Source organism: Triturus cristatus, chromosome 2_1 (assembly GCF_964204655.1).
Source record: "Triturus cristatus chromosome 2_1, aTriCri1.1, whole genome shotgun sequence".
Lineage (NCBI taxonomy): Eukaryota > Metazoa > Chordata > Amphibia > Caudata > Salamandridae > Triturus > Triturus cristatus.
This window is the reverse complement of record NC_140581.1, coordinates 52692286-52836464: the sequence shown is the minus strand read 5'-3', so window position 1 is coordinate 52836464 and position 144179 is coordinate 52692286.

Below are 144179 nucleotides of genomic sequence, written 5' to 3'. Positions count from 1 at the left end.
CTTCTCAGTGACTGTCAGTGTTACAGCGTGGAATCCAAAATCTTCCCGTCGTCACAGACCAGCTAACTCACTAACTCATTCATTCAATACATTCACTGGTGGGGCCCATAACACCAACATTCTCACTTCACTGGTCTGTCTTTCTAGGAGATGATCGTTCCAAACGCTGACATGAAAGGAATACCTTATAACCTAAAGGTCGATAAGTTTACATAACTATGCTTTAACATATCCTATACCTAACATTCTAAATATCCCTTCCATGTGATGCGATAGATCTAAGTTAGTTGTGGGTTTAGGTGACCTTCTAATTCCCTAATTTACCTTTGAATTTTAACATTCCTCGTAAAATAAACAACACAACTCGTTTGTAAATAATTATTATAAAACTTTATCTCAATTAATGCAAATCAGAAAGAAATGTTATTCAAACCGCAAATTATCATATTTACTTATTCTGGCTAATTGTCGTCCTCTAAGTCAGTCAGGTTGTCTTGCAGCACGCTACAGTCCCATAGATTGGATTGAGACCATTAGCACATATCAGTCAATCCATGCCCATTAATTTGTCAAATTCAGCTCATCAGGAAATTGGGCAGCAATTCAGTCCGTCAAAGAATCTGGGAAACAGCCGTCCTGCAGTGTCACCGTCCTCTCCGTCAGCGTAACATCAGGAAAAAGGAAAAACCAACATAACCTCACTCTTCTAACATCTTTTTATAATAAAATCACTGTCAAAAAGTAACAAATATCAGTTTTCGGCCATCCTGATTGGAGGATTTAGGGTCATCCGTTAAAGTTCTCACATAGTTTTGTCTATTAATTCATCACACTTGCTGGTTCCGGTTTTTAAAGAAAGTCTATTGTCTGTCGAATTGGCGCATTTCCCAGAGCGTCCTTGGTGGGTACAGCTTGCCTAGGGTCAGGAGGAGGCCACTGCTGTCCTTTCTTGCGCAGGCGCACTTCTCCCAGAACCTCTTGGAGGGTTATCGAATGCGTTGAGTGAAATGACGGCCATTTTTAGAAGGCCTGAATGGTCAACTTAAGCAAAACAAACACAAAACATAATTAATACATAGAAATGGCTTATAAAATGTTAAACCCTCACTAATTCCCCTATGTGTATGTAATTATCTAGCATGATAGCAACATTCAAAGCATTTATACTCACTATTTAATGGCACTTACAATTACATCACAAGAGCAACATATAACATGCAATATTCTAATTTTCTAATATTAGTATGCGTACATAATTTAGTTTTCGATTATTTACGCCATGCAAATGCAAATCCCACGTGTAATTCATATATTAATATGATCAATTAATAAATCACTTAGAACATTTAGTACGATTATAATTAATTAATTATTCTAATTAATATAGACATGCAAATGGGGAGGGTATAATAAATGTTGCATTACCCGCTCCAGCATCAGTAGTGCTGACTCAGTACTGTGTGTGGCTCGAAAGCCTATCTGGGTGGAGGGTGCCATTAGACTCCAAGAAGTTGAACAAAGAAAGGTTAACATGAAATAAATGATTAACATATCCACCACTCAAATTACTTCCATATTTCACTATACTAATTCACCAGTAATCCCTTCTGAATTCCGGAGTAGCATGCTACTTGCCCAAAAAACCCTTTGGCGCCTCATCAGGGGTGGCAGGCGCTATAGAGTTGCATTTATAATACAATATAATGGTTATTGATTAGGCCTGGGCCAAATTTTCGTTCCGTTAGCCGATATTGCGATAATTTAGCATTTTCGCGTTCCGCGGAAAGTGGGAAAATGTCAAAATTTCCGCATTCCGCAGCTTAGCGAGTCAAGTGAAAACAAGATGGCCGCGCCCGCGAGCAACCGCATGGGTAAGTTGGCGAGCCACGACCAAGCAGAAAATACCGCGAACGGGCGGGAAAAAAACTTCCGCATCTTCGCGATATTTTCGCGTGTTTGCAGGGATTTTTAACATTTTTGCGATAATTTGCGAAAGTGAATTTCACAAATTCTGCCCACCCCTATTATTGATGCAATTGCAATTGGTTCAGACAACCTACCTGTAAGTCCCTAGTATATGGATCGACATGTAGGTTTAGTGGCCCCGGTGGATTTGAGGCACTGCTGTAGTGGCTTCAGCAATATTTAAGCCAGTATGTGTTGCAGGTTGTTTCTATTAAAATAAAACTATGTCCAAATTCAACTGAATTAAAAGTACTTCCAAAGTAAAACAAACATTTTTATTACATATGTGACCTCTAAAATATACCCTAGGCACCCCAAACGTAGGGTGCCTATATATAAGAGCAGGAGCATTATATAATAGAAATTGTATATGCACTGATCTGTGAAGAAAATGCCAATTATGTTTTTTTTTCCCATTTTTGTAGTGCTGCTAGCTCCATAGGCTCTGTAGGCTTTAATAAACTCTACGTGTGATAGGAGTGAGCTAGAATATTAACTCAAAATATCCAAATAATAGTTATAATAAACAATTTGCCAAAGACAGACTTATTATAATTATTGAAACAAAGTACTTCTAAAACTTGTTTTCCTGAAGTTACCTAAAGCAGACCTGCAGCAGCCTCTTCTGATTGGGCAGCTTTTGACAGCTTGAGCCAAACAGCTGACTGATTATGTGTGAATAGGCCTGGGACTGATACACTAGAGACAGTTGGTGAGAGGAGATATGATGCCTGCAGATGCCAGGACATGGAAAGGGTTGGGTAGCTAAACTGGTTTTCAAAGGGAAGAGCAGAGATGGCACAGGAACCAGGCCTTCCCCACCTCCCACACCACTAGCCAGATGGGAGCACCTCTAATTCAATTAGGAGATTTGCTGGAAGGGGAGCACACAGAAAACGTATCCACATCTGTGGGTTGAGTTAGTCAGACCTGAACTCCATTGGAGATATTCTTCATTTTAATTTTTGTAGAAATGTGCATTTTGAGACACAAATATGCCACATTTCCCAGGAAGTGGTCATAAAAGAGGGTGGTAACTTGAACCACATTGTTTGGGCATGCCCCCCTCTTGCCAGGCCACAATATGAAATAAATATGGGAGATCTATATTGCAGCTTAGATCCCTTGTTGGTACCATTCAGAGTATAGGATTGTCCTGCTGAACCTTTGGACTATACAAAGAGAGGACTGTAATCAGAAGGACTGCACCTGCAGATTTACAAAAGAGGTCTTTTTCTGTCTTAAAAGATCACAGAGTGGACTTCTTGATCAACAGGTGCAACAAAAGTGCTGGAAGAAGTGACATGCATAAACTACCACAGGACAAACCCAGCTGATCAGCTCACCTGGACTTTACTTGAATTGACCAGGTGCATTGTATGAATTGTAGTCCCCAAACCCCAATGCTGGAGTTGTGGACCCTTCAGGACCCACAAAGGGCCTTTCAGAAGAAGTTCTGAAAGTTTTAAACATTTTGGACAACTTTTGGGAAAAAGTTCATCTCCTGTTGAGATGCATTTAGATTTATCGATATCTAATAACTCTGGCACAGGTCTGCAAGCTAATTTCTTTGAGAAATTAATGATTGCTCCTATTGCTCTTGAAAAAGTGAATATCCTGGCATTTATAGCCGCTTTCCAAGACCCATTTCTATCACTGTTAATTCCCAAATAGGAAAATCTATCCGTGCTTTCAATTTTTTTGTTATCAATAACAATTTCAAACATTTTACTCCTTTTTGTTCCACAACACATTGTATAGGTCTTACTAATATTTACATTTAAGCCCCTGATAACTGCATCATCCGCATACAATAAAATAGGGACAGGAATATTCTTAATAATTGGGTAGTCTTGACGACTTTCAATCAAATATTGTCCTAAACTATTGATATATAATGAAAAGAGGAAAGGGGCAAGTATGCACCCTTGTCTGACCCCTTTTTTATACCGAACTTGGTAGAACACTCCCCCTGCCTCCCATATCGAACCCTCGCCCCTGCCCCCTGTACAATTCCTTGATAAATAATAGCAGAGGTGGGTCAACATCCATGTCTTTAAGGATGCTCCACAGCTTTTCATGTTTAACACAATCGAATGCTGAACTTAAATCAACAAATGATAAAAAAGGTTTACCCTCCTTTGCTAGTGTATATTTACCTATGATTAATGATAAATTGAGTCCCTACTCGGTTGGACCGTGACCTGAGCGAAATCCATATTGGTAATTTGATAACACACCTGTTTCTTCGGCCCATGTCTGTAATTTATTTAAAATAACCCTCCCTGCAACTTTCATAAAAGCGTCTAATAGCGAAATTGGGCGGTAGCAGCTCGGTTAATTTCTGTCACCCTTTTTAAATATGGGAATCACAATTGCATCCATCCAGGTAGGAATAAGCCTATGACGATTACAGCTAACTGAAACATTAGTTAGGAACGGGGCCCATATATTAGTTTTGTAAATGTCCACTGGGACACCATCCGGCCCCAGTGCTTTCCCAGAGTCACTCTCAGTTATGGCCCTAGTGACCTCCTCAACGGAGATATCAATATCTAGGGGAAATACTCTGGCCTGTGCATTATCATCGGTCCCCGTTACCACTGAAGCTGTCTCATTATAACCAGTCATTGCGGAGACTCGTGAAAAATGATAACCACTTGTCCTCAGTGATTGCCATGTCTATGATATCCGTCTCCCTATTCATGAAAAAGGGAGCATTGACCGCTCTCCAGAATTCAATGTTATCTTTCTTTATACATGCCTGATGCAGCACCTGCCATGCTTCCCTTTTTAGTTGTGACTTCCATTTTTTTTAGCGCTAATCCACATAAGGTTCTGGCCTGTCTTACTTTTATATTTATTTATTTATTTATTTATGGTATTTATAAAGCGCTCTGCAACCCTACGGGCATCCTGGCGCTGTGAGAGTATAACTGAGACAGATGTGCATCATGAGGAGGATGGGTGATCAGTTTGTTTCTGGGGTAATTAAACTTTGGGGAATAGCCATGTCTTTACCTTTTTTCGAAATGCCAGCAGTTTGCCTGTTTTCCTAATAGCAATAGGGAGGCTATTCCAGAGATGGGCTGCTGCTATACTAAAGGCTCTGCCACCATGGGTGGCTTTCCTGATCCTAGGTATACTGATGAGATTAGTGGAGGAGGATCGAAGGGTCCGAGTGGGTTCATACCATTTACATTTATTTTGTAATGGTAAGGGGCCCATCCCATGCACTGCCTTGAAGACAGTGCATAGAGATTTGAAGAGGATCCTCTGATGCACGGGCAGCCAGTGTAGTTCAGCCAGTGCAAGAGTGGTAGAGCATCTTCGTCCTCGGGAAAATGCCATTTTAGCTGCTGCCGCCTGGATGCTCTGAAGTCTGGAAATCAAATAAGCAGGAGATTCCAGTAACAGAGCATTACAATAGTCCAGGCGGCTGTGAATAGCGCTCCTGACTATGGTGGCTCTAGTCTGTGCTGGTAGGAGGGGCAGCAGCTTTCGAAGGCCTCGCATTAAGGCAAAGCAGCTGCTCACCTGCTTGTTGACATTGATCTCTAGACTCAGGTTTTCATTAAAGCAGACCCCTAGGTTCCGCACTGATTTTACTGGAGTTAGTAGCTCCCCTGACTCCAGAGGCCAAAAGTCAGCAGGCAGGCTTCTAGCAATTCTACCTACTTTGCAGTGCATTATCTTGGTTTTACCACTATTGAACTGTAGTGAGTTACTATTTAGCCAGGATGCCATTTCAAGCATGCAGGTTTGGAAGGTCTCGAGTGAATCTGCATGAACACCATCAAGAGAAATCATCAGCTGCGTGTCATCCGCATAATTGATCACGCTAATGCCGTGAGCCTTGATCATGCCCATCAGGCCCCTGTGGGACCCCGTGTGGATTTGTAGCAAACTCAGACTGGTATGGAGGGAGTGTTACTGCCTGCCTGCAATCGAGTGCAACTCCCTCAACTCCAAAGCTTTTCATCCTTGTCAACAGGATGTCATGACTCACCGTATCGAATGCGGCGGACAGGTCCAGCAAAATTAAGATTGCTGATTCTCCCCTGTCCGCCCTCATTCGCAGGTTGTCCAGGACCATCAACAGAGCTGACTCGGTCCCATGGGCTGGTCTGAAACCGAATTGCTCCTCTTCAAGGATGTTGTTAGTTTCCAGGTAGAGGGACAAAGATCTGCTGACCAGCCGTCCATGATCTTAATTGGATAAGGCAGGAGCGATATAGGTCGATAGTTCTTATGGCAATTGGGGTCCAAGTTTAATTTTTTCAGTAGGGGGGTGACAACTGCCAATTTCCACTCTTTCGGTACGATACCTGTGTCGAGGGATTGATTGCATAGCTGACGAAGTACTGGAAAGAGATCCGCCCCAAATTCCTTTACTATTTTGTGAGGTAGGGGGTCCAGTGGGGATCCCGATGTTATATTTAGGGCTGTATGCGCAAACTCTTGTTCTGTCGGAGTCTCGAATTTATCCAAGATAGCCTTTGGCCTGGGGTGTCCTTCTTTTCCTTCGCTCTTCTTCCCGTTCTCCGTGCTGCTATTACGCTGCATTGAGGTGGGGGCATCCTTCATGCCCTCAATTATCTTGGTAATCTTTTCCTGAAAGAAGGAGGCCAAACCGTCACATAGTTCCTGTGAGGGCTTGATTTTGCTATTAGCACATTCAGGATGGGACAGATCTTTTACTATCCTAAAGATGTCACGTGACTTGTTGGAGCTTTTTAAGATTAGATCTGCAAAATAGTTTGCTTTGGCTGTGGTAATCTCTTTCTTGTACTGAGTTATTGTCTGCCTCCAGAGTCGTCTATCCTGCTCTATATAGTTTTTCCTCCAGTGCCTTTCCGCCTTTTTACAGACGTTTTTCAGCTCTTTCAGTGTTTCCGTGTACCAGGGCGCGGAAGGGTTGCCTCTTTTTCTGATTACTTTCATCGGTGCGATATGATCAAGTTTCCTGGTTACCTCATCGCATAGTAGGCGATAGTTCATGGTAATATCGTTCTCTGGATTAAACAAGGTCCCCACTTGAAAGAGGTCAGTCCCCTCTTCCTTTTTTCTTTTTAATAGTCCCTTCCAGTCACGACTGATGAAGGTCCTGATCTGCGTGTTCCCCAGTCCTATATTAACCAGAGTGTGGATATTGAATGTTAAGAGATGGTGATCTGACCATCCTACTGGTTGTATTATTCCCATGGTTATAAGATCTTCTGCAGCGAAAATTAGGTCCAGAATGTTTCCTTCCCTATGTGTGGGGGTGGTTATCCATTGTTTTAGTCCTAAATTGGCACAGGATTGTGTGATGTTGTAAAGAGCCGTGTCTAGTTGGCCGTTGGTCCACAGGTTAAAATCTCCCAATATCAATAGTCTGCTATGGGAGATTGTCAGGTTGTTGATGACAGCGATCAATTCCTGCTGTTGCATAGCGTTAATGTACCCCGGTGGCCTGTAGCAGATTAGGCCAGTAAGACAATGTCCTGAATCATGCTTGATCGATATCCCAAGAACTTCAACACATGAGATCGTATCAATGTCCAATGTCGCAATGTTCAAATCTTCCCTGAAAATGATTCCCGTTCCTCCCACTCGTCCCTCGGTCCTAGGTTTGTGAACAATCTTATACCCTGCTGGGCATGCCGGCCCCAGCTCTGATTCTAGTCCAGCCACCGTCCATGTATCAGTTAGAAACAGAATATCCAGGTTGCTGGATTCGATCAGTAGCTGTATCTCGGTGGCATGTTTTGGGAGGGATCTAACATTTAGTAACCCACTTTTTAATTCTCCCTTAGGTGTATGTCCTTGTTCTGTATACGATGTCTTGTCTAGCAGGATGTGCCTATTGCCTGAGGCCTGGTCAGATTTAGATAATAGTTTGAGTGGGCGGGCGTTGATATGTGGCAGGCAAACTAGGCAGTTAGGGCAGGGATTCTTATCCTTGGATGTTGTGTTAGGGGCTAATCGTGGGCAGGTTGCTTTGCCGGCCAGTGGATCCAGCATTATCAGAGTATCCCTACTATATCTATAAGTCTCACTATCCGGGATAAGTCGTGCAAGGGGGGTGGCCCTAGGCCCGGTCTCGGCGCGGACGAGCGCAGACGAGCTTGCCTTAAGCGCGCCTTCGGCGCGCAAACGTCGCACCCGCTGCGCTCTTCCTTGCATCTAGTTTCACTATGCAGGACATTTTTAAAATGGGCATGCGCCTTACTAAATTCTCTGTCAAACCAGCCCTGTGATCTATGCAATCCTTGTCGCTGCTCCCTCGTTAATAATTTCCGCGCCTCATCTGTTATCTTAAGGAAAGCATCAAAAATGTCTACGTCGTCCCTAGTCTGTGAGAGGCAGATTTCAATATCATCTGATGACCTTTTAACTAATTGTTTGAGGAAGGCCACAGAGTCCACTTTTGCCTAATTTAAAGTGTACCCATTCGTGCTAGCAAGATTAATATTAAAATTATAAGGTGTATCCTTATTGATAATTCTTGCTTACCCTTTTACAGGGAGATCTAACCTAATTGGGTAATAGTCACTCATTAAAATATCAAGAGTTTTACAGGTAGAAACATTACAAGAATACCTTTTAGACATTAACACAAAATCATTTATTGAATTACAACCCCTCCCATTAAAAGGAGGCTCAAAAGGTACAAGGTGTACACACAATTCGTTAGCATATCCCAAATCAAGTTGGAAAACTATTCCATTTAACAAGTCCCCCACAGTTGTATGTGAGAAATTAGTCAGTATTTCATCCTTATTCTTACCTAAACCACAAATACCCTGTTGGCTATGTTGGCACAAAAAGCAATTAAAATCACCAACCCATATAATAAACATATCCCCAGACATTTTTCCTTCTACATTTTTCAATGTTTGACAAAAATCTGCAAAGACATTCGTCATCTGCGTTTTGGGGATATTATTATAAAAATGTATTAATACTGTACCCTTTTCTCCACCCATACTCACTGTTAGAATCTGATAATAATCAGTCACACTCAGAAGTTTTACATTAGTCACCCCTGCCACTTTGGAGACATAAGTACTTAAATCCCCTTTATTTCGCCCCTGCTTGCTAATACTGGCTGGAGTGTTAAAGGTTCAAAAGCCATTTCTATGGTTTTCTCCGGTCACCCAGGTTTCTTGGAGGCAAATTATAGAATATTCTTCTATAAAAGTTACCCACTGGGGATCTCTCAATTTAGTGGATAATCCCGCAATATTCCAGGTTAATATTTTACAAGGTTTAATGATATTTACCTTGGTCTTCCCCCCTCCTATATCGTTAATGGTCATGTTTCTCCTTGGGCTATCCCCCTGCAGAATTGATTATTACTTTACTTGAACTATTTCCATTGTTGCCTTGGGTTTTACCTGCGTCTTCAGATCTGTCCCCAACCTCCATACTATAATCTGGGTGCAACATGCATTCTCTTCCTTTCTCGCACGGGATATCAAAACCATGTCCCTGTACATGCGAGGTATCACCCGGTACGAATAACAATTCCACCCTCCTTTGACCATCCTCCATCCCTTGATTTAAACTTGGTCAATCTAGATCTTTCATTGACATTAATGGTTCAAAGCGATTATGGAGTGGGACATTCCATGGTTTTGTGAGTTCAGTATGGGGATCCCTAGCATCATTTTTGGCAGGGAGCCTAAGTGAAGGTAGATAACGAGGGTAAAAGGCCCCTAGAGGCAGAACGTTAATTTCATTGTGATTAAAAAATGCGTTCCCTACCCTAGTGCGGATTGCTCACACTAGCATAGGATAACAAAACGTCAGGACTATGCAATCTTCCTGGAGGGTTTTTCGTTCCTTGCCCAACCACTTGACCCATCTTGCCATTTTAAAGTTTTTAAATAATGCATCGCTAAGACCAGATTGTCTTCCTTGCCAATGCAATGACTTATTACGGCGTTCCTCCCACGTTTCATGCTCTAGTGTCTGTATTACAGGGGCATTGGCCAGGATTACTACATAAGGCGTAGCTGCCGGAGGTAAATCAAGACGATCACACACTGGGGTCTCCGAAGTTATCCTCGATCTAATTGGAGGTGTCCCTATTCTGGTGTTGGATCTATTATTTTTAACACCAGGGCTAGCTAGTTGGACCATTTTTAGCTTGAGGTTCATTCCTGGGGGGGATCGTTCTTTGGGGTGACAATCTAGTAGCAACGTACTTTGTATCTAAGTTAGGGGTAACTATGTTTTTCATGTTAGTAGACCGATTTAGTAGTACCCCTCTCTGTGTAGTCAATAGTGTGCCGCTACCTTGCATATGCACCCCCCTGTGGTAATTCCATTTAGGTGCCCCTCCAGTTTCACCACTCTGTCTGTTAGATTCCCAGGGCTCCAACCATGTAGCCATGCACTTCATATATCTTCTTTGATATTTTTTCCAATACACGCGTTTGTCCCTCAATTTGCGTGATCAGAGAAGATTTCCCTGAGCTAGTAGTATGTTTTCGTGCACATAAATTTGGTAAAAATTGTTTGCCCGGTGTTTTTCTTTTCCTGGGTAGCAAATTTTTTGTCCGGCTCACCGGGCTCTTCCCTACGGGTTTCGCAGCTGATATACCCTCTGGCTTGTCCGGGTTCTTACTACGTTTTGAGGGTGGTTGTGCTTCATCCTCTAGATCACTCACATTTATGTGATCGGAAATCTCCTGGATACACCCCATTCGGGCACCCTGGGTAACAAAACTCTCACTTAAGGGGGTATCAGGTTTAATCAATAAGCTAGAGCCCTTCGTTGACATACCCCGCCTCCCTTTTGTTAGCGTCTCCTCTACCGTGTTAATTTGTTCCTCAATGGTCCCCATAGCACCAGTCAGATAGGTCAACAATGAGGTTTGTCCCACTGATTTTAAGTCTGAGTTTGCCATAGTGGCTATGTGACCCATCTTCCTTTTGCTCATTTTCTTTACTTTATCGTAACAACCCCAAATTGTAAACGCTTATGCATACAGTTGTCCATATATCTCCGACTCAGCTTAGAGGGTTGCCCAGCCCGGCCTCTAATGGTTAATGACGGACTAAAATGGGCCTGTCTTGGACTGGTCTTGGCCGGTGCTCCATCCGTGCGCATTCCGCATTGCGTGACCGGCTCTGGGTTAAATGGTGAGGCCCAGGGTCTGGGCGGAAAGTTCTGCGTGCTCGCCCAAGCAGGGACTGTCCAAAAAGTGCAATGTGCGGTTTTCTAAAAACTATGCAGAGTGGTCTCCAAATAAATCAGGTGATCAACTGAATTAATGCCCATAGAGGGAGAAGTGCCCAGTGAAGCAGAAGGTAAGGCCAGGGGGAGTGGGGGAGTAGCGTGTCTCTGATCAGCATCACTACAGGAGCCTTCCAACCTTTTCAACTCAGGGCAGGAGTCCTCCTCTGGGGAATGTTCAAGCGATTTCAAGAACTGCCGCTGTCCATCCTGCTCACTTACAGTATGTAATTTAAATAATGTAATCTGTGGAACAATGGTCAGAGACAAACATAATGTTGTCCCTAAAATTAATTTCCAGGAAACAGTGACGGAGCTGAAAGTGAACCATCACCAAGCAGAAATGGCACGCTTACCTAGAGATAAATTGCAAAAATAAATAGGGTAACGGGTAGCAGATGAAAGCTTAAGCCACCTGTAAAAAAGAATTACATAATTATAAAATGGTAAGCAACAATAGCTAAGGGAGCATATCAGTAAATGTATTTCCTGCGACGCTGCTGACATGCGCTGAAAGAGGCATCAACTTTCTTTGGAGACCTACCTAAAACTGTGTGAGGAGAAGCACACGATGTCGTCTGCTAAAGGTAAAGCTGGCTTTTTGTTATCACGTCATGAAAAAATATTTACAAATTGTAGGGCACAGATGGTGCAAAAGATGCATTTTAGCATTATATATAATAAAATAGAAAAAGTATTTAAAAAGTGTATGGTTCACTTTCCAATGAATGGAGATATTGAAGCTAATAACATTTTAAATAAAATGAAAGAATGAGAAAATTGGACACATTTTCTCCAAAATTAGAATATCATGTGGGAAGAATCCATTAAAACTAAATATGGTACAAAACATCACTGTGATGGAATGTGTAGTTGCAACACATGGAAATATAAGAGTAACCTTGGGCGTAGTTCGCGTAGTCGTGCTACGTAAAGCTATGCAAAGTTGCAAAAGCGCTACGTGAGCTACGCATAGCTACGCGAGCATGCGTAGTTGATTGTCCTGCCTGTTGGCGATGCGTTTTTCTTGCTTGGGAACGCGTATTGCGTGTTCGGGACGTGGTCATGGTTTTGCTGAAACCATGACCTGAGCTGCTGGTTACCAGACCGTCACGAAATATTTGATGACCCAGAGAAACTTTACATCGTTGAAACCATACCCTAGGAACGGCTACACAGGAATGAATTATACTCACCATATTTATGAGCCCTGAAGAAATCTCATTGGAGACAAAACGCGTTGGCTATGGCCATGTGAACATGAAATGTGAAATGGAAGAAATCTTCATTCAAAAGCAATAAAGAAGAAAATCTTTATATGTTGTTTGTGTCATATGCTTTATCAAACAGCTGTTGTCACTTGGAGATGATACAAAAGTATATAGTTATTTGGAGACCATATGAAAGTACATAGTGCTGAACCTCTTGTGTATTTATATGTTAATGTATGACTTTGTCCCACATTGTTGAGAGTAAAGAGGGTAGTACTCTCTGGTTTCGTGCACTATCCCCGAGCTACTACGGCAACCACTGATATTTGTTTGGTGCGGATCTAATCAGCCTCCACCCTCTTCTTTGTGCTTATACTAAACGAGCCAGCTCGAACAGCAAAATGCATAAGATTAAAACAATAAACATTGTTACAAGTCCATTGAAGACAAAAGATCTCTTTGCGAATTCTGGGGGATCCCTCACCTTAGAAGTAGAAGTACTGCATCATAATCTCTGCAAAGCGCTGGTTCGAAGAAGGGAATCTTCTGCCTGTTATGAGAAAATTGGTGCGCGTTAGATAGTATAATGCAAGCATTTCTCAGTCATGCCAATAAGTGTAGCATGTTATGGCCAAGCAATACGGACTGACCAGAACTGCATGACAAATTTGCTTGTTTTTCGACCTCTTGTACGCAACGCTCAGACAGTAGCTGTATGAGCTCATGTGGGCTCAAAGGTGACATACGCAACAAGCTGCGAGGTAACGTCATGCGCGCAAAAGACATGAAGCTAAAATGGTTACATGGCTCAGGCTGACTTTGCAAAGAGTAGAGTAGGCTAGAATGACCCTAGATACCATAATACTACTAGTGTCTACTCTACTCTAGTACCCGATTTGGATTAGTAATGTATGTTGTATATGTATGTAATGTATTAACTTTTTTTTTATCTTGTCAATGAAAAAGAATAAATAGGGGGAGGTGTATATATGGCATCTAAAAATGTGTAATGCTTTTTCTAGGCATACTACCGGTCACCATTGCTGGGGCCAGTGGCGATGGCGATGGGGCCATTTCAAAGAAAGCAAGAGATGCGGTACCTGCAGGAGCTACAGGGGGTGAGCCAGCAGCAGTGGCGGGCGGTGGTAAATTATATTCCTTATTTATTAACATTACACTAGCGGGAAAGGTGTACACTTACTGTACTGTTGAGACTTAGTAGGTATGGAGCTGTCGTGAACATTAGACAACGGTTGAAGAAGACACCCTTTACTTAGCATTAGCAATAGCATTAGCAGCGTGAGTTGAGTAACCAATGGCCTCTTTTATCTGACTCCAACTCATCTGTGAAAGTTTTATGGAGAAGACTAAAAGTCAGATCAGATGACCTTGATGGATATGTTGAACAAAAAGGAAAAGAAGGTGATATGACTGGCAGAGAAGGATATGTTGGAAGCATGCATAGGTGGCTGATAGGAATCAGATGCATAGGTTGTTGAAGGATGGGTGGAAGGTGATAGAAAAGATGCCTGCCTGGGTTGGCAACACCGTATGGGTGGATAGGATAGCAAGAATCGTCAGCGGTGTTTGGGTCAAACTCAAAGCCAAGGCAAGCAAGGAAGGACACGTTAGTGGTTGTTGGTGAAACAAACTAAGGTTTGTTGAGAGATTAAGAAGAATGATAGACATTTACTTTGAATGGATGGATGCCTGGATGTATTCATCATAGATAGCAAAGGTGGAGACTGTCACTAGATGCAGACCAGAGTCTTAGTTTGAAGAGAATGTAAAAGAAACCGCGCCAGAGTAGCAAAGCCGAGGGGAATATAAGTTGTATTTTCAGAATACTCCCTTGACTCACAGTAGTTTGCAAGCACATCATATATATTGTGTACGTATGTGTCAGCCAGCCTGCTATGGGGGGTGGCCTATCTGTTGGTAACACAATCAATCAAAACAATGTACCTCATGTCGTCCCATATATAAGCAATGATCATTGGATCAGATATATAATCTGCCATTTTGTAGTTGTCAGGGCAGGGTGAAAGTGAAATTGAGCAATTGCCCTTGATGTAACAGAGAGAGTATGGCCAGTGCCACCCGTAATAGAAAAATATGAGCTTCCCCACCTGCAGACAGTAGTAAATAAAACAAACGTGAGTCTGCGTCATGACTTGAGTATGTTTGTCTTGGGTGCAAGCTGACTGAGCTGGCATGCCGGCTCCAACAAGGTTATGTAATTTCGCTCAATTAGAGAGAAGAAGAAGACTGGTGTACTGTGTACCGGAGTCCATAGTGCTATTATAATGCCTTAAACTCCCACAAATGTTAGAGGCTGAGGAAGTGGGAGGATAGATACATACCACAAATGTTATGAACTATGCTTGCTAGTACTACTGCTACTATGCCACTATGTGCAGGGCTCGAAAAATCCACTCGACCGATCGCATATGTGAGCTAAATGACGAGGGCAAGCTGTTTTTAGGTCCTCCTCGCCCTTTCTGGCGAGTAGGAAGACAAACTACCTTTTGTCCTCTGTCTGTGAAAATGGAGCAAATGTGACAAGATTTAAAGGCATTTTTATTGCCCACAAAGTTAATGAGCAATAAAGATGCCTTTAAATCTTGTTATCATGTCACATTTGCTCCGCTTTCAGAGACGGAGGTCAAGTATCTTGCAGTTAGGTCGAGGAGATTTTTCAAGGTGCTAGTCCTGCTGGACTACTACCATTTTTGGTATTTTTTCGAGCCCTGTATGTGTTGATTTAATTTTGTGTTACTGTTTTGCTAAGAGTATTTGTAATAGTCTTTTTTCTTTCTTGATATAACTCTTCCAAAACCAACCAGGAAGGAGTTGGTAGCCATGGCCCGGCACCGGAAGCTGGAAGCCACCTGTAAAGAGTATGGGCAGTTGGTGGTTCTGGCGGCGGAGGAGGAGGAGGAGGCTGCAGCAGCTGCTGCCTCCTCCACTGCCCCGGGCCCCAACGAGGCCCCTCCAGTGGCACGGCGCCGCGGTCAGGCCGCAGCCCGCCGCCACACACCAACAACATCCATCATTGCTGCCCCCCCTGTGGATGCAACTGCAGGGCATATGCACGCCGCATGCTCCTCCGAAATGCGCAACTGGAGGAGGAGGTAGAGGAGCTCAAGAAGAGGGTCAAGGTCCTGGAGATCGACACATGAAGAGCTCGCCACTAAAGACCCTGTTTAATTGCCCCTTTTTTATAGGTTCTTTTGGTGAGTGGGAATCGGGCATTGGGGTTTTTGCACTTTATTTTTGACAACATGGACAATAGGACATTTAATTTGTTGGATTTTTTCATTTTGGACATTGGTTGGGTTAGGGAGAGGGGTGGGTCAGGTGTTTGTTGTGGGAATTTTTACATAGTTTATTTTTGTAAGGGGATTAAATTATAAATGTATACTTTACATACGATGTGGTCAATGTTTTGTGGGTGGGGTTACTGTTTTACGTCACACTGTTTCCTTGCTGCTGCAGCGCCACAGCCAGTGTTTGATTTAAATAATTGGCTGACTTTGTAAGACACAAACAGATAAATGCGGTACCCCGCACTGAGTGACTTGTCCTATTAGTACTGTCAGCCTCTCCTCCGAGTCCATTATTACACCTCCCCCAAACATATTTTCCTACCTGTGATTGATGATTAAGTTAGGCACAGCGATGGCTGCACGACGATGCAGGTTGGGTTTCCGAAGAGAATGGAGATGCAATGGTTGTGGTGGTAGTAGTAGACACTGGCAGTAGCATTTACAAAAAAAGAAAATGAGACAGTAAGTTGCCTGAGAGAGGCTCTGGGAAGAGTAGTAGAGCGAAGTAAATAAATCATTATGGTGGAGGGAAGAGTCTAGTATAACAAGATACAAACTGTAGTTGTGTCGAGTCACTCAATTAGGCCTACATTCGACACAAGCATAACCTTTAGTGCTGTGTGTAATGGGATGACAAATCCAATCGATACCGGCAATTAATGATGATGGATTAGGTTCCTTTGTTATGATCATGGGTGGGCAAGCAGATGAAGATCCTCCCCCTGCCTTGAAATTGATTTAGTGCTGCTTTTGCCACATCCGCCCCAGCATACGTGTGATCAATTATTGGTGTACATTTAATTTAGTCACAGCTCAATAAATCACACAGACCGGGGGAAGAGAGTTAGGGTTTGATGAATGGTTGAGAAGATGGGTTTGGGGAAAGGTTTGACAAAGAAAAACAGTACGCATGGACAAACAACAAAACACAATCTTTGTAGACTACTATATCCATAAATCTGTTAAGGGTGAAAAAGGAACTGCATACATGATGATGGTAACTTGATGGTTAATGATAAGTAGTACTTACTAACTACTACTAGACAATTAGACAGTACAGGGCAGCAGTAAATTAATATTATCTCATTTGCCCTGCCTGTCTGCCCTCATCGAGATCCGGATTACATGCAGTTTGAGTTCTGTTGTACCAGGCTTACTTTTAATGATAGCAAAGAAAATGTAAAAATAGCTGTAGGGATGAATTATAAGCAGAGAGCAAACATAATTAATAATAACAACAACACACAGTAGTAATGACTGAAGACAGAAAATGAATCAAATTATTTAAATGAATGTGATACTGTTACTGTGTTATCCTGGTCGAAATGGGGATTTGCATCTCGGTATTCCTCTTGGTCCTCCCTTCCATGGATGCTCCGTCCATCAATCTTGGGGGACGCCACAACCTGCCTGGCAGATATAGATTCATTGGTAAGGTAAGTGTGCATTGTGTTTTCAAGTATAGCACATGGTAAACACTGGCCTGTAAGTGTAAAGGGAAAGACAAAAGGGACATTGAAAAATCAATTAATAAAAAAAATGCATCAATTACGGTGGAGTGCAACAAGAGAAGAGAGCACTTTCAGACTGAGGCGGCATGGATGCATCATGTCTACCCTCTTTACAGCATTTAGGCTACAACAACAACTGGACAGAGCAGGCCCACGGCACCGACCCGTGACCAAACCTCCATTTAGCTTATATTTTGACAGAGCCAGACAAAGCACATTTACAGCAACCTAGCATTTTCAAAATTAAGTGACTAAATCAATATACCTGTTAGACCTGGCACATTGCCATGGGTCTCCCTTTCATTTTTCGCTGTTGCCTCATGTGTTTTGCTGGTGTTAGTTGCTCAGGGCACTGTGCCACTGCTGTCCAGTGCCTCAGTGCAAGTGCTCCCTATTGTAAATTGACGTTTGAATTTGTGAAACCATGATTGATTGGTTTGGTTTACCTGTCAGACACTAGTACAGTGCACCAGGAGTGCCCAGGGCTTGTGAATCCAAATACTGCTGGTGGGCTTGCAGCACTGGTTGTGCCACCCACAGAAGCAGCCTGTAAAAGTGTGTCTAAGGTCTGCCATTGCAGAGCCTGCGTGCAGTCTGGTACTGTCATGCTGACTGGGTAAGTGCACCCACTTGCCAGTCCCTAAACCATCCCTTTTCTTTATATCAGACACCCCTATGGTACGCCCAAGGGCAGGGTGCATTGTAAGGATAAGGTAGGACATGCCCTGGTGTGTGTGGCATGTTCTAATAGTGAATTACAGCCATTTTCGTTTTTTACTAGTGCAAGGCTACCTGTTCTCCACAGGCCAAAATGCACAGTTTGATTATTACACTTTATAATCCTAACTGACTCAGGGAACATGGTAGAAATTTGAATTTAGTATTCCTGAACTCAGAATGATAAAATACCTATTTTAGTGAAGTTGGTTTTAACATTCTGTGTTTGAAAATGCCACTTTTAGAAAGTAAGCATTTTCTTGATTAACCATTCAAACCTGCCTCTTCTAGGCTGTGTATTCCCTGTCTGGAGTTTGAGTGACAGGGCTGGGGAATTCCAGGAGACAGGGTGAGGGGTTACAGTGGTGAATAGAGATATCTGCATCTAGATGGGTTGAAGGAGTTGCACCAGGGACCTGAATAGGGCGGTGCCTTCCCTTCACAATGCTGGCTCCATCTCCTGTGGTGCATCTTATGTCTCTGCCCTGCACTCTGAAAGGAGAGAAGGAGTCAGGTAAACAAAGTGCTCCAGGACTGACCAGAACCGGTTTGTACAAGTCAAAGGCCCCCTCTGCCCTCAGAGGACAAAGGATTTTGGGGTATAAGTATTGGGACCCTGATCCCAAGAATTTAGATCACTTTGGGAAACAAGAATAAACTCTGCTGAGGAGAGGAACCAAGAAAAAACTGAGGAGAGACAATCCCTGAAACTTGGGGATTGGCCTGCAGGGGTTGCCTACTGCCAAAGAGAGGAGAAAGGAACTTTGTGTGTACTTTTGCTCAAATTGTGAAGGATCTCCAAGGGCTTGGAAAAGAGCTTGCCTCCTGCTGAAGTCTCAGGAACAACAGATTTAACCCCCCAGCTCCCCAGAGTCCTTTAGAAGTGCCTGCTGCTGCTGTTTGGGCCCTGCCTGTCGCGGGTACTTGGGCCTGCTACACAAGTGAGGCACCATTTTTACCAAGAGACCTGGGGGAACGCTGGGTGGTGGGAAATTTGAGTGAGCCCAGTGATGCCACAACTTTCCCACACAAAAATGTGTGAAAAAGTGATTTTTTCAGCTAAAATTGAGGTTTGCAGGGTATTCTGGGTAAGGAAACGTTGGGGGATCCATGCAAGCCATACCTCCCTGGAAGCTCCCGGTTGTCTAGTTTTCGGAAATGTGTGGGTTTGGTAGGTTTCCCTAGATGGCTGCCGAGCACGGGGCCCAAAACCCAGGTGACCCCCCTTGCAAAAACAGATGGTTTTGAGATAGGCACATTTGATGTCGCCTCACTACGTTTTGGGCCCTTGTCTGTCACGGGTACTTGGGCCTCCCACACAAGTGAGGCACCATTTTTACTGGGAGACCTGGGGGAACGCTGGGTGGTGGGAAATTTGAGTGAGCCCATGATGCCACAACTTTCCCACACAACAATGTGTGAAAGAAGTGATTTTTTCAGTTAAAAATTAGGTTTACAGGGGATTCTGGGTAAGGATACATTGGGGGATCCATGCAAGCCATACCTCCCTGGAAGCCCCCGGGTGTCTAGTTTTCAGAAATGTGTGGGTTTGGTAGGTTTCCCTAGATGGCCGCCGAGCACGGGGCCAAAAACCCAGGTGACTTTTCTTGCATAACCAGGTGGTTTTGAGATAGACAATTTTGATGTCTCCTCATTACGTTTTGGGCCCTTGCCTGTCACGGGTACTTGGGCCTCCCACACAAGTGAGGCACCATTTTTACTGGGAGACCTGGTGGAACACTGGGTGGTGGGAAATTTGAGTGGGCCTGGTGATGTCACAACTTTCCCACACAAAAATGTGTGAAAAAAGTGATTTTTTCAGTTAAAAATGAGGTTTACAAGGGATTCTGGGTAAGGAAACGCTGGGGGATACATGCAAGCCATACCTCCCTGGAAGCCCCCTAATGTCTAGTTTTCAGAAATGTGTGTGTTTGGTACGTTTCCCTAGATGGCCGCCGAGCACTGGGCCAAAAACACAGGTGACACCCCTTGCAAAACCAGATCGTTTTGACATAATTAGTTATTTGTTTCTACAATGTGAGAATTTCGGCACAATATTGCAAGGAAAATGAGACAGACATTTTGAGGTTTTCAGGACAATGTGGATAAAATAACTTTTTGGAATTCACAAGAGAGACATCACCATGAACTCCCATGGGTTTACGACAATATCAACAGGTGCTAGGTTATTCTTAGTTGGAATGTACACCTTGGCAGAGAAACTAAAAAGACAAAGATTCCTGCACAGCCATCTATTCCTCAAACACACACACATACTGGTTGGATTTGGCACGAGGGCGAGCGATGGTTCAGTATATAAAATTTTATTAACAAGAGATTTCACAAAAATGAAATGCACTGTCAATAATTAAATGGACAAAAAAACAAACCAATGACTCGCAGCTCGTGAGCTGTAAAGCCACTGCAAGGCACCAACCTTTTTACAGGCCATTCACACACCTTTCATACGTGATACTCACAAGACCATTCACACAACCAGGCACAAAAACAACACATGACAACATTCACAAAAAGGGACAAGGTACACCCTGCTTCAGAAATACAAATATTACTGCACAGCCATCTAATCCTCACTCACACTCACATACTGGTTGGATTTGGCATGAGGGTGAGTGATGGTTCAGTATATACAATTTTATTAGCAAGTGATTTCACAAAAATGAAATGCACTGTTAATAATTGAAAGGGCGAGAAACTGAACCATTGACTCACAGCTCGTGAGCTGTAAAGCCATGACAAGGCAACAACCTCTTTACAGGCCATTCATACACCTTTCCTACGTGTGACACACACAAAACCATTAACACCACCAGCCGCAGGCCCATCACATTACAACACTCATTCCTGACACAGCAACCACACAGGCTGATGGATTGCATGGAGTGGCACTCAGCTAGCAGTGTATTTAATGACCAGCAGCAAATCACTACTCACACACCGCCAGCTGAGCGCCTGTCCACGCACACCGCTAGCCAAACACTAGTCCACGCACACCATGAGCTAAGCGCCAGTCCATTCACACTGCCAACCAAGCACCAATCCACGTACACCGCCAGCAAAGCACCAATCAGCGCAGACTGCCAGCCAAGCACCAGTCAACACACACTGCCAGCCAAGCACCAGTCAACACACACCGCCAGCCAAGCGCCAGTCCACGCACACCGCCAGCCAAGCACCAGTCCACGCACAATGCCAGCCAAACGCTAGCCTACACACACCGCCATCACATTTAGGATTTTTTTAAACAAAAAAAAAACACACACAAATTGTAAATAGATACAAATCTACTAACACAAAATCTGAAAATAAATACATTGCACTAATGCCATCCTTGAAGCAGAATATATTTTTTTAAACAATACAGACCAGGCAGTTCACTTTACCACTCATGGATGCTCACACAAATTATTTTGAGTGTGGTACGCTCTAAAACAAGCAGGCACTCACAGCCCAGGGTTAGAAGGACACTCGGGCAAAAAAGACGAGTCTCCTTCCACACACCTCTTCGCCAACAGACTCTACATCTCCTAGTGGGAAAGTCTTTTGAGGATGTGGGAGGAATGTAGTCAGGAAAGTGGCGATCTTTCAATCGAGCCACATCCTTCACCACTCCAACTCTAGGAACACTTGCATGTTCCACAACAGCAAGGCTGCCTATCACAGAGTGCTGAAACTGAACAAATGTCAACTTTGACCCAGGAGAACACTCCTTGAACGCAACAAAAGCATTGAAAGTTGCTAAGTTGAAGAGATGAATGTCCAACTTCTTATACCAAACATAAGCCTTACGAACAGCAGTTTAAGGTTCCAACCTCTGATCTACTCTGTCAACACCGCCCTGTGCTTATTGTAGTCTAGAATGCACCCAGGTTTGCGCACTTCAGCAACCTGACCCCACACAGGCACAGGTAAATTACTCTCATCATGGATGGTAGTCAGCATGTACACATCCCTCCTGTCCACAAATTCCACAGCTAGTAGTTCATCACTATGCCAGGAACTACACTGTCCCCTCAGTTTTTTGTAAGCAAGCTCTTTTGGATAACCTTTACAGTTAGAGCGGATTGTGCAACATGCAAAAGTGTCCACTTTAAACAATTCCTTAAACAATTGCACAGCAGTGTAAAAGTTATCAAGGTACAAATGGTGGCCTTGTTAAACAATCTTCTAGCAAGATCCCACACAATTTTTTCAGAAATTCCAAAAGTGAACAGAAAACCAGGGGGGTCAATATTGGAATCTCTACCAGTGTATACATGGAAATTAAAAACATATCCTGTCCTACTCTCAGACAACATATACAGCTTAATTCCATAGCGTGCCCTCTTGCTGGGGATGTACTGCCTAAAAACCAAACGGCCCATGAACAAGACCAAATACTCATCAATAGATATTTCTTTCCCTGGAGTATAGATCTCCGAAAATTGATCTACAAAGTGATCAAGAACAGGTCGAATCTTAAAAAGACGGTCACAGTCAGGGTGAATACGTGGCAACGCCAAAGAATTATCAACAAAATGCTGCATACGTAGCAAAAGTAGATACCGACCACGAGTCATAACTGCAGGAAATATGGTTGTGGCCATCAAGGGACTGGTAGACCAATATGAGGCCAGGGACGGCTTCCTTATCAAACCCATCCATAAAGTCAAACCCAAAAACTTCATCTCTTCCAGATTTGTGAGAGTCCACCGGGTAGCTCTAGAGTGGGACCTAAGTTTGTCACTGTTGTCCCTCAAAAACTGTTCAGCATACAAATTAGTCTGATCAATAATCTCACTCAAAAATACATCATCCATAAACAACTGAAAAAACTGTATATGCAAAAAAATTTCACAATCCACTCTACACCCTGCATCACCACTAAAGGCAGGCAACACCGGCTGCACCATGTTTGGATCAACCCAGAGTCCAGCACTTCCAGTAGGAAGCCTAGCAGCCTCAGGCTGCAATCCAGATACCTCTTGCACCATCGGCACAGCAGTATCCTCCTCTAAAACAGGCACTTCGTGCACACTGAGAGTTGCTTCATCCACACCAAGAGTACCATCTTCTGCAATGAGAGAACCTTCATCATCCGATGATTCCATTTGGAGAGAAAACTCACTGCCAGAATCTTCCCCTCCCTCCCCTCCCTCAGACACACTGTCAGTCTCATAATCCTGCTCAGAGGAAGATTCAAGAAGCATACCAACCACCTGCTGAGAAGTCATTCTATGGCTAGCCATACTGCTTACTAATAAGGTAATGTGTCAAACAAGTCAACAACAACAAACACTTTGTAAAATAAGAAATAAACAAAAAGCATCTTTATCAAAAACACATATATACTCCAAAACGATACCACTCGCTTGCCAGAGGCAGCTAAACTCACCACCACCTACTCTGCACAAACATAGTAGGGGTCAACAATATCCCACTAAAAAGAAAGAGAAAAGAAATTACACATAAGACCATGCAAAGCACATCGCAAAGAATTTCATGCTCAAAACACTAACTAAATATGCTGCCATTATGACACCACTTACAAAAATATTAATTTATACATTGCAATATTACTCATTTGGAATAAATACAACAAAAATGTTTTTCTTACCAAAAAAATGCAACTACGCAAAACTGCAGAACAACCACTGTTGAAATCACAAACAGGAATAAAAAACTTTACACTAGAATAAAAAGGAGAAAAAAACATTACAATCACATATGCAAATAATGCACCAGCCCAAACACAATCCACCAGCCAAGCTAAGGGGTAGGTGGGCCTAAGAGTATAAATAAAATATTCACCCCCGTAAAAGGGGAGCAACCCTTGCCCTTAAGGCCACTCCCAAACACAAAATGTTTAAAAAAATAGTTGTCTAATGGCTTCTGCCCCCCTAGAGGACAGATGGGCCTAAACCATACTGCTATTCTGCCACCCAAAGAGGGAAGACATGACCACAATCATCCTCCCATAAAGGGGAGGGGAGTGACCCTTGTCCAAGGGGTCTCTCCCCAACACAAACAAATATTGTGGCCATAAGGGGAGCGACCCTTGCCTAAGGGGCCGCACCCCCAAATACCAAAAACAACACTCAAATTAAAATTCTGCCCCCCCCAAGGGGGGCAGACATTACTAAAAATATGGTGGCCATAAGGGGAGCGACCCTTGCCTATGGGTCCGCTTCCCCAAACACAAAACAACACTCACATTAAAAATCTGCCCCCCCAGGGGGCAGACACTACCAAAAATATTGTGGCCATAAGGGGAGCGGCCCTTGCCGCAGGGGCTGCTCCCCCAAATACCAAAAACAACACTCACACTAGAAATCTGCCCCCCCAGGGGGGAAGACACTAACAAAAATATTGCGGCCATAAGGGGAGCGACCCTTGCCTATGGGGCCGCTCCCCCAAACACAAAACAACACTCACATTAAAAATCTGCCCCCCCAGGGGGCAGACACTGCCAAAAATATTGCGGCCATAAGGGGAATGACCCTTGCCTAAGGGGCCACTCCTCCAAACACCAAAACCAAAACGCACAATAAAAATCTGCTCCCCCAGGGGGGCAGACACTACCTAAAGTATTGGGGCCATAAAGGGAGCGACCCTTGTGAGGAAATTCGATTCTCGATCACGATCGTATCGACCCGCCATTTTGTGCTCCGCCTCCATTTTGTGTTGCCCTCACTCAAGCAGCACGACGAACAAAGTCTTTTCTGATTTTTCTGCAGTATCGTGTCAAAATAGTCTTCTGCCTCTGTTTACAAAGCTGGTGTCAGGGACTGGCCGAGTACACTAATTCCCGTCTGGTTTTCCTAATCCCTGTCTCAACTATCTGTTGGTTCACACTATTCTCTTCTGACTTTATCTTGTCTCCTGGCCTTCGCTGTCCTCTGCTCGTATTCTCTTGTTTCACAACTGTCCTCTAAAGCACACAAACGCATCTCGCCACCTGCAAGTCGGTTACAGATCCGTTAATACCTCAACCTGTGGGGAGGGGTGGCAAACACAGTTGGAGGAGAGGCTTCTTCGGGTTACTCGATACTTTGCTTTCTAACTCTCTCTATTGGCCTTGTCTTATTCTCGAACCACTCTTATTGGTTCTTCATGTATGTTTTAGGTGTGTTTTTGGTTAATGTATATGTCACCTATGTACTATAAAAGATTGTGCGCCACGGAGTGAAGTGGCAGTCTCCTGAGAACATACCGAGTGTACTTCTAGGACAACTGTACTAGTTGCAGCTAATAAATCTGATCCTTTACGCCTGACAGAGTGTCCCGTGTCTCTGTTCGATAAGGCAGGTGAACTCAAGGAGATTTAGGCGTACCCTGCACCGCCAGACCCATAAGGTTCTGGTTCTTCACTTGCCCGGCAGTTCGGGCTGGACTGTTCCCATTGGGCATAGGGTCAAGACTGATTTGCATATGGCTGGGTCCAAACTGGAATGGCATGGTGAGCAAAACAATGATGTATTTTGGCCCAGATCTCCGTACTGGGGTGAATGTATGACATTGTTCTGCATTCTGTCCATCAATAGTTCTTTTTGCATTTGTCACCCCGAGTGGGACGGGTATGCGCAATTCAATCCAATGCCATCCTTGCCCTAAATGATGTTTAAATTCAACAGACATCACAGAAACAGTTGTTTCATGCACCCATGATGACTACCTCTAGGCCTACTGGCAGACTAGGCCACAAGCTTGGAAGCCTATGGCAAAAGCACACTGCCTTGCCCCACAAAAAGGCCACCACCAACATGGTCAGGCCACCCACAATAATAGGAAAGTAAAGACAGACAATGCAGGCCTATGGCAAAAGCACACTGCCTGCCTTCACAAAACGGCTGCCAGCCACATGGCCAGGCCACAACAACAAGAAGCATCAGCCAAAGGGAACAAAGGAAAGACATGCAGGCCTATATGGAAAAAGCAGCACACTACTAAACTACCACCACAAAAAGGCCCCAAGCCACATGGTCACTCACAGTCACAACAGGCCATGGAAAACAATGAACTCAAGCAGGCCTATATATGGCCAGACAAAGGAGGCCTGCTAAACAACACAGCTTTAATACAAAAATGCAAAAACGAAAATCCACAGGGCTAGGAAAGGTTGGAAAGTTAAACAACAAGCACACACACACATCCAACAATGGTATTTATTTATGAACACACAACTAAAAAGTGAAATACACCCCAAAAACCACATTTTTCAATTCAATCCAATGCCATCCATGCCCTACCTGATGTTTAAAATTCAACAGACACCACAGAAAAATGCACCCATGAGTACCTCTGGGTATTCTGTCTGAAATTACAATCAAAGAAAAACAACTAGGCCCCTACTGAAACTACAAGCCACCCACAACAATACATTTTAAAAACGATGAAAATCCCCAAAAAATGTAGGTACAAACAATGCCCCAATCAAACAAACAAGTACACCAATTCTCCAACTTACTTGTAAAATCCAAAAGTCCTCAAATCCAATCCAATGATATGATGCAGCAGGCACTCACAAAAAGTGATCCTTCCAGCTCCAAATCCAAATGAAAGTGAACAGCAAATGGCCAAAGCACTGGGAGGAGTCTGCTGGACAGGAATATGAAGTTGGAGACTCAGGGGCACTTCCTTTTTCTTGAAAAAAAAGTAAAAAAAGAACTTGTTGCACATAAAACTACAGCCAAATCACAATCTGAGGAGTTTTTTTGAGCAAAATGATCATTTTCGAGAAGGTTTTATGATGCTCGAGAGATATTCTTCACCAGATTACAATTTCTGTGTGTTCGGGATCGCGATCTTACTACCATTGCCGCCGGAAGTCAGATGGTGCGTCCGAATGATGTGTTCGCATTTGCACACTCTCGCGGGATCCTGAGGCCCGATACCAAATCTCATGGCACACGCAAACGGATAAGAAAACTCGTCGGTGAATGCAGAATCCCGGTAAGTAGTTACCGCGCACACGAGAATGCATATTGAGTGCGCGAAGAAGAAAAACAACTACGTTGCAGATTGCATAGTGTTCGGTAACTACGCGTTCTACGTGAACCGCAAAGTTACCGAAACTGCACAAACTGCGAATGTAGCGTAGTTCACCACCCAGGGTTATAGAAAAGTAAAGAGGAAAATGGTGGCATTAGGCAAGCTATTGTCAGAGCTAGAAAGGACTTTAAAGAAGTGCTCTCCCAGGCAGGTAACACTGAATCATTTTGGGAGATAGCAAACCATGGAAAACGCAATGTTAACACTAGTGTTGAGTACAGTCTCCAAGCTCAGACCTAGGTGGATCATTTTCAAAAATCCTATGCGACCAAGCCTGATAATGGGAGTGAGAGTCGGTGAATGACTTGCCCCTCTCTCAGATGAAGGTACTCCTTTGGCATTCTAGCATAAAGACATACTGGTGGTGCTCATAGCGCTACCAGCACACAAGGCACCAGGCCATGACTCTAGCCCCAAGGAACCTTTTTGAAACACAACCTTTGATTTTGGCTTTCTACTTCCAGCTGCTGTTTTGTTCTATTTTAGAGGGTGATCCGATGGCTCGCTTTTGGCAGACTGCTGAGATTGCTCCAATTCATAAAAAAAAGCTGTAAAGATGACCCTTGGAACTATATGCCCATCAGCTTTATTGGCACATCCCAGAAACTTTTCTCTCGTCTTTTCCTGGGACAGTTGCAGGACTGGGTCAAAGTCAATTCTCTCCTCTGTGAGTTGTGGGCGGGATTTAGGAAAAGGGTTAGCACGGTGCACCAAATCCTCTGTTTCTGTCCCCCTTATTGAAAGCCTGCAACTCTCGACAAAGGCCACTTGTGAGTGCTCCTTGTTGACTTGAGAACTGCTTTAGATTCTATTCTTAGGGGTAGGTTGGGGGCAGTCATGACACAAATTGGTGTTCCTGCTAACATCCTGGCTGTTCTTGCACATAACACTGCTTGAGTCAGGTACAGCACCAATGGACAGCTTACAGAACCCTTTAATATGAAACTGGTGTTTGATAGGGCTTTCTGCTGGTCCCAGCACTGTATACCCTCTACATAAACGACTTAGTCCAAGTACTTGATTTCCCCAGAAATGTATCACCTAAAATAGGCCCTCACAAAATTGTGACTCTGCTCTTTGCATATGACGTGCTTTTAATTTCCAAAACTCCACATGTCCTGCAAGCTATACTTGATCCTTTCTGAACCTTTTGCAGTGATCTGGGTCTTGAGCTGAACGTTAATAAAACAAAATGTATGGCATTTAATTCCTACAAATCAGCCTGAGCAAGAATCATATTACATAGCATCCCTCTAGGACAAGTGCAGGTGTTTGTGTATCTGGGGTCTGCTTAACACTCAAAATAAGCTGCGCCATGCACACTAGGAAATGCTCAATGAAGCTCCAATCAGAAGTTGGGGCTGTAGCCAAACTGCGTAAGAGGGCCCATTCATGTCCCCTTGATCCAGTGGTGGAGATATAGAAACTCAAAGCGAAGTGTACCGCTATGTATAGTATAGAAATCCGGGGACACACGAAGACTGATGACCTCAGTAAAACCAAAAATAGGTTCCTGACAAGCATTCTCGAAGCCCCTCAGAGTGCCCTGCACTTCCCTCAACACTTGAACTTGGACATTGTTCTGATTAACCAATATATCATGTCCATCCCATTATGTACTGGAATAGATTTTGGTCAACAGATGGACTAGAATCTTACAAAATATCGATTAGGCCTCTTTTAAAATCTCCATTCAGTAAAAAGATCACCTGATTTGCCTACATCAAGTCTATGTTATCTGAAATAGGCCTACCGTCACTGTGGGGTACCCCGGACACAGCAAAGCGAGCCCCTCACTCCTACATTAAAGATCGATTTAAGGAGCTGTTGCGATTGAGGGAATTGAAATGTGTTAATGCCGCGAGCCTCACTGACTTCTTCTAAGACATCAAGCATACTCCTGCTTATGAATCATTTCTTGATATTCTCCCAGGACTCACCCCAAAGCAACGTTTGTTTTACATGAAGGTATGAGGTTTTGCCTGTAAATTGCCTATGTAAGAGATGTGGTGTGACATATTATAGCTCTGGGAAGTGCCCCCTTGATACCTAGCAGAGGAAATCCTTTAACATTTTGCTTTTCTTTGTCCTGCATATCCTAAGCCAAGCAACCAATTGCTCAAACCTTTATATAAGAAGCCATTTTGTAAACTTCTAGGCTTTCATCTTTGTGTGGTGCACTTACCAATTTACGCTCTAACACAAGGGAGGTGAGTGTTGTTGGAGTGACAAAATGTTCACATGCTGCATCCTGTTGAATGCTGTTTTAACATTGGTGGGGATTCCCTGTCATTCATCCATTTATTTCATAGCGGTATTGACACTCTGTCTTTATCTGATGGCATCCATTGCTTTTAAACTGTTTCACTTGATTTTATATTGTTTAATCTTCTGTGCTGAGTTTTATGGTTCATTGTATCCAAAATAAATATGTTTTGATTTGATGATTTGAATGAAAATATATACATCAATAATGTAAAACATTACCATGCAGATCAGGAGACATTCACAAAGTGGAGCAAAATGGAAAAGATGCTGCAGTCTGAGGCACTCCGAGGATGAGCAACAATTGGCTATATATAATGTCCATACATTTCAGTCCAGAGCTGCTGCCGGAACATCTGGTACAATCAAAATGAATACAGAATTCGCTGAATCCTTAAGACAGCATACATTCTTCCATAGAATTCAATCCATGTGATGCTACTGCATTTGGAGATGCAACAGCATCCCTCCTTGTTGAGAAGATCTTGGATTTCATCTCCTTTGCAGAACACTCTTAATCAGTTCAAAAACTTGCTGTCTCTCACAGTGTGTTTTCTTTTTCAACAACATGCCTGGCAGTATTTCATAGGTACTTAAATAAAAAAATTAGTGAAGTTGATCAGAGAATCAAAGGGTGGCATTATAACTAGGGGTGGGCGGAATTTGCGAAAGCGACTTTCGCAAATTATCGCGAAAATGTTTAAAATCTCCGCAAACACGCGGAAATATCGCGAAGATGCGGAAGTTTTTTTCCCGCCCGTTCGCGGTATTTTCTGCGTGTGCGCGGCTCGCCAACTTACCCATGCGGTTGCTTGCGGGCGCGGCCATCTTGTTTTCATGATCGCGAGAAGAAAGACGTGATCGCGCGACGCATGACGTCACTGCGGGCACGAACTGTCGCGAGACAGCGCAAATGGCTAAAACAATACAACATCTCATGGAGAACGCGACCGGATCGGGAAAACTTGTCGGCGAACGCGGGGATTCAGGTAAGGCGATCGAGCGGGCGCGAGAATGTATTACAAAGCTGCGGAATTCGGAAATTTTGACATTTCCGCGCTCTCCGCGGAACGCGGAAATGCCAAATTATCGCAAATTCCGCGAACGGAACGGAAATTTTGCCCAGGCCTAATTATAACCTTATTTTAGAAACAGCACCACTGCAAAAGAGCCCTTTCGTGGGGCCCGTTGGCTATTGCAGCATCGAACCCAGAAGGAGCAGAGCCCAATGATGAAGCACAACGCCCTCACAGGTGTTTGAGGGCACCACTTCCTATTAGGGATAAGCCACCCCCGCAATATAACACTTTTCAACCTGCTACCGTATAGGACTCATAGATACATTATTGGGAGCAAGGGTACTGGATCCCTTTATGGCTCTCTGGACCATACTTCTTGATATTTCTTCTTAACTAGAGTCATTAAGAATTTTTGGGGAGGGTAGTGGAATAATTTCATCCAAACAATGCTTTGTTTGAATACTGCAATAAGGACTCATCAGCCACAATTCAATCCCTTGTGCTTGGCTGGAAAAGGATGTTGTTTGAACTTTGTTGAAACTCAATTAAAACAAATTGATATATATATATATATTATCTACTGGCGGTCGCCAGTAGATAGTTATAGTTAGGATCGTGTTTCCATAGGAAATCTCAAAATTCTATTTTGAATAACTTTGGCGCCGGTTGACGAATCCTCGCGAAATTTTCAAGACTAATGGGGCGCTCCGTTCATCTCCTACCCTGAAAGTCTCGGGGCGATTCGTCAAGCGGGAGCCGAGAAAAAAGGGGGGTCCCAAAACGCATTTTCCCCATGCATTTTTCCATAGGACCTTTAGACACAGCTACAGCCCGAACGGCTGAACAGAATTACGTGAAATTTGGCAGAGAGGTAGCCATAAGGTCAAGGAAGTGCCTTTCGCAGGTCTGGTGTAAATCTGTTCAGTATTTCCTGAGAAAAAAGCATTTGAAAGCATATCAATATCTATACGTGCGCAGCGTGCGCGCACTGAGCAAGCCCTGTGCGTGCACCCTGCCGTGCGCGAGCGTAATTCTGATTGGTTGTTACATGTCAGTAAACAATCGAATCGGTCGAAATCAGGAAGTGTCGGCCGCCATTTCGTCTGTCGCACTAAAAAGGAAAGGTGGAGACCGTGAACAGGGGGCAGGGTAGGGAGTTCTAGACCCCCTAGCCATTGTCAGGGGGGCACAGTAGGACCACGAAGGGCAACAAAAAAGATTTTAATTTTAAAAAAAACATCGCGAGGTGCGCGCACTCTACGCATACACAAAAAAACCTTAAAAACATCACGAGGTGCGCACACTCAGCGCGCATCCAAAAAAAAACCTTAAAAAAAAATAGAAATAAAAATCACTTTTAAGTATTTAGATATTAGGTGGCTCTAAAAAGAGCCCTTGTGTTCATTGAGTGTTTTTTGGTACCTACAAGTAAGTACCGATGTAGAGTCTAAAGTTCAAGAGTAAGACTCTGTTCCCTTCATCATTGAAATGTACACCGTCTCGTCTATAAATGTCTTGCATGTTGTAACGCAAGTTGTTGTGGTATATAGAACCCATACCATAGTCTCTGAGGAAAGCAGAAACAGACTTATTGACGTGCTTTCTTGCTTTGTCAATTTGCGGACAAAATTGGTTGGACCAGTTCCACTTTTGCCTTTGGCATATATTAGAATATACAAAGGCAGTTTGTGGAAAAAGTGACATCAATTGCACAAAGGTATACTTAATAATCATTTCCAGACCTACCCCAGTTAAAGTGCCTAGGTCATTTTCACCACAGTGCACAATAATAAGGTTAGGCTGTGGGAGATGTAGAAAGGTTTTCACCAAAGGCATTAATTGGTGCCACTTTAACCCTCTCTGACCAATCCATTTAATGTCTACATTTGGCAAAGCAAGGTCTTTTACAATACCTCTTTTTTCTGCAAATTTTTCACTCCAGAAGACATAGCTATGACCTACAATCCACACTGTGAACATCTTTCAAGGAGATCTGGATGCACTCAGGAGGTGTCTTTCAGTAGAATGGTAGTATGAAAAGAAAGACAGTTGAAAAATGGAGGCATACATACTTTTTTTAATAAAAAAGAACTCATTGGCTGATTCAAACCATTTAACAGTTAAAACTAGGCTGTATGTTTAAATTTTTGAAAGCATGTTTTGGACAGGTTCAGAAAAATGTGTTCCCACACAACATTACTTTGGATTTGCTGTTAGGTTTGAAAAGTCAAGCACTCTTGCTCTTTGGATTTGAAACATTGTGTGGTGAACTACTGACCTCTCTGCTCACACCAGTGTTCCATGACCTGTTGCTATGGTAGCAGGCAGAAGTCATGTTGGGGGAAGGGATGATTTGGAAAAGGGGTTGAAAGTTGTAACCAATAGAAATGTGTGATTCCATTTGAAAAAATGTGGGAAGGACTGTGATTTTAAATGAACATGTATATGTGTGAAAAAAGAGAGGGAAACATTGCCATTTACTGGTTCTGCTGAGAGGAGAGAGGTGTACAGCTCTGAGATTCTGGCTCTGATAATCTGCTGTTTGAGTGGCATATTTATTTCTGAACTAACTACTTTTAAAGGTGAGTTATGAATTTGAGAGGGGATGTATGTTGTGATTTTTGATATAAATATTAGAATTGACATTCTTCTTTTAAAATTGTGTTTTACATTTTGTGGTTTAGAAGATATTTAACTATCTTGAACTTGTAAGATATTATGGAGTATGTCTTCACTGTAAGAAAAGGTGTAGTGGTATCAGTGAGGAATATTGTTTTGTGCCTAGAATCACAACATGAGTCTGTCTGCACACCGGATTTGTTGACAGAGATTTAATTTGTGTTGCTTTTGTTCTGTTAGCCTTTCACTCGCAGAAAAGGGGTAGTTTGTTATCTTAAAGTGTGATGGTTAGCATGCAGCAGAAATCATTTACTGACCAATGAGAGGCAAATGCAAACACATTTGAAAATAGTATGGTACATTTTCCTACCACTTTAAAAGTTGTGTTTTACATTTTATGTTAAGGAAGATATTTAAGTGGCTTGAACATGTTATATATTATGGAGTATGTCTTCATTATAGGTTAATGTGTACTGGTATCACCCAGGAATACTGTTTTCTACCTAGAATCATACCATGAGACAGTGAGCACACAGGAAATGTAAACAGAGATTTGATTCAGGTTGGTCTTGCTCTATTAATCTTGCACTCACAGGAAAGGGGCAGCTTGTTTTTTGTAACATATGGTGATGGCCTCAAGGAGCTGTTAGGACATGTGCTTTGCTCCTTTCTGCCTGTCTAAAGTAGAAGGAACATGTGTCAGGCTGTGACAGTAATTATCACTTGCTCTACCACAGTAGTAAATGTGCTTTGAAATTGCCAAAGGAAATATCGCTTTCTGCCTAGAATCAGAACATGAGTCTGTGTGCACACAGGAATTGTTGTCAGCGTTTTAATTTGTGTTGTTGTTGTTCTGTAAAACTTGCACATTCAGGAAAGGTCCAGCTTGTTTTCTCCAATGTGTTGGTTAGCACTCAGCAGAAATCAGTATCAGAAAAATGTGAGGCAAATGGAAATGCATTTGAAAATAGCATGGTAGATTTTTCATCAATTCTTGCTATGGCTGAGGTGGTTTCTACATGTTGAAAACTCCAATTAACCCTTACTACACATGTACTCTTACACACATGTCTGTACTCTTCATGCAGTTGTGAGAATCTCCATGCAGATCTCTCTTGCAGCTGACAATACACAGTCTCCAGAAACACACTCTTTGCACACACGCAGCACCTTCTCCTACACTCCCATGCATAATACTCAGCTCTGTGTGGTGTTTCAGATAGCAGTGTGTAACGCAAACAAATTCAACGTCACCAAGGCTCATTTCCTTTGCTCTAGTCTAATCACTCACCCTCTGACACATGGTGATGGCCTCAAGGAGCTGTTAGGACATGTGCTCCTTTCTGCCTGTCTAAAGTAGAAGGAACATGTGTCAGGCTGTTACAGTAATTATCACTTGCTCTACCACAGTAGTAAATGTGCTTTGAAATTGCCAAAGGAAATATCGCTTTCTGCCTAGAATCAGAACATGAGTCTCTGTGCGCACAGGAATTGTTGTCAGCGTTTTAATTTGTGTTGCTGTTGTTCTGTAAAACTTGCACATTCAGGAAAGGCCCAGCTTGATTTCTTCCAATGTGTTGGTTAGCACTCAGCAGAAATCAGTATCAGAAAAATGTGAGGCAAATGGAAACGCATTTGAAAATAGCATGGTAGATTTTTCATCAATTCTTGCAATGGCTGAGGTGGTTTCTACATGTTAAAAACTCCAATTAACCCTTACTACACATGTACTCTTACACACATGTCTGTACTCTTCATGCAGTTGTGGGAATCTCCATGCAGATCTCTCTTGCAGCTGACAATACACAGTCTCTAGAAACACACTCTTTGCACACATGCAGCACCTTCTCCTACACTCCCATGCGTAATAGTCAGCTCTGTGTGGTGTTTCAGATAGCAGTGTGTAACGCAAACAGATTCAACGTCACCAAGGCTCATTTCCTTTGCTCTAGTCTAATCACTCACCCTCTAACACATGGTCATGGTCTCAAAGAGCTGTTAGGACATGTGCTCCTTTCTGCCTGTCTAAAGTAGAAGGAACATGTGTCAGGCTGTTACAGTAATTATCACTTGCTCTCACCAGAAATCAGTATCAGAAAAATGTGAGGCTAATGCAAACACATTTGAAAATAGCATGGTAGATTTTTCATCAATTCTTGCAATGGCTGAGGTGGTTTCTACATGTTGAAAACTCAAATTAACCCTTACCACACATGTACTCTTACACACATGTCTGTACTCTTCATGCAGTTGTGGGAATCTCCATGCAGATCTCTCTTGCAGCTGACAATACACAGTCTCAAAAAACACACTCTTTGCACACACGCAGCACCTTCTCCTACACTCCCATGCGTAATAGTCAGCTCTGTGTGGTGTTTCAGATAGCAGTGTGTAACGTAAACAGATTCAACGTCACCAAGGCTCATTTCCTTTGCTGTAGTCTAATCATTCACCCTGTAACACATGGTCATGGCGTCAAATAGCTGTAAGGACATGTGCTCTTTTCTACTTCTTTAAAATATAACAAAAATGTGTCAGGCTGTCACAGTAATTATCATTTGCTCCTCAATAGAAGTAAATGTGCATTCAAATTGCCAACAATTAGAATCACACCATGAGTCTTTGTGCACACAGGAATTGTTGTCAGAGATTTAATTAATGTTTCTTCTATTTTGTAAGAGTTTGACTCGTAGGAAAGGATCAGCTCATGTGATTGAAAAGTTGAAAAAAAAATTGTAATGAATTTAAATTACATAAAGGTATTTTTTTTTAGATTTTTGCAGGTATTGCTGAGCAACAGTGAAAAAATATAAAGATGCCTATAAAGTCAAGAAAAAGAAAAGAAAAGAAACAACAACTATATTTGAAGACGACTGATAAAAAAAAATAGGAGGCGAAGCATGTGTTGGAAAACAGAAAAAGTCTTCTGGTAAGCAAACTAAAGAATTTTTAAAAAATATCTTCCAAAAAAAAAAAATGATCGAAAGATACATTCAAACAGTGTTTCAAGTACAAAACAACAACAGAGTTGACAGCAAAACCTAAATGCTAATATAGACTCAGAAGTTAATACGAGTGACTTAACACGGAAAATAGATTTTAAAAACATTCGTCAAAAAATGTTTCAGAGAAGAGTGATGTTAAATTTGCTGAAGGATGTGAAAAAATATAAGAAAAAAACAAAATTTTATAAGAAAAAGAAATTAATTGAAAGTATTGTTACCAAGGCATTAGAAATAAAAAAAAAACACTATTCATTTAATTTTTAACAGGATGCGTAGATTAGATAAATTAGTTAATGCAATGAAGTCACAAAGCAAAAAGAAAAGAGAAGTTAAAAAAAGAACTTTTGTAAAGTGTTCTTAGGAGAATGGAAGCATAGGTCAACTACTGAACCATTTTTTAATGAAGAGAGTTATCTTCAAAGTAATAGTTTGTTGCATGCAGTTGACACCAATGGTAGAGCTTATGAAGTTAAGAATGGTTGTGTAATGGAAAAGGAGAAAATGGTTCCAAGAAATGAGGAACAAGTGATGGCTGATGAGGTTATGGGGAGACGTCCTAAAGCCCCAGAGTACACTTGGAATTGTAGTAGTATTTGTACTGTGCGTCAGGAATCTATTGATAAATTACGTGACTTTCTAAGAGAATATAGTAAAAAGAGTGTTAAACAGAAAATTAAGGTGCTTCAAACACTAGATCCATGCAGAGTGAGAGAGAATACTGGTTTGCAAGGACATTCTCTGGCTTGTCTATCTAGGAAAGTGTGTCAAAGTGTTTTTCACCATTTTAGGATGCTGGCTGTTCATCATACTGAAATGAGAAAGTTTGTGAGAACATTGTATTTTGCTAAAAGTCCAGCACTAAAGTTAAATGAGTTGAATAATGCTCTGTTCCGTGGATCTGTATCAGATGTTCAGAAGGTTACTGATGAAATTCAGTTTAGTTACTTTGGTCCGGAACAAGAAAGTGCAGAAAATGACACAGTTATTGAGGAAAATGTGGAAGAGAATGTAGAACCCACTGTTAGTAAATATTTTGAAGATGAAATGACAAAATTTACTATCATCTCTAACGAAAGGCCAAATATTACTTGTATTTGTTGCCGAATAACCCATTATAAAATTCAAACAAGGTATGTTGATCTGTATAAAAAAAGTGAAAAAGAAAATAATACTAAGTGGTTGGATTTTGCAACATATATATTTCTGGAAAATTGTTTTGATTTGGGTGAATATCACCGTATTTGTAAATATAAAAATGCCAGAAAGAGCTGTACATAATAATTTAGAATTGGTTGAAATTCCTGCAGAACTTTCAGATTTAAATACGTATGAGTCTATACTCATACAATGTGTTCATCCGTTTCAGACCATAGTGCGTATGGAGCCAAAAACTGGTAAATTACCTCCTTCGGATTTACAAAGAGGTTTAAAAGGAAGAGTTGTCTATTTGCCATTGGATTTGAAAAAAAATATGGAAACAATTGATGCAGATACTTTGGAAACTGAACCATTAGTTATTCTGGTTAATGGTGTACCTACAAAGAATAAGAAAATTTGGCAGGAGCTGGTGGATGTACGAAAAGTACAAAGAGCAAATTTGTATTTAAAAAAAATAATAAAGGGTATGAAGCCATTTATATGGATGAAGATGAAGAAGAAATACTAGAAGACACAGGAATACCAACTGGGCAACTTGAAAAAGTGGATAAGTCAAAAGAAGAAGACATTTATGAACATTTCAGCATACATCCTCTACATTCTAAAGAAGTTATGGGAAATGCTATTGATCTGTTTCAGATGAAGAAAGCACAAGGAACTCCCATGAGTGTATGAGAGGAGAGCTTGGAAGCTCGTTGTTTTCCCCAGCTGTTTCCTACAGGAGAAGGAGGACGATATGATGAATGTCCAGTACAGATTCCTGCTTCTGAGTATCGGACTACAAGACTATATGCAGAAGATCCGAGATTTCGTCAAAGTATTCCTTATTTGTTCCATCTTTTATTTGAAAGTGACTTGTCAGCACTATCTTATGCAGTAAATCACATTTTGAAAACTGGAGTACATCTACGTAATGTGACTGCAAAGGATTTTATGAACAAAGTGCAACAGCAAGATGATCATTTGGAATCTCAATTGATCAATTTGATGGCTTGTCAGCGTGGGAAGAATGAATATTGGTACCGACGCCATGGAGAATTGAAATGTATGTTACGGAATTTAGGAACTCCTACATGGTTCCTTACCCTAAGCTGTGCTGAGTACGCTTGGGATGATCTTCTGGATTTTCTTCGAGAGGCAAATTCAAATATTGAAAACATCCAATACAAGACAGCAGGAGAATTGTGCTCATTGGATCCGGTTAATGTTTGCAGATATTTCAATCATAGATTTGAGGTTATGATGTCCTTCATCTGCAATAAAAAAAATCCACCTCTTGGAGAAGTTGTGGATTTCTTTTGGAGAAAAGAGTACCAAGCCAGAGGTGCTCCTCATATTCATATGCTGTTGTGGATCAAGGATGCTCCAAAATTTGGAACAGATTCTGATGATGCAGTTTTATCTTTCATTGAAGGATATGCAACATGTGCTATACCTAAAAGCACAGAAGAGAAAAATTTAAAAGAGCAAGTTTTACATTTCCAAAGTCATCGGTGTGGAAAATACTGTCGACGAAAGTACAAGAGCAAAGATAAATTCTACACAAAATGTCCACGACCTGTTCTTTCAAAAGGAAGAGTAAACAGTTTTATGTCAGCTGTGCGACATACTATTACAAGAAAATCGCCTAAAAATACCTACAACCTAAGAAGAAAAGAAGAGTTAAAATATATAAATGACTACAACCCAGTCATTTTATCCATGTGGAATGCTAACATGGATATACAGTATGTGGCTGGCAATTCTATTGCTGTTGCTCGCTATGTCACATCTTACATCACTAAATCTGAGAAAACGGAATTGAAGGAAATGTGGGAAGAGATTTCTCACGAGAAGACTGTCAGTAAGAAGCTATACAGAGTCAGTTTAAAGATGTTATCGCATTGAGAAATTGGATCCTACGAATGCTCAGATAGGTTATCATCTGCAAGTCTGTACTCAAAATCCAGAAGAATAATTTGGGCAAGTTTAGGTCTTGCAGGAATGCGAAATCGGGTACTGAAATCTATACGAGAAAATGAATATTTAGCAGAGCTCGAACCAGAAAGTACAGACATTTTAAGAACAAACATGTTGGACACATATTATCCACAAAGAAGTCATCACCTTGAGAACATGTGTCTCTATGAAGTGCTGCAGAACTTTATTTTTAAACGGAATGTCACAGAAGATATCAACAATGGAAAATATAAAGTCATTGGTGAGGAAGGATGTTTGGTGAAGCAAACAAAAGGAAGTTTGATTAATCACAGGAAGCTGAGTTGCGACACTTCTGATAAAAAGGAATTTTACTACTTGGCACTTTTGCAGCTGTTTAATCCATGGCGTTCAGAGGACGAACTACTTGGAGAATTTCAGAGCTATGAAGATTCCTTCAATGCTAGCAAAGACAGCATCGAATGCAGTACTTTCACAACTTATGTTCAAATGTTAAATGAAGAAATTGAACAAGAAGCAACAATTGCAGCTGAAGTAGCTAGAGACAGTTCACAAGACAGTCAAAGTTCTGGGACATTCAGTCAAGATCCTCAAGGACAACCGATCATCGAAAATGAAGCAGCAATAGCTATGAATGAAGTGGAAACAGCTATGAATCAAGCTCAGGAAGATTTAGTAGACTTAACATATTTGGAGGAGCAACTGAATGAAGAACAAAAACAAATTTATGAAGAAGTCAGACAAAAAATTGATCACGGATTACTACATGAAAATAAAGAGTGCTCATGCACATCTTTTGAACCAATTAGAATGTATGTAACTGGACAAGCAGGAACTGGAAAAAGTTTCTTAATTAATGTAATTAGAAGCTACCTACAGAAGAAAATGGAATCCATTTTGTCTTGTGTTGTTACTGCTCCAACTGGGTTAGCAGCGTATAACATCAAAGGAGTTACCTTACATCGTTTGCTAATGTTACCACTAGAGCATGAGAACAAAATCCAGTACCACAAACTAGCAGGAGAAGCATGCTTGGAAGTTTCAAGAGTATTGAAGAAAATGAAAGTACTCATTATTGATGAGGTTAGCATGGTATCAAACTTAATGCTTGCCTTTGTGCATTTAAGAATGCAGCAAATTCTGAAGACAGACTTTGACGTCCTATTTGGAGGAAAACACGTCATAGTTTTTGGAGATCTTTTGCAACTTACTCTAGTTAAAGGACAACCGGTATTCCATACACTTACACATGAAGACACAAAAAAATCATTAGGAAGTATAGGCAATGTAAATATTTGGACATATTTTGAGTATAAGGAACTCATTACCAATATGAGGCAAGCCAATGATGAGGACTATGCAAGTATTCTAAAAGATATAGGAATTGGAGTACTCACAGAACATGGCAGAAAAGCATTACAGAGTCGATTGCTGAGTAATTTGTTTCCAACAGAAGAAATAGTTCCAGAGAAAATATACAAGGAAATTGCAGAAAAAATACTGTAATCTGCTTAATGCCAACACTACATGAATGCTATGTATTCAATCAAGAACTTTTGAAATTGGAAAATGAAGAGATCATAAAACTGGAAGCTGTGGATAAAATAGAACATGAACGAATAACTGTTATATTGACAGGCAAATTGGGTACTAAATTGGATTCTCTTGAGAAAAACATTTCAAAAACAGCTGGTTTGGAAAAGAATATTTATGTGTGTATGAACTGTAGAGTAATTTTAAGACGGAATTTGGATGTAGAGAAAGGTTTAGTGAATGGAGCTATGGGAAGAGTTGTGGGTTTTATTAATTATCAGAAAAAAGTTGGAATTGAATGTTTGAAAATAAAATTTGATCAGATAGAAGAGGTTAAAGACATTTGTTGTTGTTCAGTTCGTTTCTTGCTTGTGAAAGACTTATATGTGCGTAGGAAGCAGTTTCCGTTTTCTCTAGCATATGCTGTAACTATTCACAAATCTCAAGGATTAACTGTTGATAGTGCTTTTGTAAACATTGGATCTACTGTGTTTAAAGAAGGTATGGCATATGTTGCTTTGGCACGCGTGAAAAAATTATCTGGTTTATTCATGATAGACTTTGATGATTCAAAAGTAAGTGCTGATGCAAACTGTGTAAAGGAGTATAATAGATTAAGAAGAAGCTATGCTCCTCATTTAGGTCAGTATCCTGTGTTTGAAAAACTTGTTGTTTGTCGGAAAAGGAGATTTGAGAATATCTATAATGAGGGTGTACAGAGGAGAAAACAAAAAGATAGTGATGTGACTGCAAGCAAAAAGAAAAAGAACAGTGTGGAAGAGGTTGTTGGTTGTCATTTTGAAAATAGCTCTGGTGTCAACTGCTACGCAAATGTAGTGCTGAATGTTGTATTTTATCTTGATTTTTTGCAAGAGCAGATAACACTAAATCATGAAAAAAGATTCTGTTCTTTGCTGACTCTCCTCTATGAGAAGCTGAGTAATGATAAAACTAAAATAGAAAGTGCTTCTGATGTTAGAAATCTTTTAGATGTATGTTCTGGATGTACACAATTTACACAAAATGTGCAGCAAGATGCACAGGAATTCTTGATGTATATCCTGATGGTACTGGAAGATGAAGGCGTAGAAGTAGAAAATTTATTTGGTGTCTCTTATAAATGGGAACATTGTTTTGATAACTGTATGAACACAAGTAGTAGTAATGTTGATTCTGAAAGGTTCATATATTTACCATTACCAGAGAGTAAAACAGTGACTTTTAGTAAATTAGTTAAAGATGCTAATCACAACATGGAATGTTCTAAATGTAAATCTGAAATGTTGTCAACGTTATTTTTGAAGAAATATGGACAGTATGTAATTTTAATGATGCAACGTTGTAGAGCTGATGGTTCAAAATTGGACACTTTAATAAAGAAGTTTACAGGACAACAATTATCAATATCTGGAAAAACTTTTGTTGCAGTTGCAATAATTTTTCATGATGGTCCTTCTATAACTTCTGGTCATTACACAGTTTATCTTAATTGTGAAAAAGGATGGACACTGTGTAATGATTCTCAATTGATTTTTAAACAACGTTTGCCTTATGATTTACCGAATTGTTACCTAATTTTTCTGAAACCCAAATTTTAAATACTAACATCATCATCGGAAGAAAGCATTATTAAAATTTAAAAGGATTAAAATTGGATATTTCGCTCAAAAGAGATTTTAAATTTACCATTTGGCCTCAAGGAATGGTAAAACAAACAATTGTGGACTTCTTTGACAGATATTTTTTGGGAAAATGTTCTTTTGCAACAAGGTTTACAGACGTTATTTCTTGAAAATTGTTATTGTTCTTAAATGGTATTTTTAACATTTTATTAAGGTATGTTTTAGTGAGGATACATTTGGGGCTTTTTTAAACAATCTTTCAGATTACTTTTTTTTTTGCTCGCTGTTTATTGATAAAAAAATTGATTTCACTATTTTCAGTGAAAATCAAAATATTCTGAAAACAGCAAAAAAAGGGCAAAAAATTGCTTTGCTAAATATGAAAAAACATGTACTGTTTAATAAAGTGTATTGTTGAATATTAATACTTTTTTTCTTTTTTTCAGAACTAGAAAGAAAATATAGAAGAAGTAATTCAGTTATGTTTGCAATTTAATAAAAACTTTTAATTGTAAATTATTTATTTTGATGGTCAGGTAAGTTTAACATATCTGTATGTGTCACTGCTTTCGTCTTATGCTTCCTTTTCTTCTCCTCTCCTCACTCTACTTTTCTCATTTCTCTTCTCACTCTCTCTTCCTGCTTTACTACTCTTTTGTAACTCCCTCACTCCTTCTCTACTACTCCCCTACCTTTACTACCTCCATCACTAATTTTTCATCCATGTTTCTTTTTCTGTATCCATATGTCTTAGTCATTTTAAGTGCCTTACTCCTTCTCAGTTGTTTGCTCTCTGTCTCTGTATCTGTCACTCTCTGTTTGTCTGTTTTACCCTTAATTTCCTTAACATCTCTGGGGCAGATTTAAAAGCCACCTGCGCCACCTCTACGTCACTTTACTTGACGTACTAGTGGCGCAGGGTGTTTTTCCATATTTACAAGGAGAGGATAAGCCACTCTGTGTATCTTTTCCTCTCCTTGTAAATACAGGCAATTCTAATGCAGCACTAAAATGAGCTATTATCTTTTTTGGGTACGTATACATGAATACTGATGCAGAGTTTAAAGTTTAATCTGTGAAATGTACACCATCTTTTTTTTAATTACTTTGCCACTACCCTCTCTTTGTCAGGGAGTCCCTGAAGGTTTACTAAAGGTGAAAAAAATGTTTGTTTTTTTTTAAAAACCCATTGGGTGCGCGCTAGGTGCGCGCACTCTAAAAAAAAAAAGAGAAATAGATTCTAAAAAACAAGTTTTAGTGTTTTGATTTTAGGTGGCTCTAAAAAGAGCCCTTGAGTTAATGTAGGGACAGAGGAAGAGAAAAACGAAAACAAAACAAAAACAAAATTATGGCCTTTCGCATGAATGCTCTTCAAATTTTCTTTGAATGAGATCAATACTGCTCTCACCCAAAGAAATAAGAAGACCACAATCCATGCAGTGTGTACTTATCCTCCCGAAACAAGGACGAATATCCAGAGGTGTGGAAGAAGGTGAAGGCACCATCGCAGAAGAAGTGCTCGCCTGAGCTGCCGAAGATGTGCTCGGCTGAGCTGCTGCAGATGTCGTCTGCTGAGCAGGTGGAGGGTTTGCTCCAGAAGCTCGATGAAAAGTCACTGGATGCATTGCCTCAACGTGCCTCGTCATAGTATGAATACTAAAAGAGTACTTCTTGTTAGGATTCCCACGTGACAAGACGCGCTGACACAGTTTGCAGGTGACCTTTGGTGCATTCACTTTCTTTTGTCCCTCAGGAAAAGTAAAAAACTGCCATATAAAGGAGTCTTTCTGCGTCCTCTGCCTCTGTCTCTCAAGAGTGTCCTGTTCACTCTCAGAAGATGGCTGCTGCTCTGCCATTGTATCTCAACACACAGATTAGCTCCTTCTTCTAGGGAATCAGAACTAACAATGAGGGGGGTGGGTGTGATTTTGGAAGAATCTGGAACTAAAAGTACTTTGAACCAATGAAAAGTGATGTTTCTGGATCACATGACTTGCCAAAAGGGGATTGGGTGTGGTGTTGAAACAATCTGAAACTGAAAGTAATGAAAACCAATTAGAAGTGTTGTTTTATTATGGACATAACCCGAGGTGCGCGCACTGAGCAAGCTCCCTGCGCGCACGGTGCAATTACGCATGCGCAAACGCGTAGGAGCGCATGCGCATACGTGATATGCGCGTACGTAACGCGCATATGTAGCACACGCGTATACGCGAACATCAGCGCGCGTACTCTACGCGTATACGGAAGTGTACCGCTTGGAGCACGTACGACGCACGTACGCATGCGTACGTACGCATGCGTCCTGGGTGCGCGCTCCGAGTAAATAACGTACGACGGATTTCATAAAAAACTTACACATACGTACTAGGTGCGCGCTCTGAGCGCGCACCCTAAGAATTTATATAAAAAAAAAAATTATAAGTTGACATAACCTAATCGAAAATATTAACTATGCTGTTCAACTTTATCCTAATTGAAAGTATAAAAAAAAAATGAGCCAAACCAAATTAAAGGATACAGATAATATATAAATGAATACATAGGTCATTTTTAAAAAAAGAAATATTTAAAAAATATAATTAAAAAAATACAAAAATTAGCATTTAAAAAACCTTGCAAATTCACTGAAAAAACCATAGGTTTCACACACGTTATAGTTAGGAATTAGCATGTAAAAATCCTTGCAAATTCACAGAAAAAAACAGAGGTTTCACACACGTTATAGTTAGCTGGACATTTCACTCGTATAAAACCATTGAAATTCCCCCGTTATAGTTAGTTCAGCTAACTATAACTCGCGCGCCCGCAATCCACTGCTGATGACGTCACATATTACATCACTCATGACATGGTCAGTGACATCACTCATGACATCACTGATGACATCTCAAATGACATCACTGATGATATCATCCTTGTGACAGAGTGGCAGACCTCCTCTGACCCTTATATAACCTTTGATACACACATTCAAAAATTAAAATTAAAATTTTCAAAAAAATTGACATACCAATACCAGTTACAAAAACCTATTCAGTAATTGTAAGATCCACATACACATCCACTCATTCACCAACAGTCCTATACATCACTCATACATGTACTCACTCATCATATGTACTCACACACCTATACATCCTGTTACACAACGCCACTCATCCATAGAGTTACTCACACACGTAGTCACTCATGCTAATAAAGATTCAAACATCCGTTTACCTGTATATTCAGTTATATACACACCACCACACTTACTTCTACAGAAACTTACACATACTTAGTCTTTTAAACAATCACTTATAGAAACTCATACTTATTCATACAGGAACTCTTTCAATCTCTCACTCTCATATATACTCATTTATATACACAAATAGTCACATATACTAGTTTAAAACATATGTAGTTACTCATAAAGACACTATTGAGACAGTCTATCACTCACTAACACACCCATGCACACACTCATCCACCCATACAGTCCTGCACACATGCTGTCTTCAACACATACAAATAGCGAGTCACTCATTCATGCACCTATGCACTACGTAATACCCCCCACCGAACCATGCAGACACTCAGACTGATACTCAAAAAACCAACTAATAACCTATATAGACACACATGTAGCTACTCACCAACCCATGCGGCCACTTATACACAAAGTGAGAGACTGATACAGATATTTACATATTTAAACATTACTCACTAAGCCATGTATTCACTATGATACACTTAATTAGTCAGTTACACAATCAATTTTTCAAAAACAAATCATCCATTTAGACTCTTATATACCCATTTATTCTTCCATCGACCTTGAGATTTACATATATAAAACATATTTAATTTTCAGAAAAAACACACATTCACTGGATGATGTCATCAGTGATGTCATTTGAGATGTCATCAGTGATGTCATGAGTGATGTCACTGGCCATGTCATGAGTGATGTAATATGTGCCTTCCTCGATGCCTATGTTATAACGTACAGTGCTATTCCATACATATTGCAATCTGGGATCCATATCTTTGTCACAGTGCATATACAACGTTACACTCCCCAGCACATATTTTATATTACAACTTTAGAGACTAGTTAGGTTACACAACACTGCCCTGTGCATATTACACTCCAAGGCGCATATCGCATAGCACGCGCTAGTGCCTGGGCTATCTCGCGCTCTCCAATGAATCTGTCATTGCGCACAATGTATTGCATATTATATTTCACGCCCGGTTCATCTTATATCACACGTTTTGGTGCATAGTTTATACCATACACTATATCTAGTTTTCATTTTCAATCGTGCTCTCAGGACTATGTTCTATATAACACTGCGTTCACCTACCCTTTTCACGGGCATTACATTTTGCGATAGGGGGTGGAGGGTCAGGGGGTGTTTCTGCCAAGTGAGCCCGGAGTCACAGTCACAAACGTCCTCTTCTTCCTGAATAAAAGTGAGATTATGCTGCATACCTGTTCATATTTTAAGTACTTCGCACAGACACACGTTTTAAAAACAATAAAGTTCCTAATACCCGCCTTCTCTGAACAGTTAGCTTGCTGCCCCATCCCTCTCCTCCCTATCCTCTGTTGTGTGAATCCATGGACTAGCCTCCTCCCTCCTGCCATGCATGGTCTGATGTGCTGCCACTGCCCTCAATTTAGTATGATGTACCAGTCCACTCCTCCTGCCCTCCATTGCCCAATTCTATGCCCCATCATTGACCTCCTGCTTAAACTCTGTGCTTAGCTTGCTGCCCCTATTCTCCTTCCCCCTGCCCTCCGATGTCTTTGTGCATGCCCCTGCTCCATCCTTTTTGCCCACCATGTTCCATGGACCTGCCACTCCTATCTACTCTGAGTGTTCTGTTGAGCTGCCACTCCCCTCCCACCTGCCTAGCATTGTCAGATGACTGTAACCTGTCCCTGCCACCTCCACCCTGCCTGTCCACATGCCATGCCCCTATCCTCTTCCTCCTGTCCTACATGGTCCATTGTACTGCCACACCCTTCTGCCCTCCCTGGTCTGCTGTGCTGCAACTGCTCCTCCTGCCTGCCCCGTGCGGTCTGTTGTGAGGCCCCTTCCCCTGAACTTTCTTGTCTGTGCACAGGTCCTGTCCCTCCCTTCTATCCTCCATCGTCCTTTGTGCATGCCCCTGCACCCTCCTTCCTGCCCATCATCGCCATTGTGCTGCCACTAACCCTCCCACTTGCAATGCATGGTCTTCTGTGCTGCCATGGCCCCTCCCACCTTCCCTGTGTGGTCAGTTAGCTGCCCCTGACCCCCTCCCACCTTCCCTCCATGGTCTGTGTGTATGCCATCACAGTCTCACTGTTGCTCTTCATGGTGTGTCTTGCTTCTAGTGCCCATCCTGCCTGACCTCCATGGCTGTCTTGCTGCTCCTGCCCTGCCCCCTTGCCCCCAGCCCTCTGTTTACATGTGCAGACCCCTACTCCCTCCCTCCTGGCTTGTCTGTTCCATTGTAATGCCCCTGATCCGTCCCTCCTGCCCTTTATGGTCTGTTATGCTGCAGCTTTCTCTCCTGTCTGTCCATTATGGTCAGCTAGCTACCATTGCCTCTTGCCCCTCTGTTCTCTGTTGTCCATGTGCATGGTCCTGTCCCCTCCCTCTTGCTTTCTATGGATTGTTGTGCTGCACTCCCGTGCCGCATGCCCTGTGTGGTGTATTGTGCTGCTGCAAACTCTGATGCCTGCCCTGCAGGGTCAGTTTGGTGCACCTCTCCATCTCCCTCCTGTCCTCTGTTATCCAAGTCCATGTCCCTGCCCCATTTCCTTCCATGATCCAATGTACCATACTTGCGAACATTTTGAACTTGGTAAGAAGGAGATTTTGAAAAAAAACTGGGGTATTGATTTTCCCCTTTGAGTTACATTGAAAAAGAGGAGATTGTAGACAGGAGACAGATCAAATAAAGCCCATTTGAGCTTAAAAGCATTGGACGTTTCCTGGCTGAATCGGGTCTGTTGGCATGTATGGTTGTACTACCATTGCCTCTTCCTTCTGCCCACAACGGTCTATTACATTGCCACAGCCTCTGTTGCAAGTCCTGTATTGTTGGTTTGTTGCCCCTGCCCCCCTTTCCACTGCCCTCCATAGTCTGTTGTGCTGCCACGGCCCTTCCTGCTTGCTCAGTGTGGTTAAATTGTTGCCTTTGCACCCTCCTACCTGCCTTCAATTTTCAGAGTCCGTGCCCCTGGCCTTTGCCTCTCAACAGTATCCTAATGAACAACTAGATTGCTAACATTCTATATTTATTACAAAAGTGTGTAACGCCTGACGTCATCTTGATGTAATCAAAACTGTAATACCTAGAGCATTTCCTTTAGAAATTACATATATGAGAGGGTCTTATTGGCATCAAAATTATGGTTAGTGCTCTAAAAGACTAAAATAAGGACATATTTTCTGAGTTTTCAAATAGCGACCAAGCACTTTTAAATTATTTATTACCTTTATGTTTTTTTATCCAGTTGACCACTTGATTAAATGTTGCACTTAGGGGAGAGGATGTGGGGTTACTTCCAGAACTGCAGACTTTGCAACTGGGGAACCAGGTTGGAGTCTCTGCTTCAGCCCGACATTCTGTGATTCTGGTCAAATCACTTTGTCTCCCCATGTCTACAACCAAAATGAATTTGTTCTTGTGTGATGTAACCAATGCTCATGTAAAGCACTCCAATACCTGACAAGTCTGCACTATATAACACTGCAAAAACACAAAATAATAAGTGTTTTGCACACTTCTATCACTGGGCTATATTTGGGCTACATCTGGGTGATTTTGGGCTACATTTGGGCTCTTTTGTCTCCGGTGGCCATCTTGGGAGATTTATTTGTTATGAAGTTTCCTAATTTCCTCATGTACTGCAGTCTCCTCAGTAGGAAATGCTTTCAGTTTTTTACTTTGATTCCATCATGAAGGTATTCAGATATATCACACATTTGCCATAAATTCTGAATGTTAGCACTCTAGTTGCTCATTAGATCACTGTAGTAAAACTACTGTTCACCATGGAAGTCTGCTCCTGGTATTAAAAGTGCATGTTTCAGTCTGCATGTCAGAATTTTTTTATGAAATAGAAGAGGATTTGAGAAGTCACTCAAAATGTGCCCTCATTTTCTTTCTTCAGCACTAATCATAATTTCTATGGCAAAATGAACCCCCTCATTGTGTTCCTTTTTAAATTAAATGTTTTAAGTGTTACCAGTTTATTCCAATCAAGATGGCTTCAGGTGTGCCATACTTTTGTCATAATGAAGACAGTAAGCGCTCTAGTTGTTTTTAAGAACACTCTGGGACATTCTGTCATTGGGCTATACTTGGGCTACATCTGGGTGATATTTGGGCTACATTTGGGCTCTTTTGTCTCTGGTGGCCATCTTGGGAGACTTATTTGTTATGAAGTTTCCTAATTTCCTCATTTACTGCAGTCTCCTCAGTAGGAAATACTTTCAGTTTTTTACTTTGATTCCATCAAGAAGGCATTCAGATGTGTCACACATTTGCCATAAATTCAGAATGTTAGCACTCTTTTTGCTCATTAGATCACTGTAGTAAAGCTGCTGCTCACCAGGAAAAACTGCTGCTGGTATTGAAAGTGCATGTTTCAGTCTGCATGTCAGAATTTTTTAATGAAATATAGGACTGTTGGTGAATGAGTGGATGTGTATGTGGATCCTACAATTACTGAATAGGTTGTTGTAACTGATATTGGTATGTCCATTGTTTTGAAAATTTTAGTTTCTATTTTTGAATGTGTGTATCAAAGGTTATATTAGGGGGAGAGGAGGTCTGCCACTCTATCACAAAGATGATGTCATCAGTGATGTCATTTGAGATATCATCAGTGATGTCATGAGGGATGTCACTGACCATGTCATGAGTGATGTAATATGTGACGTCATCAGCAGTGCATTGCGGGCGCGCGAGTTATAGTTAGCTGAGCTAACTATAACGGGGGAATTTCAATGGTTTTGTACGAGTGAAAAGTCCAGCTAACTATAACGCCCCTGAAACCTATGGTTTTTTCAGTGAATTTCTAAGGTTTTTTAAATGCTAATTCCTAACTACAACGTGCCTGAAACCTATGGTTTTTTCAGTGAATTTCAAAGGTTTTTTAAATGCTAATTTCTAACTATGGCTACAGAGATAGGACATGTGAAAGAAGAAAAACGCACAGAAAGAAAAAAAAGAAATGCAGAAAGAAGCAGCAGAAGTCCTCAAAGACGAAGAAAAGTGCAGGAAGAAGGACAACATGCAGAAAGAACAAACAGAAGAACAGAAAGAAGCCTTGTTGCAAAATCATCCTGTACCCTCAACTTTTTCAGAGGGATACTGGTGTTAACTGAGTCTGACTAACCAGTCCTAGAGCCAGTGCTATGTTAAAAGACACTCAGAATACAGTGAAAACACCTACATACACTAGGGAACACTATGCGTTCGGGTCCCCCTGTGATCAGCATGACCTCCTCTGTAAGCCCCTAGTATATAATAGGGCAGGTGATTAAAACTACCTCTTAAAACGCGCCACAGGGCGTGTTTGCACAAGTCACCTCAGGCCCCATCCCCTCACTTCCCCACTGTATAAACACGTCCTGTGGCCGTTTTAAGTTGGGAGATTAAGTCCCCTTGAATACTGAGGGTCCCCAGGGTCCAACTAGACCAATAGGTACCTCCAGTAAGCGCCACAGAGCTGCGTTGCAGAGAGATGTAAAAAGGGGCACGGCTTAGACCACCTCTCTGTAACGCAGCGCAGTGGCGCTTACTGGAAGCACCTGGTGGGCTAGTTGGCCCCCAGGGTCCCTCAGGATTGAAGGGGAATTATTTCCCCAACTTAAAACGTGCCACAGGGCTTGTTTGCACACGTTAACTCAGGCCCCGTCCCGTCCCTTCCCCACTGTGTAAACACGCCCTGTGGCCGTTTTTTAAGTTGGGAGATTAAGTCCCCTTGAATCCTGAGGATCCCTAGGGGCAAAATAGCCCACTAGGTACGTCCAGTAAGCGCCATTGCAGAGAGGTGTAAAAAGGGACACGGCCTCCACCACCTCTCTGCAACGCAGAGCAGTGGCGCTTACTGGAAGCCCCTGGTGGGCTAGTTGGCCCCCAGGGTCCCTCAGGATTGAAAGGGAATTATTTCCCCAACTTAAAACGTGCCACAGGGCGTGCCTCATGCCCCGCCCCCTCCCTTCACCACTGTGTAAACGCGCCCTGTGACCGTTCTAATTTGAGAGATTAAGTCCCCTTGAATCCTAAGGGTCCTTAGGGTCAAACTAGCCCACTAGGTACCTCCAGTTAGCGCCACAGAGCTGCGTTGCATAGAGGTGTAAAAAGGGGCGTGGCCTCAGAACACCTGTCTGCAACGCAGCTCCCTGGCGCATATTGGAGATACCTGTTGGGCTAGTTGGCCCTCAGGGACCCTCAGTGTTGAAGGGGAATTAATTCCCCAACTTACAACTGGCCAGGGGGTGCGTTTGCAGAGTGCTGCTAGGAGGGGGCGTGGCCTCCGGCATGATGCCGGTCTTTTATTTATTTTATTTTTTTAAGAAGGAGGGCTGTGTTGCCCCCCTTCTTTTTTTAAATTTACTTGCCCTGGGGACCCCATCCCCCAGGGCCTGCACCCTAATTTTTTTGTTTTAAAAAAAAAATTTGGCCCTCCCCCGGGTCATGGCCTTTTTTATTTTTTATTCTTTAGGAGGGGGTTGCGTTGCCCCCCTCCTCAGGCCACTTATGGCCCCGGGGACCCCATCCCCCGGGGCCGGCCTTTGTTTTTTATTATTTTAAAAATATATATATTTATAGAAACACTTAGGACATGCTGGACAAACCGTATATACCTATCACCATGATGATTTGCGTGATAATCATTAAAAGGCAACTATGCATAGAATGAATCCACATGGAATGTATTTACACCGCTAGTGAAGCTCTGACGTGTCTGACGCCTTACCGTGCCTAGTCCCGGCGCCCCCGCCGGTGGGTACTCTCCAAGTAGACACCCTTGTTGTTTATTTATACAAACATGGGTAGCTATTGACGGGCACATTTAATATACACGCACACCAAGCCATTCAAAGGGGATTCAACAAAAATTCAACCAAACTATGCAAGAATCCCCCCTCACGGTTAATAAAACACACATCCACCGCCGGATGTGTAATACTTTTTATTTTACTCTCTGGAAAGGAGATGAACCTCACTTGAGAGTCACAGCGTGCTCCTGGCTGAGCCCAATGCTGTGTTACACCCACCAGTGCCCGGCGAGTGCCTCACACCTCTGTGTTGTATTCCACCAGCTAGTGCGTATGCTATGACACTCTCTAGCCCATGTGCACTGTAACACCACCCCGTGAATATGTCATGTCACACTTGCCTTCGCACGGATTATATTGCCCCATCTAACGTGCCTTCCTTGATGCCTATGTTATAACGCACAGCTCTATGCCATACATATTACAATCTGGGATCCATATCGTTGTCACAGTGCATATGCAACGTTACACTCCCCAGCACATATTTTATATTACAACTTTAGAGACTAGTTAGGTTACACAACACTGCCCTGTGCATATTACACTCCAAGGCGCATATCGCATAGCACGAGCTGGTGCCTGGGCTATCTCGCGCTCTCCAATGAATCTATCATTGCGCACAATGTATTGCATATTATATTTCACGCCCCGGTTCATCTTATATTACACTTTTTGGTGCATAGTTTATACCATATACTATATCTAGTTTTCATTTTCAATCGTGCTCTCAGGACTATGTTCTATATAAGGTAAAAGAGAAAAGGAAGGTGCACTCTATCAATAGTCGTAGGCTGCAAAAAAATTTTTTGTATTTCACAAAGACTTTTTCTTTTTTCTTTTTATTTGAAGGTGATTGGTACAAGAAAGGCACACATGTTCTATATAACACTGCATCCACCTACCCTTTTCACGGACATTACATTTTGCGATGGGGGTGGAGGGTCAGGGGGTGTGTCTGCCAAGTGAGCCCGGAGTCACAGTCACAAACGTCCTCTTCTTCCTGAATAAAAGTGAGATTATGCTGCATACTTGTTCATATTTTAAGTAGTTCGCACAGACACACATTTTAAAAACAATAAAGTTCCTAATACCCACCTTCTCTAAACAGTTAGCTTGCTGCCCCATCCACCTCCTCCCTATCCTCTGTTGTCTGAATCCATGGACTAGCCTCCTCCCTCCTGCCATGCATGGTCTGATGTGCTGCCACTGCCCTCCATTTAGCATGATGTACCAGTCCACTCCTCCTGCCCTCCATTGCCCAATTCTATGGCCCTTCATTGACCTCCTGCTTAGTCTCTGTGCTTAGCTTGCTGCCCCTATTCTCCTTCCCCCTGCCCTCCGATGTCTTTGTGCATGCCCCTGCTCCATCCTTTTTGCCCACCATGTTTCATGGACCTGCCACTCCTATCTACTCTGAGTGTTCTGTTGAGCTGCCACTTCCCTCCCACCTGCCTAGCATTGTCAGATGACTGTAACCTGTCCCTGCCACCTCCACCCTGCCTGTCAACATGCCATGCCCCTATCCCCTTCCTCCTGTACTCCATGGTCCATTTACTGCCACACCCTTCTGCCCTACCTGGTCTGTAGTGCTGCGACTGCTCCTCCTGCCTGCCCCGTGCAGTCTGTTGTGAGGCCCCTTCCCCTGAACTCTCTTGTCTGTGCCCAGGTCCTGACCCTCCCTTATATCCTCCATAGTCCTTTGTGCATGCCCCTTCACCCTCCTTTTTGCCCATCATAGCCATTGTGCAGCCACTAACCCTCCCACTTGCCTTTCATGGTTTTCTGTGCTGCCATGGCCCCTCCCACCTTCCCTGGGTGGTCAGCTAGCTGCTCCTGACCCCCCCCACCTTCCCTCCATGGTCTGTGTGTATGCCATCATAGTCTCACTGTTGCTCTCCATGGTGTGTCTTGTTTCTAGTGCCCATCCTGCCTGACCTCCATGGTCATCTTGCTGCTCCTGCCCTGCCCCCTTGCCCCTAGCCCTCTGTTTCCATGTGCAGACCCCTATTCCCTCCCTCCTGGCTTGTCTGTTCCATTGTAATGCCCCTGATCCGTCCCTCCTGCCCTTTATGGTCTGTTAAGCTGCAGCTTTTTCTCCTGCCTGTCCATTATGGTCAGCTGGCTACCATTGCCTCTTTCCCCTCTGTTCTCTGTTATGTTATGTTATGTTGGTAAAACTTATATAGCGCATGGCTACCCTGAGGTGTCCCGGCGCTTGCTGCAGTCCTCCCAACAAACGCTTTCCTAAATGATAATAGATCCTTAGAGTTTCTCAAACTTAAAGGAAGCTCATTCCAGGCCTTGGCTGCCCCAGCAACAAAACTTCTACCACCCCATCTAGCTCTCTTTGTAATGGTAAGTACAGTTAATTTTGCTCCTAAAGAGCGTAGCGATCTTCCTGGCACATACCACTGAAATTGTTGTTTCAGATGAAGTGGGCCTGTGTCCTGAAGAGCTCAGAAAACTAAGCAGAGGGATTTAAAAAGAATTTGCTTCTTTACCGGCACCCAGTGAAATTTTTTTATTGATCCAGAAATAGAAGCAAATTTGAAGTTCCAGTAAGCAGCCTAGCTGCTGAATTTTGGAGCATCTGAAGTTTTTGTAGATTGCACTCCTGCGTATTCAAATAAAGACTGTTACAGTAGTCAAGTCTTGACTAACCCTGGGCGTAGTTCACGAAGTAGCAAGATGTCGTTTTCAATGATTGCACAGTGCGGACAAGCAAACAGCACTGTGCAATCATTGAAAACGGCATCTTGCACAGTGCGAGCTGTAGTTTTCTGCCGCTCGAGTAGATTTTTACTCGAGAGGCAGCTTTCTCAAAGCGGACTGGTAGTTTCTCATCGCGAGTGGTCGCGAGCATACGCGACCACTCTCAATGAGAAACCTGACCTCCCCGCATTGAGAATCTCGCCAGGAGGTTTATTTTCCACGCTCGCGATCGCCAACTTGATGTTGCTGATCGCGAATGAGGAAAAAGTCTCGCCGGGATGTCATTTTGCTGGCTCGCGGTCGCCAACTTGACGTTGAGGACCGCGAGCAAGCAAAAAATGACCGCTGCACTACGCAATGCTACGCTACGCGTGTTTGCACTGTACTACGTGCAATTCGCGTAGTGCGAAGTAGCGCAAACTTCGCAAACTACGCGAGCGTAGCGTAGTGCTTTGCCCAGGCTTAGTCTTGACATAATCAAGGCCGTAACCACTGTACGCTTACAGTCTGCCGGTAAAAGAGGTAGGATTTTCCTTATGGTCCTGAGGGTATAGGAGGTAGCAGAGACCACGGCATTCACTTGATCACGCATAGTAAGATGTTCATCCAGTACTACACCCAGGTTCTTAACTTTTATGGAAGGTACTGGAAGAGTCCCCATAGCCTCTGGCCACCAACTAGGAGTCCTGAGATTAGCATTATTACCAAACAAAATCACCTCTGTTTTACCTTCATTAAGCTTTAAGCAGTTTTGCGTCATCCAGCCTCTCACTGCTCCCTTACAATCATGTAGCCTTTCCCCCAATGCCTTCTCCTTCCATGGTTGCAAAGAGATTACAATTTAAGTATCATCGGCATATGATGTTAAACAAAAGCCGAAAGACTCAATCAGAGGGGCCAGAGGAGATACGTAAACATTAAAGAGCGTGAGGCTCAGGGAAGACCCCTGAGGAACCCCACATGGAAGGGAGAAAGGTTTAGAAACAAACTCCCCCAATGCAACTGTCTGTCGTCTGTCAGAAAGGAAGGATTTAAGGAGAGTCCAAGCTTTATCACTTACTCCACAGGCCGACAAACGGTCCATCAACACTCCATGGTGGACCCTCTCGAAGGCAGCGGAGATATCAAGCAAGATCAGCACCGCCTTACCTCCCTGGTCCAACCCTCTCCTAATCTCTTCTGTGGATTTAAGAAGGGCAGTTTTGGTGCTGTGCCCTTCTCTAAACCCAAATTGGGTGGGATCCAAGGCCTTGGCCTCACACAAGTAGGCGCTCAATTTAGTGTTCATGTGTTTTTCCACCAATTTAGAGGGCAGAGGGAGGCGAGAAATGGGGCGAAAGCTGCTTGGGTCTTTAATATTCAAGCTAGGTTTTTTCAAGAGTGGTAAAACAGAAGCCGTTTTCCATAATTTAGGAAAAAGCCCTCCGAAAAACATAGCATTGAAAAGAGGTGTCAGAGTCAAGGCTATGGGTTCATAAGCCAATTTTGCTATTGCTACTGGACATGGATCATAAGGTGAACCTGATTTGGAAGATAAAAGAAGCTTAAGCTGTTGTCCATGTGTATGGTCCTGTCCACTCCCTATTACTTTCTATGGGTTGTTGTGCTGCACTCCCGTCCCGCATGCCCTGTGTGGTGTATTGTGCTGCTGCAAACCCTGATGCCTTCCCTGTAGGGTCAGTTTGGTGCACCTCTCCACGTCCCTCCTGTCCTCTGTTATCCGAGTCCATGTCCCTACCCCAAATCCTCCTGCCTACCATGATCCAATGTACCATACTTGCGAACATTTTGAACTTGGTAAGAGGGACATTTTGAAAAAAAAAACTGGAGTATTGATTTTCCCCTTTGAGTTACATTGAAAAAGAGGACATTGTAGACAGGAGACAGATCAAATAAAGCCCATTTGAGCTTAAAAACATTGGGCGTTTCCTGGCTGAAATGGGTCTGTTGACATATATGGTTGTACTACTTCTGCCTCTTCCTTCTGCCCACAATGGTCTATTATATTGCCACAGCCTCTCTTGCCAGTCCTGTATTGTTGGTTTTTTGCCCCTGCCCCCTTTTCACTGCCCTCCATAGTCTGTTGTGCTGCCACTGCCCTTCCTGCCTGCCCAGTGTGGTCAAATTGTTGCCTCTGCACTCTCCTACCTGGCTTCAATTTTCAAAGTCCGTGCCCATGGCCTCTTCCTCTCAACAGTATCCCAATGAACAACTAGATTGCTAACATTCTATATTTATTACAAAAGTGTGGAACGCCTGACGTCATCTTGATGTAATCAAAACTGTAATACCTATAGCACTTCCTTTAGAAATTACATATATGAGAGGGTCTTATTTGCATCAAAATTATGGTTAGTGCTCTAAAAAACTAAAATGAGGACATATTTTCTGAGTTTTAAAATAGCGACAAAGAACTTTTACATTATTTGTAATCTTTATGTTTTTTTATACAGTTGACCACTTGAAATAATGTTGCAGCTAGGGGAGAGGATGTGGTGTTACTTCCAGAGCTGCAGACTTTGCAACTGGGGAACCAGGTTGGAGTTTCTGCTTCAGCTCAACATTCTGTGATTCTAGTCAAATCACTTAATCTCCCCATGTCTACAACCAAAATGAATTTGATCTTGTGATGTAACCAATGCTCATGTAAAGCACTCCATTACCTGACAAGTCTGCACTATATAAAACTGGAAATACACAAACAATAAGTGTTTTGCACACTTCTGTCATTGGGCTATATGTGGGCTACATCTGGGTGATATTTTTGCTGCATTTGGGCTCTTTTGTCACTGGTGGCCATCTTGGGAGATTTATTTGTTATGAAGTTTCCTAATTTCCTCATTTAGTGCAGTCTCCTCAGTAGGAAATACTTTCAGTTTTTTACTTTGGTTCCATCAAGAAGTTATTCATATATGTCACACATTTGCCATTAATTTTGAATGTTAGCACTCTAGTTGCTCATTAGATCACTGTAGTAAAGCTACTGCTCACCAGGGAAGTCTGCTGCTGGTATTCAAAGTGCATGTTTCAGTCTGCAAGTCAGAATTATTTTAGGAAATAGAAGAGGATTTGAGAAGTCACTCAAAATGTGCCCTAATTTTTCTTTCTGCAGAACTAATTATACTTTCTATGGCAAAATGAACCCCCTCATTTTGTTTCTTTTTAAATTAAATGTTTTAAGAGTTACCACTTTATTCCAATCAGGATGACTTCAGGTGTGCAATACGTTTGTCATAAGTAGGACTGTTAGTGCTCTAGTTGTTCTTTAGAACACTCTGGGAAGCTGCAGTAGAACACACAGGAATCAACTGACAGTCTCTGCCCTTGTTGGATGTACATGTTTTACTGAGAATGTCAGACTTCATTCTCTCATGACTGTGAAAGATAATGTGAATTTGCAGAAAATATGCTCTCATTTTAGCTTATAGATCACCTTCCAAACCTCTGTGGGAAAAGCATGAGAAAATAGTTTTCTGTCAAACATGATTCATGATATCACAGCAGAAGGCTTTATTCACATGGTAAAATCACCTTAGAACACACCACAATTCCTAAAAAGAGTATGGTACCATCAACAAATGATTTATAATGTAACTAAAGTCTTAAAACCTTCTATTAACTGCAATGCTTTTTAATGAGGTGCTATCATGTATATTGGTCCCAAGATGGCTGCCAACACTTCTTGGATGAAGTACTGACAGCCAATCAGATCTCACAATGAGATGTATGGTTAGGCTCCGCCCAGATATATCTATCTTTTACCCCATTTAAGCAAAAGGCACGAGTCTGAACTGAGGACTACCTCTTTGCCAAATGTGGTGTAAATCCGTTCAGTAGTTCGGGCTGTAGCTGCGTCAACAGGTCCTATGGGAAAATGCATGGGGAAAACGCGTTTTTGGAACCCCCTTTTTTCTCGGCCCCCACTTGACGAATCACCGTGAAATTTTCAGGATAGGAACGGACTGGAGCTGGCCAAAAGTTTGGAAAATTTCGCGAAGATTCGTCAATCGGCACCAACGTTATTCCAAATAGAATGTTGTGGATTTCCTATGGAAAATAGGTCCTAACTATAACTACCTACTAGTGACTGCCAGTAGGTAATATATATATATATCTATATATCTATATATCTATATATATCTATATCTATATATATCTATATATATATATATATATATATATATATATATATATATATTCACTGAAAAAACCATAGGTTTCACACACGTTATAGTTAGGAATTAGCATTTAAAAAACCTTGCAAATTCACTTAAAAAACCATAGGTTTCACACACGTTATAGTTAGCTGGACATTTCTCTTGTAAAAAACCATTGAAATTCCCCCGTTATAGTTAGTTCAGCTAACTATAACTTGCGCGACCGCAATCCACTGCTGATGACGTCACATATTACATCACTCATGACATGGTCAGTGACATCACTCATGACATCACTGATGTGCGCGCACCTCGGGTTACGTGCATAATAAAACAACACTTCTAATTGGTTTTCATTACTTCCAGTTTCTGATTGTTTCAACACCACACCCAATCCCCTCATGGCAAGTCATGTGATCAAGAATCATCACTTTTGATTGGTTTGAAGTACTTTCAGTTCCAGATTCTTCCCAAACCACACCTACTCCCCTCATTATTAGTTCTGATTCCCTTGGAGAAGGAGCTAATCTGTTGTTGAGAGACAATGGCTGAGCAGCAACTATCTTCAGAGAGTGAACAGGACACTCTTGAGAGACAGAGGAACAGGAAGCAGAAAGACAGCTTTATATGGCAGTTTTTAACTTTCCCTGAGGGACAAAAAAAGGTCAATGCACCGAAAGTTACTTGTAAATTGTGTCAAAAAGTCTTATCACGTGGGAATGCTAACAAGAAGTACTCTTTTAGCATACACACAATGATGAGGCATGTTGAGGCAATGCATCCAGTGACTTTTCGTCGAGCTTCTGGAGCAAACCCTCCACCTGCTCAGCCGACGACATCTGCAGCAGCTCAGCCGAGCACATCTTCGGCAGCTCAGGCGAGCACTTCTTCTGCGATGGTGCCTTCACCTTCTTCCACACCTCTTGTTGGTCCACCTTGTTTGGCGAGGTTGTCCACATGGTGCACTGATTGCGGTTGTCTTATTTCTGTGGGGGAGACCAGTCTTGATCTCCTTCAGAGAAAATTTGATGCGCATGAGTGCTCTAGGCCATAGATGTTTTTTCTTATTTTCGTTTTTCTCTTCCTGTTTCCCTACATTAACTCAAGGGCTCTTTTAAGAGCCACTTAAAAACTAACCCCCTGGATGTTTTTTAAAAAAAAAATTAAAAAAAAAAAAATTAATGTTTAAAGAGAGGTTAAGAAAAGGAAGCATGAAAAGGGAGGATTGAGAAATACAAATATGTTTAACTTATTTTTTTTAAAAAATAACTTATTTTGAAAAAAACATTTTTAGTAATTTGCAAGGGAACAGAATTTCATTTTTTAATTTTTCTTTCTAGTTCTGCAAAAAAAGAAAAAAAGTATTAATATTCAATCATACATTTTAAAAGCATTACATGTTTTTATATATTTAACAAAGCAATTTTTTGCCCTTTTTTAGCTGTTTTGAGAATTTTTTAATTTTCACTTAAAATAGTGAAAACAATTGTATTCATCATTTAACAGCGGGCAAAAAAAAAACAATCTGAAAGATTGTTTAAAAAAAGCCCCAAAACTATCCACACTAAAATATACCTTGTTAGAAATATTACATATATATTACAAATACTTTTCTAGATGAATAAAATTTTTCTAGATAAACCGTCTTTAAACCTTGTTGCAAAAGCACATATGCCAAAATAATATCTGTCAAAGGAGTCCACAATTGTTTTTATTACTTTTCCTTTAGGCCAAATAGTAATTTCAAAATCCTTTTTAAGTGATATCTTCAATTATAATCCTTTAAAATTACAAAAAATGCTTTCTTCAGAAGCAGTTTTTAGTTTTCAAAATTTAGGTTTCAGAAAAACTAAGTAAGAATTGGGTAAATCATAAGGCAAACGTTGCTTGAAAATCAATTGGGAATCATTACACAGTGTCCAGCCTTTTTCACATTTAAGATAAACTGTGTATTGTCCAGAAGTTACAGTAGGTCCTTCATGAAAAATGATTGCAACTGTAACAAAAGTTTTTCCAGAAATTGATAATTGTTGTCCTATAAACTTCTTTATTAAAGTATCCAATTTTGAACCATCAGCTCTACAACGTTGCATCATTAAAATTACATACTGACCATATTTCTGTAAAAATAACGTGGAAAACATGTCAGATTTACATTCAGAACATTCCATGTTGTGATTGGCATCTTTAACTAATTTACTAAAAGTCACTGATTTACTTTGTGGTAATGGTAAAAATATGAACCTTTCGGAATCAACATTACTACTGCATGTGTTCATACAGTTTTCACAGCAATGTTCCCATTTGAAAGAGACACCAAATACGTTTTCTACTTCTACTCCTTCATCTTCAAGTACGCTCAGTATGTATGTTAAGAATTCCTGTGCATCTTGCTGGACATTTTCTTTAAACCGTGTAGATCCAGAACATACATCTAAAAGATTTCTGACATCAGAAGCACTTTCTATTTTAGTTTTATTATTACTTAGCTTCTCATAAAGGAGACTCAGCAGAGAAAAGAATCTTTTTCCATGATTTACTATTATCTGTTCTTGCAACTTTTCAAGATAAAATACAACATTCAGCACTACATTCGCATAGCAGTTGACACCAGAGCTATTTTCAAAATGGCAACCAACAACCTCTTCAACACTGTCCTTTTTCTTTTTCCTTGCTATCACATCACTGTCCTTTTTTTTTTTTGTTCTGTTCATCCACATTACAGATATTTTCAATTCTCCTTTTCCGAGAAACAACACGTTTTTCAATCACAGGATACTGACCTAAATGAGGAGCATAGGTTCTTCTTAATCTATTATACTCCTTTACACAGTTTGTATCAGCACTAACTTTTGAGTCATCAAAGTCTATCATGAATAAACCAGATAATTTTTTCACGCGTGCCAAAGCAACATATGCCATACCTTCTTTAAACACAGTAGATCCAATGTTTACAAAAGCACTATCAACAGTTAATCCTTGAGATTTGTGAATAGTTACAGCATATGCTAGAGAAAACGGAAACTGCTTCCTACACACATATAAGTCTTTCACAAGCAAGAAACAAACTGAACAACGACAAATGTCTTTAACTTCTTCTATCTGATCAAATTTTATTTTTAAACATTCAATTCCAACTTTTTTCTGATAATTAATAAAACCCACAACTCTTCCCATAGCTCCATTCACTAAACCTTTTTCTACATCCAAATTTCTCCTTAAAATCACTCGACAATTCATGCAAACATATAGATTTTTTTCTAATCCAGCTGTTTTGGAAATGTTCTTCTCCAGTGAATCCAATTTATTTTTCTGTTTGCCTGTTAATGTAATAGTAATTCTTTCATGCTGAATTTTGTCCTCTGCTTCCATTTTCTTAATCTCTTCCTTTTCCAATTTCAAAAGTTCCTCATTGAATATTGAGCACTCACGTAGTGTTGGCATTAAGCAGATTACAGTATTTTTTTCAGCAATGTTCTTGTATATTTTCTCTGCAACTATTTCTTCATTTGGAAATAAATTATGTGGCATCCTAATCTGTAATGCTTTTTTGCCAACTTCTGTGAGTAGTCCAATTCTAATATCTTTCAGAATACTTGCATAATCTTCATCGTTTGCTTGCCTCATATTGGTAGTGAGTTCTTTGTACTCAAAGAACGACCAAATATTCGCATTACCAATGCTTCCTAATGACTTCTTCGTGTCTTCATGTGTCACAGTATTAAACACGGGTTGTCCTTTAACTGGATTGAGCTGTAAAAGATCCCCAAAAACTATGACGTGTTTTCCTCCAAATAACACGTCATAGTCTCTCTTTAGAATTTGTTGCATTCTTAAATGCACAAAGGCAAGCATTAAGTTTGATACCATGCTCACCTCATCAATAATGAGAACTTGCATCTTCTTCAACACTCTTGAAACTTCGAAGCATGCTTCTCCAGTTAGCTTGTGGTATTCTATTTTGTTCTCATGCTCCACTGGTAACATTAGCAAGCGATGTAAGGTAATTCCTTTTATGTTATAGGCTGCTAACCCAGTTGGAGCAGTTACCACACAAGACAAAGTTGAAGCTGTTTTTTGCTGTAGGTAGCTTCTGATGACATTTATTAAGAAACTTTTACCAGTTCCAGCTTCTCCACTCACATACATCCTGATTGGTTCAAATGATGTGCATGAGCACTGTTTTTTTTCATGTAGTAATCCATGATCAATTTTTGTGGTGACTTCTTCATAAATTTGTTTTTGTTCTTCATTCAGTTGTTGTTCCAGATTTAGTAAGTCTATTGAGTCTTCCTGTGCTTGATTCATAACCGTTTCTACTTCAGTCATGGCTATTGCAGCTTCATTTTCTACAACAGGTTGTCCTAGGGGATCTTGACTGAGCGTTCCAGAACTTTGGCTGTCTTGAGAACTGTCTCTAGCTACTTCAGCTGCAATTGTTGCTTCCTGTTCAATTTCTTCATTTAACATTTGGACATAAGTTGTGAAAGTACTGCATTCTATGCTGTCTTTGCTAGCATTAAATGAATCTTCATAGTTTTGAAATTCTCCCAGTAGTTCGTCCTCTGAACGCCATGGTTTAAACAGCTGTGAAAGTGCCAAGTAGTAAAATTCCTTTTTGTCAGTAGTGTCGCAACTCAGCTTCCTGTGATTTATCAAACTTCCTTTTGTTTGCTTCACCAAACATCCTTCCTCACCAATGACTTTATATTTTCCATTGTTGATGTCTTCTGTGGCTTTCCGTGAAAAAATGTAGTTCTGCTGCACTTCATAGAGACACATGTTCTCAAGATGATGACTTCTTTTTGGGTAATATGTGTCCAACATGTTTGTTTTCAAAATATCTGTACTTTCTGGGTCGTTCTCGGACAAATATTCAATTTCTCCAACAGATTTCAGTACCCGATTTCGCATTCCTGCAAGGCCTAAACTGACCCAAATTATTCTTCTTGATTTCGAGTACAGACTTGCAGATGATAACCTATCTGAACATTCATAGGATCCAATTTCACAATGTGATAACATCTTTAAACTGAAACTGTACAGCTTCTTACTGACAGTCTTCTCGTGAGAAATCTCTTCCCACATTTCCTTCAATTCTGTTTTCTCAGATTTAGTGATGTAAGATGTGACATACCGAGCAACAGCAATAGAATTATCTGCCACATACTGAATATCCATGTTAGCATTCAACATGGTTAAAATGACTGGGTTGTAGTCATTTATAAATTTTGACTCTTCTTTTCTTCTTAGGTTGTATGTATTTTTGGGAGATTTTCTTGTTATAGTATGTCGCACAGCTGACATAAAACTGTTGACTCTTCCTTTTGAAAGAACAGGTCTAGGAAATCCAAATCGACACTTTGGTGCCGATTACGATCCGGCAAAAACCGGGTACGAACCGTCGGACGGAGGCTTTTTTCCGTCCGACTCGTACCCGGTCGTAAAACTTTACAAACATGCAAGTACGATTCGCACGGAAACACCATTTCCGTACGAGTCGTACAAAACACCGACCGACGAAAAGATACATACAAATGGGATCCGGGGAATGCGCCGACGTGACGTCGGGATGCTCTCAGGCCGCGTTTCACGACCCAGGAAGTACGATTCGAACCGACAGCAGTCCGGATGGCAAGATTTTTACGGCACCCAAAAAGTGCCAGAAAAGCGAAGTACGGCGCGAAACGACCAGAGTAGGTGGCCCGGTAAGCGCCGTACCCCCCCCAGCCCCCGCATGTACGTGCCGTACCCCCCCCAGCCCCCGCCTGTACGTGTCGAACCCCCCCGTGTATGTACACCCGAGTATGTGTCGAACTGTACGTGTCGAACCCCCCCGTGTATGTACACCCGTGTACGTTCGAGTCATACCCCCACCCGTGTATGTTCGGTGCGTACCCCCAGCGCTACCCGTGTATGTACGGTGCTGGGGGTACGCACCGTACATACACGGGTGGGGGTACGACTCGAACGTACACGGGTGTACATACACGGGGGGGTTCGACACATACAGTTCGACACATACTCGGGTGTACATACACGGGGGGGTTCGACACGTACTCGGGTATACATACACGGGGGGTACAGCGCATACATGCGGGGGCTGGGGGGTACGGCGCGTACATGCGGGGGCTGGATGGGGGACGGCGCGTACATGCGGGGGCTGGGGGGTACGGCGCGTACATGCGGGGGCTGGGGGGGGACGGCGCGTACATGCGGGGGCTGGGGGGGGACAGGACGTACATGCGGGGGCTGGGGGGGGTACGGCACGTACATGTGGGGGCTGAGGGGGACGGTGCATACATGCGGGGGCTGGGGGGGATGGCGCGTACATGAGGGGGCTGGGGGGGACGGCGCGTACATGCGGGGGCTGGGGGGGGACGGCGCATACCGGGCACCTGTTTGGACGTCTCCATGGTTGCTATTGGAGTTCGGTGCGGACGGTCTTTTAACCATACGGTTGTACATTCGGACGCCCGGGACGGATCGTGATTCCCCGGTCGGACTTCGCTTTTCACGTTTGTACGGTAAATCGTCCGAGGACATGTCAGACACTTTTTCCGACCCGAGGACGTGTGGGGAATTATTCCCAATGCGACTCGTATGGGCTTTTTACCATGCGAATCGTGATTGCCAGTTTGTACGGCACTTGTACGATTCGTACGGTAAAAAGACCGGATACGAGTCGTACGGGAATTTTTTTTACCGGATCGTGATCGGCACCTTTGTGTAGAATTTATCTTTGGTCTTGTACTTCCGTCGACAGTATTTTCCACACCGATGACTTTGGAAACATAAAACTTGCTCTTTTAACTTTTTCTCTTCTGTACTTTTAGGTATAGCACATGTTGCATATTCTTCAATAAAAGATAACACTGCTTCATCAGCATCTGTTCCAAATTTTGGAGCATCCTTGATCCACAACAGCATATGAATATGAGGAGCACCTCTTGCCTGGTACTCTTTTCTCCAAAAGAAATCCACAACTTCTCCAAGAGGTGGATTTTTTTTATTGCAGATGAAGGACATCATAGCCTCAAATCTATGATTGAAATATCTGCAAACATTAACCGGATCCAATGAGCACAGTTCTCCTGCTGTCTTGTATTCGATATTTTTAATGTTTGAATTTGCCTCTCGTAGAAAATCCAATAAATCATCCCAAGCTTACTCGGCACAGCTTAGGGTTAGGAACCATGTAGGAGTTCCTAAATTCCGTAACATACATTTCAATTCTCCATGGCGTCGGTACCAATATTCATTTGTCCCACGCTGACAAGCCATCAGATTGATCAATTGTGTTTCCAAATGATCATCTCGGTGCTTCACTTTGTCCATAAAATCCTTAGCAGACACATTATGTAGATGTACTCCACTTTTTAAAATGTGATTTACTGCATAAGACAGTGCAGACAAGTCGCTTTCAAATAAAAGATGAACCAAATAAAGAATACTTTGACGAAATCTTGAATCTTCAGCATATAGTCTTGTAGTCCGATACTCAGAAGCTGTAATCTGTTCTGGGCGTTCATCGTATCGTCCACCTTTTCCTGTAGGATACAGCTGAGGAAAACATCGAGCTTCCAAGCTCTTCTCTCATACACTCACGGGAGTTCCTTTTGCTTTCTTCATCTGAAACAGATCAATAGTGTCTCCCATAACTTCTTTTGAATGAAGAGGATGTATGCTAAAATGTTCATAAATTTCTTCTTCTTTTGACTTGTCCACTTTTTCAATGTGTCCAGTTGGTGTTTCTGTGTCTTCTTGTAAATCTTCTTCTTCTTCATCTATATAAATTGATCCATACCATTTATTATTCCTTTTCAAATATAAATTTGCTCTTTGTACTTTCCGTACATCTACCAGCTCCTGCCAAATCTTCTTATTCTTTGTAGGTACACCATTAACCAGAATAACTAATGGTTCAGTTTCCAAAGTATCTGCATCAATTGTTTCCATATTTTTTTTCAAATCAAACGGCAAATAGACCACTCTTCCTTTTAAACCTCTCAGTAAATCTGAAGGAGGTAATTTACCAGTTTTGGGCTCCATACGTACTATGGTCTGGAACGGATGAACACATTGAATGAGTATAGACTCATATGTATTTAAATCAGAAAGTTTGGCAGGAATAGCATCCAATTCTAAATTATTATGTACAGCTCTGGTCGGCATTCTATTTTCTTCTAACTTATTATAACAGTATTTACAAATACGCTGATCTTCACCCAAATCAAAACAATTTTCCAGAAATATATATGTTGCAAAATCCTTCCACTTATAATTATCTTCATTTTCACTTTTTTTTATACAGATCAACATTCCTTGTTTGAATTTTATAATGGCTTCTGCGGCAACAAATACAAGTAATATTTGGTCTTTCATTAGAGATGATAGTAAATTTTGTCATTGCATCTTCAAAATTTTTAGTAATAATGAGTTCTACATTCTGTTCCTCATTTTCCTCATTAACTGTGTCCTTTTCTGCACTTTCTTGTTCTGGACCGAAGTTGCAAAACTGAATCTCATCGGTAACCTTCACTACATCTGATACAGATCCACGGAACAGAGCATTATTTAACTCATTTAACTTTACTGCTGGACTTTTAGCAAAATACAATGTTCTCACAAACTTTCTCATTTCAGTATGATGTACTGCCAGCATCCTAAAATGGCGAAAATCACTTTGACAAACTTTCCTAGAAAGACAAGCCATAGAATGTCCTTGCAAACCAGTATTCTCTCTCACTCTGCATGGATCTAGTCTTTGAAGCACCTTAATCTTCTGTTTTACACTCTTTTTACTATATTCTCTTAGAAAGTCACGTAATTTATCAATAGATTCCTGACGCACAGTACAAATACTACTACAGTTCCAAGTGTACACTGGGGCTTTTGGACGTCTCCCCATAGCCTCAGCAGCCATTACTTCTTCCTCATTTCTTGGGACCATTTTCTCCTTTTCCATCACACAACCATCCTTAACTTCATATGCTCTACCATTGGTGTCAACTGCATGCAACAAACTATTACTTTGAATATAACTCTCTTCATTAAAAAATGGTTCAGTACTTGAACTGTGCTTCCATTCTCCCAAGAACACTTTACAAAAGTTACTTTTTTCACTTCTCTTTTCCTTTTGCTTTGTGACTTCATTGCATTGACTAATTTATCTAATCTACGCATCCTATTCAAAATTAAATAAAAAGTTTTCTTTTTATTTCCAAAGCCTTACTTACAATATTTTCTATAGAAAATTTTTTCTTAATAAATTTAGATTTTTTCTTATATTTTTTCACATCCTTTATCAAATTTAACATCACTCTTCTCTGAAACATTTTTTGACGAATGTTTTTAAAATCTAATTTTCGTGTTAAATCAGATTTACTTACTTCTGATTGTACATTAGCTTTTGTTTTTTGCTGTTGACTCTGTTGTTGCTTTGTACATAAAACACTGTTTGTTTTACATTTATTTTTTCTATTTTTTGTTTTTTTGAAGATATTTTTAAAGAAAACTTTAGTTTGCTTACCAGTAGAGTTTTTCTTTTTTCCATCACAACTTTTCCTCCTATTTTTTTTTCCCCAGTTTTGTCCAGATATACTTGTTGTTGCTTTTCTTTCCTCTTTCTTGTCCTTAAAGGCATTTTTTTATTTTTTCACTGTTGCTCAGCAATACCTGCCAGAAACTTAAAAAAAATACCTTTTTGTAATTATAATTCATTAAAATATTTTTTAAGCTTTTCAATAATTTCAAATGTTTTAGCATTTACCTCTCATTTGTGATTTACTGATTTGTGCAGAGTGCTAACCACCACAGTTGAAAAAAACAAGCTGCCCCTTTCCTGCAAGTGCAAGTCTTTCAGAACAACTGCAACACAAATTAAATCTCTGCCCACAATTCCTGTGCGCACACAGCCTCATGGTGTGATTCTAGGCAGAAAACGATATTTGATTGGCAATTTCAAAGCACATTTACTACTATGGTAGAGCAAGTGATAATTGCTGTTACAGCCTGACACATTTTCCTTATAGTTTACAGAGGCAGAAAAGAGCACATTTCCTAACAGCTACTTCATACCATGAGCATATGCAACCTGGGTGAGTGATTAGACTAGAGCAAAGAAAATGAGCCTTGATGATGTTTTTATGTGTTCGCGTTACACACTCCTATCTGAAACATCACACAGAGCTGAGTACTACGCATGGGAGTGTTGGAGAAGCTGCTGCGTGTGTGCTAAGAGTGTGTTTCTAGAGAATGTGTATTATCTGGTGCAAGAGAGATGAGCAAGGAGACTTCCACAACTGCATGAAGACTGCTGGGATGTATGTAACAGTGCATGTGTGCTAAGGGGTAATTTGAGTTTAGAAAACAGACTGCCCCTTTCCTGGGACTGCAATTCTTACAGAACAACAACTTCACAAATTAAATCTCTACCCACAATTCCTGTGCGCACACAGACTCATGCCGTGATTTTAGGCACATAACACATGCTGCCCCTTTCCTGGGACTGCAATTCTTTCAGAACAACAACTTCACAAATTAAATCTCTGCCCACAATTCCTGTATGCACACAGACTCATGCTGTGATTTTAGGCACAAAACTCAGGCTGCCCCTTTCCTGGGACTGCAATTCTTACAGAACAACAACTTCACAAATTAAATCTCTGCCCACAATTCCTCTGCACACACAGACTCATGCTGTGATTTTAGGCACAAAACAGTGTTCCTGGATAGTACCAAATTACTGTTACAGCCTGTCACATTTTCCTTATCATTTAGAGAGGCAGAGAACAGCACATGTCCTAACAGCTCCTTGAGACCATGACCATGTGTTACAGGGTGAGTGATTAGACTAGAGCAAAGAAAATGAGCCTTGATGACGTTGAATATGTTTGCGTTACACACTGCTATCTGAAACACCACACAGAGCTGAGTACTATGCATGGGAGTGTTGGAGAAGCTGCTACGTGTGTGCCAAGAGTGTGTTTCTGGATACTGTGTATTTTCTGGTGAAAGAGAGATGAGCAAGGAGACTTCCACAACTGCATGAAGACTGCTGGGATGTATGTAACAGTGCATGTGTGGTAAAGTATAATTTGAGTTTAGAAAACAGGCTACTCCTTTCCTGGGACTGCAATTATTACAGAACAACAACTTCACAAATTAAATCTCTGCCCACAATTCCTGTGCGCACACAGACTCATGCCGTGATTTTAGGCACATAACACAGGCTGCCCCTTTCCTGGGACTGCAATTCTTTCAGAACAACAACTTCACAAATTAAATCTCTGCCCACAATTCCTGTATGCACACAGACTCATGCTGTGATTTTAGGCACAAAACACAGGCTGCCCCTTTCCTGGGAGTGCAATTCTTACAGAACAACAACTTCACAAATTAAATCTCTGCCCACAATTCCTGTGCGCACACACATTCATTCTGTGATTTTAGGCACAAAACAGTGTTCCTGGATAGTACCAAATTACTGTTACAGCCTGACACATTTTCCTTATCATTTAGAGAGGCAGAAAACAGCACATGTCCTAACAGCTCCTTGAGACCATGACCATGTGTTACAGGGTGAGTGATTAGACTAGAGCAAAGAAAATGAGCCTTGATGATGTTTTTATGTGTTTGCGTTACACACTGCTATCTGAAACATCACACAGAGCTGAGTACTACGCATGGGAGTGTTGGAGAAGCTGCTGCGTGTGTGCCAAGAGTGTGTTTCTGGAGACTGTGTATTATCTGGTGCAAGAAAGATGAGCAAGGAAACTTCCAGAACTGCATGAAGACTGCAGGGATGTATGTAACAGTGCATGTGTGGTAAGGGATAATTTGAGTTTATAAAACAGGCTACCCCTTTCCTAGGACTGCAATTCTTACAGAACAACAACTTCACAAATTAAATCTCTGCCCACAATTCCTGTGCGCACACAGACTCATGCCGTGATTTTAGGCACATAACACAGGCTGCCCCTTTCCTGGGACTGCAATTCTTTCAGAACAACAACTTCACAAACTAAATCTCTGCCCACAATTCCTGTATGCACACAGACTCATGCTGTCATTTTAGGCACAAAACACAGGCTGCCCCTTTCCTGGGAGTGCAATTCTTACAGAACAACAACTTCACAAATTAAATCTCTGCCCACAATTCCTCTGCGCACACAGACTCATGCTGTGATTTTAGGCACAAAACTGTGTTCCTGGATAGTACCAGCACACCTTAAATTCTGGGGAAGACATACTCCAAAATATCTAACACGTTCAAGACAGATACATATCTTCCACAACATAAAATGTAATTCACAACTTTTAATGTAGAACGAAAATCTACCATGCTAATTTCAAATGTGTTGGCATTTGCCTCTCATTTTTTTCAAAGTGATTTCTGCTAAATCCTAACCATCACAGTTAAAAAGAAGCTTTCCTTTTCTTTCAAGTGCAAGTCTTACTTTTCAACAGCAACACAAATTAAATCTCTGTCAAAAATTCCTCTCTGCACACAGACTCATGGTTTGATAGTAGGCACAAAATATTATTCCTCAATGTTACCAGTACACCTTAAGTTATGGTGAAAACATACTCCATAATATTTTACATATTCAAGACAGTTAAATATCTCCCAAAACACAAAATGTAAATCACAACTTTAAACAAATAATCACAATTCTTTTTTTTATATCTAAATTGACCACATACACCCCCTCTCAAACTCACAACTCACCTTTAAAATTAGTTAGTTGTGAAAGAAATGTGGCAGTCACACAGCAGTTTATCAGACCAGAATCTCTGAGCTGAACACCTCTCTCCTCTCAGCAGAACCAGTTAATGGCACAGTTTCCCTCTCTTTTTTCACACATATACATGTTAACTCCAAATCACAGTCCTTCCCACATTTTTTCAAATGGAATCACACTTTTTTATTGGTTGTCATTTTCAACCCATTTCCAACTGAACCCTTCCCCCAAAATGACTTCTACCTGCTGCCATAGCAACAGGTCATGGAACACTGGTGTGTGCAGAGAGGTCAGATGTTCAGCACACAATGTTTCGAATCCAAAGAGCAAGAGTGCTTGACCTGTCAAACCTCACAGCAAATCCAAAGTAATGTTCAGTGGCAACACATTTTTCATAACCAATACAAAACATGCTTCTAAAAATGTATACAGACAGCCTAGTTTTAACTTTAAAATAGTTTGAATCAGCCAATCAGTTCTTTTTGTTAAAAAAAAATATGTATGCCTCCATTTTTCAACTGTCTTTCTTTTCATATTGCCTCCTGAGTGCACCCAGATCTCCTTGGAAGATGTTCACAGTGTGGATTGTAGGTCACAGCTATGTCTTCTGGAGTGAAAAGTATGCAGAAAAAAGAGGTATGGTGAGAGACCTTGCTTTGCCAAATGTAGACATTAAATGGATTGGTCAGAGACGGTTAAAGTGGCACCAATTAATGCCTTTGGTGAAAACCTTTCTACACCTCCAGCAGCCTAACCTTATTATTGTGCACTGTGGTGGAAATGACCTAGGCACTTTAACTGGGGTAGGTCTGGAAATGCTTGTTAAGGACACCTTTTTGCAATTGATGGCGCTTTTTCCACAAACTGCCTTTGTATATTCTAATATATGGCAAAGGTAAAAGTGGAACTGGTCCAACCAATTTTGTCCACAGATTGACAAAGCAAGGAAGCACGTCAACAAATCTATTTCTGCTTTCCTCAGAGACTATGGTATGGGTTCTATATACCACAACAAATTGCGTTACAACATGCAAGGCATTTATAGAGGAGATGGTGTACATTTCACAGATGAAGGCAACAGAGTCTTCCTCTTGAACTTAAGACTCTGCATCGGTACTTACTTGTAGGTACCAAAAAACACTCAATGAACACAAGGGCTCTTTTTAGAGCCACCTAATATCTAAACACTTAAATGCGATTTTTATTTCTATTTTTTTTTAAGGTTTTTTTGGGGGTGCGCGCCGAGTTCGCGCTGAGTGCGCGCACTCTGCGATATTTTAAAAAAATATATAAATCTTTTTTTTTGCCCTACAAGGTCCTACTGTGACCCCCTGACAATGCCTAGTGGGTCAATATCTCCCCACTCTGCCCCCTTTACATGTTGTCCCCCTTTGTTTTTTACCCCCTCAAAATGCGAGAGACAAAATGGTGGCAGCCGCTTCCTGATTTCCACCGATTCAAATGTTTACTTACATCTAACAACCAATCAGAAGTGCGCTCGCGCACGGCAGGGTGCGCGCACAGGGCTTGCTCAGTCTGCGCAGGCTGCGCGCGTATAGATATATATTGATTTAAATGCTATTTTCTCTGGAAATACTTTACAGATTTATACTAAACCTGCAAAAGGCACTTCATGGACCTTATGGCTACCTCTCTGCCAAATTTCACATAATTCTGTTCAGCCGTTCGGGCTGTAGCTGCGACTAAAGTCCCTATGGAAAAATCCATGGGGAAAATGTGTTTTGGGTCCCCCCTTTTTCTCAGCCCCCGCTTGACGAATCACCCCGAGACTTTCAGGGTAGGAGCTGAGCGGAGCGCCCCATTAGTTTTGAAAATATCGCGAGGATTCGTCAACCGGCGCCAAAGTTATTCAAAATTGAATTTTGAGATTTCCTATGGAAACTCGGTCCTAACTATAACTACCTACTGGCGACCGCCAGTAGGTAATATATATTCACTGAAAAAAACACCATACACTCGTACAAAACCATTGAAATTCCTCTGTTATAGTTCGTTGTACTCACTTTAACTCACATGCCTGCAATCCACTGCTGATGATGTCACATATTACATCATTCATGACATGGTCAGAGACATCACTGTTGACATTACTGATGACATCTCAAATGACATCACTGATGGCATCACTGATGACATCATCCAGTGAATGTGGTTTGGTTCGTTAGCTAAATATGTATGATATATATAGCAACCTGCAGTGAAGAATGAGTGGATGTATAAATATAAATATCTGGATGGAGGATCTAGTAGCAGTGTGATTGATTGTTTACCTGACTGTTTTTTGGTGTCTCACTAAATATATTGGATAGTGACTAAACTGTGTGAATATCTGTATCACTTTGTCAGTTGTTGTGTAAACTGCTGTGCCAGTTGGTTACTAGCTTTGTGAAAGTCTATATTAGTTGTTGATTAGTTAACTGAGTATTTGTATGGGAGAGTAAATGTGTGTGTGGTTCGGTGGGGGGTGTGTGACTACCAAAAGAAATGTGAATAGTTGATTCAATAGGTATATGAGGTTAAGACTACATGTTATAACAGTTGTTTGGGTGAGTGAATCTCTTTATGGGTGTGCTGATGAGCAAATATATCTCTTATTGGTACATGTCCAACAAACTAGAAAAATAAAAGGTAGCGTATGTTACAGTTGTTGTATATAAATAAGTATACATAAGAGTCAGTGATTGTATGATTGACTGTATGGATAACTGTATACTTGTAATAGTGATTTTATAACACACTAAGTATGAGTTACTATCTATATGAATAAATGAAGTGGTGTTTGTATATGTGTGTAGCTGAGTAAATGTAAGTAGGATTCGTTGTTTGCATAAATGAGTAGGATGACTGCATAAGTGAATAGGATGTGTGCTGGTGTGTAATGTTGATATAGGTGTATAAGTATATTTGATAGTGTTCTATTGATCATTGACAGCATTTATGAGTGAATCTATAGGTAAGTGATTAGATGTGTGTGTAGATCTAGGAATCACTGAGTGGGATTTTAGAAACCTGTATTGGTGTCTCTATGGATTCAAATATGGTACTCTGTATTTTACAGTGAGTGATGAAAGGATATACTAGTGTATGATGAGGTGTATCTGATTGTCACATGGATGATGTCATCAGTGATGTCATTTGAAATGTCATCACTGATGTCATCAGTGATGTCACTGACCAGGTCATGAATTATGTAATCTGTGACATCATCAGCAGTGGATTGCGGGCGCGCGAGTTATAGTGAGTACAACTAACTATAACGGAGGAATTTCAAAGGTTTTGTACGAGTGAAATGTCCAGCTAAATATAACAGCCCTTCAACCTATGGTTTTTTCGGTGAATTTCTAAGGTTTTTTAAACGCTAATTCCTAACCATAACATGTCTGAAATCTATGGTTTTTTCAGTGAATTTCGGAGGTTTTTTAAATGATAATTTTTAAATGTAACCATAGGTATATGTATTTTTTGATACTGATTTTTACAGTTTTTTAACTGTTTATCTTTACATATTTGATTTTTTAAATTACATTATGTATTTTTTATATAAATGGAAATTTAAATGTTTTCAAAATATTAAAACTGAAATATTGTTTTTTTTGTTGAATGTGTAAGTGCAGAACTATCAGTTTGTTGGTTAGATAGGATACTGCATGCATAGTTGATAGGGGTTTGAGGCAGTCCATGTGCTAATGCCTGGCTCGCTGTATGAGTACTTGGATAATGTCTGAATTATTAGAGTACTGCAAGGAGAGTGCCTGGGTGAATTTAGAAGTGTTAGAATTTCTTTTCAGAATCAGTACTGGGCTGAAAGATGCAGCACTGAGGTCTCTCCTAACAACAGGTTAGTAAATCTGAATTTGTAGAGCGGCTGATTTTAGATGAATATTTTAAAGTTCCAAAACTGCACACTTAGAAAAATGTCCAAGGTAAACCAGTCAATGTTAGCCTATGGAAGGAAATTCAAGTTACTGGTAAGAATTACTTTTTAGGATCAGTACTGGGCTCAAAGATGCAGCACTGAGGACTCTCCATGTTCACGGGAGTACTATTAAACAGGAACAGGGGTGGGAGCACACCACTTCAAATCCCAGCAAGGTTCGCCTCTGGCATTGCAGTAAATGCAGTTTCAGTTACTTGCTTGCTTCTAGACTGTTCAAGTGTTTCGCCACAGTTGGCCCAGATAGTGCTGATCTTTAGACACATGGTTCTGGTTTTTTAATTGTCATCAGAAGAGATTACAGTCTTTCAAATGTGGAGATTGCTGAGTAGGCTGCCAAAATCTTTCTCAGGTCAGGTACCTCTCACAGGCATGCGGGTGCTTCATGCACAAGCTCGTCACCTCAATGACTCACGGGAATACTATTAAACAGGAACAGGGCTGTTAGCACACCGCTTCACCTCCCAGCAAGGTTCGCCCCTGGCATTGTGGTAAATGCAGTTTCAGTTACTTGCTTGCTTCAAGAATGTTTGAGTGTTTCGCCACAGTTGGCGCAGATAGTACTGATCTCTAGACACTTGTTTCTGGATCTTTAACCATCATCCGTAGAGATTACAGCCTTTGAAATCTGGGGTTTGCTGAGTAGGCTGCCAACATCTTTCTCAGGTCTGGTACCTCTCACAGGCATGTGGGTGCTTCATCCACCTGCTCGTCAGCTCAATGACTCTCGGGAGAACTATTAAACAGGAACAGGGGTGGGAGCACACCACTTCATCTCCAACAAGGTTCGCCCCTGGCATTGTGGTAAATGCAGTTTCGGTTACTTACTTGCTTCAAGAGTGTTCGAGTGTTTCACCACACTTTGCGCGATAGTGCTGATCTCTAGACACGTGTTTCTGGTTCTTTAACCATCATCAGAAAAAATTACAGTCTTTCAAATGTGGGGTTTGCAGAGTAGGCTGCCAACATCTCTCTCAGGTCAGGTACGTCACACAGGCATGCGGATGCTTCATCCACGAGCTCGTCAGCTCAATGACTCTCGGGAGAACTATTAAACAGGAACAGGGGTGGGAGCACACCACTTCATCTCCAACAAGGTACGCCCCTGGCATTGTGGTAAATGCAGTTTCAGTTACTTGCTTGCTTCAAGAGTGTTCGAGTGTTTCGTCACAGTTGGCGCCGATAGTGCTGATCTCTAGAACACATGGTTATGGTTATTTAACCGTCATCAGTAGAAATTACAGTCTTTCAAATATGGGGTTTGCTGAGTATGCTGTCAACATCTTTCTAAGGTCCGGTACCTCTCACAGGCATGTGGGTGCTTCATCCAAGAGCTCGTAAGCTCAATGACTCATGAGAGTACTATTAAACAGGAACAGGGGTGGGAGCACACCGCTTCACCTCCCAGAAAGGTTCGCACACTGGCATTGTGGTAAATGCAGTTTCAATTACTTGCTTGCTTCAAGAGTGATTGAGTGTTTCGCCACAGTTGGCGCAGATAGTGCTGATCTCTAGACACATGTTTCTGGATCTTTAACCGTCATCAGCAGAGATTACAGTCTTTCAAATGTGGGGTTTGCTGAGTAGGCTGCCAACATCTTTCTCAGGTCAGGTACCTCTCACAGGCATGCAGGTGCTTCATCCACGAGCTCCTCAGCTCAATGACTCATGGGAGTAATATTAAACAGGAACAGGGGTGGGAGCACACCGCTTAACCTCCCAGCAAGGTTCGCTGCAGGCATTGTGGTAAATGCAGTTTCAGTTACTTGCTTGCTTCAAGAGTGTTCGAGTGTTTTTCCACAGTTGGCGCAGATAGTGCTGATCTCTAGACACGTGTTTCTGGTTCTTTAACCGTCATCAGTAGAGATTACAGTCTTTCAAATGTGGGGTTTGCTGAGTAGGCTGCCAACATCTTTCTCAGGTCAGGTACCTCTCACAGGCATGCGGGTGCTTCATTCATGATCTCTTCAGCTCAATGACTCACGGGAGAGCTATTAAACAGGAACAGGGGTGGGAGCACACCACTTCACCTCCCAGCAAGGTTCGCCCCTGGCAGTTTCGGTTACTTGCTTGCTTCAAGAGTGTCTGAGTGTTTCACCACAGTTGGCACAGATAGTGCTGATCTCTAGACACGTGTTTCTGGTTCTTTAACTGTCATCAGTAGAGATTACAGTCTTTCAAATTTGGGGTCTGTTGAGTTGGTTGTCAACATCTTTCTCAGGTCAGGTACCTCTCACAGGCATGCCGGTGGTTCATTCAACAGCTCGTCAGTTCAATGACTCACGGGAGAACTATTAAACAGGAACAGGTGTGGGAGCACACCGCTTCACCTCCCAGCAAGGTTCGCCTTTGGCTTTGTGGTAAATGCAGTTTTGGTAACTTGCTTGCTTTAAGAGTGTTTGAGTGTTTCACCACAGTTGGCGCAGATAGTGCTGATCTCTAGACAAGTGTTTCTGGTTCTTTAACCATCATCAGTAGAGATTACAGTCTTTCAAATTTGGGGTTTGCTGAGTAGGCTGTCAACATCTTTCTCAGGTCTGGTACCTCTCACAGGCATGCGGGTTCTTCATTCACAAGCTCTTCAGCTCAATGACTCACCAGAGAACTATTACACAGGAACAGGTATGAGAGCACACCGCTTCACCTCCCAGCAAGGTTCACCTTTGGAGTTGTGGTAAATGCAGTTTTGGTTACTTGCTTGCTTCAAGAGTGTTTGAGTGTTTCACCACAGTTGGCGCAGATAGTGCTGATCTCTAGACACGTGTTTCTGGTTCTTTATCCGTCATCAGTAGAGATTACAGTCTTTGAAATTTGGGGTTTGTTGAGTAGGCTTCCAACATCTTTCTCAGGTCTGGTACCTCTCACAGGCATGCGGGTGCTTCATTCATGAACTCGTCAGCTCAATGACTCACAAGAGTGCTATTAAACAGGAACAGGGGTGGGAGCACACCGCTTCACCACCCAGCAAGGTTCGCCCCTGGCATTGTGGTAAATGCAGTTCAGGTTACTTGCTTGCTTCAAGTTTGTTCGATTGTTTCGCCACAGTTGGCGCAGATAGTGCTGATCTCTAGACACGTGTTTCTGGTTCTTTTACCATCATCAGTAGAGATTACAGTCTTTGAAATCTGGGGTTTGCTGAGTAGGCTGCCAACATCTTTCTCAGTTCTGGTACCTCTCACAGGCATGCGGGTGCTTCATCCACCAGCTTGTCAGCTCAATGACTCATGGGCGTACTATTAAACAGGAACAGGGGTGGGAGCACAACGCTTCACCTCCTAGCAAGGTTCGCCCCTGGCATTGTGGTAAATGCAGTTTCAGTTACTTGCTTGCTTCAAGAGTGTTCGAGTATTTCTCCACAGTTGGCACCGGTGATGCTGATCTCTAGACTCGTGGTTCTGGTTCTTTAACCGTCATCAGTAGAGATTACAGTCTTTCAAATTTGGGGTTTGCTGAGTAGGCTGTAAACATCTTTCTCAGGTCTGGTACCTCTCACAGGCATGCGGGTGCTTCATTCAGAAGCTCTTCAGCTCAATGACTCACTGGAGAACTATTAAACAGGAACAGGAGTGGGGGCACACCGCTTCACCTCCAGCAAGGTTTGCCCCTGACATTGTGGTAAATGCAGTTTTGGTTACTTACTTGCTTCAAGAGTGTTCGAGTGTATCGCCACAGTTGGCGCAGATAGTGCTGTTCTCTAGACACGTGTTTCTGGCTCTTTAACCATCATCAGTTAAGATTACAGTCTTTCAAATGTGGGGTTTGCTGAGTAGGCTGCCAACAACTTTCTCAGTTCATGTACCTCTCACAGGCAGGCGGGTGCTTCATCCACCAGCTCATCAGCTCAATGACTCACTGGAGAACTACTAAACAGGAACAGGGGTGGGAGCACACCACTCCACCTCCCAGGAAGGTTCACCCCTGGCATTGTGGTAAATGCAGTTTCAGTTACTTGCTTGCTTCAAGAGTGTTTGAGTGTTTCGTCACAGTTGGCGCAGATAGTGCTGATCTCTAGACATGTGGTTCTGGTTCTTTAACCATCATCAGTAGAGATAACAGTCTTTCAAATGTGGGGTTTGATGAGTATGCTGTCAACATCTTTCTCAGGTCAGGTACCTCTCACAAGCATGCAGGTGCTTCATCCACAAGCTTGTCAGCTCAATGACTAATGAGTGTACTATTAAACAGCAACGGGGTGGGAGTACACCGCTTCACCTCCCAGGAAGGTTCGCACACTGGCATTGTGGTAAATGCAGTTTCAGTTACTTGCTTGCTTCAAGAGTGTTCAAGTGTTTCGCCACAGTTGGCGCAGATAGTGCTGATCTCTATAGATGTGATTCTGATTCTTTAACCGTCATCAGTGGAGATTACAGTCTTTCAAAGGTGGGGTTTGCTGAGTATGCTGCCAACATCTTTCTGAGGTCAGGTACCTCTCACAGGCATGTGGGTGCTTCATCCACGAGCTCTTCAGTACAATGACTCACTCGAGAACTATTAAACAGGAACAGGGGTGGGAGGACGCCGCTTCACCTCCCAGCAAGGTTCGCCCATGGCATTGTGGTAAATGCAGTTTCAGTTACTTGCTTGCTTTAAGAGTGTTCGAGTGTTTCGCCACAGTTGATGCAGATAGTGCTGATCTCTATACACGTGGTTCTAATTCTTTAACCGTCATCAGTGGAGATTACAGTCTTTCAAATGTGGGGTTTGCTGAGTATGCTGCCAACATCTTTCTCAGATCAGGTACCTCTCACAGGCATGTGGGTGCTTCATCCATGAGCTCGTCAGCTCAATGACTCACAGGAGTACTATTAAACAGGAAAAAGGGTGGGAGCACACCACTTCACCTCCCAGCAAGGTTAGCCCCTGGCATTGTGGTAAATGCAGTTTCAGTTACTTGCTTGCTTCAAAAGTGTTTGAGTGTTTTGCCACAGTTGACGCAGATAGTGCTGATCTCTATACATGTGGTTCTGATTCTTTAACCATCATCAGTGGAGATTACAGTATTTCAAATGTGGGGTTTGCTGAGTATACTGCCAACATCTTTCTCAGGTCAGGTACCTCTCACAGGCATGTGGGTGCTTCATCCACGAGCTCTTCAGCACAATGACTCACAGGGGTACTATTAAACAGGAACAGGGGTGGGAGCACACCGCTTCACCTTCCAGCAAGGTTTGCACCCTGGCATTGTGGTAAATTCAGTTTCAGTTACTTGCTTGCTTTTAATTTTGAAGGTTTTATATAGCGCTGGCTAGACCCAGGGTTATCAGAGCGCTTTACAAGATAAGGATAGTATAAGGCACATAGGGTATAAAAGCATATGAAAGGTAGTGCAACAGAAATTGGAAATATACAAAGTACAAACAACATGAGCATTATACAAAACCAGATAAATAAACAGGGGCAGGAGCTAACATTTAAGTAATTAGGTAAATGGTGAACAGGAGAACAGGGTAGATAATTACTGAACAAATATAGTATGATAGATAACAAATCATGAGTAGGACACAGGTTAGGAACCCCAATAATAATTGAGGAGGTGGGTTTTTAGGTCTTTTTTGAAACTAGAATAGGAGGGATTACAGCGCAGGTTTTGTGGAAGGGCATTCCAGATAATAAGGACATTGCTAGAGAAGGAGCGAGACTGTGTAGATTTCTTTTTATGCAGAGGTGGGATTAGAAGTAGGGTGTTGGTGCTTCTCAGAGGTCGAGTGCAGCCCGCAGTGTGGAGTTTCTTTGAGAGGTAATGCGGAGTGTTTTGGTGGAGGACTTTATGAGTAATGCAGGCAGTTTTGTAGGCAGATCTTCCTTCGATAGGGAGCCATTTAAGAGATTTGAGAGCTGGGGATATATGATTGAAGCGTTTGCAGTCCGTGATGAGCCTGGCAGCAAGGTTGTGCACAGCTTTGATTGGAGCTAGGTGTACCTTGGGGATTCCATTAAAAATGGCATTACCATAATCAATACGTGACAGAACAAGCGACTGAACTACGAGTTTGAAATCATCGGTGGGTATGAATGGTTTGATTTTCTTGAGGTGACGGAGAGTGAAGAGGGCTCCTTTCGCAGAGTTTTTGATGTGAACATTTAGGGTTAGGGTGTTGTCGATAGTGATGCCAAGAGATTTGACGGAGTTGGACAGGGTGAGTGAGCAATTGATTGCATTGAGGTCAGGGATCCATGATTGAATGGGTAGAGGGTTATTTTTGGGGGAGAAGAGAATGATTTAGTTTTTGTTAGGGTTGAGTTTGAGATGATTGGAATGGAACCAGGTTTGGATCTTGGTAAGGGTGTTGTTCAGGTGTAAGATGTCAGCATGAGTTTTAATCTTGTAAATGATTTGGGTGTCATCGGCGTAGAGGTGGTAATTTATGACTGCTTGGTTAATAATGAGGATGAGGGGTTCCATAAAGAGGTTAAAGAGGGAGGGAGAGAGAATAGATCCTTGGGGAACTCCAAGGGAGACAGGAGTGGGGGTAGAGAGACAGTTTTGAATTATGATTTGCTGATTACGGTTTTGTAGATAAGAGATGAACCATTTGTAGGCGGTGCCATTAAGGCCGAAACGGGTCCTAAGCACATTAAGTAGGGCTGAATGGTTGACTGTATCGAATGCTGTGGAGAGATCAAGAAATTTAAGAAGGCCGGTCTCGCCATTATCAAGCGATTGATGGATGTCATCTATGACATTGTGCATTGCAGTTTCGGTGTTGCAGCCTTTTCTAAAGCCAGATTGAAAGGGGTCGAGAAGGTTGTAATTTTCCTTTTGTTTGTCTAGTTGTAGTAGGACACATTTTTCAAGTACCTTTGAGAGAAGGCGGAGTTTAGTGATGGGGCGGAGATTATTTAGGTCATTGGGGTCAGCATTGGGGTTTTTGATTATGGGCGAGATTTGACCAAGCTGAAGGGAGGAGGGGACACAGCCGGTGGAGAGAGAGATGTTGATGATTTTGGTCCAGAATGGGTGATGATGTGCCTAAGGGTAGGGACAAGGTTGGAGGGTATTGGGTCTTTTGTGTGGGAGGACAGCTTTATATTGCCAATCTATTGAGGAAGGAGGCATTGTTCTTAGGTTGAGATTTAGGGGAGTTGGTTGCTGGAGATGTGGAAGGTGAGATGCCTGTCGAGTGTTAGGGGGGAATGGAAATGGGTGGGTGAGGAGGCTCGCTGGGGAGCGATAGGATAGAGGGCAGAGGAGAGAGAGTGTTGTCTGGAAGGGGGGATGTGGAGTAGGCATTAGAAGTGAGGACAAGATTGGATTGGAAGTTGGAGGATAGTTGTGTGGGAAGGAAGGATTGGTCAATTTTGGCAATTTTTTCCGAGAAGAAGTGGGCAATTTCTTCACATCTGTCTGATGAGGCTGTCATATTTGGAGGTGCGGGGGAAGTTTGGTTTTGGATGATTTTGAAGAGTTCCCTGGGTTTTTGGCACGGTCAAGTTGAGTGCGGAAGAAGGATGCCTTTTCCTTGAGGATGTGTTTTTTGTAAGTGGATCTAGCATTCCTGAGAAGTGCAAGATGTGGGGTGTGAGGGATGGTCTCTCCAGGTTCTTTCCGACAGTCTGAGTGTCTGTCTCTCATTATTTATCTCAGTATTAAGCCAAGAGTTTGAGGGGGTGTTTCTTTGGTTTTTGAGTTTAGGCAGGGCTAGTTGGTCAAGACTATCAGTAACAGTATTGTTAAATAGGTTAGTGAGCTCATTCGCATTTTGGGAGGGGGGAATGAGAAGAAGTTGAGCTTGGAGTTTCGATTGTAGAACACCTGGGGGGATGCCTTTTAGGTTTCTGGTCAACTTCTTAGGTCTGGTAGTTTTAGGGGCGGGTAGGTTTGCTGAGGTAGCAATGGTGAACAATATAAGGTGATGGTCGGACCAGTCAGTGGGGATGAAATTGTTAACGGAGGTCAGATCATCGTTTGACAGAATGACGTCAAGTATGGATCCTTTAGTGTGAGTTGGAGATTGGCAGAGTTGATGGAGTTTGTTGATTTCAAGAAGTGTAGTGAGGAGGGAGATGGTGGGGTCATTGGTATAATTCCAATGGAGGTTGAGATCCCCAAGAAAGTGATGTTTTGAGTTGGATAATGCTGATTGCACCAGTAGATCAGATAAGTCTTCAATGAAGGGCTGTGGTGGTCCCGGGGGGGCGATAGATGTTGTGTAGACAAATCGGGAGGGAGTTTTGAGTTAACAGTCTCTGCTTCCAGGTATTCGCATGAGGAGTAGCCTGGGTTAGTGATAAGGGAAATCTGAAGTTCCTTTTTGAAGATAATGGCTAGCCCTCCCCCAACTCTGTTAGGTCTGTCTTTTCTAAGAATTGAGTATCCCGGGGGGGAGAGAAGGTCAAGTATGCTCTTGAGTGGTCCTTTAGCCATGTTTCAGTGAGGAATGCAATATCAATAGATTCACTCAGGATGGTTTCCGAGATTTCCGTTGTGTGTAGCACCGCGGAGCGACAGTTAACTTGCATGCATTTCAGTGGTGTGGGGTTGGGTATGGAGGGTGGGCAAGACTGGATCAGCAAAATTTGGGGTGGTGATCTTGGGGAAGCGGGGGTGGAGGGGGTTCTATTTGTCCCTATGATAACAGGGATGGGGTCATAAGGGAGTGGAGGGTTAGTGGTTGGCAGATTAGGAAGGTAGGAGTTACAAAGGTCGGCGAGGTCGGACGGGGAGAGATGGTTCGAGGTGCGGAGAGGTCTATGCTTAAGGCATCGGAGAGGGAGTGATCTCCAAAGATTGTGTTTGTTATTGGGGATGTTTGAGGGAGGGAGGATGGTGGTTTTATGGGGCAAATTCAGTAGTTAAATTAGATAGGTCACATTCAATTTTGTGTAGGATCTGGGCAATTGAGGAGAGGGAGTGCGTGGTCTGAGTTATTTGCAGAGGGTGGACTAATGTGTGTTAGGGGGGAGATGTGGTAGATTGTGTGGGGTGAGCGGTGACGGGGCTGGGAGGAGTGAGGGGTTCAGAAGTTAAAGTAGGTAGGGCGAGTACAGTGTTGTGTATGCTCGGGGTATTCCTGTTACAGAGAAGGAATGACGGGGCATAGGAGGTGGGAGGAGAGTGGTCTGGGGATAGGGAGTGGTCGTGATTAGTTGCGGATGGAGGTCTACTGTGTGAGGGGGAGGTAGGGTAGTAGGTATGGAGTAAAGGCTGGCGGAGCTGTTAAGTGAGAGTGGAGGGGTTAGGTTATACAAGGGGCAGAAATCTTCATGTGATGTGGTCAGAGAGGATAAAAGGGCATGAAGCGAGTGAGAAAAGAATATATTGGTGTGATGGGGATGTGTAATTATTGAGGGTTGGGGTGAGGGTGTGAGGGAGATGGGTGTTTATTGGGGGTTGAGGTGCAGGGTTAGGGGGTTGGGTAGGTAGTACATGAGGGGGGTGGGTAGAGAGGAAGGGGAGGAGCAGCTGAGTGTATGGGATTGGTAGGAGTAGGGGGTGAGGAGTTGTGATAGGTGGTTTTGGGGAAAAGACGGTGGGGTAAGTGAGTGGTTGGGTCAGGGAGAGGGAGGTTTGGGGGACAGGGGGAGGGCGGGTCATGGGAAGGGAATGATAAGTAGGTGACAGGAGTTTGGGGCTACCGTTATTCAAGGAGGGGTCAGAGGACTAAGGTTTACGGGGGTTAGGGGGAGAGAGGGATATATGTGGGGGATGAGATGTAAGTAATTGGGGTGGGGGTAGTCATTATCAATAGGGGGGTCCAGGGAGGGAGATGGTGAGGATAATTTTTGGAGGTTGAGAGTGGATGTAGATTGGAGGGGGAGGGGGAAAGAAGAGGTTTGAGGGGCTCTGTTTGTTTGGGGAGGAAGAGTGTGAGGCGCTGAGTGGTTAAGGAGGAGAGACATGCTAAAGTGGTGTTCAAAGTTAGAAAGGTGGGATGGTGAGGCTTGTATGAGGATGTTACCTGTTTTGAAGATGGAAATATCAATATCACCATGAAAGGCTGGGGAGGGAGCTGTGGATATTTTAAATCCATATGGTATATTGGTTGATTTAGAAATAGGGAGGTGTTGGAGGAAGATGCTCTTCCATTTGGAAGGGCGTTTGGAGTAGAAGATGTAGTTGGTAATAATGGGGGAGGTGACGCTGTGGTAGTTATCAACAATGAGTGCTTCAGGGTTGCGGATGAGGAGTTTATGTTTGAAATTTTTCCTTGCGTGTTTGGAGAGATTTGGGGGGTAGAGAATGGTCCAGGAGTTGGGGCCATGTTTAGAGAGGGTGTGGTCCTGAGGGTGATGGTCAGTGCTGTGAAGGGGCATGTTGGGTGGACATGAAACAGAGTAAAGAGAAGGAAGTTAAAGGAGATGGGGTAGTGGAGGAGAGGAGAGGGGGGAGCTGCGAGAGTGTGGGGTCGAAAAAATCGGGGGCAAGATAAGGAGGTAGTGTTAAGCAAGAGAGGAATAAAATCAGGAGCAGATTCGATAGCAAAACAGATTTCATCACTGATGTTCGGTAGGGTAGAAAAGGTAAAACAAGCACGGTAGATATGATGAATCAAGCATATCTTGAGGGGATTATTGCCTACCTGGGACTAAAGAGTTGAATTGAGCCTGCCGTCTTTCGGAGCTTCAGAGTGGGGACTTCATCTGCCCATATTTTTCGCCATAGCTCCTCCCCGGACCCGCTGCGCGGGTCCCGCTTCGCTGTTCCTGTCTCCCTGACTGGCGGTGAGCCTGCCTTCTCTTCCTGAGCTGACTCTGTTGAACTGTCACTGCGAGTGCGTGTGTGTGTGCGGGACCACAGGGCTGCGAGCTGACCCGCAGGGACTCAATGTACCAGGAGTCCCTGCGTGAGGTCGAGACCCGTAACACCTGGGTCGCTCTCCCTGCCTGCCCCGCCCCCGCCCCAGCAAATAAGTGTTGGCAGCTCCACGCTACTGCTGGGATTATTGCCTACCTGGGACTAAAGAGTTGAATTGAGCCTGCCGTCTTTCGGAGCTTCAGAGTGGGGACTTCACCTGCCCATATTTTTCGCCATAGCTCCTCGCCGGACCCGCTGTGCGGGTCCCGCTTCGCTGTTCTTGTCTCCCTGACTGGCGGTGAGCCTGCCTTCTCTTCCTGAGCTGACTCTGTTGAACTGTCACTACGAGTGCGTGTGTGTGTGCGGGACCACAGGGCTGCGAGCTGACCCGCAGGGACTCAATGTACCAGGAGTCCCTGCGTGAGGTCGAGACCCGTAACACCTGGGTCGCTCTCCCTGCCTGCCCCGCCCCCGCCCCAGCAAATAAGTGTTGGCAGCTCCGCACTACTGCTGGGATTATTGCCTACCTGGGACTAAAGAGTTGAATTGAGCCTGCCCTCTTTCGGAGCTTAAGAGTGGGGACTTCGTCTGCCCATATTTTTCGCCATAGCTCCTCGATGGCCCCTTCACTTTCTAGGTACCTTCTGTCCTCCCTCTATTTCCATTCACCCTAAACCTGAACACGCTCTACCAATCTCGTCTTTTGCCTGGCTTCTTATATTCCCGCCCACTTTCACTCACAGCTCCCGCATTGATGGTAACCTGCATCTTGTTACCGAGGCAATTCTCCACACATTATGGTGAGTCCCAGCCACGCCGCTTGCTACCTTGCCTACAGCGTCACCCCTGTCCTGGCCACACATTGGCCTAACTCTTGTCCCCTTTTTTCCAGGCCATTGTGCCCTTGAGCACGCAGCCGCAGCTCAGATCAAACTCGCTACCTTCAGTGAGTTTCCCCCTTTTGTATTACCACCTTCCGTGCACCGTTAATTACGGTCCGCGTCCTCCTTACACTTTCCATTCTATTCCCTCCCCAGTCACAGCTGCCGCACTATGCTGTTACTCCCCCGCGCCGGACTATCACTCCCACCTCTCAATTACCGGTAAGCCCGTAATTAGTTTCCGGTCTTAAATCTCTTTTCTTCACAGTTCTGACTCTGTCCTTCACCTCTACTAATTTTTCGAAACCTATATCCACTTGGAACTCCTCAAATATGTTGATCGTTATGCATTAAATGCATTGACCGTATCGAATGTAATTGTGCCACTCATGACACACATGAGGCCCACCCGAAATAATTTTCTGTATGTTTTTTTTAAAAAATGCACCGCGGCCATCCTGGAATTGCTTCCGTTTCTACGTGGTATGATTGTATGTGCATGACGATTGGATCGTATGCTTTTACCCCACAATTTTGCACTAATATGCCAACTGCAATCCGGCAATTCGCTACACTTCACGTGCATTACGTTAGCCCTTGCAAGCCTTCACCTATCTACTTCCTCTTAACTCATGAGTATTTTGGCACTAACTGCCTACTGTTATATGCTCTGTTGATAGTCAAATCAACTCCGTTTTTTAAGCGCACAATCTCCCTTGGCAATTTAGATATCACTGTCTTTGGTCATCTACTCCACAGTATCTAAGCACGCCTCTTTCACCACTGCTTAAATTGTCATTTAATCTCCCCTGCTTTAACTTACTTGTAGTAATTTGTACCCCCTTCCTTTCCCCTTCCTTCTACCCCAGGTTATTCAGACTCTATCCAACAGGCATATTACTTGTTGAACCTGATGATGATCTGTGTATTTCCGAAATGGATCGAAAAGCCGTCGACACTTTAATAACACCTTATATGCCTAAAATATCTCATTTGAAAGTTAAAGGTGTTCTATGTGATTTGTTTCCTTGTAATTATTTATTGGATCCTCACAACAAACCATGTGCTTTGCCTGAGCCCTCTGTTGCTTTGTTTTGTCTTGCATTTCCTTGTTGCTCCAACAGGACACAGGCTTGTGTCCCACTTTATGTACTAATGTATCAATGTTTGCTTATCTACATATAAGTAGATATTTGACCTCTGTCCGGCTGGACAAGTCCATTCAATATATCACTGATTGAGTCTATATTCATTCCTCCTTTGTAACTTTAAACTTTTGAGGGCCCATTGTTGTTCAAAATAACTGCAGACACAGCTGGGCGCACCAGGCGCAACCATGTTTTAATCTGAATCAGAACTCAATCCTGTGTAGGTATAGCACTCAACGTTCACTCCGAAGCACAGTAGGGTTACCAGACAGCTAGCAAGGGCCCAAGGGTGCGCATCGCTAGGGCTGGCTTGATCTGGTGTGACCTATGGTGCGCCGGTACCCGTGGTCATGGTGGTGTTTTCTTTTGCCAGGAGGGCTCTCACTCATTTGTCAGGAGAGAGCACTAGGGTTAGCGCCCTTCTATTTCTGGTGCTCTTCAGCAGTTTCATGAACTTCTTGGAGTTTCTTATTGCTCAAATGGCTGTAATTTCTGATGTTAAGAAGTTTCCCTCGTCTTCATTGCATGATTTTTGCTCGCGAGAAAGTGTCATTCATAGTCGCTGAAATGTCACTCATAATTTCTGTGAAATTATGGAAATGTCACAAATGGCAATCTGAAACCTTGGCAGCTATGTGCTGGTGTTAAGTATAGTATCAACAATTTGTGCACTTACTGACTTTGCTGACGTGTTCCTGTTCTATAGCCAAAGGCTTCTCAGCCGTGAGCCAGAATCGGGGAGTTAGAGGACGTTATGTCTGCATACAGTGGCACAGGCAGCCTAAGTCTTTTGGGGACGACAGGGACATGCGAGGTGGGATCACGTAGCGCATTCAAGGCCTTGCTAGATTTTATATGTCCTTCTGGTGATTAACAAGAATGCAAGTTCTCTCCCGGGTCCTGGTTAGTGTCACTACACGGCATCTGCGTGTCATCCAGGTTTCATTTTCGGCCATAGCCGATCATGGGTTCACATATCAATACCATATGCAGAGTTGAAATTTACGATGAATGTCCAAGGTGGTCACGTCTCTCCAGTAACAGTGGTGTGTTGTACACCGTTAGCCCCACTATACTGTTTATAAGCGTTTTGCTTTAGTCGGATGTACGTTCGGTTCACTATGGCGACCCCCAGTCACCTTCGCTGTCTCCTTCCTTGCGGTATATCTTTATATAATGTATTGGGGCTGCATGCAGTGTCACAGTTGTTTCTCCTCAAGGGATTCCCGGGGGCGATCCCGCTCACGTCTCGTCCAGGCCACGGCGGCCATCTTGAGGCCAAGATCCTCCACCCGCTTCATATTTCATGGCCTCAGCATCCAGCCTCCGTTTCTTACAGGCCAGAAGCACACAGTTCGTCACTCCTTTCACCGGCTCTGATGAAATTCTGAGATCTATTCAAAGATGTCATTCATTCCACAAACACTCACCAGGCTCAGATCACGGGCGAAGGACACGAACATTAAAACAAAAGGTTTTCAATACCTGAAGGTCTGCTCCAGAAAGATGAGCCCGGCATCCCTGAAGTGCACTCCGCTTACAGATGCAATTCACTGGGGGTCCACAAAGGTCACAGCAGTGCACATTGTAGCTGCCATGGTTTTCATGATGTAGATGCTTCTTGCACCTCCTTGTGTGACAGTTGTGTACAGGACTGTTGTGGTGCCCAGGCTGTGAGTCTGTCTGCTTTCCTGTCAGGGGTCTCTGTGTCTCTCCTTCCCTCCGCAGCATCGAGGGCGGCCGCCTCCAGAGCAGCCGGAGATCAGACGGTGTGAGCAGCGCATGGGGTGAGCCAGGACTGCAGCCGGGAGGCGCCGGAGATCAGACAGTGCGAGCAGCGCACAGGGCTGAGCCAGGAGTTGTCCCAGTTTTTCCTTTGCTCCTTCTCAGGTCCTCGCACAATGTCATGGGGTCAACCATTCAATAATACACGATCAAGGTGCCAAGAACTGAGACAAGAGGACGAAGGACTATCTACTTAAAGTCTAGGATTACCTAAATTGGGGGGTAAATGTACGCAGTACAGTTAATTCAGATGTCCATGTACGCCTAAGCAGTCTGCCAAATTTTTGGGATGGGGTTGCAGCGTCATGGGGGCACTGTATGATGGCAGGTAACTAACTTGATGTGTGCCCCTTCACTCACCACATCTAAAGAGAAGAGCTGGGTGATTCCTCCAGGGATGCACAGGGGGAGGAAGGAAGTTGTGGCTGCTTCAACACTTGGTCTGTTCGCTTCAAAGCACAGCCTGATTGCTCCACACAGTGTTGCACATAGTAGAGCGGGGTCACAGCCCGTGTTCGAGTGTTCGAGTGTTTCACCACAGTTGGCGCAGATTGTGCTGATATCTAGACACTTGTTTCTGGTTCTTTAACCGTCATCAGTAGAGATTACAGTTTTTCAAATGTGGGGTTTGCTGAGTAGGCTGCCAACATCTTTCTCAGGTCAGGTACCTCTCACAGGCATGCTGTTGCTTCATCCACGAGCTCGTCAGCTTAATGACTCATGGGAGTACTTTTAAACAGGAACAGGTGTGGGAGCACAACGCTTCACCTTCCAACAATGTTCGCCCCTGGCATTGTGGTAAATGAAGTTTCAGTTACTTGCTTGCTTCAAGAGTGTTTGAGTGTTTCGCCACAGTTGGCGCAGAAATGTGCTGATCTCTAGACACGTGTTTCTGGTTCTTTAACAAGCATCAGTAGAGATTAGAGTCTTTGAAATTTGTGGTTTGCTGAGTAGGCTGGCAACATCTTTCTCAGGTCAGGTACCTCTCACAGGCATGTGGGTGCTTCATCCACGAGCTCGTCAGCCCAATGACTCACGGAAGAACTATTAACCCCTTCAGCGCGGCGCGGATTTTCGCGCTGTGCTGAGGGTTCTATTGAGCGGGCGGGGCCATGACGGAGCGGTTCCGTCATGCGCACAGCGCAACCGACGCTCATGATGGAACTGCTCCATCATGGCCCCGCCCGCTCAATGGAACCCTCAGCACAGTGCGTAAATCCGCACCGCGCTGAAGGGGTTAATAGTTCTTCCGTGAGTTCAAGTTACTGTAAAGTGCGGTTAGAATTACTTTTCAAGATCAGTACTGGGCTCCAAGATGTAGCAATGTGATCTGTCCTGATAACATGTGAGTAAATTGGAATTCGTAGTTCTGCTGATTTTAGAGGAATATTTGTAAGTTCTTAAACTCCAGACTTAGAAGAATTTCCAAGTGAAACCAGTCAATGTCAACCTATGGAAGGAAATTCAAGTTACTGGTAAGTACGGTTAGAATTACTTTTCAGAATCAGTACTGGGCTTAAACATGCAGCACTGAGGTCTCTCCTGATAATAGGTGAGTAAATCGGAATTCGAAGTTCGGCTGATTTTAGAGAAATATTTGTAAGTTCCAAAACTCCAAACTTCGAACAATTTCCAAGTGAAACTAGTCAATGTTAGCCTATGGAAGAGAATTCAAGCTGTTGGTAAGTACGGTTAGAGTTACTTTTCAGAATCAGTACTGGCCTTAAAGATTCAGCACTGAAGTCTCTCCTGATAACAGTTGAGAAAATCGGAATTCGTAGTTCGGCTGATTTTAGCGGAATTTTTGTACGTTCCAAAAATCGACACTTAGAAACTTTTCTGCTGAAAACCACACAATAGATTCCTATGGAAGGAAATAAAAGTTACTGGTAAGTATGCTTAGAATTACTTTTCAGGGTCAGACCTGGGCTAAAAGATGGAGAACTAAGTTCTCTCCTGATAACAGATGAAGAAATCAGAATTCGTAGTTCGGCTGATTTTAGAGGAATATTGTAAGTTCCAAAACTCCATACTTCGAAGAATTTCCAAGTGAAACCAGTCAATGTTAGCCTATGGAAGGAAATTCAAGTTACTGGTAAGTACGCTTAGTTTTACTTTTCAAGGTCAGTGCAGGGTTAAAAGATGCAGCACTGGGTTCTCGCTTGATAACAGGTGAGTAAATCGGAATTGGTAGTTCGGCTGATTTTAGAGGAATATTTGTAAGTTCCAAAACTCCACACTTAAAATCTCTTCTGCCGAAAACCACACAATGGATTCCTATGGAAGGAAATACAAGTTACTGGTAAATCCGCTTAGAATTACTTTTCAGGGTCAGTGCTGGGCTAAAAGATGCAGCACTGTGTTCTCTCCTGATAATAGGTGAGTAAATCGGAATTTCTAGTTTGGCTGATTTTCGAGGAATATATGTAAGTTCCAAAACTCCACACTTCAAAGAATTTCCAAGTGAAACCAGTCAATGTTAGTCTATGTAAGGAAATTCAAGTTACTGGTAAGTACGGTTAGAATTGCTTTTCAGGATCAGATCTGGCTTTAAAGATTCAGCACTGAGGTCTCTCCTGATAACAGGTGAGTAAATCGGAATTCGCAGTTCGGCTGATTTTAGAGGAATTTTTGTACGTTCCAAAAATCGACACTTAGAAACTTTTCTGCTGAAAACCACACGATAGATTCCTATGGAAGGAAATACAAGTTACTGGTAGGAATGCTTAGAATTACTTTTCAGTGTCAGTGCTGGGCTAAAAGATGCAGCACTGGTTTCTCTCTTGATAACAGGTGAGTAAATCGGAATTCGTAGTTTGGCTGATTTTAGAGGGGTATTTGCAAGTTCCAAATACTCCACACTTAGAAACTTTTCTGCTGAAAACCACACAATGGATTCCTATGGAAGGAAATACAAGTTACTGGTAAGTACACTTAAAATTACTTTTCAGGGTCCGTGCTGGGCTCAAAGATGCAGCACTGGGTTCTCTATTGATAGGTGAGTAAATCGGAATTTCTTGTTCGGCTGATTTTAGAGGAATATTTGTAAGTTCAAAAACTCCACACTTAGAAACTTTTCTGCTGAAAACCACACAATGGATTCCTATGGAAGGAAATAGAAGTTACCGGTAAGTACGCTTAGAATTACTTTTCAGGGTCAGTGCTGGGCTAAAAGATGCAGCACTGGTTTCTCTCTTGATTACAGGTGAGTAAATCAGAATTCGTAGTTTGGCTGATTTTAGAGGAGTATTTGCAAGTTCCAAAACTCCACACTTAGAAACTTTTCTGCTGAAAACCACACAATGGGATTCCTACGGAAGGAAATACAAGTTACTGGTAAGTACGGTTAGAATTACTTTTCAGGGTCAGTGCTGGGATAAAAGATGCAGCACTGGGTTCTCTCCTGATAACAGATGAGTAAATCAGAATTCGTAGTCCGGGTGATTTTAGAGGAATATATGCAAGTTCCAATACTCCACACTCAGAAACTTTTCTGCTGATAACTACATAATGGATTCCTATGGAAGGAAATACAAGTTACTGGTAAGTCCGCTTAAAATTACTTTTCAGGGTCAGTGCTGGGCTAAAAGATGCAGCACTGGGTTCTCTCCTGATAACAGGTGAGTAAATCGGAATTTCTAGTTTGGCTGATTTTCGAGGAATATTTGTAAGTTCCAAAACTCCACACTTCGAAGAATTTCCAAGTGAAACCAGTCAATGTTAGACTATGGAAGGAAATTCAAGTTACTGGTAAGTACGGTTAGAATTGCTTTACAGGATCAGAACTGGCTTTAAAGATTCAGCACTGAGGACTCACCTGATAACAGGTGAGTAAATCGGAATTCGTAGTTTGGCTGATTTTAGTGGATTATTTACAAGTTCCAAAACTCCACACTTAGAAACTTTTCTGCTGAAAACCACACAATGGATTACTATGGAAGGAAATACAAGTTATTGGTAAGTACGCTTAGAATTACTTTTCAGGGTCCGTGCTGGGCTAAAAGATGCAGCACTGGGTTCTCTCCTGATAACAGGTGAGTAAATCGGAACTCCCAGTTTGGCTGATTTTAGAGGAATATTTGTAAGATCCAAAACTCCACACTTCGAAGAATTTCCAAGTGAAACCAGTCAATGTTAGCCTATTGAAGGAAATTCAAGTTACTGGTAAGTACAGTTAGAATTACTTTTCAGGATCAGTACTGGCCTTAAAGATTCAGCACTCAGTTCTATCCTGATAACAGGTGAGTAAATTGGAATTTGCATTTCGGCTGATTTTATAGGAATTTTTGTACTTTTCAAAAATCGATACTTTGAAACTTTTCGGCTAAAAACCACGCAATGGATTCCTATGGAAGGAAATACAAGTTACTCTTAAGTACGCTTAGAATTACTTTTCAGGGTCCGTGCTCGGCTAAAAGATGCAGCACTGGGTTCTCTCCTGATAACAGGTGAGTAAATCGGAACTCCCAGTTTGGCTGATTTTAGAGGAATATTTGTAAGATCCAAAACTCCACACTTCGAAGAATTTCCAAGTGAAACCAGTCAATGTTAGCCTATTGAAGGAAATTCAAGTTACTGGTAAGTACAGTTAGAATTACTTTTCAGGATCAGTACTGGCCTTAAAGATTCAGCACTGAGGTCTCTCCTGATAACAGGTGAGTAAATCGCAATTCGTAGTTCGGCTGATTTTAGAGGAATTTTTGTACGTTCCAAAAATCGACACTTAAAAACTTTACTGCTGAAAACCAAAGGATTCCTATGGAAGGAAATACAAGTTACTGGTAAGTATGGTTAGAATTGCTTTTCAGGATCATTACTGGCCTTAACGATTCAGCACTGAGATCTCTCCTGATAACAGGTGAGTAAATCGCAATTTGTAGTTCGGCTGATTTTAGAGGAATTTTTGTACGTTCCAAAAATCGACACTTTAAAACTTTTCTGCTGAAAACCAAACAATGGATTCCTATGGAAGGAAATACAAGTTACTGGTAAGTATGGTTAGAATTACTTTTCGGGATCAGTACTGGCCTTAAAGATTCAGCACTGAGGTCTCTACTGAAAACAGGTGAGTAAATCGGAATTCGTAGTTCGGCTGATTTTAGAGGACTATTTGTAAGTTTCAAAAATCGACACTTTGAAACATTTTCAGCAAAAAGCAGGCAATGATATCCTATGGAAGGAAATTGAAGTTACTGGTAAGTATGGTTAGCATTACTTTTCAGGATCAGTACTGGGCTCAAACATGCAGCACTGAGGTCTCTCCTGATTACAGGTGAGTAAATCGGAATTCGTAGTTTGGCTGATTTTACTTCGGTCCAGTAAATATAGAGCCACTTTCCTACACCATCCCCTCCCTTCACCACTGTGCAAACACGCCCTGTGTCGCATTTTAAGTTGGGGAAAAAATTCCCCTTCAATCTTGAGAGTCCATAGAGTCTAACAAGCCCACCAGGTATATCCAGGAAGCGCCACAGAGCTGCGTAGGAGAGAGATGTAAAAAGGCGCACGGCCTGCAACACCTCTCTGCAACACAGCACAGTGGCACTTCCTGGAAGTACCTGGTGGGCTACTTGGCCCACAGGGTCCCTCAGGATTGAAGGGGATGTTTGCACACGTCACCTCATGCCCCGTCCCCTCCCTTCACCAGTGTGTAAACGCGCCCGGTGGCGCGTTTTAAGTTAGGGGATTAAGTCCCTTTGAATTCTCAGGGTCCCTGGGGTCCATCTAGCCCACCTGGTACCTCCATTAAGCGCCACAGAGCTGCGTTGCAGAGAGGTGTAAAAAGGGGCTTGGCCTCAGAACACCTTTCTGCAATGCAGCCCCCTGGCGCATACTGGAGGTTCCTGGTGGGCTAGTTGGCCCCCAGGGACCCCCATTATTGAAGGGGAATTTGTTCCCCCTCTGCAAACGTGCCAGGGGGCTCGTTTGTAGAGTGATGAAAGGAGGGGGCATGGCCTCCTCCCCGATCCCGTTTGAAAAAAAAAAAAAATTCTTTTTAAGAAGGGTGTCTGTGTAGCCCCCCTTCTTTTTCTTATTTTTTGTCCCTGTGGACCCCATCCCCCAGGGCCTGCCCCCTAATTTATTTTTATTTTAAAACTGTGGAGGGTGGCATGTGGCCCCCCTCCCGAGGCCTTAATCTGCCCCGGGGACCCCATCCCCCGGGGCATGGGCCTTTTAAAAAAAAAAATATATTTTTATGGAGGGGGGCTGCCTTGCCCCGCCTCCTATGGCCACTTATGGCCCCGGGGTCCCCATCCCCCGGGGCCGGTCATTGTTTAATTTTTTTATTTATTTTTTCAATGGGGGAGGGGGGCCGCATGGCCCCCCTCTCGGGTCACTAATAGCCCCGGGGACCCCATCACCCGGGGCTGGCCCTCACTGTTGGGGACCGTGGGGGGGTCCCAATACCCCCACAGACCCAGCCGGCTCCTGCTTCCTGCGGGAGCCGGCATTGCTTTTACACATGGGGAGCAGCTAACATGCTGCTCCCCATATGGAAAAGCAATCTGCTTTGCTTCATTGAAGCAAAGCAGTTTGCAATGACAGGGCGGGATCTGTCAGACTCCTGCTCTGTCATTGCAAACTACAGTGTCCCGGGGGTGGTTACCCCGGGACACTGCAGCAGCCGGCCCTGGAGGGTGGCAGTCCCCAGGGCTTGGGTGTCCGTAACAGACCCCCTATTTTAAATATTTAGTGACCCGGGAAGGAGGCGGTCCCTGGGGAAAATGGGGGGGCTCCAGCCCCCCCACACAGGTATTTTATTTATTAAACAAGCCCCGGGGGTGGCGGTCCACAGGGCTGCGGGGGGCATGAGCCCCCCCGCAACTATGTAAATAAAGCCCCGGGGGTGGTTGTCCCCGGGGCTGGACGGCCACTCTGGGCCCCCCACTACTATAAAATATTGCCCCCGGGACTTGGCCCCCCCGGGGGCTAATTGTAAACAAAGCGCGGGAGCCTGCGCTTTGTTTTTTTTCTGGGAGCGGGATGCGCGGATCCTTAGCGCATCCCGCGATTAAAAAAAGAAAAAAGTTTTTAGCGTTTTTTTTGTGCTTTCTTGTGCCTCGGTTCTACTGAGGCACAAGATGGCTGCCAACACTTCCTGATTCAGAGTGTTGGCAGCCAATTAGCATAAAGCTCGTGCTCTGGAGGATCCGCGCCCCTAGATATATCTATCTTTATACTTTTGAATATCTAAAGAACTTCTGAATGGATTTACACCATTTAACAAAAAGGCACAAGTGTGAACCAAGGGCTACCTCTTTGCCAAATTTGGTGTAAATCCGTTAAGCAGTTCGGGCTGTAGCTGCGTCAACAGGTCCTATGGGAAATTGCATGGGGAAAACCGTTTTGGGACCCGCCTTTTTTTTCAGCCCCTGCTTGACGAATCAGCACAAATCTTTCAGGATAGGAGCAGACCGGAGCTGGCCAAAAGTTTGGAAATTTCGCGAAGATTTGTCAACTGGCGACCAAAGTTATTCCCAATAGAATGGAAAATAGGTCCTAACTATAACTATCTACTTGCGATAGCCAGTAGATAATATATATATATATATTTATATATATATATATTCACTGAAAAAACCATAGGTTTCACACACGTTATAGTTAGGAATTAGCATTTAAAAAACCTTGCAAATTCACTGAAAATACCATAGGTTTCACACAAGTTATAGTTAGCTGTACATTTCACTCGTAAAAAACCAATGAAATTCCACGTTATAGTTAGTGCAGGCAACTATAACTCACGCGACCGCAATCCTCTGCTGATGACATATGTGTGTTTATGAAAAAAAAATATTTGTAATATATGTATAGCTAAAATTTAATGGAAGAAGACATGGGCAAATAAGTGTCTAAATACAGTATTAGCATCAGCAGAGGATTGCGGTCGCGTGAGTTATAGTTGCCTGCACTAACTATAATGTGGAATTTCATTGGTTTTTTACGAGTGAAATGTACAGCTAACTATAACTTGTGTGAAACCTATGGTTTTTTCAGTGAATTTGCAAGGTTATTTAAATGCTAATTCCTAACTATAACGTGTGTGAAACCTATGGTTTTTTCAGTGAATTTGTACGTTTTTTTTAAATGCTAAGTTACTTTACGCCGTTCGTGCCGTGCGCGCCCCCTTCACGCAGTTCGTTCCGTGCACGCACGGTGGGCACGCGGTGCGCTATGCGCACCGCGTGCCCACGTTACGCTGGATGGGCCATATACGCACGACCGCAACTCTATCACAAGGATGTCATCAGTGATGTCATGAGTGATGCCACTGACCATGTCATGAGTGATGTAATATGTGACGTCATGAGCAGTTGATTGCAGGCGCGCGAGTTATAGTTATCTGAACTAACTATAACGGGGGAATTTCATTGTTTTTTTTCAAGTGAAATGTCCACCTAACTATAACATGTGTGAAACCTATGGTTTTTTAAGTGAATTATATATATATATATATATATATATATATATATATATATATATATATATAAAAATAATTTCTTTTTTTTTTTTACAAAAAAAAACAAAGGTTACAGGGATAGTATACATAGGTATTAGCATTTAAAGAACCTAAGAAATTCTTAGAAAAAAGCACAGGTTACAGGAACATTATAGTTATGCTGGCATTTCACTTGTGCAAAACCTGTGAAATTCAGCTATTATAGTTAGCTGAGCTGATGACATCATCCAGTGACTGTGAGTGTTTCTAAAAAGTTGAAGAATGTTATATATATTTGCACTTGCAACTAATAATCCCCACCTGTGATCAAGGCAATACATCGCTGAAATGCGTAAGGACAAGGGGTAAACTTTGCGCTGCTGTGCCTGTGAATTAAAGTCTGCATCTCCGGTATTGGGCCTCTTGTGGTGTGTAACGGATGTTAATTGACGGGCTGCTCCGTGCCCGTTGTTGGAGGTCACCCTGTAGGGTTGGAGGCTCTCTGCTCGGAGGCATGTTGTCGAATCTAATCAAGTGAGCATGACCCACTCGCCATTTCAAACCAAAGAGGAAATGCTACTACAGCAAAAGTGCAATGGCTGAGGAAGGGATTCGGAGTGAGATGACCTTTCACTCTGATCGTGCCGGAGCTGGTGCTTGATTCATGAGGCAGACGTATAATGTGAGCAATATGCCAAGAAATTATAACAACTTGACGGCGTGAGTAAATTTTAGCCACTTTAACATCGGGTGCATGAACGGAAAAAGAAAAGAAATAATGGATTAAAATGAAAGATAACCTGAACTCACTAAGACTCTGTAAAAGACATTCGCATTACCTGTGAAATGCACCATGGGAACTGTATTTTTTAATGCCAGTCACGTGATCTTTGAAGTTTAAAAAGCGCGCAGAAATGCACTTGCAACTAATAATCCCCACCTGTGATCAAGGCAATACATCGCTGAAACGCGTAAGGACAAGGGGTAACCTTTGCGCTGCTGTGCCTGTGAATTAAAGTCTGCATCTCCGGTATTGGGCCTCTTGTGGTGTGTAACGGATGTTAATTGACGGGCTGCTCCGTGCCCGTTGTTGGAGGCTCTCTGCTCGGAGGCATGTTGTCGAATATATATATATATATATATATATATATATATATATATATATATATTATCTACTGGCGGTCACCAGTAGATAGTTATAGTTAGGACCGTGTTTCCATAGGAAATCCGCAACATTCTATTTGGAATAACTTTGGCGCCGGTCGACGAATCCTCGCGAAATTTTCAAAACTAATGGGGCGCTACGCTCCGCTCCTACCCTGAAAGTCTCGGGGGGATTCGTCAAGCGGGGGCTGAGAAAAAAGGGGGGTCCCAAAACGCGTTTTCCCCATGCATTTTTCCATAGGACCTTTAGACACAGCTACAGCCCGAACGGCTGAACAGAATTACTTGAAATTTGGCAGAGAGGTAGTCCTCAGGTCAAGGATGTGCCTTTTGTAGGTCTGGTGTAAATCTGTTCAGTAGGTCCTGAGAAAATAGCATTTAAATCAATATATATATCTGTAAGCGCGCTCCGTGCGCTTACCGTAAGCTTACCGTATGCGTACGGTGCCGTGCGCGAGCTCAATTCTGATTGGTGGTTACATGACTGTAAACATTCGAATCGGTCGAAATCAGGAAGTGTCGGCCGCCATTTTCTGTCTCTCGCACTGAGAAACAAAGGTGGGGAAAGTGAAACGGGGGCAACGAAGAGAGTTGCAGACCCCCTAGTGTTTGTCAGGGGGTCCAAGAAGGACCCAAAAGTACGAAAAATAAATTTAATAATTTAAAAAAAAAATCACGGGGTACACGTACGGTAAGCTTACCGTACGCGCACGGCAAAAAAAACAAAAAAAAAAATAAAGAAGTAACAATCACATTTATTAAATAAATTAAAGGACCCACAAGGGAGACAAAAACAAATGTTACTGCGTAAAAAAAGGTGAGGCGCGCACGGCATGGACTGCGCAACGTGGGCGCTCGGTGCGCGAAGCGCACCGTGCGCGCAGGGTGTGCGCATAGTGAAAAACCAGAAAAAAAAAATAAAAAATAAATACATAACTTAGCATTTAAAAAACCTTGCAAATTTACTGAAAAAACCATAGGTTTCACACACGTTATAGTTAGGAATTATCATTTACAAAACCTTGCAAATTCACTAAAAAAACCATAGGTTTCACACATGTTATAGTTAGCTGTACATTTCACTCGTAAAAAAACCAATGAAATTCCACGTTATAGTTAGATCAGGTAACTATAACTTGCGCGACCGCAATCCACAATGTGTAATTTCAGATGTCATCATTGATGTCATGAGTGATGTCACTGACCATGTCATGAGTGATGTACTATGTGACGTCATCAGCAGTTTATTGTGGGCGCGCAAGTTATAGTTACCTGATCTAACTATAACGTGGAATTTCATTGTTTTTTTACGAGTGAAATGTACAGCTAACTATAACATGTGTGAAACCTATGGTTTTTTAAGTGAATATATATATAAATAACATTCTTCACTGAAAAACCATAGGTTTCACACATGTTATAGTTAGCTGGTCATTTCACTCATAAAAAACCCATTGAAATTCCCCCGTTATATTTAGTTCAGCTAACTATAACTCACGCGCCCGCAATCCACTGCTGATGACGTCACATATTACATCACTCATGACATGGTCAGTGACATCACTCATGACATCACTGATAACATCTCAAATGACATCACTGATGACATCATTCACTGAATACATGTCTTTCTGAAAAACAAACATTTTTTTTATATGTATACCTAAAGGTTAATGGAAGAATAAATGGGTAAATACGTGTCTAAATGGATGCTTTTTTTTGTAAAATTAATTGTATAACTGACTTATTAACAGTATCTTAGTGAATACAAGAATTAGTGAGTAATGTTTAAATATTTAAATATCTGTATCTGTGTCACACTTTGTGTATAAGTGGCTGAATGGCTTGGTGAGTAGCTACATGAGTGTGTATATGGGTTATTAGTTCGTTTTTAGAGTATCAGTATGAGTGTCTGTATGGTTCAGTGGGGGATATTACTAACCGTATTGATGCATGAATGAGTGACTTACTGTTTGTAAACGTTTTGAAGACAGTATGTGAGCAGGACAGTATGGGTGGAAGAGTGTGTGTATGGGTGAGTAAGAGAGTGAATGACTGTCTCAATAGTGTCTTTATGAGTAAGTCCATATGTTTTAAACTAGTATATGTGAGTATTGATGTATATAAGTGAGGATATATGAGAGTGAGAGATTGGAAGAGTTCCTGTATAAATAAGTATGTGTTTCTATAAGTGATTGTTAAAGAGAGTAAGTATGTGTACGTTTCTTTAGAAGTAAGTGTAGTGGTGTGTGTATAGCTGTATATGCAAGTAAATGGATGTTCATTTCCATGTGTGAGTATGTGTGTGAGTAACTCTATGTATGAGTGTAGGTGTGTTACAGGATGTATAGGTGTATGAGTAGATATGATGACTGAGTACATGTATGAGTGGCTATATAGAAGTGTTGATGAATGAGTGGATGCGTATGTAGATTTTAGAATTACTGAATAGGTTGTTCTAACTGGTATTGGTATCTCTATAGTATTCAAAACGTTAGTTTGTATTTTTCAATGTTTGGTTCAAAGTTTATATTTGGATAAGAGGAGGTCTGCCACTCTTACACAAGGATGACGTCATCAGTGATGTCATCAGTGATGTCATTTGAGATGTCATCAGTGATGTCATGAGTGATGTCACTGACCATGTCATGAGTGATGTAATATGTGACGTCATCAGCAGTGGATTGCGGGCGCGCGAGTTCTAGTTAGCTGAACTAACTATAACGGGGGAATTTCAATGGTTTTGTACGAGTTAAATGTCCAGCTAACTATAACATGTGTGAAACCTATGGTTTTTTCAGTGAATTTCTAAGGTTTTTTAAATGCTAATTCCTAACTATAACGTGTGTGAAACCTATGTTTTTTTCAGTGAATTTGCAAGGTTTTTTAAATGCTAATTCCTAACTATAACGTGTGTGAAACCTATGGTTTTTTCAGTGAATATATATATAAAACAAGAGCACTCCTCCTTGGAAAGCCACACACAACGTGTTCTTGTCACCCTTTATTGGCAGGCAGCACAGGACATACACAGCGGTTTCCCGCAGATTCAGTTCGCCTTCTTCACCATACGCGTTTCAGGAACACCTTCCCTTGGTCACTGGTATCGGCGGAATGGAAACAGGTGAGGCAGAAAGTAACGCTGTTTTATTGGCGTGTTATATATATATACATATATATATTACCTACTGGCGGTCGCCAGTAGGTAGTTATAGTTAGGACCGAGTATCCATAGGAAATCTCAAAATTCTATTTTGAATAACTTTGGTGCCGGTTGACGAATCCTCGCGAAATTTTCAAAACTAATGGGGCGCTCCGCTCAGCTCCTACCCTTAAAGTCTCGGGGTGATTCGTCAAGCGGGGGCTGAGAAAAAGGGGGGGTCCCAAAACACGTTTTCCCCATGGATTTTTCCATAGGGACTTTAGTCGCAGCTACAGCCCGAACGGCTGAACAGAATTATGTGAAATTTGGCAGAGAGGTAGCCATAAGGTCCATGAAGTGCCTTTTGCAGGTTTGGTGTAAATCTGTAAAGTATTTCCAGAGAAAATAGCATTTAAATCAATATATATATCTATACGCGTGCAGCGTGCGCGCACTGAGCAAGCCCTGTGCGCGAACCCTGCCGTGCGCGAGCGCACTTCTGATTGGTTGTTAGATGTAAGTAAACATTCGAATCGGTGGAAATCAGGAAGCGGCGGCCGCCATTTTGTCTCTCGCATTTAGAGGGGGTAAAAACAAAGGGGGAGAACATGTAAAGGGGGCAGAGTGGGGAGATATTGACCCACTAGGCATTGACAGGGGGTCACAGAAGAACCTTGAAGGGCAAAAAAAAAGATTTATATTTTTTAAAAAAATATCGCCGAGTGCGCGCACTCAGCGCGAACTCGGCGCGCACCCCCAAAAATACCTTAAAAAAAAATTGAAATAAAAATCACTTATAAGTGTTTAGATATTAGGTGGCTCTAAAAAGAGCCCTTGTGTTCATTGAGTGTTTTTTGGTACCTACAAGTAAGTACCGATGCAGAGTGTTAAGTTCAAGAGGAAGACTCTGTTGCCTTCATCTGTGAAATGTACACCATCTTCTCTATAAATGCCTTCCATGTTGTAACGCAAGTTGTTGTGGTATATAGAACCCATACCATAGTCTCTGAGGAAAGCAGAAATAGATTTGTTGACGTGCTTCCTTGCTTTGTCAATCTGTGGACAAAATTGGTTGGACCAGTTCCACTTTTGCCTTTGGCATATATTAGAATATACAAAGGCAGTTTGTGGAAAAAGCGCCATCAATTGCACAAAGGTGTCCTTAACAAGCATTTCCAGACCTACCCCAGTTAAAGTGCCTAGGTCATTTCCACCACAGTGCACAATAATAAGGTTAGGCTGCTGGAGGTGTAGAAAGGTTTTCACCAAAGGCATTAATTGGTGCCACTTTAACCCTCTCTGACCAATCCATTTAATGTCTACATTTGGCAAAGCAAGGTCTCTCACCATACCTCTTTTTTCTGCATACTTTTCACTCCAGAAGACATAGCTGTGACCTACAATCCACACTGTGAACATCTTCCAAGGAGATCTGGATGCACTCAGGAGGTGTCTTTCAGCAGAATGGCAATATGAAAAGAAAGACAGTTGAAAAATGGAAGCATACATATTTTTTTTTAACAAAAAGAACTGATTGGCTGATTCAAACTATTTTAAAGTTAAAACTAGGCTGTCTGTATACATTTTTAGAAGCATGTTTTGTATTGGTTATGAAAAATGTGTTGCCACTGAACATTACTTTGGATTTGCTGTGAGGTTTGACAGGTCAAGCACTCTTGCTCTTTGGATTCGAAACATTGTGTGCTGAACTTCTGACCTCTCTGCACACACCAGTGTTCCATGACCTGTTGCTATGGCAGCAGGTAGAAGTCATGTTGGGGGAAGGGTTCAGTTGGAAAAGGGTTGAAAATGACAACCAATAAAAAAGTGTGATTCCATTTGAAAAAATGTGGGAAGGACTGTGATTTGGAGTTAACATGTATATGTGTGAAAAAAGAGAGGGAAACTGTGCCATTAACTGGTTCTGCTGAGAGGAGAGAGGTGTTCAGCTCATAGATTCTGGTCTGATAAACTGCTGTGTGACTGCCACATTTCTTTCACAACTAACTAATTTTAAAGGTGAGTTATGAGTTTGAGAGGGGGTGTATGTGGTCAATTTAGATATAAATAAAAGAATTGTGATTATTTGTTTAAAGTTGTGATTTACATTTTGTGTTTTGGGAGATATTTAACTGTCTTGAATATGTAAAATATTATTGAGTATGTTTTCACCATAAGTTAAGGTGTACTGGTAACAATGAGGAATAATATTTTGTGCCTACTATCAAACCATAAGTCTGTGTGCAGAGAGGAATTGTTGACAGAGATTTAATTTGTGTTGCTGTTGAAAAGTAAGACTTGCACTTGAAAGAAAAGGAAAGCTTCTTTTTAACTGTGATGGTTAGGATTTAGCAGAAATCACTTTGAAAGAAATGAGAGGCAAATGCCAACACATTTGAAATTAGCATGGTAGATTTTCATTCTACATTAAAAGTTGTGAATTACATTTTATGTTGTGGAATATATGTATCTGTCTTGAACATGTTAGATATTTTGGAGTATGTCTTCCCCAGAATTTAAGGTGTGCTGGTACTATCCAGGAACACTGTTTTGTGCCCAAAATGACAGCATGAGTCTGTGTGCATACAGGAATTGTGGGCAGAGATTTAATTTGTGAAGTTGTTGTTCTGAAAGAATTGCAGTCCCAGGAAAGGGGCAGCCTGTGTTATGTGCCTAAAATCACGGCATGAGTCTGTGTGCGCACAGGAATTGTTGTTTGAGATTTAATTTGCGAAGTTGTTGTTCTGTAAGAATTGCAGTCCAAGGAAAGGGGCAGCCTGTTTTCTAAACTCAAATTAACCCTTACCACACATGCACTGTTACATACATCCCAGCAGTCTTCATGCAGTTGTGGAAGTCTCCTTGCTCATCTCTCTTGCACCAGAAAATACACAGTCTCCAGAAACACACCCTTGGCACACACGCAGCAGCTTCTCCAACACTCCCATGCGTAGTACTCAGCTCTGTGTGTTGTTTCAGATAGCAGTGTGTAACGCAAACACATAAAAACATCATCAAGGCTCATTTTCTTTGCTCAAGTCTAATCACTCACCCTGTAACACATGGTCATGGTCTCAAGGAGCTGTTAGGACATGTGCTGTTTTCTGTCTCTCTAAATGATAAGGAAAATGTGTCAGGCTGTAACAGTAATTTAGTACTATCCAGGAACACTGTTTTGTGCCTAAAATCACAGCATGAGTCTGTGTGCATACAGGAATTGTGGGCAGAGATTTAATTTGTGAAGTTGTTGTTCTGAAAGAATTGCACTCCCAGGAAAGGGGCAGCCTGTGTTTTGTGCCTAAAATGACAGCATGAGTCTGTGTGCATACAGGAATTGTGGGCAGAGATTTAATTTGTGAAGTTGTTGTTCTGTAAGAATTGCAGTCCCAGGAAAGGGGCAGCCTGTTTTCTAAACTCAAATTATCCCCTAGCACACATGCACTGTTACATACATCCCTGCAGTGTTCATGCAGTTCTGGAAGTCTCCTTGCTCATCTCTCTTGCACCAGAGAATACACAGTCTCCAGAAACACACTCTTGGCACACACGCAGCAGCTTCTCCAACACTCCCATGCGTAGTACTCAGCTCTATGTGATGTTTCAGATAGCAGTGTGTAACGCAGACACATAAAAACATCATCAAGGCTCATTTTCTTTGCTCTAGTCTAATCACTCACCCTGTAACACATGGTCATGGTCTCAAGGAGCTGTTAGGACATGTGCTGTTTTCTGCCTCTCTAAATGATAAGGAAAATGTTTCAGGCTGTAACAGTAATTTGGTACTATCCAGGAACACTGTTTTGTGCCTAAAATCACAGCATGAGTCTGTGTGCGCAGAGGAATTGTGGGCAGAGATTTAATTTGTGAAGTTGTTCTTCTGTAAGAATTGCACTCCCAGGAAAGGGGCAGCCTGTGTTTTGTGCCTAAAATCACAGCATGAGTCTGTGTGCATACAGGAATTGTGGGCAGAGATTTAATTTGTGAAGTTGTTGTTCTGAAAGAATTGCAGTCCCAGGAAAGGGGCAGCCTGTGTTATGTGCCTAAAATCACGGCATGAGTCTGTGTGCGCACAGGAATTGTTGTTTGAGATTTAATTTGTGAAGTTGTTGTTCTGTAAGAATTGCAGTCCAAGGAAAGGGGCAGCCTGTTTTCTAAACTCAAATTAACCCTTACCACACATGCACTGTTACATACATCCCAGCAGTCTTCATGCAGTTGTGGAAGTCTCCTTGCTCATCTCTCTTGCACCAGAAAATACACAGTCTCCAGAAACACACTCTTGGCACACACGCAGCAGCTTCTCCAACACTCCCATGCGTAGTACTCAGCTCTGTGTGTTGTTTCAGATAGCAGTGTGTAACGCAAACACATAAAAACATCATCAAGGCTCATTTTCTTTGCTCAAGTCTAATCACTCACCCTGTAACACATGGTCATGGTCTCAAGGAGCTGTTAGGACATGTGCTGTTTTGTGCCTCTCTAAATGATAAGGAAAATGTGTCAGGCTGTAACAGTAATTTGGTACTATCCAGGAACACTGTTTTGTGCCTAAAATCACAGCATGAGTCTGTGTGCGCAGAGGAATTGTGGGCAGAGATGTAATTTGTGAAGTTGTTGTTCTGTAAGAATTGCACTCCCAGGAAAGGGGCAGCCTGTGAATTGTGCCTAAAATCACAGCATGAGTCTGTGTGCATACAGGAATTTTGGGCAGAGATTTAATTTGTGAAGTTGTTGTTCTAAAAGAATTGCAGTCCCAGGAAAGGGGCAGCCTGTGTTATGTGCCTAAAATCACGGCATGAGTCTGTGTGCGCACAGGAATTGTGGGCAGAGATTTAATTTGTGAAGTTGTTTTTCTGTAAGAATTGCAGTCCCAGGAAAGGGGCAGCCTGTTTTCTAAACTCAAATTATCCCTTAGCACACATGCACTGTTACATACATCCCAGCAGTCTTCATGCAGTTGTGAAAGTCTCCTTGCTCATCTCTCTTGCACCAGAAAATACACAGTCTCTAGAAACACACTCTTGGCACACACGCAGCAGCTTCTCCAACACTCCGATGCGTAGTTCTCAGCTCTGTGTGATGTTTCAGATAGCAGTGTGTAACGCAAACACATAAAAACATCATCAAGCCCTAATTTTCTTTGCTCTAGTCTAATCACTTACCCAGGTTGCACATGCTCATGGTATGAAGTAGCTGTTAGGAAATGTGCTCTTTTCCGTCTCTGTAAACTATAAGGAAAATGTGTCAGGCTGTAACAGCAATTATCACTTGCTCTACCACAGTAGTAAATGTGCTTTGAAATTGCCAATCAAATATCGTTTTCTGCCTAGAATCACACCATGAGGCTGTGTGCGCACAGGAATTGTGGGCAGAGATTTAAAGTGTGTTGCAGTTGTTCTGAAAGACTTGCACTTGCAGGAAATGGGCAGCTTGTTTTTTTCAACTGTGGTGGTTAGCACTCTCCACAAATCAGTAAATCACAAATGAGAGGCAAATGCTAAAACATTTGAAATTATTGAAAAGCTTAAAAAAATATTTTAATGAATTATAATTACAAAAAGGTATTTTTTTTAAGTTTCTTGCAGGTATTGCTGAGCAACAGTGAAAAAATAAAAAAATGCCTTTAAGGACAAGAAAGAGGAAAGAAAAGCAACAACAAGTATATCTGGACAAAACTGGGAAAAAAAAATAGGAGGAAAAGCTTGTAATGGAAAAAAGAAAAACTCTACTGGTAAGCAAACTAAAGTTTTCTTTAAAAATATCTTCAAAAAAACAAAAAATGGAAAAAATAAATGTAAAACAAACAGTGTTTTATGTACAAAGCAACAACAGAGTCAACAGCAAAAAACAAAAGCTAATGTACAATCAGAAGTAAGTAAAACTGATTTAACACGAAAATTAGATTTTAAAAACATTCGTCGAAAAATGTTTCAGAGAAGAGTGATGTTAAATTTGCTAAAGGATGTGAAAAAATATAAGAAAAAATCAAAATTTATTAAGAAAAAAAATGTTATAGAAAATATTGTAAGTAAGGCTTTGGAAATAAAAAGAAAACTTTTTATTTTAATTTTGAATAGGATGCGTAGATTAGATCAATTAGTCAATGCAATGAAGTCACAAAGCAAAAGGAAAAGAGAAGTGAAAAAAAGTAACTTTTGTAAAGTGTTCTTGGGACAATGGAAGCACAGTTCAAGTACTGAACCATTTTTTAATGAAGAGAGTTATCTTCAAAGTAATAGTTTGTTGCATGCAGTTGACACCAATGGTAGAGCATATGAAGTTAGAGATGGTTGTGTGATGGAAAAGGAGAAAATGGTTCCAAGAAATGAGGAAGGAGTAATGGCTGCTGAGGCTATGGGGAGACGTCCAAAAGCCCCAGTGTACACTTGGAACTGTAGTAGTATTTGTACTGTGCGTCAGGAATCTATTGATAAATTACGTGACTTTCTAAGAGAATATAGTAAAAAGAGAGTAAAACAGAAGATTAAGGTGCTTCAAAGACTAGATCCATGCAGAGTGAGAGAGATAACTGGTTTGCAAGGACATTCTCTGGTTTGTCTTTCTAGGAAAGTTTATCAAAGTGTTTTTCACCATTTTAGGAAGCTGGCAGTACATCATACTGAAATGAGAAAGTTTGTGAGAACATTGTATTTTGCTAAAAGTCCAGCAGTAAAGTTAAATGAGTTAAATAATGCTCTGTTACGTGGATCTGTATCAGATGTAGTGAAGGTTACCGATGAGATTCAGTTTTGCAACTTCGGTCCAGAACAAGAAATTGCAGAAAGGACACAGTTAATGAGGACAATGAGGAACAGAATGTAGAACTCATTATTACTAAAAATTTTGAAGATGAAATGACAAAATTTACTATCATCTCTAATGAAAGACCAAATATTACTTGAAGCCATTATAAAATTCAAACAAGGAATGATGATCTGTATAAAAAAAGTGAAAATGAAGATAATTATAAGTGGAAGGATTTTGCAACATATATATTTCTGGAAAATTGTTTTGATTTGGGTGAAGGTCAGCGTATTTGTAAATACTGTTATAATATGTTAGAAGAAAATAGAATGCCGAACAGAGCTGTACATAATAATTTAGAATTGGATGCTATTCCTGCCGAACCTTCTGATTTAAATACATATGAGTCTATACTCATTCAATGTGTTCATCCGTTCCAGACCATAGTACGTATGGAGCCCAAAACTGGTAAATTACCTCCTTCAGATTTACTGAGAGGTTTAAAAGGAAGATTGGTCTGTTTGCCGTTGGATTTGAAAAAATATATGGAAACTATTAATGCAGATACTTTGGAAACTGAACCATTAGTTATTCTGGTTAATGGTGTACCTACAAAGAATAAGAAGATTTGGCAGGAGCTGGTAGATGTACGGAAAGTACAAAGAGCAAATTTATATTTGAAAAGGAATAATAAATGGTATGAATCAATTTATATAGATGAAGAAGAAGAAGATTTACAAGAAGACACAGAAACACCAACTGGACAAATTGAAAAAGTGGACAAGTCAAAAGAAGAAGAAATTTATGAACATTTTAGCATACATCCTCTTCATTCAAAGGAAGTTATGGGAGACACTATTGATCTGTTTCAGATGAAGACAGCAAAAGGAACTCCCGTGAGTGTATGGGAGAAGAGCTTGGAAGCTCAATGTTTTCCTCAGCTGTTTCCTACAGGAAAAGGTGGACGATACGATGAACGCCCAGAACAGATTCCAGCTTCTGAGTATCGGACTACAAGACTATTTGCTGAAGATTCAAGATTTCGTCAAAGTATTCCTTATTTGTTTCATCTTTTATTTGCAAGCGACTTGTCTGCACTATCTTATGCAGTAAATCACATTTTAAAAAGTGGAGTACATCTAAATACTGTGTCTGCTAAGGATTTTATGGACAAAGTGCAGCACCGAGATGATCATTTTGAAACACAATTGATCAATCTGATGGCTTGTCAGCGTGGGACAAATGAATATTGGTACCGACGCCATGGAGAATTGAAATGTATGTTACGGAATTTAGGAACTCCTACATGGTTCCTAACCCTAAGCTGTGCCGAGTACGCTTGGGATGATTTATTGGATTTTCTACGAGAGTCAAATTCAAACATTAAAAACATCGAATACAAGACAGCAGGAGACCTGTGCTCATTGGATCCGGTTAATGTTTGCAGATATTTCAATCATAGATTTGAGGCTATGATGTCCTTCATCTGCAATAAAAAAAATCCACCACTTGGAGAAGTTGGGGATTTCTTTTGGAGAAAAGAGTACCAGGCAAGAGGTGCTCCTCATATTCATATGCTGTTGTGGATCAAGGATGCTCCAAAATTTGGAACAGATGCTGATGAAGCAGTGATATCTTTTATTGAAGAATATGCAACATGTGCTATACCTAAAAGCACAGAAGAGAAAAAGTTAAAAGAGCAAGTTTTACGTTTCCAAAGTCATCGGTGTGGAAAATACTGTTGACGGAAGTACAAGACCAAAGATAAATTCTACACAAAGTGTCGATTTGGATTTCCTAGTCAACAGTTTTATGTCAGCTGTGCGACATACTATAACAAGAAAATCTCCCAAAAATACATACAACTTAAGAAGAAAAGAAGAGTCAAAATGTATAAATGACTACAACCCAGTCATTTTAACCATGTGGAATGCTAACATGGATACTCAGTATGTGGCAGACAATTCTATTGCTGTTGCTCGGTATGTCACATCTTACATCACTAAATCTGAGAAAACAGAATTGAAGGAAATGTGGGAAGAGATTTCTCACGAGAAGACTGTCAGTAAGAAGCTGTACAGTTTCAGTTTAAAGATGTTCTCGCATCGTGAAATTGGATCCTACGAATGTTCAGATAGGTTATCATCTGCAAGTCTGTACTCGAAATCAAGAAGAAGAATTTGGGTCAGTTTAGGCCTTGCAGGAATGCGAAATCGGGTACTGAAATCTGTTGGAGAAATTGAATATTTGGCCGAGAACGACCCAGAAAGTACAGATATTTTGAAAACAAACATGTTGGACACATATTACCAAAAAAGAATTCATCATCTTGAGAACATGTGTCTCTATGAAGTGCTGCAGAACTACATTTTTTCACGGAAAGCCACAGAAGACATCAACAATGGAAAATATAAAGTCATTGGTGAGGAAGGATGTTTGGTGAAGCAAACAAAAGGAAGTTTGATAAATCACAGGAAGCTGAGTTGCGACACCACTGACAAAAAGGAATTTTACTACTTGGCACTTTTACAGCTGTTTAAACCATGGCGTTCAGAGGACGAACTACTGGGAGAATTTCAAAGCTATGAAGATTCATTTAATGCTAGCAAAGACAGCTTAGAATGCAGTACTTTCACAACTTATGTCCAAATGTTAAATGAAGAAATTGAACAGGAAGCAACAATTGCAGCTGAAGTTCTCAAGACAGCCAAAGTTCTGGAACACTCAGTCAAGATCCCCTAGGACAACCTGTTGTAGAAAATGAAGCTGCAATAGCCATGACTGAAGTAGAAACGGCTATGAATCAAGCACAGGAAGATTCAATAGAGTTACTAAATCTGGAACAACAACTGAATGAAGAACAAAAACAAATTTATGAAGAAGTCACCAAAAAAATTGATCATAGATTACTACATGAAAAAAAACAGTGCTCATGCACATCATTTGAACCAATCAGGATGTATGTGAGTGGACAAGCTGGAACTGGTAAAAGTTTCTTAATAAAAGTCATCAGAAGCTACCTACAGCAAAAAACAGCTTCAAATTTGTCTTGTGTGGTAACTGCTCCAACCGGGTTAGCAGCCTATAACATAAAAGGAATTACCTTACATCGCTTGCTAATGTTACCAGTGGACCATGAGAACAAAATAGAATACCACAAGCTAACTGGAGAAGCATGCTTCGAAGTTTCAAGAGTGTTGAAGAAGATGCAAGTTCTCATTATTGATGAGGTGAGCATGGTATCAAACTTAATGCTTGCCTTTGTGCATTTAAGAATGCAACAAATTCTAAAGAGAGACTATGACGTGTTATTTGGAGGAAAACACGTCATAGTTTTTGGGGATCTTTTACAGCTCACTCCAGTTAAAGGACAACCCGTGTGTAATACTGTGACACATGAAGACACGAAGAAGTCATTAGGAAGCATTGGTAATGCGAATATTTGGTCGTTCTTTGAGTACAAAGAACTCACTACCAATATGAGGCAAGCAAACGATGAAGATTATGCAAGTATTCTGAAAGATATTAGAATTGGACTACTCACAGAAGTTGGCAAAAAAGCATTACAGATTAGGATGCCACATAATTTATTTCCAAATGAAGAAATAGTTGTAGAGAAAATATACAAGAACATTGCTGAAAACAATACTGTAATCTGCTTAATGCCAACACTACGTGAGTGCTCAATATTCAATGAGGAACTTTTGAAATTGGAAAAGGAAGAGATTAAGAAAATGGAAGCAGAGGACAAAATTCAGCATGAAAGAATTACTATTACATTAACAGGCAAACTGAAAAATAAATTGGATTCACTAGAGAAGAACATTTCCAAAACAGCTGGATTAGAAAAAAATCTATATGTCTGCATGAATTGTCGAGTGTTTTTAAGGAGAAATTTGGATGTAGAAAAAGGTTTAGTGAATGAAGCTATGGGAAGAGTTGTGGGTTTTATTAATTACCAGAAAAAAGTTGGAATTGAATGTTTAAAAATAAAATTTGATCAGATAGAAGAAGTTAAAGACATTTGTCGTTGTTCAGTTCGTTTCTTGCTTGTGAAAGACTTATATGTGCGTAGGAAGCAGTTTCCATTTTCTCTAGCATATGCTGTAACTATTCACAAGTCTCAAGGATTGACTGTAGATAGTGCTTTTGTAAACATTGTTTCTACTGTGTTCAAAGAAGGTATGGCATATGTTGCTCTGTCACGAGTAAAAACATTATCTGGTTTATTTATGATAGACTTTGATGACTCAAAAGTTAGTGCTGATACAAACTATGTAAAGGAGTATAATAGATTAAGAAGAACCTATGCTCCTCATTTAGGTCAGTATCCTGTGATTGAAAAACATGTTGTTTCTCGGAAAAGGAGAATTGAAAATATCTGTAATGTGGATGAACAGAACAAAAAAAAAGGACAGTGATGTGATAGCAAGGAAAAAGAAAAAGGACAGTGTTGAAGAGGTTGTTGGTTGCCATGTTGAAAATAGCTCTGGTGTCAACTGCTATGCAAATGTAGTGCTGAATGTTGTATTTTATCTTGAAAAGTTGCAAGAACAGATAATAGTAAATCATGGAAAAAGATTCTGTTCTCTGCTGAGTCTCCTTTATGAGGAGCTAAGTAATGATAAAACTAAAATAGAAAGTGCTTCTGATGTTAGAAATCTTTTAGATGTATGTTCTGGATCTACACAGTTTAAAGAAAATGTCCAGCAAGATGCACAGGAATTCTTAATATATATACTGAGCGTACTTGAAGATGAAGGAGTAGAAGTAGAAAACTTATTTGGTGTCTCTTACAAATGGGAACATTGCTGTGAAAACTGTATGAACACATGCAGTAGTAATGTTGATTCTGAAAAGTTCATATTTTTACCATTACCACAAAGTAAATCAGTGACTTTTAGTAAATTAGTTAAAGATGCCAATCACAACATGGAATGTTCTGAATGTAAATCTGACATGTTTTCCACGTTATTTTTACAGAAATATGGTCAGTATGTAATTTTAATGATGCAACGTTGTAGAACTGATGGTTCAAAATTGGATACTTTAATAAAGAAGTTTATAGGACAACAATTATCAATTTCTGGAAAAACTTTTGTTACAGTTGCAATAATTTTTCATATTGACCTACTGTAACTTCTGGACATTACACAGTTTATCTTAAATGTGAAAAAGGCTGGACACTGTGTAATGATTCCCAATTGATTTTCAAGCAACGTTTGCCTTATGATTTACCCAATTCTTACTTAATTTTTCTGAAACCTAAATTTTGAAAACTAAAAACTGCATCTGAAGAAAGCATTTTTTGTAATTTTAAAGGATTATAATTGAAGATATCACTTAAAAAGGATTTTGAAATTACTATTTGACCTAAAGGTAAAGTAATAAAAACAATTGTGGACTCCTTTGACAGATATTATTTTGGCATATGTGCTTTTGCAACAAGGTTAAAAGACGGTTTATCTAGAAAAAATTTATTCATCTAGAAAAGTATTTGTAATATATATGTAATATTTCTAACAAGGTATATTTTAGTGTGGATAGTTTTGGGGCTTTTTTAAAACAATCTTTCAGATAGTTTTTTTTTTGCCCGCTGTTAAATGATCAATACAATTGTTTTCACTATTTTAAGTGAAAATTAAAAAATTCTGAAAACAGCAAAAAAAGGGCAAAAATTGCTTTGTTAAATATGTAAAAACATGTAATGCTTTTTAAAATGTATGATTGAATATTAATACTTTTTTTCTTTTTTTGCAGAACCAGAAAGAAAAATTAAAACATGAAATTCTGTTCCCTTGCAAATTACTAAATTTTTTTTTTCAAAATAAGTTATTTTTTTTTAAAAATAAGTTAAAAATATTTGTATTTCTCAATCCTCCCTTTTCATGCTTCCTTTTCTTCACCTCTCTTTGTACATTAAATTTAAAAAAAAAAAAATAATAATTTTTAAAAAACCTCCTGGGGTGCGCGCAGGGTGCGCGCACCCCAAAAAAAAAAAAAAAAAATCCCCCAAAATGTTTTGGGGGTTTAGTTTTTAAGTGGCTCTTAAAAGAGCCCTTGAGTTAATGTAGGGAAACAAGAAGAGAAAAACGAAAAAAAGAAAAAACATCTATGGCCTAGAGCACTCATGCGCATCAAATTTTCTCTGAAGGAGATCAAGACTGGTCTCCCCCACAGAAATAAGACTACCGCAAACAGTGCACCGTGTGGACAACCAAGCCAAACAAGGTGGACCAACAAGAGGTGTGGAAGAAGGCGAAGGCACCATCGGAGAGGAAGTGCTCGCCTGAGCTGCCGAAGATGTGCTCGGCTGAGCTGCTGCAGATGTCGTCGGCTGAGCAGGTGGAGGGTTTGCTCCAGAAGCTCGACGAAAAGTCACTGGATGCATTGCCTCAACATGCCTCGTCATTGTGTGTATGCTAAAAGAGTACTTCTTGTTAGCATTCCCACGTGATAAGACTTTTTGACACAATTTACAAGTAACTTTCGGTGCATTCACCTTTTTTTGTCCCTCAGGGAAAGTAAAAAACTGCCATATAAAGCTGTCTTTCTGCTTCCTGTTCCTCTGTCTCTCAAGAGTGTCCTGTTCACTCTCTGAAGATGGTTGCTGCTCAGCCAATGTATCTCAACAACAGATTAGCTCCTTCTCCAAGGGAATCAGAACTAATAATGAGGGGAGTAGGTGTGGTTTGGGAAGAATCTGGAACTGAAAGTACTTCAAACCAATCAAAAGTGATGATTCTTGATCACATGACTTGCCATGAGGGGATTGGGTGTGGTGTTGAAACAATCAGAAACTGAAAGTAATGAAAACCAATTAGAAGTGTTGTTTTATTATGCACATAAAACAATTAAACAACAAAAGAGTGACAAGAGAATAGGGAGCAAAAAAGGCACGGGCAAAAACCAAAAAGATTTGTTAAAAGAACCCTCACTCACCAACCTAGTTGGTGACATGCTTCATCATCGGGTTCCCACCAGAGAGGCCGAATGCCTCTCTGGTGTGCTGCGACGCCTGTGTTACAGCGGAGCTGGTTTCTGATTGTGAAGGGGAGTGAGATTAAAAGGTAAATGATTTTAACCAATGACAAGTTTATTCTTGGCAAATCAAAGACCAATAAAAACGTGAGTTGGGAAAGATCTGGTTTGTAATGTTAACCAGAGCTTGACCAATTTATAAGGTCGACATGTTTCTGCTTTTTGCGCCCAATTGGCTAAGCTTTCATCAGGACCACAAGGGTCTCCACGGCGGTATCACACGCTAAGGCGCACCCTGACCTGTGGAGATCAAATGGTAAAACTCACGGTTTTACCGAGAAGCCTCCTATTTATCCGGGGCTAAGAATGTCTGAAAAAGAAAATAAGACAGACAAACCACATATAAAGACATAAAAAGACAAAACATTGTTGATTGCATTTTCATCTTATTAACGTGCTTGTGTGAACAAAACTTTTTGTAAACCGTGCTGTGGAGCGAGAGTGGGTGTCCGGATAGCGCTAATAGCTAACAACACCTCGATACGAGTGATTATTCGTCGTATATGAACGGACTTATGGAAATGTAGACTATTTTCACAAGACCATAAACACTAGTTGTGCCTGCATTTGATTACATCAAGTGATGTCAGAGCTACTGACAAAGTGCAATCGTAGTGGCTATTTGGCTGGAGTGTATGTCGAACATATAGCGAACTCGTGAAGTGGTAGGCATGCTAAAAACAAGCGTCTGAGGTGTTTGCCAGGCGCCGTTGCTCCAGAGCATGTCTAACATTTAAAACTGGTTATAAAAACAGCTGCATGGAAAAACCAAATGGCCCTCTTACTTATGTTGTTGGTGTTACTAGCATCATGGGTCCGGGAGGGGGGTAGTGAGCTATAGTATCTGGCGAAATAAAAAGACAAATCATAACTGTTTTGATCTGCTTAAGGAAGAGAAGTTGAAAGGAACCTAATGCGGTGTCAAAAAGTGGTTCGTCAACTTACTTCCATGCTCGCACACTCCCGCGATCAACCTCGATCTGTCCTCCTCGGCCCGGATATTAGTGAGTGAATGGGGAACACGGAAGTAAATACTCCGTGGTTCCCGTCACGTGATTATTTTTACGTGCGTATGCGTGTGATGCAGTCCGAAGGGGCGGGTGATGACGAAATTTGAGTTTGTGTTCCTATTGGTTCTCCCCTCGTGATGGGGAGGTTGTGAACTGGCGCGTTTTATTCAACAGGTTGAGAATGCCAAAAACAACCTTTGTCAAAACGTCAGTTTACAACGTCTAATCTCAAATAGTAGACTATTTTCCTTGATGTTTGTCAGTTTATAAGGGTTGGCAGATTCCAAATCATAAAACTGCCTATGGGGAGTCTTGGTCGAGGACAATTTATGTCAACATGATAATTCGGGCTGACAAGAAAATCAAAGGCTGTGTGCGGTGCAAAGAACTGCACGGAGGCTACTAAGGTGTTGATGCCAAACTGGTTAGGTTGGATCAGCGAATTAGTTTTTTAATATGGAACCCCAAGGGATATTGTCATTCAGACCTTTGAGATGAGTAGATAAACGATAAACCCAACGTTGTTCTTTCTCAAATAGCAATTGTTGGGTATTTGCTCCAGGTCTGAGTTTTTCAATGATCGTCCATCTCATGTCATTTGTTGTGTGATTCAACTGTAAAAAGTGTTCCGCCAGTTTTGTGCTCAGCTTGCGACATCGGATGGTGCTGCGATGTTCGCAGATGCGCTGTTTTATTTTCCTACTCGTCATGCCGACGTATCTCAGTCCGCATGGGCATGTGATCAAGTAAACCACGTCGGTGGAGTTGCAATTGGTGTGCATTCTCTGCATCCATTGTTTTCCTTGTTCAAGTATTAGATACTTAGAGGGGGATGTCAAATGACAGACACTGCATGAGCCACAAGGATAGTGGCCAACAATGGGAGGAAGGCCCCACGTACTGACGATGGACTGTTCTTGATTTCTTTCCTGAACTTTCGGACGGGTATGCACCAGGGAGTCCTTAATGCTCCTTGCCCTTTTATAAGAGAACAAGGGTTTCTCCCAATCATGTTTATTGCTTGTCAGAATATTCCAGTGTTTCCTTATGGACTTGCTCACTGCGTTGGAGGCTGCGTTGTAAGTTGTGACGCAAGTGAGAGGTATGGTGTCCTGATCCTCTTTCTCATAAACTTCCAAAAGAGCTTCTCTGTTTTGGTTACGAGCTCGTTTGTTGCTCTTTGAGAGTATTTTGTTAGGGTAACCACGATCTTTCAATTTAGCAGTAAGATCATTGGCTTGTTTTTTGTATGTTGAAACATCACTACAGTTCCGACGGAGCCGAAGGTATTGACCAAATGGCAGGTTTTCCCTCAGTGGGCGAGGGTGGTAACTGGTGAAATGAAGTAGATTGTTTTTTGCCGTCGGTTTGTGGTGAGTTTTGGTTTGAAGAGTATCGCCTACCCTGGTGATTACCACATCCAAGAAAATCATTTCATCTTTGTTGTGAGTATGTGTAAACTTGAGGTGAGGATTGCATTCATTCACCCAGTTGTAGAAATCGAGGAGTGATTCCTCAGAACCCTGCCAGATGATCAAGACGTCGTCAATATATCTTTTCCAAAAGAAAATATTGGACGAAAAAGGGTTTTGTGGCGTTAGGATGAATTTACATTCAAAATCAAATACATACAGCCCAGCTACCGAAGGCGCGAAAGTGCTGCCCATCGATGTGCCTGTTGACTGTAAGAACAGATTGCCCTTGTATTCAAAGAAATTTCTTTTTAATGCAAGTGTGGCGCATGCGATCACAAATTCACGCGGAGTTGTATAGTTCCAAGGGCTAGACTCAAGGGTGCTCCTGATTACATTGATGGTGTCATCCTGGGGAATACAGGTATAAAGGCTTTCAATGTCCATGGTCACCAGAAAAACGACTCCATCTGGAAGAGTGATCTCCTGGAGGAGGGCCAATAGACTTTTCGTATCTTTGAGGTAGGTGCTAGTAGCCTGTATGAGTGGTTTCAGGAAGAAATCACAGTAGCGTGACAAGTGTTCCAAAAGTGAACCAATCCCAGAAACTATGGGACGTCCTGGAGGAGGTATCCTGTTCTTGTGAGTTTTCGGGAGGGTGTAGAAGTAAGGGATGATACCCTCACTGGTTGTGAGGTAAGTTGCTTCTTGTTTGGTGATAAAACCCTGGAGTTCTGCGTTTTCTACCAGTTGGTGAATTGTGCTCCGGAGTTCATGGGTGGGATCCGCAACTAGGGGAGTATAGCTGATAGGGTCATTGAGGAGGCGTTTGCACTCCGTGTCATAGGCAGTGGTGTCTTGTATTACTACTCCGCCACCTTTGTCTGCCGATTTTATCACGATGTTCGTGTTGGCTTGCAAAGAATGTAAAGCTTGAAACTCGCCAGCTTTCATGTTCTTGAAGCGATTTGGTTCCATAAAGGCGTCAATATCGTTAGATACTGCCTGTTCAAATGCTGTGATCTCAGGTGGAATAGCATAAGGAGGCGGGGTGAAGGTAGATTTTACCTTAAACCCTGTGTCACTCAATAGCGGCTGGGTGTTATCCAGAGGCTGCTTTTCGAAGAAACTCTTAAGCTTCAGTTTCCTGAAGAAGTTTGAAAGTTCACATTTGAGTTTGAATCGATCGAAACGGGCCGTAGGTACGAAACCTAACCCCTTTTCCAAGACCGAAGTCTCATCAGATGTAAGTATCACTGAGGAGAGGTTCGTGATCAAACTCTTTGATTGCTGGGGCCTGCTCGTGGTGCCTTGCTCCGCGTGTTGTCCCCCACTGTTTCGTCCTGTTGCCATTGGACTTGGGTGGGTCCTCTTCTCCGTCCGCGGCCTCTTCTGCCCCTCTCTAAAAAAGGGGGGCGATACTGGTTCTGCTGGTACTGGGGATGCGGTAAAAAGCCAGGGTTCCAACCCATCATAGGGTGGAATGGTTAGGTTTGGAAAGGTGATTGTTGGAAGGGATGCCAGGTCTGGTTGTTATATTGTCGTCTGTTCCTTCTTCTTCCCGGTTGGCGTGCTTTATAGCTATCGCCACTGGAATCACTTGCTGTAGAACCATCAAATGAACTGTCAGTATTGTAGTCATTCCTTGAAGGCGGGGTGTAGTCTGGGCTGGTGTATGGATATGCCCTTGAATATGACCATCTTGATAGATCCTTCTGGAATTTCTGGGCTTTAGATTGCGTGAGGGAATCCTTATACTCATTAATTTCTTTATTCAGTTCGTCGAGTCGTTTTTTGTAGCCAGTTAAGGTGGTCCTGAAGTGAGTTTCCGTTAACTGGATCTCTACCATAATAGCCTCCGAGAGCCTTAATGCTGTTTTTATTATGAGCACCAACCAATCCCTGGAACAGTGCCAGGCGATCTGTGCCCATTCCTTTCTAAATTGTGCATCATCCAGAAAAATGCGAGGGGCGTTGGTAACCAGCAGACCTTTGGGTGCTATGTTGTTTCTTAAGTACTCAGTGAGGATCGTGCCATGGAGAATGGTACGTATCCGCCCTCTTTTCTGTTCGCTCAATTTATCCCACTCTGTGGTTTGTGAAATTGTTTGAGCGATCGAGGGGTCAGAAAAGAGTGAGGGGTCTGCCAATAGGGCATCCACCTCTTCATTCGAGTAAGAGAGACCAAGGTTATCCATGCTGCTATATGTGGAGTCGCTAAAGTAAGGCAAAAGAAAGGGAGTTAACCCTCGCAGCTGTGCGCTGCAAAATATCACAAGAACACAAAGAGGGTGAGGGACTATCACTCTTGTTCCCCCTGATTCAATCAATTAAACATAACCCGAGGTGCGAGCACTGAGCAAGCTCCGAGCGCGCACGGTGCAATTACGCATGCGCGAACGCGTAGGAGCGCATGCGCACACGTCATATGCGTGTACGTAACGCGCATATGTAGCACACGCGTATACGTGAACGTAAACGCGCGTAATTTAAGCGTATGCGGAAGTGAACCGCGTGGAGCGCGTACGACGCACGTGCGCATGCGTACGTACGAAAACGTACTAGGTGCGCGCTCTGATGTCATGAGTGATGTCACTGACCATGTCATTAGTGATGTAATATGTGACGTCATCAGCAGTGGATTGCGGTCGCGCAAGTTATAGTTAGCTGAACTAACTATAACGGGGGAATTTCATTGGTTTTTTACGAGAGAAATGTCCAGCTAACTATAACACGTGTGAAACCTATGGTTTTTTCAGTGAATATATATATACATATATATATATATATATGAAAACTCACAAACAAAATTAAAAAGAAACTTATTTTTTACTGAAATGTGCTGTTTTTAAATTTTATCACAGAGATGCTTGTTTTCTGACCATATCAGGCCGCTTCCCGGTGATGGCATCCAATTGTAGTGAATGGCACTTAGCTACATTCATCATAAATACTGATGAGGCAGATCAGGTTGTGACCAACTGCGATCTGGAAATTTTGTAAACCAACCTATTAGTACATCGGTCAGCTCGCAAAATTCATACATCTGACAGATGATTCACTCAATAGAAATGTGTTTATGTTTGTGTAGAACCAGATCCGGGGCCCATGAGCAGATTAGTTTCATAACTGCAGTAATGCATGTTCTAAATACAGGAAAGAGGGTCAACCTATAACGGTATGTAAGAAGAGCTCTCCAGCAGATGCAGGTGACTCACAAATGTTCTGTTTTTGAGACTTTAGGGCACACTTTTTGAATTGATACTGAGTAGAGCGAGCAAAACTCACTTTTTTATCACAGCTATAAATTAGTTTCTACAACTCCATAAGCCTCACAATATATATTCATTCACATTAGTAATCGATGGTAAAAGTATTCGGAGAATCGTATGTCATCCATTTGCCAAATATGTGTCAGAGATACATTGTTTCATTAAATGAATTACATATTTGCCTTGTCCAGATGACTGTGAGTCACTGAACATCATAACCTAACTCACTCAGTTTTTCAAGTTCAATAGCAAATCTCTTTTAAGGGCATGAAAGATGGTATGGAATAACTGTTTACATTTCTGGTTCTTCCTTGCAGGTCAGTTTTGGAGCTATGGATCCACAACTTAGCGACAAAATGAGATTTCCATATTTTTTTCGCACGGTACCTAATGAACAAACATATATTGCAGGAATCGCTCAGTTGTTACATTATTTTGGCTGGACCTGGGTTGGGATTCTGGCCACAGATGATGACAGCGGGGAGAGAGGTGTTCGGGACCTAAAGGCAGCGATCAGCCAGTATGGAGGCTGTGTGGAGTTTTCTTTGATGTTACCCAGTGGGTACGTTTGGTACATGGAAGAATGGATTCCGATTATTAAAACTCTTGTTACTTCTACTTCACAAGTGATAATTCTCTACAGCACAGGGACATCTTTGGCGCAACATTTCATACACCCACTCTGGCTGACATTGCCGGGGAAAAGTTGGGTTGCATCATTGTCTTTCACCTTTTTAACCATGTATGATTTTTCAGAATACTTCGAAAAGCTGAATGGAACACTAGTAATGACAGTGAGGAAAAATAACATATTAGGACTGGAGGATTTTCTCTACAGTTTTAGCCCTTCACAGTCCCCAGAGAGTAAACAGCTGCTGGATCTATGGGAGAAATTTTTTAGTTGCAGATTGAAGGGTAGGACTCGTAAGACAGATCGTTACAATAACTCGATTTTTAGTCAACGTTTTGATCAACGCCCCTGTTCAGGAAATGAGTCCATGAAGAGTTTTGACTCATCCGTCTATGATGTCTCGAACTTTCGCTTCACTCACAGCATGTATACTGCTGTCTATGCGTTGGCACACGCCTTACATGACATGCTGTTTACTGACCCTAGACCAGAAACTGTTCTCGCCAATGGGAGCCTAAATCCGGAAATCAGACACTGGAAGGTAATATTTGTTGCAGGATGAAGACAGACCTGATCCAGTAATCTTTCTTTCAAGTGATTGAATGTACTTTGGTAGTTTGATATGAATGCTATGTGTTCTATTTTGTCAATTAAGTTAATTTGTGCTGTGCCATCTCTCTGTTCAGTTTATGACAAGTAGCCCGGGATGTGGTGGACGTTCCTACTCCATCCGAGAACCTAAAGGCACAATACATTATTGAGTTATCTTGGTTCAAGTATGTCAAACTTCCTCATGAATTGGTACACAAGTGATCTGCTCCTAGTGTTAGGAAAACTAATGTTAATTTGTTTAGTTGCAAATGACATAAAAGTAGTCAATGGTACCTATAGAGACATACCAGTAGAGCACTGCAGACCATTGTAACACTAGGGTGCATATTTACAAGGGATTTTAAAGCCAAAAAAGCAGAGATAAAAATATTGCCCTATTTACAAGGGGATGACAACATGCATTAGCGCACGTTAGCACCCTTTTACCCGCCGCCTCCCTTTGCATCTCTAATGAGTGGGCTTCACTGGGCAGTACAACCTTGTAAATATCGCTGATGTACACATCGCGATATTTACAAGGCTGCCCACGGATTTTAGCAGACATTAGTTTTTGGAGAAAACAGCTGTTTTCTCCAAAAACTAACGTCTGCTAAAATGCAGCCTTAGCTATACTTACCATTGGGGGTGGATTATGCTGATACGACCACAGGGTCTTATCAGCAAGGTTATCGCCGTTTTCCATGGAACATCGCTGGAAAACCAGCGATGTTCCATGGAAAACATCGCTATTACTGGGAAATTATCGCCATTGCGTTATGCGTTGTTAATACATCGCTAGCATGGCGATAATTTTGTGCAATGGCCAGCGACAACATTTTTCTCGCTAACAGCGGCCAGCGATAATTATTGCTGCCGCTTGTTAATATGCCCCTAAGTTTTTTCAATATGAATAGCAGTGCTCTTGCTTCCCCTCATACCTTCTCTCTTTTTAGGTCTCGCTGCGCAGCGCACAAGCACTGCTTTGGGGACCTTTTGGAATCGGTCCGGGCTTTATTGGGAACTCATTCATGTTTTGCACTGTTCCCAATGAGCCCTCATGCATGTGTGGCGATTACCTTGCGGGAGCGAGCAGGCGCCATATGTTAGCAATCATCATGCCTGGTGCTGCTCGCTCCCGCAAGGTAACGCTGTCCCTTTGCAAGTGAACCCTCCCTTACTCACTTGTTCCTTCATTTATCTCCCTCTGTCTGTTTCCTTGAAAGGAGGCTTCACTCGCGCTCTGTACCCATCTTGAGTGCAATTTTCTCACACGTTCACTTTTGTTTACACTGCGGTGAAATAGTGCCCTTGGATAAACTGGAAAGTAAATATGCTAAAACAGTTCGCTGAAGCCTCACTTTCAGAGGCATGCTCTGCAGAGATCACAGCCGCATTGCTCCCCAAAGTGATGTGTGTCAAAAATGCTCTGGTACTTTAGTGTGCATCATGGAAAGTAAATACTCCGGGAAATTCCAAAGTGTTAGTGTCCCTGTTAAGGTCTGTTTTTTTTAGCCCAGTATTGTAATTAAGAGTCAAACATGGTTATATTGAAGCATGCTTTATCCGAATGGTGGCAAGGTCACCTTTCCCCTCAGAACTTCTCGGTCACAGCTGCACTATTACCTTGGTAATTGAATCATAACGTTGATTAATTAGTTTGTGAAAGTTTGGGTATACAACATTAGATTTCAAAATCACGGCACTCCTGGCATGTTTTATAATTGAATATAAGTTGACATCTTTGGAATTTCCGGTCAAAAACGTGCAACGTGCCTTGTGCGCACTCATAAATGAATGAATGGAAAGCATGCTTTCTCAAAGCCTCAAAGCATGCGTGCTCAAAGCCTCAAAGCATGCGTTCTCAAAGCCTCTAAGCATGCGAGCTCAAAGCCTCAAAGCATGCGTTCTCAAAACCTCAAAGCATGCGTTCTCAAAGCCTCAAAGCATGCATTCTTAAAGTCTCATAGCTTGCGTTCTCAAACCTCAAAGCATGCGTGCTTAAAGCCTCAGGTATGCGTTCTCCAAGCCTCAAAGCATGCGTTCTCAAAGCCTCAAAGCATGCGTTCTCAAAGCAGGCGCTCTCAAAGCCTCAAAGCAAGCTTTCTCGAAGCCTCAAAGCATGCGTTCTCAAAACCTCAAAGCATGCGTTCTCAAAGCATGTGGTCTCAAAGCCTCAAGCATGCGTTCTCAAAGCCGCAAAGTATGCGTTCTCAAAGCCTCAAAGCATGCGTTCTCAAAGCATGCGCTCTCAAAGCCTCAAAGCATGCGTTCTCAATGCCTCAAAGCATGCGTTCTCAAAGCCTCAAGCATGCGTTCTCAAAGCCTCAAAGCCTGCGTTCTCAAAGCCTCAAAGCATGCGTTCTCAAAGCCTCAAAGCATGTGCTCTCAAAGCCTCAAAGCAAGCGTTCTCAAAGCCTCAAAGCATGCGTTGTCAAAGCATCAAAGCATGCGCTCTCAAAGCCTCAAAGCATGCGCACTCATAGCCTCAAGCATGCGTTCTTAAAGCCTCAAAGCATGCACTCTCAAAGCCTCAAAGCATGCGTTCTCAAAGCCTCAAAGCATGCGTTCTCAAAGCCTCAAGCATGCGTTCTCAAAGCCTCAAAGCATGTGTGCTCAAAGCCTCAAAGCATGCGTTCTCAAAGCCTCAAAGCATGCGTTATCAACGCCTCAAAGCATGCATGCTCAAAGCCTCAAAGCATGCGTTCTCAAAGCCTCAAAGCATGCGTTCTCAAAGCCTCAAAGCATGTGTTCTCAAAGCCTGCGTGCTCAAAGCCTCAAAGCATGCGTGCTCAATGCCTCAAAGCATGCCTTCTCAAAGCCTCAAAGCATGCGTGCTCAAAGCCTCAAAGCATACGTTCTCAAAGCCTCAAAGCATGCGTGCTCAAAGCCTCAAAGCATGCGATCTCAAAGCCTCAAAGCATGCTTGCTCAAAGCCTCATGGGCAGTGCGCTCATTCATGATTCTTGTACCGACTATTTCCTCCCCACCCCATTTGTCTGAAACTATGACAACACCTTCAAAGATTAGATTACTATCATAACTGACAAATTACCCCATGGCCGGCGAGCCCTCTTGACATTTTTTTTGCGGTTTTATAGTGCTTGAACTCGATCCAAAGGTATTTGAGCCGTTTCTGGATCTCCGAACTGGAGCCATATTTCAGTAGAAGAGCCGTGGCTGCTTTACTAAGCAGCATGCAGGATGCAGCTTTGGAAAGGGTCTCTTTCACTGGAGATTTTATCTACATGTAAGGCGTACCTTCCTCGCTGTGTTAGGTGGCAATAAAAGCACGATAGCATGAAAACACGTTACCACATCTAAAGGATGGGCAATGCCTAGAAAAGTAATCATTCACCTGAACATGTTCCCTCCTTTATCTCCCTCCTTTTGTTTCATGTTCCCTCCTCCACGCATACCTCCATTATGTTTCCCATTCTCTCCCATCTGCCATGACCATACCAATCCTCTTCCCTCCTACCCGCTTTGCTGATCCCTCCTCCTTCTCTCTGGTTCCCCAGACTCCTCATTTGTTCCATTCAACCCTCTCCTGTTCCCTTCTACCCTCCCACCATCTTTCCCACTCCAGTTAATTCCTTCCCTGTCCTGAGTCCCTCACTATCCTATTTCCTCCTCCTTTATTTCCCCTACTGGTCATTATTTTCGTTCTCTGGTTCCTCTGTTCCGCCGATGTTCTCTCTTTCCGTTCTGTTCCCTCCTTGCCTGTCCTATTCTATCTTGCATCTTTCGTCCACTGCTCTATCTTCTGTTCCTCCCTAGTCTCTCTTGATCCCTCATGCCTTCTTTTCTACCTCCTTGGCTCTAACATTCCCTCCTTTCCTCTCTCCTGTGCCTCCCATTCCCTTTATGCATGTCCTGGTCTCTCTTTTCATCTCACATTTTCTTGTTTTCACTCTCACATACCCCTTTCCCCATCAACAGTTCCTTCCTTCTCTTTCTTCTCCCTCTTCTTTCTCCTGATCCCTTCTTCCCTTTCCGATTTTTTCTTCCCTCCGCTTCTAACCTCTACACTTCTCCGTCTCCTCGTTCCCTGTCATGTTCCCTCCTTCAACATCTGCTGCCTCTCGGTGCTTCGAAGTGTCATTTTGACGGTATAAGCGCTATTCCTCCCATGAGGGGAGAGGATATGCCATAACGGCCAGAGCTGCTGAATTTTTAGTTAGAGAAGCATATTCGAGTCTCGGCGCCCGCTCAACATAATATGATTGTGGGCAAATCACTTCATGTCCCGTGCCTACCAACAATGAATATGCCCTTGTGTAATATAATTGGTGCTAATGTAAAGTGCATCAATATATTAGGGTCAGATTTGCGAAAACTACAGAAAAAAAGGATTGGCATAGCCAATTGGTCTCGCCTTTAGGACCTTGTAAGTGTTTAGCCAGCTTATGTTGTTGCACCAAGGATATTGTGCTGCATAACTAAATACTTATAAGGTCCCAAATGCGAGACCTATTGGCTATGCCAATGCTTTTTATTCAGGGGCAACCCACTTAAGGTGCATGACTAAACCCTTGTGCAGCCAACGGTATACCCTGAGCTGGCCAGCCCCAGAATGCAGCAATCGGAATGAGCTGAAGTGGTAGAGAGCACCTGACTTGTTTGTATTTTTATGCTATGAATTGTAAATCAAACAGTTGTTTTCCATGTCACTGCAGCCGATGCACGGGCCGTTGCTTTTGTTTTCACTGCTGATTACTTCAGTCACTTTAACTCCCTTAGCTGCATGTCACACTCCTGGACTCATGATGCAAGTTGTTTACTTGGGCGCAAGCAAAGAAGAGGGTTCCAAAGCACTTGCCCTTTGTTCACGCTATCCTTCGTGGCACACCCAGCTAGCAGACGTGCCTGGCCTTGGCTGCCACCCCCTCAATCGATAGTGTGATGTGAGGTGAAAGCGCTGGCCCTCTCGATGCTCTTGGGGGTTCAGTTGAAGTCTCACGCAGAGCTAGAGGCTCGCTTAAAATCAAATCAAGTATTTGTAAAGTGCACTACTTACACGTGAGGGTCTCAAGGCGCTGAGGGGTGGGGGGATGCTGCTACTGTTTAAAAAGCCAGATTTTGAGTAGTCTTCTAAAGGTCAGTAAGTCCTGGGTCTGCCATAGGTGGGTGGGGAGGGTGTTCCATGTCTTGGTGGCAAGGTGGGAGAATGATCTGCCACCGGTGGTCACTCTTCAGATACGGGGGACAGTGGCGAGGTCGGCGGAGCATAGCTGGTGGGTGGGGGTGTAGAAGCTTAGTCGGCTGTTGAGGTACACTGGTCCGGTGTTGTGCAGTGCTTTTTCTGCGTGGGTGAGGAGCTTGAAGGTTATCCTCTTGTTGACGGGGAGCCAGTGCAGGTCTCTCAGGTGGGGTGTGATGTGGCTGCGTCGAGGGATGTCGAGGATCAGGCGTGGGGAGGCATTCTGGATGTGTTGGAGCCGTTTCAGGAGTTTGGCCGAGGCTCCTGCGTAGAGGGTGTTTCCATACTCCAGTCTGCTGCTGACGAGGGCCTGGGTGACCATCCTTCTCGTTTTGGTGGGGATCCACTTGTAGACCCTACGGAGCATGCGGAGGGTGTTGAAGCAGGAGGAAGAGACGCCATTGACCTGCTTCGTCATGGAGAGGGTTGAGTTGAGGATGACCCCTAGGTTGCATGGGTGGTCGGTGGGCGTTGGAGCTGTTCCTAATGCGGTCGGCCACCAGGAATCATCCCAGGCCCAGGGCGAGGGTACGAGGATGAGGACCTCCGTCTTGTCCGAGTTCAGCTTCAGTCAGCTGTTTCTCATCCATTCGGTGATGGCCTTCATTCCTTCGTGGAGGTTGGCTTTGGCGGTGAGGGGTTCTTTGGTGAGGGAGAAGATCAGCTGGGTGTCATTGGTGTAGGAGATTATGTTAAGGTCGTGCAGTCGGGCGAAGTGGGTGAGCGGTGCCATGTAGATGTTAAACAGCGTTGTGCTGAGGGATGAGCCCTGGGGTACGCTGCAGATGATCTCGGTGGCTTCGGAGCGGAAGGGGGGGAGGCGGACGCTCTGTGTTCTGCCGGAGAGGAAGGAGGTGGTCCAATCTAGAACCTTCTCTTGGATCCTGGTGTTGTGGAGGCGTGTTCGTAGCGTGTGGTGGCAGACCGCGTCGAAGGCAACTGACATGGTCCTGATGTCATCGGTATCTGCTTAACTGCAGATACCTTTTTGCAGCCAAGTGTGTGAACAACTTTATATTAACTATTGTTTGTTCCTGGTTGCCAATTTAATCAGTTAAGTCTTTATTCGAGTATTAAAATAATAATCAGAGAGCAGTTCAAAAATACATAATGTATTACAAAAAAGTGCTAGAATAAATAGAATATATCTTAAATTTAAAAAAGAGTAGATTTATGCAAAGTAACTACTGATTTTAAAAAGCATCCCACAGATTAGCAATTTTTTACGTTGTTTAACATTTGAAAAAAACTAAATGCTGAAATGCATTACTCTGAGTTGTAGTTCTGCAATACAAGAATTAAAACCAGCGCGCGTGGTTAGTAAAACGTACAGATAAACTAAGTGCAGCAACGTCTGTGGTGAGGATTCGTCACAGACAAACAAGGACAGATTTTGACTCACTTTGCCCCAATGGGAAACTGAGAAGACTACGTATGGTTCCCACTCGAAATTTGGTCTACAAAGATCTTTTCCAAGGGGTTATCACCATAATTAAATATGATTTGGCCCCGTCGAATACATTTTAGGACTGCATAGCGACATACGAAGGTTTTTTGAAGTTCACAGCCTGTCTGATGCACGTTTTACCCAGTCCAAAGTTGTCTCTGACCCATTTGCCACCCCATGGGTGATCAAGTGTAGAGTCTCATGATGTTAGAAGTTGTCTAGTGAACCTGTTGATGATGCACCATCCATTTATTAACCTGTTTTCAGTATTTTTCTCTGGTGGCTTCTATCCTGATAGACCATGCAAGCAACTTCTTAGGTACCACTGGACAGAGTTAGACTCAGCCATGCAAAACATCTCTTGATCTTCTGCATTCCAAATTTTGAAGAAAATGACCATTAGTTATTATGGGGTTGCCACAATTCCTAGAGATCGTATAAATGAGAAACAGAAAGAAAGTATCAGAGAATGAGAAAAAGCAAGTGAGAACTAGAGAGAGCTAGGTGTGTCTAGAGGTGGCTTGAATTGGTGAAATATTCTCTGAATTGCAGGGTGATCTCCCCTCACCCCCTCCTCCCTTTAGCTATGTGTTGGGTTTAGAGATCACTTCTCACTGTTGGCTCAGGAAGAACTTTTTCTCACTGTACTCCTTTTTTTTTTTTTTTTTTTTATTGAAGTTGAATGGTGTCATACATGTACAAAATGTAAAATAAAATATATAGACAATGAAGAGATACTAATGAATTACAGCCCACGACATCCTCGAGAGCATTCCCTGCTTTCAACAATAAATAAACACTGATAGTTAATTTACAATTCTCCATATTCAGCAGGCGCAGAAATTATTTATAGAAATTAATCGAAAAAAGTCCCCCAAATTTTTTCAAATTTCCTTCCCCCCCCTATCCTCAAAGCATAGCTTCGCTCACTCCTCTTTACTTTCCGCATTTTGAAAAACCATTCAAGCATAGATGGAGATTGATTAGTTCACCAATTTTGACGTAACAACGATCTGGCAACAGCCATACAGATATAAACTAGTTTAACAAATGATAAGGATAAATTAAGATGTGAATCGTAACCATAAAGCATCAATTTTACATTCAAGGATATCTGAGTATGACAATTGGAGCTTAAAAAAACAAAAATGTCCCGCCAGAATGTTTTAACCATAGAACAATCAGCGATTACATGAGTCCAATTTGCAGGGGCGAAATTTAAACAACGAAAACAATTTGGAAGATAATTACTATACATTTTGGCTATTACCGCCTGGGTGCGATACAAAAGCCATTTTCCAAAAAATAACATTCTACGCCAATTGGCTCCCCTTAATGTAGAGAAATTAAGCTTGTTAATGGTTCACCACAGAGGCACTGTCAAAACATGATTTTCTTGTTCCCACCATTTTTTTACAGCTATGGCACACAGATCCCTTTGTCTAAATTGAGCAAGACAGCATTTCCACTCCCCAGGTTTCCTTATCGACTTATCAATAAAAAAAAGATCATTATTTAAGGGAGAGATCTGGGTAAATGATGAGGGAACATACTGCTGAAGGAATTGATAAATATAAGTATAAGAACCAATCAACAAAAACTTTCTTGGAATTAGTGATCGCATCTCCGTCGGTGTTATCCACCTTGCGCCTTGTAGAAAATCACCCACTTTACTAAATCCGACATTTGTCCAATGACCCATTAAATCAGAGCCAATCGCCTGTCCATGAAATGAAAGTAAGTTAATCAACGGAGATGAGGAGTGAAACAGGGATAAAGAATATCTTTTTATCATTGCCATACGTTTCCTAAAAAAACAGGCAATTACTTTGTACCTAACCAATTTGGGAGATTTAGGAACTTGAAGGGGGGGAGAAATCTGACTTTCCGAAAAAATTAAATCAAAGAAAAAACTAATAAATAGGTTAGAATTTGATATTGGAGATTTAAATCGAATCAAGTACTGAGCAAAGTAAGCAATATAATAATCTCTAATGTTGGGTAATACGAGACCACCGTTATCCAAATCCTCATAGAGAATATTCAGCGCAATACGGGGCGTTTTATGTGCCCACAAAAAGCGCGTGAATAAAGATTCGATTTTGGTGAAAAAATGGCCCGGAAGGCAGCATGGAATCGTTGAGAATAAGAAATTAAACAATGGTAATATAGACATTTTAATCAAGGCAACGCGGCCCAAGATTGATAGTGGTAATTTATTCCAACGAGTAAGCATTAAGTCAACTTTCTGAAGGAGGGGTTCAAAATTAAGACTAAAGAGATCTGTAACTGAGGCTGTGAAAAATACCCCCAGATATCGTTTAGGTTTATTATTAATGCAGCTCCGTAGGTACGGAGACAATACGGGTTTATAATTACCACAGATCAATATTTCTGTCTTTTTTTTATTAATGCGATAACCTCCGAGAGACTAAAATTCCTCAAAAAGCTGAAATACCCTGACTTGAGACTGCAAATCCGGTTTGATAAGAAGCATAATATCATCAGCGTAGAGTTTTATTTTGGACATTAAAGGAATTGGGGGCAAAATTTATACACACTGCCGAATTGCGATTGCAAGGGGTTCAATAAAAAAAGCAAAAAGAATAGGTGATAAAGGGCAGCCTTGACGTGTACCTTGATTAACTTTCACAGCCCCTACTGTCATTGAATTGATAATAATATTAGCTCTGGCACCCATATAAAGATTGCGAATAAGAATAATAATAATGAATGGGATGTGAAAATATTGCAAAATTATGAAAAGAGTTTCCCAGACTACCAAATCAAAAGCTTTTTCCGCATCAAATAACATAATTAGGGCTGGGATCCTCAGTGTTTGAAAATAATCCAGGGCTTCCGAAAGATAATGGGTATTAGTCATCAATTGTCTGCCAGCAATAAACCCATTTTGATCTTCATGAATCAGATCCGGGGCAATATGGTTAAAATGAATAGCAAGTAATTTAGTAACGATCTTGTAGTCCGTATTTAACAAAGTAATGGGGCGATATGAATTAGGATCCTTTGCGTCCTTCCCCTTCTTCAGAAAGCTGACCACCGTGCCCTCGCGAAATGAATCTGGGATGGAAGCTCCAGCAAGCATGGAATTATTAAGTTCTAACAAAAGATCAGAAAAGGCAGAAAAGAAAACTTTAAAAAATTCGGCAGGCAACCCATCGGGTCCAGAAGTTTTCCCTAATGGAAGTTCTTTAACTACCGATTGTAACTCTAATAGGGAAAATTCACTAGCCATATTTAACTGCTCAGCTTCGGAGAGAGAAAGGATCACCTCCCTACTCAAGAAAGCGTTTAGTTTTAATTGATCTATTTTGTGCTTATAGGTATATATTTTTTTGATAATGGGAGAACATTATCTTGCCCACCCCATCTAAATCGGTCACATATTGATCAGTAACAGGACAAATTAAACCAGGAATAAAATTGGAGGCAGCTTGTTCTTTGGCCTGCCAGGCAAGAAATCTACCTGTAAAATTACTTTCCTCGTATATTTTCTGAAGTTGACTACGAAAGAACGCCTCTCCTTGCTCAAATAAATATATACAAAATTCACGTTTAGCTTCATCTAGTTGACCTTGGATGTCTCTAGAAAATTTTTTTTGTCTTAAATCGGTAAGAATCTGAATGCGATGTTCAAAAGAGTTTTTTATAGCCCTGGCAACAATGGACGTGGCAGCATCTTTCGCAATTATAATTCCACGAATAAAAGCCTTTAGGGCGTCCCAGATAATACTGAGAGGGGCGGTGCCCATGTTACGAATTATAAATTCTCTAATCGTATCTTTGAGCTCAGAAACCCATGTTTCATTGTTGAGATAAGATTTATTAAAGACCCATCTTTTGGAAGACCTTCTAGATTCCCCTAAAATAAATTCCCTAATAAGCATAGCGTGGTCAGAGAATACATTATGCACCGTATTAGAATAGCCTAACCTAAGATTACGTGAAGCAAGAAAAAAATCAATACGAGATGAGGACTTAAATCTACCCGACCAACAAGTATATTCTTTTTTAAAGGGATTATCAAGGCACCAATGATCCGAAAGAACCAGTAGTCTTTTATAGTCAGAGATGGTCTGGAAGACTTTGGGTTTAAGTTGTCTTTTTGGTTGGGATGATGAGTCCAATTTCGGATCCATTAAGACATTAAAGTCACCAGCCATCACAATATCCCCTGACATGGTCAGTAGTGATTGGAACATCTCTTCAAAAATATTAGGATCATCGTTTAATGGACCATAGCAACTAAGAAAAATAAAAGGTCTTGGTCTATTTTTAACTCTGCAAGAAACCCAGCACCAACGCCCTGACCCCCCAGCTTCTGAGTGGATAATTTCCGCGTGTAAGTTCTTATTTAAAAATATCGCCACCCCTCGTTTAGATTCATTGCATGTCGCAAAGCATCGATATGAAGCCCATGATTTAAACATTGAAAACTGATCTAACTTAAGAGAAGAAATATGAGTCTCTTGTAATAAAACTACAGAGGGATTTTTTGCCTTGATCCAGCTTTCAACTGCTCGGCTTTTCTTAATATTATTTAAACCGTTGACATTCAAAGAAAATAAAATCAAACTTGCCTTATTTGACATTAACATCTTTAACTATCTGATAATCAAGAGTCGTCATCGGGCCATACGTAATAGCAAAACAACCTGACATCATCAACTTCATTTTTCATTATAATTCCACACCCCTCCCTCAAAACACCCCCCCCACCGTGACCACCCTTCCCAGCCTCACCCCCCCGGCCCTCCCCACCAATGGCCGAACTTTCCCTTCCCACGCAGGCCATCGGAACCTACCCCCCACCATTTGGGTGACCTCGCACCCTCTGGACCCCTTGGATTCCACTCCCCCTTGTTCTACTGACTCCCCACCCCAAACACAGTACCCCCCAACAAACAGCATCTCAGAAAGAGAAAACTTCAAATTAGAGACTTAACACATCTATATACACAAAAGAAAAAAAAAACAGCTGTATGTATAATTCCTACAATTTTAACCTGATGAAGAGCTCGAAATTTCCCTGAGCATGTCCTGTGCTGCTGCAATGTCGGATAACATAAAGAATTTTCCTTTTACTAAAACTTTAAGCTTGGATTGTTGCGCTATTGAGGCCTGGGCCCCTTTAGCTTTAAATAGTTGTAGCATTTGGACGAACTCCTTTCTTCTCCGAGCTGCAGAAGCGGACATGTCTGAAAAGATACGACATTTCACAGTTTCATTAACAAAAAATTGTCTTTTCTGAATTGCGGTTGAGAGAATAGTCTCTTTAATCCGTGTATCAGAAAAATTTAATAGGATTGTTCGGGGGAGGGAGGAATTCGGAAAAGGTTGAGCAGGGACGCGGTGTGCTCGCGTAATAGTTAGATCTCCCTCGTGATTGGGAATCACATTAGATTTTAAAAAGGAGGTAACCCACTGCAGCGTGCACGAACCTTCAAGGCCCTCGGGAACCCCCACGATGCGAAGGTTGGATCGACGATTGTAGTTCTCTAAATCGTCCAATTTAGACTCAAGAGAGCGAGAAGTAAGGGAAAACTGATTTGCGTCTTTTTTAACCTCGATCATTTGATCCTCCAGAACAGAAATAAGAGTTTCGGCTTCTTGGATTCGAGCTGGAAATGTTGAAAAAAGATTCTCCATTTTGTCCAAGCGCTGGTGGATCAGGGCAAGCTCGGATTTCTGAAACCTCTTCAACTCTCGGACCTCGTCAAGAATTAGATTTAACATATCTTTAACTGACATCTTAATCTCTCCAACAGTCTCGGTATCTAAATCCAACAAAGGACTGAGATGGTTAACATTCCTTGGGGTAGTTGAGGACTTGTCAATAGATGATTCAATGAAAGATTCGGCTATATCAGTACGTCCTACAGTTAATACGTCTTTTTGAGTATCATCCATAATTCTCAGAGAGTGTACCGAAGAGTTGACTTCAAGTAAGGGCGTAGAAGGCGTAGAGGGTGCTACAATGTTAGACTTATGCAGGAAATTAGGCGGTTGAATAATTGAGGAAGAGGTAGATGGACACACTTGTGAGGAGGTGATTTGACAGGCTACAGCACTTTTCTTACCAAAAAGAGGAAATGGTTTAGCGCCCTTCAGAGCCTCCATTAAGTTGTCCTGCGGTGAAGAAAAGTCCGGAGTAAGTGAGGAGCCTACCGCTTCTACTCCATGAGAGGCCTATAATTCTGGAGAGAGAGTCTCCCCAAAAGATTCCTCCAGCTCTTCCGAGCTTCCGGCACTATCACTTTTTTCCTTCACCTTACTTTTATCACAAGTAGCGTCATGACTTAACAATTTGGCTGCATTCCTCGCTTCTTTAGCCTGGATGCGTAGAGCCTTTGCTTTACGGGTATTCATTAATTTCCCCATATTTAGAAGAAACTAGGGTAGTAGTAGCTCCCTTACGTTTTTGGGCCCAATGCAATCCAGGCAAAAAAAAAAAAATTGTTCTTTTATTTTCCAATACCTGAATGTCGAAAAAAGAGCTTCAAAACCCTCAGTCGTCAGGTATATTCCATATAAACAGAGTTGCAAAGTCTCAGAATCTCAAGGTCTCAGCTGCACTGACGGCGGCTGCCGCCTCCACCTCCGCCAGCGCCACACCACACTACAAGAAAGGCTTGAATAAAAGAAGCTACCCCGATGCGATATCCTCAGGTGCAGCAAGACAGAGCGCATCTACCACGAAATCAAAACCTTCCTGTGTGCTGCCACCGGCCTTCAGCAACCAGCCGCTCTCCACCCTCCAAACCCTGCACCCCTGCCTTAGTCAGAGGGCAAACACAAAGCTAGCATCACCAGCGAAGCCAACCCTGCTCGAAGCAGAGAGTTGCAGGTGCAGGAAGATAGCCACCAATGTACAAAAGAAGGAAAAATCCGTCCTCCGGCTGATGGATCCGCTGTAATCCCGCTGCCCCGAGACCCAGCTGCGGTGCTCAAACAATCCGCCCGCCCGTCCGAAAGGGAAAACGCCATCCGTCGGCCGCCATCGATCTCGAGTGAGGCTGCACAACCGCCAAGAGAAAGGGGAAGGGAGGAGTCAGCACCGGGAACCCTCAGGTGGGCATGGAGGCGTGGATCTCCACCGCGCCGTCCCTCCGTCACTGTACTCCTACTGTATGCAGGAATTTTTTGTGGAAATTTGAGTTTTGGGATTCATTTGGTGATTTTTTCAAGGTGATGCTCTCCCAGACAACTGAAATTGGTTTCAGATCTGGCCGACACACCTACTGCTCTTGCGGGAGGTTGCCTGCTTTTTTTCTTAATTCTCAATCAGTAGTTTATGCTATTCTGATTTGTAAAGTGCATTGTTGCCCCACCAGGAGCTTTCCAGCACTGAGAGGAGCAGATGAAACATTAGAAAAGTGAAATTAGGAAATTCAGGTATTCAACAACTTATTAAACATTTCAGGTGTGCTGAATAAGCAACATTTGTAGGGGGAGTTCAGAATTTAGGACCCAGGAAGGCAAACACGAGAGTGCCCTCCCTGCCTGACAATTGGACTCAAGGAATAACTGCAATATTGTGCTTGCTGGAAAGTATCACCCAACTAGGGAAACAAAGATGCACGCGCTACCTTTTATATGGAGGTGTCATAGCTTTGTGCATAGAGTTGAGTGCCTTAAATTGAATAAATTTCGCTAAGGGAAGCAGCGCAATTGCAAGACATGGAGGGACACCTATGCAGATTTTTAAATGAAACATTAAAGTGGAACTGCTGCATTCTGAAGAATCTAGAGCATCTTTGTTAGGGATCTAGACTTGATGTAAGGTCAAACAATACAACAATTTTTGTGATGTGCGCATAGGAAAAAAAGCTTCAAACCATGCTCATCCTCAACGTCCGCCAACAGAGTTAGGCACCAGGAAGAGCGCTGTGTAAATCCTTAAGGTAATATGTTACCTGAAAATGCATGAGGTTTTAAAATAACTTGAAAGGAGCAGAAAAAATTTGGAACCAGGAATAGGCAATGTCCTAGATCTCAACTTCAGATGACCATTGAAAGAGAGCCGGATGGGACAAGTTTCAAATTCAGCACACAAGTCCAGAAGGGTGGAGGAGTGGTTCCCCCTCTCTCCGTCTGCAGTCTGAGCTGCTCAAATTACACCTTAAAGTGTGATTTCTTTTCTATGTTTGGGCCGTAAACCTGATTGAAAAGGGTGAAAAGCATTGTTGATCAACAAAACATCTGACAGTTGTGTGTGGAATTGTTTTTCAAGGATCTTTGCGCATTTAGGGGGCGGCGAGTACCGGTGATAGTTAGCCCAGGCTGAGACTTAAAAATGGGATTTCTTGAGTAAGGGAACAGAGCCTTCTGGTAACGAGGTGCTGATTTACCCTAACTGGGAAGAGGGTGGAGCAGTACAATTCTGTATTGTGGAAAAGTGTAAATTCTATGTTAGCATAAGCGGCAGCCATTTTGACTGTTACGTCCCTTTCGTTTTTGTCTTATTCATTTTACTCTCTGCTGTTCGCCTTTACACCCAGCCTGTGTCCTTAACTTTAGCTGATCCTGACATGGACAATTTGATGTACATGCTGGAGTCTGCAGCTGCCGGTGCACCTGGTCTCTCCGATTTTATCAAATGATTGCTTATTGCCGCCATAAACATTCCTTACTCCCCCTCCTCATCTCCTGACCACCTGGTCACCCATCTGCTCTTGTTTGCCTATAGTTATTTCCGTGCTTAAACTTGTTTCTTCAGGTTTTCCTTCCCATGCGATGACACTGCAGCAAACAGTATATAAGGGTATGGTTTTTGTCTTCAATGTAATTCCTCCATCAACACTTTAAAGTGTTGTTCGGATGCAGTCCCGCTCATGAGCGTTTAGTAAACTTGGTTTGTTTTACTTCACTCCAGTGCCGATCTCTCTTTTGTTTAGTCTTCTGACCCGTGGACGAGAGGGTGACCCTGCACCAGTGTGCCCTCACAGGGGTACATTTCCACAGTATCAGGTCCAGTTAGGTTTTCTTTGTAAAACATTATCTCAGTCCTGGGTAGCTATGGTTCAAAGCAGTCACACTTTATCAGAGGGAACAAAAATCAAGGATTAAGAAGTATCAACACTGTTAAATAAGAGTGAAACACAACACAATGAAAATCCAGCATGATTTATCAAAAAATAAAATCTATAGTGAATCACAGTTTAGGTTTAGCTCAGACAAATGACTTAAAAATTTCTATAAAGGCAGGGAGCGAGTGACAGGCACCAATAAGGAGTAGTTAAACAGGTACCTCACAGTTAAAGCAGTCTCTAGTCCAGTTCTAGTATCTATGGCAAAACTGCCAATGTGAATCAATGGAAAGGTTCAGCTGCCAGAGATTAAGGTCTTTCTGGTAACGTCCTTCGGTCTGCGAACATGGTGGGGCAACTTTGGTTCATAAACTATCTATATCTTCAAGTCTAGTTGAAGTCCATCCAAAGACATGTTGCCACTGGTCTATGGACCTCCAGTTGCAGCAAAACCAGCACTCAGACGGCTCACCCAGGTCCAGCATTCTTGGCTACCAACTCATCAAGGCAGGCTTCCTCAGTTTTTATGGCTTTGTGGCTCTAACGCGGAATCAGTCAACTTACTCTTGGAGTAATCTCTTCTGTTTGGGGATCTACAATGACTTTTGCTTGAGTGAGACACCCTAAGCACAGTTCTCTCTTTGCTATTCCAAGGTGCAGCAGCTGCAGTGCGGTCTTTGGTGCAACCTCTCATTGTAGGGACTAGGGAAGAGCAGGGCAGTTCTTCTTCAGTCCTGTCTGCTGTACAGATGTGATCTAGGATTTGGGTGCCATGGGTGCCTATTGTATGCCTGTTTCTTGCCATCAGAGGATGTAGCAACTACTAACCAATGGATTACAGCCCCCCCCTGTGTTCTGACAACTTCCTGTGAATTATTTAATCTAACTAACCCATAAAGCACCATTCTCATGGGTGAATATCATGTTTCCTTCAAAAGTGGCTTCTCTTTTGAAGGTATCCTTTTGGACTCATATCCTGTTTGGTCATCCTTCCAGGAGGAGGTCAGACCTCTTCTCTCTACGGGCCCTAGGTGTCCTTTCCTGATAGTTGTTGCACCTCTCCCCGAGGGGGCAAATGAGTGCCTCATTGACAGCAGCGTCTGTGCAACCATAAACAGTCACTGGAATTTTAGACAACAATGTGTCAAATTTCCAAGGTTACACTTAATTAACTAAATTCAACTTGAGCAAAAAAGTGCGTTTATTGCACTAATTCTTTTGATACCTTTTGAAGTCCCATTTAGAAGTTAGCACTGTTGAGATGCTTGCTTATAACTCTATTCTTGCCAATGGGGCCTCTAGCATTTCCAAAGTAAAATGAAAATACAGGGAGTTTAACATTTTTGTCCCGGTTTGAGGGCTCAGGCCTGCCTTAAAGGTGACTTATAAATATTAAAAAGAATGGTTTGGGTTCTGCCATTGGTTTAAACGGCAAAGCATACATAGTAGTTTAAAATCTGCCAAGCCAGGCTGCATTGGCAATATAGATTTAAAATGTTACCATGTGCTGCAGTCCTTGAAAGACACTTATCGTACCTACCCTAGGTACACCTAGTACCATATACTAGGAACTTATCAGTAAGTTAACCTGTGCCACTAGGGGATAATCCAATCAAACACATACCTCTTAAGGGCTAGAGCACATGCACTAATGCCTGGTAAGTAGGGCACAGTGAATGACAGCATCAACACACCAATACCAAACACTCAACAATGGTGTCCAAAAGGGGAGGTAAACCTGTAAAAAGACATTTCCTTCCTGTGACTCTAACAGATTAGGTTAATAGTCTGTGGTTTTTTTGTCAGTTACCCCAGTGACAAACCCTCTGGGTAGAAGATTTACAGATTGAGAGTCCTAATTATGCAATTTTAAAAGGAGTAGTGTTATATCTGAGCACAAGGGGGCCCAGATTTATTGAGCCATCACACAAAGCAGGAAGAGAGGAGGAATACAACATACTTATAGAGATATGGTACTTTTCTCTCTTCTCCTAGCGCTTTTTAATTTTGCCATTTTATTGATTCTGTACTTTTATGGTCCTGGCTGACTTTTTATGTGTAAAAGACAGGAGGTGTGTTATATCTCAATAAACTTTATACCACCGTGGATCAGGATATCACGGTCTCCAGAATGCCTGACTATTGTGAGATCAGGGATTCTGGAATGATCATGACAGTGGATGAGAGGGCGATCAATAAATGGTTGGTTTCTGCAATGTAGTGATGCTGTTCTTGTAATTGTAACTGGTTATTGGACAAACGTTTTGACGTCTAGTGCGTTGTTGATGTCGTACTGACATCCGTGTAGAAGGTTATACATTGTTTTACCAACTGTAACTGTGAATAGGTTTGTATTTTAGCTTATGCTAAAAATGGTAGATTGGAGTGCAATATGATGCCAAGCAAGTGGTGAATGATGTAGGCTTGATTAATGTAAACAGTTAATGCCTAATCTTTTTATGATAAATATTTATAATAGTATTTATTGTTAAAATAATAATTTGATAATTTCATGAGTATTAAATGATGGATTGTTATTACTCTGTGGGAAAGTCTGTGGAAGGGCAAAGGATTACTAGGATTGTCACAGATTACTATAGTGCGTAGGGGTTTGGCCTTGGCAGCCCTCTCTGCTAAACCTTGAAGATAGAAAATGTGGACTTGGTTAATCTTATTTAACCCTCCTAGGAAATATTGAATATTGTTTTGTCAACTGAAATGTTGTGCATATTTATTTGAGTAGGCCTGAATTGTTTATATTGATATTGATAATCCAATTATGGCCTGATTGATTACTTGGAAATCTTTATGACACATGCTGTAGGTCGAATATGTTTATTACGAACAGTTACAGTGCAAAAGCAATGGGTCATCTAGGATGGATGTTCATTAGACATTGCTAAAGGTTATATGAAGGCTCTTTCCTATATATCAATCACACAGATTATCAGAGTATACAATGGTTTGGTGTTGGTTTCCCCCTCGAACACTCGGAGTTGATGATTTGCATATTGGTAGTTCTTGCTACACCCTTTTCAGAGGGGTTGTATATTGTATATTGTTTTGTGCGATGTCAATTGTGTATATGTTTTTAACTTTATGACTTTGCACACTTGATAGTTCCCAGTATATGTACAATGCAGGACACCATGTTGTTTATGAATGAATGGCGATATTAGTACAGCTGTGTTAGAACTGGCTGCCTTAGGGTGGTATTCTGCAATATTTTGCCTATTTACCTTCACTAATTACTTTATCTTTTTGTTGACTTTAGGACTCTGAGCACTTTACCTCTGCTAACCAGTGCAAAAGATTGCATGCTTCTCCCCTAAAACATGGTGATATTGATGTACGCCTTAGTGGCATATTTTGTTAAATTTAAGTCCCTTGTAAATAGGTATACCATATACCAAGGGCCTGTAATCTAAATGCTACTAGTGGGCCTGTATCAATGGTCATGCAACACACACAAGTAACCCTTTTTAAACCTATCTCAGGCCTGCCATTGCAGAGCCAGCTTGAGCACTTTACTGACACTTTGACTTGGCATTGAAATCCACTTGCCAAGCCTTAAACGTACCTTTTATTGCACATGGGTCACCCCAAGGTGGGCCCTAGGTAGCCCTAAGGGCAGTGTGCTATGTAAGTAAAAGGTAGGACATGCACTTTTATATTTTAAATGTCCTGGTACTGACAAACAGCTACTTGTGTTTTTCACTACTGTGGGGCCCACTCCCCCTCATAGGATATCGTTGGAAAATCTTTAAAACACTTTTAAGCTAGAATTCCTGATTGGAAAGGAGTAGCTAAATCATGATAATCCCTCAATGGTGGTAATATTGGATTTGGCATTACTATTTTAGAAATTAAATTTCTCTGCTCCTAACTTTGCTCTGTGTACCTGCAGCCTGTCTCCAATACATGTCTGGGCTGGGTGACAGCTGCACTTCCAAATTAGTGATCTTACTGGACCTGGGAAGAGTTCAGCTGGAGTAAATACTGCTGTGCCGTAAGGATTGCCACTTTGCCTTGACTGACTGTTCTGAAGAACAGTTTCTCTGCTTTGCTGTGCTGCCCATCTGCCCTGCTGATCTCTGTCCTGCTGAGAACAAGTATTGGATCGATCTCACTTAAAATCAGAGTGACTGCTGAATTGCCTCCTGTTTTCTGACATCTCAAGGACACAAAAGACTCTTTATCATCCGTGAGTTCTACTCCTGTTTGAAGTAGGTTCTGCAGCTGTTTAGCTCCAAATCCAAAACATCGTCACCTTTGTGCTGATCGGAATCAATGCATCGCCCTTCAACGCTGATGCAGAGGCTGTTAGGTGACAGGGTTTCTATAGCCTGAACAGTGCCGCTCTGCAAAGCTTGACAACAATACATTTCCATCATCTCAACAGAGTTCTATGACAATGTAGCCAAACAATTAGTTGCTCTCAGCGTCAACGCTCCACTCCATCCAAGGTACTTTTAAAGTAGGACCTGTGTGAGTCTCATCGTTTGCCGGCTCTTCATTGTGGTTGCCCTGGCCCATTGTGCCCTAAAGTAACCTTTTAGCGCTATTGAATTCTATACACTATTTTTGCATGTATTCTTTAAAAGATCATATCTTGACTACTAATTGGATGTTTGCAATTTTAGTCTTGTTTAAAACTTTTACTCTGATAAATAACCCATGTTT